The 121,896-nt window shown below is 42.9% G+C and overlaps 3 protein-coding genes across 4 annotated transcripts in view; 2 read left to right on the forward strand and 1 right to left on the reverse strand.

Annotated features, from left to right (window-relative positions):
• Positions 1-17,435, reverse strand: part of SYPL2 (synaptophysin like 2) — a 19,732-nt gene extending 2,297 nt beyond the window's left edge. The window contains exons 1-6 of one of the 2 annotated variants that reach the window (XM_048498015.1): positions 17,121-17,435; positions 16,849-16,920; positions 10,672-10,796; positions 4,611-4,815; positions 2,968-3,159; positions 1-2,096 (exon numbers count right to left, since the gene is read on the reverse strand). The exon at positions 1-2,096 is cut by the window's left edge and continues 2,297 nt beyond it. In XM_048498015.1, the coding sequence (XP_048353972.1) occupies positions 1,968-2,096; positions 2,968-3,159; positions 4,611-4,815; positions 10,672-10,796; positions 16,849-16,920; positions 17,121-17,171 (774 nt within the window). In that variant the 5' untranslated portion in view covers positions 17,172-17,435 and the 3' untranslated portion in view covers positions 1-1,967. The remainder of the gene's footprint in view (positions 2,097-2,967; positions 3,160-4,610; positions 4,816-10,671; positions 10,797-16,848; positions 16,921-17,120) is intronic. The other variant, XM_048498016.1, reaches the window with a different exon arrangement.
• Positions 17,436-32,995: 15,560 nt separating this feature from the next.
• Positions 32,996-53,596, forward strand: PSMA5 (proteasome 20S subunit alpha 5). Its single transcript, XM_048496647.1, has 9 exons — positions 32,996-33,189; positions 35,778-35,844; positions 39,142-39,268; positions 40,662-40,729; positions 42,378-42,485; positions 42,585-42,643; positions 45,212-45,314; positions 50,831-50,917; positions 53,332-53,596. Exons 1-9 carry the CDS (start codon positions 33,161-33,163, stop codon positions 53,407-53,409), a joined length of 726 nt encoding a protein of 241 aa, XP_048352604.1. The 5' UTR covers positions 32,996-33,160; the 3' UTR covers positions 53,410-53,596.
• Positions 53,597-64,388: 10,792 nt separating this feature from the next.
• Positions 64,389-118,402, forward strand: SORT1 (sortilin 1). The gene is made up of 20 exons (XM_048497266.1): positions 64,389-64,590; positions 88,379-88,438; positions 91,960-92,033; positions 93,605-93,707; positions 95,342-95,506; positions 95,867-95,940; positions 97,786-97,835; positions 99,754-99,884; positions 101,266-101,410; positions 101,803-101,958; positions 103,154-103,260; positions 103,967-104,069; positions 104,304-104,472; positions 105,127-105,317; positions 110,446-110,635; positions 112,918-113,034; positions 113,702-113,810; positions 114,379-114,527; positions 115,071-115,194; positions 115,445-118,402. The coding sequence occupies exons 1-20, from the start codon at positions 64,390-64,392 to the stop codon at positions 115,457-115,459; spliced, it is 2,433 nt and encodes an 810-aa protein (XP_048353223.1). The 5' UTR covers position 64,389; the 3' UTR covers positions 115,460-118,402.
• Positions 118,403-121,896: the final 3,494 nt, after the last annotated feature.

Consider the following 121,896-nt stretch of genomic DNA (forward strand, 5'->3'; position numbering starts at 1 on the left):
CATAGCTAATGAAGCACCATTAACATTTCTCCTTCAGGGAAAGAGAATTCATCTCCCTCAGCCTGGAAATAAGGAAGAGAACAGGAGAACAAAAGAGAAAGACCAAGTCCAGAAAAAGTCTGCTGAGAAAAGTTTAATAGAGTAGGCAGAGATCCGATACCCCATCCCATTGCACCTCATCCTCAAAAATACTACTTTTCTTCATCCAAGATTAGATATATGAAAACATGGGGATTTAAGGAATTTTGAAGCCATATATACTTCTCTATTTATTCATAGGTTTTGGGAAATGGAAAACAAGATGGATTAAGAATAGACTTGGGGTCAAACTCTAGGAAGTGGCATGATCCCCAGAGAGAAGAAAGTGATAGACAACCCCTGCCCAAGAACTTTCCTAACTTATGTAATAGCAAATTGTTTCTTACTGATATTATTGATGATTTTAAAGGCACAGGTGAAGAATACAAATTAATTTTTCTAAGCTTGTGCTGCAGTGGTCCCATCATCTGCCAGAGGGACATACAAGGATCTCAGTTTCTTTTCTTGTTTAAAATTCCCATGTTTCCATGCTGGCCTGGGATGCATTAGGTCTTAGTCAGGCATCCCTGAAAGTTCTACAGCCAGATTTCTGCTTGTCACATTGAGATTAAAGGGAATGAAGGGCAGGTGACAGTGTCATACAAGAGTTCAGTAGCAACAAACAACATAAAGTATAGGGCTCAGCAGCTCATGTTAATAGTAGGTCAGTCCTGAAGTGTTAGCCAGAGACCCTGTCAACAACATAACAAGCTGCGCATTTGTCAACCAGAAAATGAATGCCCTAGGTCTCTTGGGCCCTAAGATTTATAAACAACTATTATGGGAGCTGAGCATATATCTCCAGGTTTGGATACCCAAGAAGGACCACTGGTTGTGCTGTATTTAATAATAAAATAAGCTCTAGAAGTTACTGGAACACTTTTCTGTGATTGTCATCAGAGGAGTGACAAAAAACCTTTGAAAATGCAGCTTCCATATAGTGAAGGGATTTGCCATCACTACATACATAAAGCACAGCTTAGGGAGATAGTAGCCAGCAGCTGCTGAATAGGTTAATATAATAATTACTGGAGTCACAAACAGACTCATGGTGACCCCAAGACCATGGAGTTTTCAAGGCAAGGAATGAGAAGATGTGCTTTTGCCATTGCCTTCCTCTGCACATCAACCTGTCATCCTTGGGATCAGCACCTGTAGTTCAACATGAACGTAATATGTACCTGATTAGGACTAGAAAACAGCTACAAGATTTTTTGTCCACAAGTCTTTTGATGGCAAAAGGTGTTAAAACATTCATCCAATTGTTTTTAAGGAAGCAGAGAGACATTTAGCATAACCAAACTCCATAGTGCAATGGACAGAAACACCACCCCCTCCTCCCTTCAAGCATACTGAATGTAAAAAAATCCCCCTGTTTTCTCCCTTCTTTTGCTTCTAAGTCAAATGGCATATGGTTTTTATTATGGCTGCCAAATCAAAGGAGTGCTTGATCTTGAAAGTACCCAAATGATCCAGGTTTTGAAGGTGTTGTGTCTCAACCTCTCCCTGTGGCTCTTACCCATCCTGCTTAGCTAGTTTTCTTCAAACTGAACAAAAGCAGCTATGAAGAAACAAATGCCAGACAGCTTAGGACTTACAGCCAAAGTTACAATGTACAATAACATACATTTATAAAAAAAATTAAACCCAGATGAAATAAAAGTTGTGTTGCAACCATGTACAGTCTAGGACCACAAGATTTAAGTCAGAGGAAGGCATCCCATAACAGTCACAGAGGGAGGCCTGCATGACTACTGGACAGCAGTGAAGAAGGGGAGAGTAGGCACATTTCCCACACTGCTGTGAGGAGATGAATAGGTAAATAAGAGAAGACACTGTCTGTTCTTGGTGGGGAAGAGGAGGCTTCAGAAAGAAGGGGGGGTCGGTTCCTATTGCTTATCAACTGCTCCTTGTTCAGCAGAGCTTTCCTTGTTGGTGGCCTGTGCATGCCAAGGGGTCTCTTTAAAGACAAACCAGCAGTTTCCAGCCCACAGTATAAAGTTGACAAAACCAAACAGCTGAAAAACAAAGAAAGAAATACAGTTAATGCAAAAACTACTGGTATCCAATTTCACATAATGTATTTGTACTTAAAGCCTACACTAGAACTGTTAATTATCTTTTACTATTCTTTTGTTCAAACTAAAAAAAAAAGTCCAAACATCCCCTGGGTTTCAATGCCTATATGTATGCTAATCTACATTTGTGACTGTGATGACTGAATCAAGGTTCGAATCAATTCACCCATAACAAAAGAATATGGCCTTCAACATGTGTCCCATGTGCTCGCCTATTCTCCAATGGTGGAAGTCTACTCTGAGCTACTGCTGAAAGGTGACATTATCGATATTGTACATTCTATTACATATGCAGTTTAAAACAGCAACTGCTATGTTGGAAGTGAATAAGCAGTTATAAGATTCACCTGCTTGTCAGATGACTACCTAGAAAATACCCATCATGAAAACCGTCAAGGGCTTCTCGTTCAGTACTAGCGGGTACAGTATTATTTGCTGGTGCACAAGGAGGAAAAGGACCATACATTCCAGATGTGCACTTAGCACTGTATTGCTTGTCAGTACATTATGTTTTTTTGGAAAGGATAAGAATCAGTTCGCTTTCCAAAGTTAGCAGATGTTTGCTATGGCAAATGTATGTTTAGACACTGCTTTTCTGACAAGCCTAGAGTATTTGAATCGGTACTGTTATTTTGACGTTAACTTCAGAAATAACTTTGCCCAAAGATCCTTGTGAAGAACAAAAATTTGCACAAATCTCCAGCATCATGCTGGCTAAGCTCTACTGAGCTTCACCAGTTCAGTATCTGGTCCAATGCAGCTGATGCCTTTAATCCACACAACACAACCTTGTTCTACAGACAGTTCTTACCACAGAGATGTTGGCCAGTCCCATGGATGGTGTAGCTCCTGCATTACAAACAGCAGTTTTGAGCTGGCACACAGACATGGCAGCAATGAGGCTGGAAGGCCGAGTGGCCCCTTTGACATCTGACAGGCCCTTGCCCCAAGCTGAAAATGCCACAAGCCAGAAGAAGGTAAATGAGATAGTCACACAGAAGTCCTAGAGAAGGAAAAAAGAAATGAAAGCACCATGATTTTCTTTCAGTAGAACAGATCTTGCTACTGGTCCAAAATAATGAGCATTAAGGATTTTGAATACTGACATAGGCCAAACCATCATGATATTCCAACCACACCTCTGAAAAGATATGAGGCCATCACAATTCAAATGACTACACAGATCTACAAATAGAAAAAAAATTAATGCCACAGCCTAGAGCAGAGGTGTCCAACTCTGGTCCTCCAGATGTTCATGGACTATGATTCCCATCACGTGAACATTTGGAGAGCCACAGTTGGACACTCTGCTCTAACAACTTCACCAGAGACAAGGAATAGCTAAACCTCAAGCTTCTATCTTATTTAAATAGTTGTATAGAAACAAGATTTTCAGCATACACATCTTGTCACATCATGATACTCAAAGCCTATTTACATATGCAGCAAATGGAAGCTATAGAGCAGATTGTACCAATTTACACTACGAATGGGGAAATTCCATTTTTGAATACTCAGTCATGCAAATACTTTAAGTACTTCCTTTTTCTACAATAGGTAGAAGCATTCATAACACTGGCAATAATACTCAGCCCTGCAGAACTTCACATGAGCACTTCTATTCTACAGAATTTACATAATCAATAGCCACTTTTTGTTTACAATCAGATTACAAAAAAAAGCAAAAGTCCATTTAACACAAGACTTTAATACCAACATCATATTTCAGGCATCTCCAAAGAATGGCATGATAAAGCAGCTGATTAATTTAATAAACCAACATTGACCAGTCTAATTGAAGACACAGATGCTCCATCAGAGCAGCCGAAGTCATAAGAAGGCCCAAAGCCAGAATAATAAATGTTGAAAGCAGACAAGTAAACAAGAAAAATCCAAAATTACTCTGCCTTCACACTTTTAGACACAGAACACTTATGGATAAACTATATGTGACCCTGGAGATCTGTGATTTGAACCCAACATGTAATTTCACTGCAAAAGCCATCCATCAGGTAGTGGGAGTGGGGGGTGAGAGGAAGAAATATGGATGCAGTTTATAGTGCTGGGGAAGAAGATATACTATTCCCCTACTGCCACTTTCCAACTTGAAAATGCCTTCTCCAACCCAGGACCTGCTTTAAGATCCAGGAGGGGGGAAATATAAAGGGACAATACTAGTATTTATCTTTAACCTCAGAGGTGCTTAAAAGCAGTCCAGGGAAGGTGGAAGTAAAATGTTTAACTAGGAAAACAACACAAGGAAGGAAGGAAGAATTACCACCAGCACCACAGCCCTTATCCACACTGCTTTTCCCCTCATTCCTTTTTGCAGCTAAACTACATGTTGTGGCATTGGTTACCCAGTATGACAATTATTTTCTCCATAGTCATAGGTTCTTCAAAATTAAGAGCTGATAACCAAACAATATGTTGTGTGCCAAGTTGAGGTCTTACCGCAAAAGGAAGTCTCTTATCCTCTTTGTAGAGAGAGTGAAATCGCAAATAGACAGCAATAGCTGCCATAGTATACAGGAAAGAGAAGACACCCAAGGTTACAAAGAACTCAGCAGGTGCTGAAAAGTCTCCCATGAGATGCAGTGTCCTTTTACTAGTAGAATCCTGATCACAGACTGGCATGTCAAATGGAACTTTATACAACCTGTTCAAGATGAAAAGGAGAAGGAAATAACATATTTGGTATAGGTCAAGTATCTGGTACTGAGGTGCCTGGTCACAAGGACCTCCCGCAAAGAGGAACAAGACTTGGGCCAAACAGCTTTGGCAGGATTCTGAAACAGTACAAAAGGCGGCAGAAACTGTTTACTAGAAATTGAAGGGGAATGAGAATACATACAACATAGCAATATCTTTCTCAAACCATCTCTTTGAAAAAAAAGCTATAGCCTGTTTTTAGCCTTTATGAGAGACAGGTCCGTAACTAAAAAGAACACAGCCAGATCTGTTTATCCTCAAGAATACACTGAGTTCAAAAGCTGGTAGAACTATCCTTATTCAGGGTGCCATGGCAGCACATCTTATAGAGAAAGAACAACCCCTCTTTAGTGCTCAGTCAAGTTTCAAGTGATGTTCCATGTATGTGGCATTTTCCTGTCCATGAGGCAGAGAAAAGAAGCATATCCTTTCTTTTGAAAGAGAGAGAACTTCAGCTTTAGGTCATAGGGAGGCTAGATTTTTTAAAGACAGCCTACTGTGATGTTAGTTCCCTACCATGATTGCCAGCAGGTAGAACAGTCGGATAGACACCTCCTTCCTTGGCAACTTACTGAGATTAATCAGGTAGCCACCAGACAATAGGATCAGTTTTTCAACCTCACACTATCGGTTCCTCAAAAATTTGTCTATGTTGTTGCACATAATTGTCACTTTCATATTGTGCAGAAAATGGGGTTGGCCAGCCTATGGCTCTACACAGGTGTAACACAGAGGGAAGAGATCTTCTGTTGAGACTACAGCACAGTTGTAGGAACATAACTTTTAGACCCAGAGATCAGAAATAATAGCACCCAACGTAACTGCTAACAAGTTGTACAACACTAACAGTGTTGGGTATATCAACATTTTTCAATCACTTTTTAAGTAGATGGAACATTTGAATCAGGCAGGTAGGTATTGCTGCAGCTTGAATTTGCAGCAATAGCTTCCAACTGGATGTTGATGAAAATTAAATCAGGAGTTTTTTGTCTTTTTGCCTTTTTGAAATTTTCCAAGCACACTTGACCAATCTGATTGGTGTATTAGATTAAATTACCTTACAAGATATGTGAAACGGTACTACTGATTGTAATCAAACTGGGTTCACTGAAATCAGTTCAGAATTTAGCCTGTCTTAGTTTCCTGTTATGTTTCCATAGTGAAATTCAAACATAAATATGGCTTTAAATGAACAACCAGATACCTTCAACATTCTAATTTTATGAATTGTATGTTGAACATGCCTCTTGGAAGGATTATAAGGAAGGCATTCTTTGGGATCATATATTAACAATTTAAGACATGAATCTCACAGCTTGTCTAGCTACTAATTTAAACAATATTAGACTGCAACTTGAATATCAGGCTTCCTTTGATGAAGGCATACCCAAGAAGAATAATGTCTATATCTCCCACAACCAGAAGACTACAGGAGGCATTTATTTGCCATAAAATATAACTATGGATGTTCTTACACTATCTAGAAGTTAAGAAGCAAGATCGGGCTCAGATGTTGGGGGATAAGGCCTCTTCCATTTAAGCTGCTTATACAATTCATTATTTCAAGAAAATATTAAATTCTATTCCGTGCTGTCACCACTTGCACTACAACCACCTCTTGCAATTTGTTCTGCCAAAGGCATTTCAATAGCCTTCATAGACATGCCTCTATTTATAGCTATCAGATGTTGGCAGGGACACAGAGATACACTGTGATATAGCCATGTTCTTCACATCTTTCATACACGAAGCACAGGATCAGTTTCAGTCTAACTTTGGTTCCTTCTCTTCTTAGCTAACAAGTCTTGCAGTGGATCCCCAATAGACAAGGCTTTTGATATTGTTGCTTTCTTGCTCTCTAATACAAGCAATCTTCTCCTGATCTGGCATACTAACAAGACCCAAATACATTTGCCCTTTTAGCAGTGGCAAATGATCAATGAGGCACAAGTTTGTTTGCAGTTCACCAATCTCTATGGCCTACTACAACCTGAGCTAGAACTTAAGAGATAATAATGATGGGTAGGCTGGGGGACGGGGAGGAGAAAGAAGAGAAACCAGCAAAAATGAACTTCTAACAACCTGATCGTGCGGTTTACAACAGATTACAGAGAGATGTATCAAATCAGCTGCTTTTGAAGTCTGTGATTAAAGACCTTTACTTTTTACTCCACACCTGAACCGCAAGTTGCTCAGAATTCATAATTTACAGGTGTGTTTAGGTTCAGACAGTGGTCTCTCCTATGTGGAAGGTGCCACTGTGGTAATGATTTGAGATAGCAGTGAGATAGGGAAATGTCAGCTACAGGGAAAGGTAGGATTTGTGTTAAACTCACTATTTTGCAGTGTCACCTACATTGAGCCTGCTATACTCACTAATTTCACCAGCACTGATCAGTATAGGTAAATGCCCTTATATTCTGTTGATATTTGCTAGATTTTCTGTAGAGGGTCTGCTTTAAAGCTTTAGCTATATTAAATTTATTGTTTTTGACTTGTATTTTGGGTCTAAATCAAGCCCCCAAGCTGGTTTTACAGAAATTAGAATGCACTCAAACAACAACAACAAATAAACTTAATTCAAACATTAACAGGTAAGGGCTCCCAACAGAAAACATCACTAGCAGGGGATGGGGTGTTAAGCAGTGTTTACCAATGAGGTTTTCTATGGATCTCCAAAAACTGCATATCAGCACACTGTAATTCATCTTGCAATGTAACAAAGATTTTTTCACACTGTGGCCTCTACTAGTAAAATTGAAACTCTTTCATTCAACTGTTAGCATGACCAAACAGAGATTCTGTCAAGAATATAGTTCAAGATAAGGGAACATAAAACATATAGGCGTGCAGTAGCATCATCCGAGACAAACACAGTAGGTAATACTTGGGGCTATATTAGGGATGGCCAACCTATGGTGCTCCAACTGGCCATCCTGGCAGGGGCTGATGGGAATTGTAGTCCATGAACATCTGGAGCACGATAGGTTGGCCACCCCTAGGCTATATGCATGTCACAGTCTTCACCCACTTACTCTAAGGTCAACAGTATTCCCTGAATTACAGTGTAACTTTAGTGTATGATGCTGAAACAATTTTGTGAGGTCACATGCTAGCTGCTACTTTGCCTGGTCATCCCAAATGTTTCATTTTAAAATACCTCCTTTCAAAAGTGCAAAAGCTAATCAGCTAGTACATGATTTAACTGCATTCAGTACCCATTTACCAAATTAGTGTGTTTTTAGTGATAACATGGCTTTTTTTTGCTGCTATGAATGATGACTCACCCCCAAGTCATCCCAAACCAAACTAGTTTACCTATCAGTCAGCAATATGAAATTTCTTTGGAGGAACACTGCTAAAACATGTTTCAGAAACATAGTAGGAATCCAAAGAACTGCACACCTAACTTTGGCCTTCCATGCTGCATTGTAAGACAGGTTTGAAACTAAGGAAACTCTGAAAAGTAGTTTGTCTTGTGGTACAGTTGGGGCCGGAAAGTTTACTGTAGGAAGAAATGTCAAAATTCTCATTTTGCACACAGAGTTCCAGTTGGTGTAGCACAAGGATAAAGACAAGCTATTCACAGAAGGCAGCCTATCTTGTTAGTGCTTGACCCCTGCAACTGATAACATCTGGCTATACAGAGTTGTACAGGTGGTTCCAGGGAGAAGTGAATGCTTCCTTAAAACAAGGGGGTGATGCCAGCTTCCTTGAAGAAAGCGGTCATGAGATCCCTCCTGAAGAAACCCTCCATGGACTAAGATTATTTGATTAACTGGTAGCAAACAACCCCTTTTTGGGAATAAGGTGCTGGGGCAGTGGCGTAGCACCAAGGAGACAGGGGGTGCACAACACACCGTGTGCGCACCCCTGCAGGGGCGTGGTGAGGGCATTTGAGGGCATGGCAGGGGCGCAGGGTGCACGTGTGCCCCCAGAACAGTTCCCTCTCGCTCCGCCCCTGTGCCGGGGCTAACAGAAGCCACACAACTCCTCATTTTCTTGGGTGAGACAGGTTAGCTGAACCAATATAAATTCAGCTTCCAACCTAGCTTTGGAACTGGAATAGCCTTGACACCCTGACAGATGACTTCAATGCAGGAGAGAGAAGGCAAGCCTGATCCCGTTGATCCTCTCTAACATTTTGGTAGTTTTGATACTATTAACCAAGGTACTACAACTGGCTGAGACAGCTATAAAGACCACAATGCTCTGTTGGCTCTTCTACCTTGCTGATCAACACCAGAAGTCAATACTAGGGGATGGCTGCTCTGTGTAATGGAGTCCTTCATCCTTCCCATATGCCATTTGACGTCTATATGAAAAGAGGTGCCATCAGTACGATGACAACACTGAGCTCTAGTCTCCTTTTTATAAGAGTCACAGGAGACGGTGGCTGTCCTGAATTAGAATTTTGAAGTGGTAATCAACTGCACAGGGCCAATAAAATGACACTCAGATCCAGGCAAAACAGATGATCAACAGCTTAGTTAATAATAGATCAAATTTGTTATGGATGGGGAAGTTGTATTCCCCGATTAATTACATTTGCAGTTTGGGTGGTACTTGTAGTATTAGATCCATGTCTGCAGATGGAGACCAAGATATCATCATCAGCACTTTTATTGATTGATTGATTGATTGATTGATTGATTGATTGATTGATTGATTGATTGATTGATTGATTGATTATATTTGTAAACCGCCCCATCCCCTAAGGGCTCTGGGCGGTGGACAGTAAACATCATAAACAATTCAATTCAACAAGCAGTCACATTTTGTTGAGCTTTAGTTGATTCACTAACTGTGGCCTTCATTAGATGTGGCCACTATTACCCATGATCTAATCATATTCAGGTGCTGCATGGAAACTTAAGTTGGTGCAAAATGCAGCAGCAAGATTGCTGAAGGGCAAAAGCTATAAGGAACGCATCCCAAAAGAGCTACACTGTGCTGCTGCTTCTGGGGAACAATTTAGAGAACTGGGTGTTACTTTTAAAGACATAGAAAAGCTGGAACAAGGATATTTAAAGGACTGCTAGCTATAAAAGAAGCAAACTCAGCAATTAAGCTTTTCTACAGAGTGGTATTCTCATGCTCTGGAATGAGGTGAGTGGCTACCACTACCTTTGTTGTGACGGCATCCCAGCTTTGGAACTCATTCTTTAAAGCTGTTCCTTATTGCAGCTCACTTAACTTTGGGGTCCCAGGAGAAGACTTTTCCCCAGGATCTTGAGTGATTTTCCCCTTGTCTTGACTGGAATGATTTTTAAAGTGCTTTATCCATCAGCTCCCATTGGCTTTTAAAAGAAATTAGTTTATTGTTGGCTTTTAAATAAATGTTTGATGGTGTTCTGTTTTTGTTTTATGTTATTGCTAGTGCACCACTGATAAAATTTAGGTTTTTTAACAGCTGATTGTTCTTGTTAGATTGTTTTTATATTGATAATCAATTTGTGAATACTGACAGACAAGATACAAACACATTTAACATAAATGAATTGAATTTTAGATCTCAGCCAAGAAGGGTTCTAGCAATCACCTCCAACAAGTTCTGCAAGTCTTAGAATCCTCAAATCCAATCTATTTTTAAGTCACTAGCAGTACTTGCAGAGTCCCCTTTCAGAAAGATCTTGACCATCAGCCTGAATTAGCATGTCCTGGTAAGCAGTGTATAACAGAGAAAGTTTCACTTTAAGAAAACCTTATCAAACAAAGGCACAAAAGGTTAAGAAAAGATTAGTAGTAATTTCCCTGCTAAAATTTCCTTTCTTCAGCTTCATATATTAGAGCTTTCATTTACCTGAAAGGATATCCAAACTGTACAGTGATAGCAGCCATGTCTTTGGGATCTGCATTGCATTTCACAGTAGCCCCTGTTTCTGCACTGAAAGAACCACAGGCTCCAAAGGCAAAAATGGCAAACAGCTGGGGAAAAAAGCAAAGGAGGTTAGTACCAGATGTTGCTAGAAGTCAAACAACAGATAAGCCATGCAAGAAAATACATCTGGACAATTCAAGACCACCTTAGAAACCACAGAGAACAATCCATATAAACTCAGGTTTAGACTGGGAATCATAACAGCTCTGAATTGCACCCATGAAATCACATCACATGCAACCCACAATACCAACAACGGGCAAGTTATCAAGGAGACTAATTCAAGGAGAAAAACCTTGCAACTGACAAATGTCCTTTTTCTTTGAGACACTTTTTGCAAACAAAATAAAATACCCACAAGAGAATGAAAAATGGCAAAAAAGAAAGTCTTGCTACCTAGCGCCTTTTGGATGGGAAAGCCACCCTTCACAGAGGTACCCTCTAAAGCATCTAACCTGCAGCTACAAAGACAGAAATTCAATAGATGAAAAAAGCCATCAGAATTAGGGGGTTCATTCACAGTTTATTTTATGGCAACATAACTGGGAGGTTGCCTTTTTCTTAAAAAAAGAAAGCTTTGTTCTGTGACCATGTAAACATGTGTAATTATAAAACAAAGGAGAGTTATTCTACCTTCTTAGTTTTTAAATCTCTGTATCGGTAACATGGAGTACAGTATAGCCCAGCCACAAGCAAACGCAATTTTGTCCTAAACAAATGCTTGAAACTAACAACCTTCTTAAATTATAATTGTTCCAGTTTAGCACATCATACGGACCAAAAACTATGCATGCGCTTGAAACCAGATAAGCCCAGCAAGTATTACAGGATCTCAAGAATGACAGGTACATTTAAGCAGGTGGTAATAGCAGGGCTCTTGATCTAGTATAAACGTGTTAAGTATTACTACTATATAAACTTTGCTTGGGTTATCTGACTTTGCATAATAGGATAACAAAACTTAAAATTCCACAATCACAAAAAAAATCCATAAAGTCCATAAAGCAGATGAGAGAATGGGGCAAATGTGTCCTGCCATAAAACCTTCCCTTTTTATTCACAAAATGCCCTCAAAACAGGCTTACACAGAAAAAAATGCATCCATCACCAAGGCCCTTTCCGCACGGGCCTAATACAGCGCCCTGGGGACAGCAAAAACGCTGTCCCCAGGGAGCCGTTCGCATGGGGGGGCGCAGATGCTTCGCAGCCGCGCCGCCCTCACTCCTCCATGTGCCACGTGGTTCAATTTTATAAGCTGCTGTGCTGACCCCACCCCTCACAAGGAGTTGGAAAAGCCCTCTGATATGTACCACTATATGTGATATAACACAACAGATGAAGCAGCTCCGAATCATGAGCCCAGCTGCACAAGTTCTGTAAATCACTGATAGCCCAAAGTAACTTGGACTGCTTCCACACAGAAATGATTCTCCACATATTTATTATTATTATTATTATTATTTATTTAATTTGTATACCGCCCGATCCCCGAAGGGCCCCGGGCGGTGAACAACATTCACTACAACATCAACAGGAGCGGTCGTACAAATATAAACACATAGGCTCCATCCCATAAAATAGCTTAAAACTCATAAAACAGCAAAAAACCATAATACATAGTAAAGGCGTCCGACCCCAATTCTAGGGTCTCCTAGTAAACCTACCGGTCCCATGGCGATGGCATGGGACCCTCAATATGAGGGGACCCTTTGATGTAACTGCCCTAGGTGGCAGGGCAGTAGACGGGGCACCATGTCAGCAGCTAAGGACACTCCAGAAGGTTCCCGGTGGAAATAAACACATGTCCTTTACAGGCCCTGCGGAACTCACCCAGAGTCCCACAGGGCCCTGGACAGCTGGAGGAAGGGTGGTTCCACTCCAGGGCCGGAGCCAGTGCCGTGTGAGCTGTCCTGGCTCCGCGTGGAGGCTCGCCAGCATCATAGAGGGGCCGGGGGCCACCAGTTAAGTTGGCCTCTGCAGAGCTGGAGAGGTTTCTGAGCTTGCAGGACTATATGGGGTGATGCGGTCCCGGAAGGTACGAGGGTCCCAGGCCGCGCAAAGCCTTATAGCTGTCATCAAACCCACACCTTGTGGAAGATGATGATTCCGAGGAATTCAACCGGGAGCCAATGCAGCTGCTCACCAACACAGGCTGGATGTGTTCTCTGAAGGCGCCTCCCTGTGGAGCAGCGCGTATGCTTGCCGCATAAGTTGGATCTCCAGTTTTTAACTTCCTCCGAATCAAACGCCAAGTGGAAGGCCGGGCGAGAAGCGAAGTTACAATAGTCCAGTCCTGGAGGTGACCGTTGCATGGATCACAGTGGCCAGATCCGCCTGGGAGAGGAAGGTGAGCCAACCGCCGGGCCTGGCGAAGATGGAAAAAATGCAGTCCGGGTTGCTTATGGGGCCACCTGGGTCAAATCCATTGAGAGAGATCGAAGTTCCCAGGTGGGACCCCCCCCAGACTGCGAACAGAGGGGGTCGGCGCCAATGAGACCCCCTCCCACACCGGGCGACTGGAAATCCCCTAACCTCACCCTCTGCCAGGTCCAGCTGCCAGGAGGTATCCTCCTGTCTTCGAGTGGATTCAGTTTGCCGCAAACCTGCCTCTGCCGCGAAACTTTAAATCCAGCTACCGCCTCCAAACAATGCTGGAGAGCCGAGGGCGGCAGTAAACCGCTCCCCCCTCCATCAACAGAGAATGAGCTGGAGTGTCATCCAGCATATTGGGATGACAGATCAGCCCAAAGCTCCGCACCAACTGGTGGCGGTAAGTGGGTCGCATATAGATGTTAAGCATAATAGCGGGGATAGCAGCCCCTGCGGTGCACTCCGCGAGACTGAAGCGGGCAGCCTCCGGAGGCTTCATATCCCCGCACCATTAATTTGCTGACTCCGGTCCGGAGAAACGCAAAGGGCAATCCACTGAAGCGGACAGTGCCCTGCACCTTCCTGAAGCGGCCAGGTGGTTGGGTCAAAGGTCGCATTGATGCGACATTCATATCAAACGCTGCGGTAAGATCTAACAAAACCAGCAGCGCCGATCCGCCCCGGTCGAGTTGCATACGGAGCGTGTCTGTGATGGCGACAAGAGCGGTCTCCGTCCCATGCCCAGCACGGAAGCCGGACTGGAAGGGGTCGAAAGCCGATGCGTCATCCAGGAAACCCTGAAGCTGCTCTTGTTGCGGCTGTGAATGAAGAAGAATTTGTGATGGCAACAAAGCTTGGCTGCTACTGGAGGGGTTTCTTCAGGCAAAAAAAATAATAATAACAGCTCTATGGTGTTATAATGGTACACTGAAACATTAGTTCTCAGCTTTTATTTGATTGAAAGATTAAGCCTCTAGTATGTTTAATTGTGGGATTCAAGAAAAATACAGTCAGTGCCTTTCCATATATCTCTGCAATGAAAAGGACTTGAAAATTACTTTTAAAAAAGGGAATTTAGAAACAAGGACATCATTACAACAGATCATTATAACATTATAGCAACTTCACCATTACTGATTTTTAAAGCTCTCCAGTAGTAATGGGGGAAGGGGTAGAGAATGACAGCTGCAGGGAATAAATTTTTTAAATGGCAGTGATGCAGGCAGGACTGCAAAAATGCAAGATCTTCCTCTCCACATGACACTCAAATGAGCTTTTACTGTGATCACCTCTACACATGCAAAAATGCAACCTACTATATGAATGACAGGTGCATTGAAGCATACTGCTATTTACAAAGTAGCATAACATCTGGAACAACATTAGAAACAAGGACCAGAATTAGCAACAAGAGGCCGATACACATGACTAGTGCACAAGGCAGCAGGTAGTCTGCAGAATCAATATACTGCCCAAGTCTCTGAAGTTCTCTGCAGAGGTCTTTCACATTCCTTCCAACCGCTGACAAGTCAACAGCCTTAATGTAGCAAGCCTTCTTCAGAGACGTTTACAAGCAACCAGCTCGTTGCCATCCTACTCTGCTGGCAGAAATGGAACTGAGCATCATGCCAAAAACCTCTTCCCACTCTCTTTTCATTAGCCCTACCCACACGAGTTACATGATCCTGTCTGCTCTCCATGAGGTTTGCGTTTAGGAGCTAATGATAGCACCATGGCTTCTATCAAAGCAGTTACTATCTGAAGGAGAGAAAAAGAAAATTAAACTGCAAGTGTCAGTTACTGAGCTTTCAGAAAAAGAGCAACAGTCTGACTCTGTGTTGACTCTGTGTGCATATACCGTTTGAACTAGACAAATTTAGGACCAAGTTTGCAGAAATACTACAAAGCAAGGGCATCAAAGTAGGTATGTTCCATTTCTAGACAGAGCTCGTGATAGCTTCAGCACTCCAAATCTGTAAAATGCCAATATAGCCAAGAAAAGGTGTTCAAATATAGATAGGGAAGTGCTGTGTTACACTACACCAAATAACTAGACACACCATGCACCATTATAAAGACACCATGCCCATCAGAAAACATGCACAAAGAACTCCTGATACAGCACAAAAGAATGGAAACTACTTATTTCTCTTGCCATAACTCTGAAGAAATTATTTTGACTGAGAATCAAGTATTGTCATTGATTCTGCCAATGTGATACTTTGCATATTTCATTCAAATAACTCAAAATATTCCAAGATTATTGGAATCATGGCTGTGGGATTATTCTCAAGGTTGTGGGATTATTCTCCTGAAAAGATCCAGTATAAAGTCTGTGCTTCAGGTGCCAATATAAAATTTGACCTCTTCCAATGAAAACTGCTGCAACTAAACCATGTAATCCTTTTATCCCTGTAAGAATTCTAAATTAAAAATCTAAAGTAATCTGCATTTTTCAGTAATCTAAAGAACTGTGCAGATGACAAATATAAAGGAATGTATTTTTTTTTATCTTGTGGAAAGTGAAAGAACCAAATGCCTAAAAGGGAGGAGGGAGAAGAAACAGCTGTAAATTGATGATGATGAACAAAAGTCAAATGTATTGTCGAAGGCTTTCATGGCCGGAATCACTGGGGTGCTGTGTGGTTTCTGGGCTGTATGGCCATGCTGCTAGAACACGGCTGCTAGAACACAGCCATACAGCCCAGAAACCACACAGCACCCCACAAGTCAAATGTCATTACATTAATTCATCATCAGCCTCTTGTGCTGAGTTTTGAGGACCATATGTAGCCAGCTAACCCATCCTAAAGGTCTCTGTGGATCTTCAGGTGGGCCCTGATGCTTCTGTATGAAAATGGATGTCCTAAAATCATGAATATGAAGAGTGCTACCCAATAAATGAAATGTGCACACCTTGAAGTCTAAAACCATCCAAAATTGCCATATAATTAAATGAAATGGATTTGCCAGTTTTTTAAAGTTTCAGGCACTATTGTCGTTACTTTGTGCAGATGCACAAACCACCGCTATACCCATGAACTAGATATTCTTTAAATTGTTTGCAAGTTTCCCCCCTTTTTACACAGCTGTCACTTATGCAGTAGGATTCATGTGTTAACATTACCAGTGTGGTGTAAAAATAATGAGCATTGCAGCACAGAGCCTCTAATGCTTTTCTTCCTAAAGCAGGGGCATGATGGGCTTGCTCCTTTTTAAGAATTATGGAGCTCTTTGGGGTCCATCAGGACTAATTTCTTCTTCCACTGCTGCTGCTGCTGCTGCTGCTGTGGATCTAAGTAAAACTACCCACCCTTGGGAAGCCTGAAATCAGAGAGAGAATTTGTGAGCTCAGGGACAAGTTAAGGTGTGGTATGTGCAGGATCAGAGCTCTAGAAAGGTTAAACCAGTCTGGGTGAAATGTGAGCTGCTAACGCCGGCTCCCATGCATACCCCAGCCCATAAACGCAGACTCCTTGCACATAGAAGGGCTGCCTGAGAAGCCATCCTGCCCAGCTTTCGTCTACACCCTGCTCTATTTCCACAGCCAGAAATCACACACCCCTCCTCCAATAAATCCATATCCCATGTGTTCTTTTCGTGTTGCAACTCCCCCACCCCCACCCCCTAGTAGCAGGGCAGCACCAATGCAGTGCTGGGCAGGAGCGTCACCCCCACCCCGAATGAAACAGAGAGAATCTGAAAGTTGCACCAGGTCACAAAACTTACCCACTGCAGCACCTTAATGAACCCCAGGGGCTCCTCCAGGCGGCCCCAACGCAGCCCCAGAAGCAGCTGGGCCTGGCGAGGAAAGAAAAGGGGAGGGAGAGAGAAACAAGGGTCGGGAGTTCAGGTCAGCCAGGAGGGAAAGCAAAAGGGGAGGAGGGGAGGAGGAGGAGGGAGTCAGAAAATAAAAGAGAACAATGCAGACCGGGGAGGGGTAGAGAGGGACGGGGAGGCGGGGAGAGAACGAGAAAACCCAGCAAGGAAGGGGGCCCTACCGCCGGACTTCGGGACTCCTTGTCCGCTGCCTGGGCTCTGGACTCGGACATGCTCGCCGAGGTGCTGGTGGTCAGTCTATGCGCGGCGGGCAGGGCGCGCCTTCCTTGTCCCCCTTGTCCGCTGGGGCGGAGGGCTTTTCCTGGCGAGGGACGGCGGCCGGGTCTGCGGCTCCCTCCTGAGCAGCGCCGCGAGAAAAAAAACACGCCGTCCAAACTCCTGTCAAACTCGCCAGGGAAAGTGAGCGCGTCACGTGGCTCCGGCCCCGGAGCTCGCGCACATGGACCTGGCCCGGGCAGCTGCAGGAGGCGCCTCCTGGCCGGACCGGGCTGTAGCTCCGCCTTGCCCCCAGAGGGCGGGGCGGTGTTGCCCAGGCGTTAGATGGGTACCTCGCTCGCGGCACACTTTCCTTGTAGGATTGCAAAGAGAAGCTGTGTGCCCAGTACTGTCTGAACTGGACGGACACAGGGGCGCCACCAAAAACTCTGGGACCCCACATTCTGAGTTCAGCTGACAAAACAGCCATCGAGGAAATAATATATGCCCACACCCAAATTCACACTGCTGTTAAGATGGAAGGAAAACATATGTTTTGAACAAATGTGCTCATGTAAGCTGCTCACACCGTATAAAACATCACTGATTCTAATGTACAGCCAAGGGTCCTTGTTCTACTGTGTCGGTGGATGGCGCACATTTAAGTTTGCATTTGCCCTTCTGGAGGTAGCGAGATTCCTCCAGTGGAGAGATAAGACTTGGATGTGTTTCAAGGTATTCCGAAAGGGTTTCATCGGCTCTCTGTTTCTGGCCCCAATTCAAAATACTGTAAAGTGGCCTTTAAAGGTTTGGGAATCGGGACCAGGATATTTCAAGGGCCATCTTCTTCAACGTGAAACCACATGAGGTACCCCAAGATCATCTGCAGAGGATTTGCTGCAGTTTTACCAGTTTGACAAGGTGGGGACACGGGACAGTGTCTCCCCTCTGTCATGCACCAATCTCATTTGACACTATCCCTGTTGATTTTCCCTGAGCTGGTTGTGGATGTTAAAGTTGAATTTTAACCTTTACATTTGTAACTGCTCCTGTTTGAAGCTTGATCTAAATAGTCTCGTGGACTAGTTTTCACTTTGTGATTGTTTGTAACTATCATTATTGACTACCATTATTTATTACCATATTTTACCATATGTTGCTTTTAGTTACAAGAGATCTCAAACCTCCCACAAAAAAGTAATTACAAAATTTGTGTTTAGCACAACCACAGTGGATTCTCACTGTCATTTTTCTCCACATCATAATCACAGACTGCCAAAACATTAAATTAGGCAATAATAGCCTGGCTATTTGGCATCTTAAGTAAAGGAAGACAACATTTAATTTCTTTCTGGAAAGTTTCAGAAGGTAGATAATCAACTCAACCTTAAATTCACTAAATGACATTGACTCAAGATTTGAGTCAAAGAACAAGCATATTACTTGTAATATTAGAGTGTCAAACTAGGATCTGGGAGAGCCAGATTTGAAGCCACACTGTAGCATGCAATATTGCTGGGTGACATTCTCAGTCTAGCCTATTTCACAGGGGTTGTTGTAATGATAAAAATAGAGTGGAGGAGCACAATATTGCAAACCACTTTGGGTCCCCATTAAGGTGAAAAATGCCATATAAGGTTCCAACAAAGGCTATAAATAACAATATCTTTGGCAGAAGCTGTTCCTCTTATAAAAGGTCTTAAAATTTTATACCAATACCTTCACATGCCATCGTATCCCATTTTCAGATTTCAGATTCTGGATAACCAAAACTTCCGTAGAAAAAAATACAAAGTTTAAATTGTGAATTCTCTCTGAGAATAAATTAAAATTAGTTGTTCACTAAGCAATGCTTTTCCAAGACCAACAGGTTTGAGCTTGCAGCCTTCACACTAAATCCACTAATAAGTTGTTAAACTGACTGTTAGCCTTATTACATGACACTGCAATCCTAAAGCTGTGTTATAATCTGTTTAACTCTTCACTTTTAGTGCCAGTGAAAAAGGAAACACATATCCTCTAGATATGTTGATATTTATATCCCCCCATTTTCGAAATGAAGGTGATTTCTAGCAATTAACATCATAATTGTGTGTCTGTTAAGAGCTGGCAAGTCATTTCCAACTTTTCTTAATCCAGCTTGAACATCAGGGATTTCTTATTCCATATATGGTAAGAGGCCCTGAAGGAGATTTTGAGCTCTCACCCTGCCAATGTGATAATCTGATAGTTAAGGCTGCACCCTTTGATGCCTCCTTTTGGGGAATTAGAATGTAAATTGACCACTTCCAGTCTGTGAGTCGTTTTGTTTTCCATATTTGTTGGCATATTTTTGTTAAAATTTTGATGGACTTGGAGTAGCTCTATTGATATCCCATTTGTTGGTGATTTGTTTCTCGCAGTTGTTCTCAGTATAGCTTTCACTTCACATTCTAAAACTATAAGTTCTTCTTCAAAAATTTCTTCTTGGAAGGAATATGTTATCCTTTCATCTCTTTTGTACAGTTCTTCAGTGTATTGTTCCCACTTTTTCTTTATTTTGCCCTATTTAGTTAGTGTATTCCCATGGTGATCTTTCAACATGCTTAACCATGCTGTAAATTTTCCTTTGACTTCTTGGATCTTGTGGAACAGAACTCTTGGTCTTCCTTTTTTGTTGTTCTTTTCTATTTCTTTTCACTGGTTATTATAATAGTTTTCTTTGTCTCTGTGCAAAATAACTGGAATACTACATTTACACTTAATTTTTTTTCTGTTGCCTTTTCTTTTGCTTCTTGTCTATCTTTAGCAAAGTTAAGAGTTTCCTCAGTCATCCATTGAGGCTTTTCATTTCTTTTGGCTGCAGAAATAATCTTTGTGCATTCTTCCTTGATAATATCTCTGGTTTCAACGCATAATTCTTCTGATTCACATTCACTTGAACTTAGTAATGCAAATCTGTTCTTTCCATGATCTTTAAACTCTTCAGGAATGTTGTTCAGATTTGTATTTTGGCACGATTAATGTTTTGGTGTTCTTCAGCTTTATTCTAATTTATGATATTAACAAGTTATGGTTCGTAGAATCATAGAATCACAGAGTTGGAATATAATCCTATGCTTATTAAGTCCAACCTCTAGCAATGGTATGGAATATACAATCAAATCACTCCCTATTATTATGTCTGCAATTCAGCCCCTGGTTTTAAAAAACTCCTCCAAAGAAGAGGATTCCCACCACTCTCTGAGACAGTGTATTGCAACCAGCTTCTGGTATTTGATATTAACAATTTATGGTTTGTATTGTAATCAGACTAGTGCTTTTCCATATTTTACTAATGATTATGTCATTTCATTAATTTCTACATTGGTCATTCAGTGATGTCCACATATACAATTGTCATTTCAGTTAACTGAAACATACTTGCTTCATTTCATGTTCCTCACCCAAATCTTCCAACAGTATTTGATTTTGCTTTGTTTCCTACTTTTGTGTTCCAGTCACCTATGATTATCAGCATATTTTGTTTAACTGTGTAATCAATTTCTTCCTGGACACTTGCATGAAAGCTTCCCATTTCTTCCTCATCAGCATCTGCAGTTGGGATATAAACTTGGAGTATGATTATGTTGCTACACTTTCCATGAACTCTGATTGATATCATCTGGTCAGACTTTGCATTATAACTCTTGACTGCCTGTGCTACATCTTGCCACACTATTAAAACGATTCTGTTTCTTCTGTACTTGTCATTCCCCAAATAAAACACTTAGTAATTTTTTGAAAATGTCCTAATCCAGTCCCCTTTAATTCGCTCACTCCTAGGATTGCAATATTTAAATGTTTTAATTTTTACAATTATTTGACTATTTTGAAGCAGATTCTTATTCATGCTTCTTATGTTCTGCACAGAACTATTATATTGGCATATTCTTTGATTTTTCCCCCTTTTTTTTTGCATTCATTCATTATCAACACAACGTCCCACTGCTTTTAGAAGGCTAGTAATTCTCACTTCTTTCCTGAAGAGAGTTCGATTGGGAACCATCCAACTCGGGGGTTCCATCTTCCAGCACTGTATCTAATGTCTTTATTTGTCGAAATTGTCTTACTGGCAGGACACTTTCATGCAGAGAAGGTCAGAGGTGTGGTTTCATCACTTCCATCTTTCTGCATAGCATCAACCAGGGTTAGCAGAACGGGTAACTGCCATTGTTCGTTGTGGTCTACAAAATAACCTCTGCCACTGTCAGCTTCCACTATTGTTGCTGTCCAGCAGCTACCTTTTAAGAATTCCTCTGCCCTATCACCATTGTCAATTCTATTCTGCTGATCTCTGAAGAGGGTGGATCCATGGATGCATCTTAGACTGATGTCCCAGCTGTTACCATTCTGCCTTGAGTGACTCTGTTAGGAATTTAGCCTCTTGTCAAAGTCTAGGTCCTTACAGTATTGCTGTCAATTTCAATGACATATACACACACCTCCCCACCATACTAAACTGTGATCCAAGAAGAGGAACATCATTACACGTTTGCCTTGATGGGGAAAATAGGCTTATATATATATATAAGTAACTGCTTTAAAGGATAAAGGTGTTGATCACATTGTTTTTAAATTACATCATGGAATGCCTTGGTCAAGAGATGGTCTAGAAATTTATTAAATACTGCATGAAAAAAGAAGAGTTTGAATTTACACCCCCCTTTCTCTCCTGTAAGGAGACTCAAAGGGGTTTACAAACTTGCAGCATTTATTATGTCACTGCACTTATAGAGGATTTCCTAAAGAGATGCCATTAGTGTCTATTAGAGACACAAACATTCTGCAAGTTGACTTTTGAACATTACATAAAATGGTTCTGATTAGCAACTTTCCATTAAGCAAAGAGTTGTTTTGGATTAATTTTCAGATACATGAATCTGGAGTAACTATCTAGGGTTAAACTTCTTTAACTATCTAGGGTTAAAGAAGTTTTCAGGTAGCATGGGTGGTGGTGGTGGTGTGGGTGTTCCTTTTTGTTTTCTTTGTTTTCCCATGGTATAACGGTTAGAGTGTCAGAGTAGGATCTGGGAGACCCAGGTTAAAATTCCCACTCTCATGGAAGCTTTCTGGGTGTTTCTGAGTGTGTCTCACAAACTCTCAAAATTAACCTACTTCTCAGGTTATTGTGAGGATAAAATGGAAAAGAGAACAATACCTCTTTGAGGTCCCGTTGTGGAGAAAGGTGGTATAAATGGAGTAAAGAAATTGCCTTGGTTGTATTTTTATATGTCATATTCCCTTGCAAGGGAGTTCAAGAGACTAACTGTTGTGTAATGAGTAAGCTGTTGGCTTGAGTCAGGGAGCCCCAACTTCAAATCATCTCTTACCCACAAACCTCACGTGATATCTACTTATTTAAAAACTGTTGTCCCAGACAACTTGATGATTTTGGACCTATTACTTCTTATACATAAATTACTCAAACCCACTTCACAGTATTTGGCGGAGGACAAAATGGCAGAGGGAGTGGGAGGAACGATGCAGCTACCTTAAACTCCTTGTGGGAAGAATAGAATAATAAAATAGTATCCAGAGGAGCAATTATGTCACTTTTGCCAGTGCTTCTCTCCAGGATAATAGCTGTAGTCCCACACCAGCAAAGAAAGATCTGCACAAGCATTTTGCATACTGATCAAAGTAGTAGGGCCTCACTAAATGTTATATTACAGTCAACAGTGAAGCGTTCATAAAATCACAGCTAGGATATGGAAGAGAAAAAAGACACAGTGATCAGGGCAGAGCTGAGAATGAAAGTATTCTATATCATCTCTTCTTTTGCTTCTCCTTTTCAGTATTTTTCTTTGCAAAAGACTCCCAATTCCCACTTCATTAATTTTGTTTGTTTATTTAAGTATTTCACCCACTTGTCTTCACAATGGAGAACTAAAGCAGCTTACAGCATCATTTTCCTCTCTTCCATTTTATCCTCAGGACCACCACCCTAAAATGTAGGTTATGCTGAGAGAAAGTGACTGGGCTGAGGTCACCCAGTGAGCCCTCATATCAAAGAAGGGATTTGAATATGGGTCCCCAGATCCCAGTCCAAAACTCCAACCACTTCCATGCCAACTTTTGTGTACATTTGTATACAAAACATCCAAGGTGATATATACACCTAAGGTGGTTTACAATAATAAAAACCATTTTTAAACCCTTAAAAATAGACCAGTATCTTCTATTTTCCCTCCATATTCAGAATAACTCAAATGTTCTCTTAGTCCATAGGGGATCCCCGGTCCCTATGCTACCCTGGTCAGGTCTTTCCAGGCTAACACTCCGTGATTCTTAATGGAAAGTTGTTCCATCTTCAGGTAGAACAAAAGCACTACAAGTCCAGACCGCCTCTTTAGAACAAGTGTGTGTGTGTGTACCTTTAAGGGAATCCTCAAGATCCCCACCCCCCACCCCAAGTCTGTATGAGCGAGGTCACACTTAGGTTCTGTTCTGTATATGTGTGTGTGTGTTGGTTGCAGTCTTCTAGCTGCTCTAGCATGTATCTTAGTGTTCTCCATCAGAAAGTAGTTCTCCCAGTTGACCTATAATTGGAGCTACTAGATTTTCCTGTGTGGAAGGGTGATTTGATAAGTAAGCTAACCCCTAAGAGCCAGCGTGTTGTAGTTGTTAAGAGCAGATGGACTATAATTTGGAGAACTGGGTTTGATTCCCCACTTCTCCACCTTTACAGAGTTAGTGTGGACTCTGGCCCTATCAGGTGAACTTAGATTAATTTCCCCACTCCCTACCCATGATAGCCTCTGCTGGGTGACCTAGACTCAGGGAACGTCATGTTATTTGGAAAGTTCTCAGCCCCACTCATCCTTGGCACGCTGTAATGTCATGCTTGGCAGGGGGATTAGCTTTCGGCTTTGTGCAAAGAAGCTGATATCACATCTGTACGTAGTCTTCGGAAATCGGCAAGTATCGGAGAAAGACTCCAGGCCGTAGACAATGTGAACTGTTTGCTTCCTCGCGTGGGGGTAATCCCGGTATTCATATTATCAGCGACCCAGCGCCGCTTTTCACCAGAACTCTCTTTCTATGTTCCTGACATGTCTTCAATAAAAGCCTTGAACCAATCAGGTGCGGATTTGGCCGCCTCTGAAAGGGGAATCTGATAGGTGACTGCTGTCGCAGGGTACCTGAAAGGAATTTGTAAGCCGTCTTGAGTCTCCTTACAGGAAATAAAGGCAGGGTATAAATTCAAACTCTTCTTCTACTCTTCTTCTAACTACCACACCTCAGAAGATATTACATACATGAAGTCTGAAACCATCCTCTTGATCATAAATAAGCCTATAGTAGGCTTTCTTTGGGTAGCATTTTTGCCACACATGTAGTACCATAGTTATTCCTGCTGGAAGGCTCAATTGAATGATTATTTTTGTTTAATGCTAGAGAACAACAGGAATCCTTCTTGAACTGTTAAAGCCTTTCACTGAGCCTATATTTAACTTTTATTTTTGTTTAATGCTAGAGAACAACAGGAATCCTCTCATTTTAGCTGTTTTGATGGGTATAGCGGGCTCATAGATGCTCTGTATACTAGAGGTGTCAGCAGCAAGGAATGCTCACTTAGTCTTTACAACCTATTCAGTCTTTGCAGAATTCCACCCTATTCAGGCTGTTGCTTCTTGACCTATTCAGGCTGTGTTTTTAATAAAGACAAGACATACAGAAATCCAGTAGATTCTGCCTTTTAATCACTTCATCTCCATGCTGATTGCATCTGTCCAATATGTAACTCTCTGGTACAGAGCTTCAATCAAGACAGTGTGCAAATTAGAAATAGAACTGACACTTCCAAAATTATTATTTTTTGAGGGGGGGGGGGAATAAACCAGTCTAACCAATGTCTTAGGCTGTGAAAGTTGCTAGAGATATTTCCCCTCCTGCACTGAGTATAATATGTGTCATTATGAGCTCTGGGAAATTAAATAATTTCTATTTACTGGGCTGAGCAGAAACAGATTTACTAAAGAGGTGTGGACATCAGGCCTGTGCTTGCATTCTTGACTTCAGTCAATTATTACTGGACAATTATATCTCAAATGGAGCATTTATACAATTTGGTGTCACAGTTAGAACATATTCCAGAAAAGGTGCTGGTCTCTTCAGGCAAGTTGGCTAGCCAAGCTAGTAGTGATTATCAGTTGTTGTTCTTCCATGAATATTTCTTTCACAACTCATAATGGTGAGTGTGTTGGGAGGTGACCCTTTTACCAAACTGGATGGAGCTGAGATCAATATATGTTAAAGGCAGAAGACAAACTAATGAATAGACATAGAGTTGCCAACAGGTCTTTAAAATGTCCTGCCCTTTTAACAAAGGCGTAAGGAGATGCCATTTACCTCCATGTTATGAAATGCTTCAGCTGCCCATTTTGACACATAAAACCTCTACTAAAGGGACAAGGCACTTTTCTCCATACCTGCGGGTACCTCAGTGATGTAGTCAGCATGGGAGAAACAGGTCTGAGTTTTGCAGTTAGGTTTATGGAAAGTTCCAAGTAGATAGCATGCTCCTTTATACATCAGTTTAGGACGGTGTCTGCAATACATCTTTGAAAACATTCAGCTGAAAAAGCTGTGATTACACCCCTTGATGATCTCTGTCTCAGGCTGGCTCTGAACTACAAGCCCTTTAAGCTGAATAACTTGAATCTGTCAGTTTAAATGATATGCTAAGGATCACAGAATCTAGATAGTCACTGAAAAGGCACAAAGTAAATTGGAACTGTGCACTTTTTGCGAAGGTTGGCAAATATAATTTAACACATAGCCAAAGGTCAAAAACAGCAAATCTGCAGAAGTCAGTGAGAATCTTTTTGACATGAGAAAATATTTCCAGAATGTTAGGGAATTCTCATGCAAAATATATGTTTTAGGCTTGCCTACCTAAAAGCAAAAAAAGGATTTTCATTTTGAGAGCTGAAATAGAATTGAGGGAGAGTAGCTGCATTTTGGTTGCTGCAGAAAGTTCAGAGATCAGAAAGATCACAGCAGCTACCCTTGAACTCTCGCTTCATGGCTGTGGTTCGGTTCTTTTAAAATGAGGCACAAGGACATACTTGTTTTATTGAGTTGCTATTACATAAGAAGACAGCCAATCAGAGCATAAAGATTCTGCCTGTTCCAGACAGGATTGCACTCCCACAAGCAGGTAAAAATATGCCTCTTGGGAGTATGATTAGATTTCTGCCTATCAGTGTCCTGCCTCTGTGTGCCTTTCTCATTCAGAACAAAGGTGGGTGGCCATTAGTGTTGTCAACTGTCTCGAGAGGGGAAAAAAAGCCCTGTTCCTTTAATAGAGGCTTAATAGAATAATATTTGCCAGGTGATAATTACATCTGTGCCCTGACCTGAATTGCCTAGAGGCTAACCCGATCTTCTTAGATCTTAGAAACTAAATAGCCTTGGTTAGTACTTGGAAGGGAGATGACCAACCAGAGTCTCTATGCATTGCAGAGACAAGGCAATGGCAAACCACCTCTGTTAGTGTCTTGCCTTGAACCCCCCCCCTCTTTGTTGCCACCTTACACACCCAATTTTATCCATGCCAGAGACATTTTCATTGCCTTTTCCCATATATTAAGCCTTGATTAAAGGAACACAACACTTATCTCCAGGCCTGCCAGTTACCCAATTTTTATTTGGTTATATTATTTGGCTATTCATTTTTATATGATTTGTGGTGTTTTGATTGATTTACTGTTGATCAGATTTCTTAGTTGCAGGGCTTAAAAACTATTTTAATGCTCTGATTTAAAATTACTCAGTTGTTCTGCTTTAAAAACCCTATTTTAATTATTAGTTGTGGTATTTATTGGTTGTATTAAGCTGTTGCTTCATTCTGTTGGTTTGTATCTTTGTTCCTATATTTAGCATTTTTTTCATTTTTGTAAATTGCCTTGGGAATTTTGTAGTGAAGAGTGCAAGGTATAAATATTTAGAATAAATAGAAGAAAAAAGAAACACTGATGTATTTCAACAAGTGAGGTAGGTATTTGCTACCAATGTCTACTGTGGGCATGAGAGGACTTTTATATGTGTTTATTCGTGATGTAAGGAAAAATCATCTTTGAAATCACATTTCCTTATTTTTCAAACTCGAACCCTTCTATCCTGGATGTATAGTACATTCATAGATATCCCTTAACTCAGTTACACTGTCTCAGAGCTGGTATGCTTGTATTCAGATTAATAGCCAGTTAATGCAGCAACTCAAACCTCTCTCTCCCCAAGGAAAGTCAGCAGTGGTGGGATCCAAAATTTTTAGTAACAGGTTCCCAGGGTGGTGGATTCAACCAGGGCGAGGCGCCACTGGGGCTGGTAAGCACCCTGCTGGCTGTAAGGACGAGTCAAGGCCGTCCCTGGGCCGGAAACGCACGCACGATACGCAGGCCAGGGGCCGCCACGCGACCGTGCACCTGCCAGGACTGCTCGAAGTTCATGCCACTGCTGAGAGATGGAGGTTTTAACTAAGGCAAAATCACGGGCAAACCACCAATTGGCCACCTCGCGAATAATAAAACGATTAGCAACCTACTCGAACCCCGCAGAACCTTGGCTGGATCTCCCCAAGGAAAGTCAGCAGTGGTGGGATCCAAAATTTTTAGTAACAGGTTCCCAGGGTGGTGGGATTCAAACTGTGGCGTAAGCCAGTATTAGGGCTGGGTAAGGGCATTCCTGGGGCAATGAGGCATGGCAGCTGCTGGTCCTTAGGCGGGGAAGCAAATGCCTGCATGGCCTTGGCATGAGCTGCTGCATAGCGGTGCACCTCCTGCTAGACTGCTTCAGGTTCTGCTGGCTACTGCTGAGAGGAGGCGTAACTAAAGCCAAAAATCCGCGGGGCAAAATCACCCGAATTGATACCCTCTCGGCACACACAAATGATTAGTAACCTACTCTCGGGAACCTGTGAGAACCTGCTGGATCCCACCTCTGAAAGTCAGGTATAAATGCCCATCACTCCTACTCCTCTTCTAGGACAGCACCTCTTTTGCAAAAGCAGCTGTAGTTTTTGGCATCTTTAAAATACAGTAAATTAAATGTTTGGCAGATGCAATGGACAGCATAGGGTTTTATTATAGGCTTGTATGTAATGCAACTTGAAACTCACTTGTGAGCCTCCTTCTCTTGAATCGCTATTTAAGCCTTGGACTTTACACCTCCAGCATATTTCCTTATGCGATAGAACAGAGTCCTCTTGCGCTGTGCTGTTTATGGCTGGCTCAGCATTCCTCCTATATTTAGGGAACTTGGGCTGTGAAATTTAAAGCGTAGCACAAACATAGTGCATTTTAATATTTTTAAATGCTTTTTTGACATCCAGTCTTTCTAGGAATAAGACTGATACAAAAAAACCAACCTAACTTGGGAGGTGGAATTGTGGAACGGGACATGTTCTGGGGTGCATGCTTAGACCACCAGAGGCTACTGTGTACAAGGGAACATGTGAGTACACTATAGATCTGAGCTTGGCTCAAGATAGTATTAGTCAAAGGAGAGGAGGAGAAATCAGCCCAACTAGGGTAAGGGTCTTGGAACATAGAATTGTCTTACCCCCTCAACTCTTGATGTACAGTCCAAGGCCTGGAAAGCCCATAAGGTGGTCTACTTGGAAATAACTTTTATGCTATTCAGTGGGACTTACTGCCAGGATAGTACTCTTGAGATGGCAGTCTCTGCCTCCTGCCATGCTGATCCAGGCTTCTTTAGCTTCCAGTTTCAACTACAGCAATGTGATCTATATTGGGCTGCCCTTGAAGATGATTCAGAAGCTTCAGCTGGTACAAAACGCAGCTGCTGGCTTCTGTTGAATGCTGAGAGGCATGCATGAAATCAGTGCCAGCTACACTGCCCATTTGATTCCCAATTCAGGGTACTAGTCTTGCTGTCCCTGAAAGATCTGAGCCAGCATGTTGTCATGTTTAAGAGCAGTAGACTCTGATCTGGAGATCCAGGTTCGATTCTCCTCTTCTCCATATGAAGCCTGCTTGGTGACCTTGAGCCAGCCACAATTCTCTGAGAACTCTCTTACCTCTCCTATCTCACTAGTTGTCTGTTTAGGGGAGAGGAAGAGAATGTATTTGCAAGCTGCTTTGAGACTCCTTAAGGCAGAGAAAAGCGGGGTATAAAAACCAGCTCTTCATATCTGAAGGACTACCTCTCTATATACAAGTCCCCAATTCTGCTGAGATATGGCAGCAGGTCACTACCAACTAATAGGCTGCAGACTTCGGGAACTATAATTTCTAAATGGATTGGTCAATGGGCAAGTTGAAAGTAGCAGAAATAACACAGTGTGGAATTAGAGGCTAGTTGGAGTTTAGTTTCATACTGTAAGAATTTACATAAATGCCATTTCTGAGTTCTTATGGACAGGGCAATATGTTCTGGTAGTGTGTTCTGCACTCTTTGTCTTCACTGATTGATAAACGCTGCTTTAGGAGATGATTATTAAATAAGCAGGCTATAAATATAACAAATAATGCACATGGTGAAATATACAATTTTAGCAGTGCATGGGACATGATGTGCAGAATGATCTGAGGCATGTTTATTCACAACAAATCCCACTGAGATTTTATTTATTTGTTTTACTTGATTAAGAGAAAAGATGGTTCACGAAGCACAGTACCAACAGGATAAGAACAAGAGAACAGATGTTGTCACTCTACTGGCCATCTCATCTCTTGCTAGGCTACTAGCACCAATTCTCTAGCAACTGCACTGTTACAGCAGCTGATCAGAGGAACACAGTGTATATACTTTGGCCCTGCAACAAACTGCATCCAGAGACTGATAAATATTTTTGTTGTGTCATATTTATTGATTTCATTTAATTCATTTCTACTCTACCTTTCTCCCCAATTAGGACCTAAAGCAGCTTATAGCATTCTCCTCTCTTCCATTTAATACTCACAAAAGCCCTGTGATGTAGGTTAGGCTTAATGTGACTGCCCCAAAGTCATCTAGTGAGTTTCCATGGTATGAGTGGGGATTTGAACTCAGGTCTTCCAAATACTAGTCCAACACTCTCAGTCACTACACCACAATAGCTCTTGACCTAGGGGTGCTAATTATATACCCTAGTTCTCCATTATATATAGCTCTTCATCTCCCCAGCTCTGGTTTTTGAGCAAGGTAGCAAAACTTTAACAACAACCTCTTTGTGGAATTCTAGGGCAGGGCTGTCAGACATCAGGCTTCCAGTATCCTAGCCCATTCCATAGAAAAGAACAAAATAATTTCCTGGGCTTAGAAGAAATATGCTTAGCTGGACTGACTTAACAATGGCTGCTAGTACATGCCACAACACAGTACTCTCCCCTTTTCATTGTATTTAATTATTTTGAGTGTCTGAACTCTGAAGCACTTAAATCCTTATTATCCCCTTAGAGCAGATGAGACATTCAGTAAGTTAATGGCACAGGAAGTACTTCCTGATTCATGGTTGCTCTGAGCTGCTATCCTACACCACAACTAGTAACTAAGAAGGGTTGTTGGAATGTTTTGATGAGAGCAGCTGTTTTGACTTGTATGCAGTGGCTTACCAGGGGTAATTGGTGCCCGGAGACAAATTGTCTCCAGGACGCCCCCCAGGCTCTGCCGCCCACCACCCCAGCTCTGCCCCCTGATGCCCCCAGGCTCCACCCCCCACTCCTCGACCTGCCCATGTCGTCATGGACATGGATATGGGCAAGGTCTAGGGTGCTTGGAGTCAGCAGGAAGTCCTGCTGCCTCGTCATTTTTGCATGCCTTGGACGGGGTCAAGGCGTGCGAAAATGACAAGACAGCATGACTTTCTGGTCACGTGGGGGGCCGATTTTGTGCCCCCCATGTGACCAGAAGAGTGGCGCCCGGGGGCAAGGGGTACCCCTTGTCCCTAGGCAGATACGCCACTGCTTGTATGGGTATTTTTTGGAAGATAAGGAGTAGCATTTGGGAAGAGAACTTTCATAGTAGGAAGATGGCAGTTGCCAAGGGGTGCTTGGACCTGCTGGGTAGAAGCTGATGGCTGGGAAAGAGGTGCAGGAAGAGAGGTTTGGCAACTGTTTTGTGGAAGGATGGCAAACATACTGGGACTGGAGGAGAGGGATATTTTTAGGAGACAGCTACTTGTCACATTACTGGCACTTTCTTTCATTAGACCTTGAAATTTTTAATCAAAAATTGCCATTGGCCAGGAGGCAAGACAGGTCCTTGAGGCTGACACCTCTGCTCAAGAACTCCATGCATCCCCAGAGGCATATGGGGGCCAAATGGTAGCTGGAGGCAAAAACCTCTCCAGGTGCGCCCCCAGCCTGCTTACTCGCGAGTTGGGCTACAGCCCCTCTTCCCTGCCCAGCAGCCGCAGTGTGAGTTTCCCTTGTGCCCCGGCTATTTGGCCGGGAAGAGGAGCTGAGGGCAGTCCCTCTTCCCTGCCCAGCAGCCGGGGCATGAGGGAAACTGGGCTGGAAGGCATCTGGTCACATGGGGGGCCGTTTTCCCCCCCATGTGACCAGATTAGTTGTGCCCAGGGACATGGGGTGGGCGAATACACCACTGTCCACAAAGTGAGTGGAGCCAGGTGGGCTTCTGATTGGCCACTGGATATCTGATTGGCTGTGTGGATGTTGTAAAAATTGTTTCAATAGCAGCTCTCACAGCACAAAGATCATATTTTCAGTCATGTGGTAAAACTGTGTGCATGCAAAAGAATATTTTTAAAAAGGTATCCTGTTAGCTTCTGCCTGAAATGTTGAAAAATTACAATTAAAATTATGTATGGCCTCATTCCCTGAATATTTGTCATTAGCTCCATTTCCTACAGCAGCCATTTTTGTGGTTGTGCCTACCACCTTGTGCCAGAATGCCAAGGTGCCTGCAAATTCAGAAAGGTTGGGGACCCCTGTATTATCTTTTTACTGTATTATCCTGTTCTCACTTCATTGTTTTCTACTTATACAACACAATTTTCTGCATTGTTTAACATAATATGTCATGGAGAGAAACATATCTTACCACGACAGTGCCTCTGAAGATGCCAGCCCTAGATGTCAGTGAAACATTAGGAACAAAAACTACTAGACCATGGACACAGAGTTTAGAAAATCCACAACTTTCAATCATGTCTAATACTTTATGCTTTGTTTCAGATTTCTGTTACCCTGGTCCTATTACATTGCTTATTAGATGGCTCACCTATTGATTGCATCAACTGGCACCTTGAGTGAGAAAGGCAGATTATAAATAAACCATGAAATGTTCATTAAGAAGAATGAGTTTTTGGGCTGTGTGCATATGTGACAATCTAGGGCTAACAAACCATCATAGCTTGAATCATAGAGTCCTCGAATCAGCAGAGCACATAGATAAAGTCTCAATTTTAATATTCAACATCTTTAGCTTTAAAAACTTGGGCAGCACGCTAGTGAAAAGCCTTGACTGAGAACACAGAGGGCCATTTGCTGCCAGGCGGTGGGATTGTAGATTTGACGGAATACAAGGCAGCTTCCGATTAGCAGTGTTGGTTAAGTGATTATAAATTTGCCCCTTAAAATAGGAGGTATTCTTGACGCACTTCAGCCAGAGAGGGCGGGCATTATTGTGATCCCTGACAGGGAAATCAGCAAGTCACGCTCCTTATTCACTACTGATTTTTTCTAGTTTCTTCTTCTAACAAGGCGGGGCGGGACCATTATCTTCATAAGCCTTGGCAACCATAAGCCAATCAGTGGTCGGTACGAGTGATCCGAGAACCAATTGCACGATGGTATTGTGAAATCCCGCTCCGAAGCCCTATTGGTCAAAGCGGCTCGATGTGTGTCGTTCCGTATCCCACGCATGCGCGGTACACCGAGGCGTGTGAAACCGGGTGCTGCGCTGACAGGGCCGCAGCCATCCTTGGTTAGAGTGGGGTTCGAACCGGGACTTTTCGCCTTCGTGGCCCGCGTGCATTCCAGCCTTGTCCTGTGCTGCTGCAGCAGCTGCCGCCAGCATGTTCCTCACTCGTTCTGAGTATGACAGGTGAGCGCGGGCGGGATGAAAGAGTGCACGGCCTGGTCTTGGTCAGGGGCTGAGTCACTGCGGGCGGCCTGGCTCTGCCTCCGACTGCCCACTGCAGAAAGGATGCCTTCAGTTTTCCCCGCTTCCTTTCTGTCCTCGATTCCAAGCTGGCCTCTGGGGGCTCATTGCGGGGGGGGGGGGGGGCGAATGTCTTTTGCTCTCTTCTGATCTCTTCGGATCTCTCCGTGGGGTTCAATCCACCCTCTATTAGTGCAAGCCTTCTGGTGCAAAGAAGATTCCTGAAGGCGTTTAAGTTTCTACAGTAATCTTAAAACCGAATCATGTATTTTCAAGTAGTAAATGTGATTCGAATTCGGGTGGGCCGTCTTAAGTTCAACAAGAGTTCATCCCACCAACAGAACACAGTTTGTGAGAGTCTTTTTGTCTCTCCCACTCATGCACAAGCTGTTTCAGACTGCTTTGTCTCCTTTTTGCTCAGCCAGATGGGAAGGACGTGGAGACAGAATTTTACTAAATCTAAAACAGCAAGTTCCCAGGTGTTTGGCCATTTGTGTAAAAAGTAGTGTTTCTTTGATCTTTGCAAAAATTGGGATTTATTTTTACTCACGTTGCTAGTTGGTTGCAATAACCGATCACTACCTGTTTGTTGGGGTAATAGCATGGCTAAAACTCCACTTTGTCTTCAGTGTTCCAGTTTGATGTTGGAACTTACAAACAGGGGTTACACTGTATCAGTAGGTTTGCTGGGAGAACGGTAAATAATTCTTGCTTGTTGAAGATGGAGCTTAACTGTGTTGGGAAAATGCAATGCAGTTTTAGATTACCTGAACTATTTTGTAGGCAGGGCCTTAACCAATTTCCTTAGTCATAGCAATGACTCTTCCTGCTTTTGGTTTTGCTTTCAGTTATGCTGAACTGTGTGCAGTTCATGAATTACCTGTTGCACCCCATCAGATTAGACTTAAATTTGCCATGGTGGTTTTTTTTAGGATGAGAGGTGGTTTTTTTTAGGATGAGAGGGGATGAGAGGGAAACATGATCAAAATGTTTGGACAGTATGATAAATAAATGCATTAATAAAAAGTCCAGGAAGTTCATATGCAGAAAATCTTCAAATGTATTTGACTACTTCAGATAAACTGTACAAAGTGTTTTGGGAAAGAAAATAATTTTAGTGGAATTTGAAAGAGCCAGTTGCTCCTGGATTTTATTACCTGTGAAGGTGTTGGTACGCTGGCAAAGAGGCTGGGTGACGGTTGTACTTGTCCCAAGATGCTTGATGCAAGCCAAGATTCATTGGTGCTACTAGCATTTCAGGGGTTTGTCATGGGATGATTGTGGCTATGTAGGTCTGGGAGGTAGTGATGAGCTTAACCCATGCCTGTTGCCTTCTATTGTACTGCTGACCCCAGCAGTGCTGCTAATGCCTGAGCTGCTTGGACTGAGGTCTCAACCTGGACGCCAAGCAAAATGGTCCAGTGAATCATTGTTTGAGTGCTATTGTTTGAGTGCTATTCTGCTTTATTCAATGAAGAGTGAACATGGATCTGCTGAAGGTACATTCTTTTGTCTCAATCAACTTGTGCTACTTTAGAAACAAGTCACAACTGAGATACAGTTCAGAAATTGGCCCAAAATAAAAAAAATTCCAATTCTGTCCAGGCTTGTATGTGGTATACTTTCTTTTGCTAACATTATTAAATATTCAAATTATTTAAATTTGTACAGGATTTCCCCCCTGATAAATGGATTTATGTTCATGATGATGAGTTGAGAAACAGATATATATGCACCTACTACACATTTGCTCATTTGTACAGAGAAAATCTAATGAGAGTTCTTACATCTTACTAGAGTTGGCATACCCTGTTTCCCCTAATATAAGACATCCCTGAAAAATAAGACATAGTAGAGGTTTTGCTGAAGTGCGAAATATAAGCCATCCACCGAAAGTAAGACATAGCAAAGTTTTTGGTTAGAAGCATGCCCGAAGAACAGAACACCGAAAAATAAGACATCCCCTGAAAATAAGACATAGCACATCTTTGGGAGCAAAAATTAATATAAGACACTGTCTTATATTCGGGGAAACACGGTAGTAAAACTCTGGCAAGATCTCCTACATTTTGGCACTTTTTAAGTTTGTAATTGTATCAATGCTTAATCCTGAGTAAGTGTAAATATGAGGCTGGGTTCTGTTTGGTTTTTGCTTTAATTGTTTATATTCCACTCCCTACATCAAAGGTGCTCAAGATAACTTCCAAACAATATAAATAGTCCAGTATAAAACATTAACATCACACATAAAGACATAATAAATTGAAAGCCTGGGGAAACATGTCTCTTAAGTGGAAGCAAAAATTTGGTACGTGTTGCCATTCAGATGTCTCAGGGGATAGGAATACCTCCCCATAACTGAGAAACATGGAGTTGGGTTTACAATAATGACCATAGTAATCAGGCACCTTCATATGGGAGGAAGTGCTTATTTAATGCCCTGCTTGGTCTTGGATCAGGATATTTAAGTATCATAAGCAGCACTTTTAAGTTGAACTTGGTTGTAGTTGATTTTTTTCTTTTAATTGCAGGGGTGTGAATACCTTTTCTCCAGAGGGAAGATTATTCCAAGTGGAGTATGCCATTGAAGCTATAAAGGTACTGTAAGCTTCTGAATGATGGTTTTTTTTTTGCATTACACTTAACCTGTTCTGTTCAGGAGTTTCTCAAGATTGTATTGTTAGAATGAGAAACAGTGAGTGCAGGCTAAGCTGTACAATATTACTGAAAGCAGGCTCTTCATTTGGAGTACAGAAGTGAAGATGGTGTTAGTCAGGTAGCTGATTGGTCACATGTATCACTGGTGGTTCTAGGCAGTGACTTTTGTCTCTGACTGCATGTGCTTCTGTTTGGAAGGAGACAACCAGTACAGTGGTCCTGGTGCTGCTTCCTGATTGCCCCAAAATGAGGGGGAGGGAATAAGCATTTCTTATTCCACTAATATGGGTCTGCCAGCCCGACAGTGAGTAAATATGGTGTGTGCTGTCTACCTCTTCTTTTGTGGGATGGGGATACTACAGTGGAAGATTCCTGAGCATCCCAGTTTTGAATCAGTTATTTATGTCTTTAATTCTCATGCCCCATGGTCAAGGAAATAGCTTTTAAAAGTGCTGCTAGAAATTTTGATGTGCAGCAGAGACTTCCAGCAGACATAAGAAGAACCCTGCTGGATCAGACCAGTGGTCCCCTCTAGTCCAGCATCCTGTTTCACAGAGCAGCCTAGAGGGCCAAACAAATGGCATAGACACCAAGTTCCTCTGCAGCTGCTGTCTCTCTGCGGTGGTATTCAGTGGTTTGCTGCCCCTGTAGGTGAAGGCATCCTTCAGTCACCCGAGAATGCTTCAAATCCTTCCTTCCCTACAACCACCTGTAATTCCTCTCCCCTATGCTAAACACTATCATTTCTATAATGGTTTCTTTTACACTGTTTTTTCAGTTAAAGCAAACCAATCTCTCCTGATATAGCAAGATAAGCTATTTCACACATGTTTTATTAGAAAAAACAGGTTGGTTTGGTTATCCAAATCTTGCGTAATTTGTGCAGTTATAGTAATTAGGTATGGCTAGTTTGCATAATCTAATTCCCAGACTGCTCACTTGATCCTTATATTGTGCTAAAAGCCAGTTCATACTTATCTTACTCCTGTTATTTCCAAAAACGAGTATATTTATTTGTGGGAGCTGACTGCCGTGGAGCTTGGCCCTAGAAGTTTCCATAGTGTTGAAGTTACAATACAGAACACTGGAGAAATGTCTGTAGCCAAGATTCTTAAGTTACTGGTTGTCTTGTTATACACTGTGCATGAGTGTATGTGTGGGGTGCATTGATTTAAATTAAGTTTCAAACTTCTGAATGAATATTTACTGAATATTATTCTTTATGTAATAATACATTTATGTAACTAACTTAGGACAGGTTGGCAACTGGAGTCTTTATAGTGCCCAGTTATACAATTCAAAACCTCTGGTCATGCAACCCACATGCCTTTTGCAGAATTGTATATTTCTTTAACAATGTGATTGAAGGTCGCTGTCTCTCTACGTGTAAGAGCACCAAGCAAAATCACTTAATGTCCAGAACATTTACAGAAATGGCTGGTAAATACTGGCAGGACAGTGTTTCTTCACAGCATGGCAATGGAAAGCTCATGTGGTTTGATTGAAAGATCCTAAATATTTGCCATTTTTACATAATAAAATGTGACCTCCTTGTTTATAGTGGTTGACCTCAGGAGTCATCCACCCCTGTATTTTTTGATATAGAGAATTCAGACATAATGTGAAACCTTGGATTGCTAATATATCAGTCCTCTGTTTCTAAAAACAGAAAGCTTGATCAATGAATGCAGTAGCCCTTCCCCATTGTTTCCTCCCAGTATCAGATATTCATAGAGAACACACAGGTCCCACTTAGCTATAATGCTAAAGATAGATGGGTCTACCTTGTTGAATTTACCTAATCCCCTTTTAAAATTATCTAGCTACACTAAAGCACAGTGCAACACTCGGATAGCAAATTCCATAGCAATTATGGTTATATTAAGGTATAATTGGGAAAACCCATAATCTGGTATCACACGTGTAAGAGAAATTCTAACTCCCTCAGCTTAGAGAGCCAGCATGGTGTAGTGGTTAAGAGCAGCAGAATCTAATATGAAGAATAAGGTTTGATTCCCCACTCCTCCATGGGAAGCCTGCTGGGTGACCTTAGGCCAGTCTCAGTTCTTTCAGAACCTCTTAGCTCACAGGCAGGCAATAGAAAACCATCTCCAAACATTCTCTTGCCTTGAGAATCCTATGGGGTCACCGTAAATTAGCTATGACATGACAGCCCTTTGCACCACCATGATTGCTTTATTTCATGCAAATCACCCTGATAATATTTGTTTTGAACCTCCCATAGTTCTGATACTAGGTAAAGTCTTTCATAGTAGAGCGTATTGAGGCACAGTTCAATACAAATTCAGCCATGTTCATCAGTTCTTTAATTTCTGTGTGCTAGAACTCACTCCTTATCATATCCAGTCCCAGGGCAAGGACATTAACAGAGCTGTGAATCAGGCAGACTGTACCCTACCACTGATAGCCAAGATCTCTTTGCATCTACTCCCCGCCCCACAGTCCCTGGCTAGTGTGTATGCATCTAAGCAATTTGGATTTGGCATTCAAGCACACATACATACGTAATCCCTGTCAATGCATGGAGTAACTTACTACTCTTGTAGAGGATGGGATGCTAGGGAAGATTACAAATAAAATACATTTAAATGAGAGACATTTTTGAAAGAGAAGTGTATCCATGAAATAAGAAAGAAATTGCAAAAGTCTGTCCTAAATTATTTGCTTTGTACTCTAACATGATCGTGTATTGTCCTTTTTCTGTACCGATTGCCTGAGTTCTGCATATACTTCAGTTCTGAAGTATGAACATTTTGTCTTGCGCATACAAGGATACTTCCTTATTATATGAAAGCATTCTGCTGTGCCCAGTACATAACTACAGATTGTTTCTGGAATGTTTTGGGCCTGTGTTGTCTTTTAACAGGCAAAGACAAGAAGTCTATGGCGAGCAAATGGTTTTAGTTAGGTTTTTTTTTGTTGACTTTGGGAGTAGTATTTGGGCAAGGAAAATTGAATAGTATAGGAGCAGAAGTGAAACCAAGTAGTACTGTACAAAAATGTGAATATTCTGTCCACTTATAAATATTTACGGTGTCTGTGTTAATTAGTAGGTAATTGCTCATAACGATATAAAATACCAATGAGATTGCTCTAATTCTGGGTCTTATTATCATATATTATGTAGGTTGAAATAATTCTCTTCAAATTCTGTGAAATTCCAAACATTTAATAGTGTTGAGACTTCTCTTTCTTTCTTTTTTTCTTCTTCTTAAGCTTGGTTCCACAGCAATTGGAATTCAGACATCAGAAGGAGTTTGCTTGGCTGTGGAGAAGAGGATCACCTCCCCGCTCATGGAGCCCAGCAGTATTGAAAAAATCGTAGAAATAGATTCTCACATAGGTAAAAGTACCAAAAGTTTATTCATTCCAGCAGTAAAGCTTGTTGTGTACTTGTAGCATACACGTGGTTAAAAGGTTTCCTCAGCAGGGCGTTTAATGAAAAATGCATTCTGTAATATGGTCTGCAGAACTGTGTGCATACTGTATTCGGTGGATAATGGTCATTGGTGCTCCAGGCTCTAGGCCAGCAGGACATAGCTGCAGGAGTAGGAAGCAGCAGGTGTAGTTTGCTTCTGTTTGGCCTCACTAATAAAAGTTTGTTCCCAGATTTAGAACTTGGAGGTAGGGAATTGCAATATAAACACTTGATCCCCAGGCATTTTCTGTCATGAAAGCTTATCGATTGGCCCACTAGTGTTAGCCTGTCCTCTGTGCTCAAGACAGTTTCTTGCACAGAGGCATGTGTGTGCCCCCAGTGAACACTGCCAATTTAAAGTAGTCTGTGTAATGAAAACTGAAGCTGGCCCCTGGGATACACATTTCCTTTTCTTACAGTTTTTTCTTTAGGGCAGGTATTTACTTTCTCCTCACCACTTTAAGGTAGACAACACTTGTAAGGATTTTCTGATTTCTTAATAAACTCTTTAAAAAGAAGAAGAGTTTGGATTTATATCCCCCTTTCTCTCCTGTAGGAGACTCAAAGGGGCCTACAATCTCCTTGCCCTTGCTCCCTCACAACAAACACCCTGTGAGGTGGGTGGGGCTGAGAGAGCTCCGAAAAGCTGTGACTAGCCCAAGGTGACCCGACTGGCGTGTGTGGGAGTGCATAGGCTAATCTGAATTCCCCAGATAAGCCTCCAAAGCTCAGGCGGCAGAGCGGGGAATCAAACCCAGTTCCTCCAGATTAGAATGCACCTGCTCTTAACCACTATTCCACTGTTGTACCATGGATCCATGTACCATGGATGTTTTCATGTTTATTTAAGTGATAACCCAAAATGATTTTGTGCCATGTCTAATTTTGTGGCCAATTTTACTTCTAGAGTTCCTCCTTGGCCCTTTAAAAGAGTTGTTTACAAGAGATCTTCAGCATGTTCTCCAGATGTAAATGAGTGTCTCAGTTTTATATTGGCAGTGAACTTATAGTCTGACTTGTCTGACTTGCCATCTTAATTTTTCCTCCATGTTTCTGAACATCTTAGAGCTTTTTGGCTGGAGACGGAGTTTACTGGATACTTTGGTAATTCAAATGGTAACCTATAACATCAGTACTAGTAAAGTCTAGCTTTTAGTAAGATGACTTTTCATTACAATAGATCTGAACTTTATTAGCTTCCAGCGATTGCAACATAATTTGCTGATGAGTGGCTGCAGATTTTGTGGGGAGTTGAAACTGTACTGGAAAGTGTACTGCTTGATGATGAATTCTTGTTGATGTCTTCATTTTTCTCCAGGTTGTGCAATGAGTGGTTTAATAGCTGATGCAAAGACACTAATTGACAAAGCAAGAGTTGAGACGCAGGTAACACTTATATTGTCATCTGAGTTTTCTCTTTACCCTTTTTGTTGCCATCTTTTTTATACACTAGAGACAATAATGACAGCAGAACTGCACAGAGAGCCATCTGCAGTTCGTTCCTTGAACAAAGTACTAAATGTTCATAGAAATCCTTTCTGCAAGGCAAGGAAGTGCTTCTCCCATCTTTAGTCTCTCTCTGCTTTCAAGATGGCTGGAAATTGAGGATTTCCTTGAACTAACCACAATTTGTTTGTGACATGTACCCCTGGTGAAAAGGCAACATGTCATTTGTCTGTTGTCTATAAACCAGGGTGCTAAACCACAATTTTATCTTGGTTTGGAATCCTGGTTTGTAGACAGGAGAGCCAACTATGAATTATCATTTTTACAAGATGCAGTTAACATAATGAACTATGATTAGCCCCAAACCAGCAAATTGTTTCCCAGCTGTGCAAGTGGAGAGGAAGGAGAGGGAACATGCAAGCCTGAAAACTTTTAGGTGCATTCTTGTCACACTGAGTTTTGTTAGTAACATTTGAATATTGTCAGTGAACAATATGCAGGGTTCCTTTGCACTTGTCATACTGGGGTTCTGTAAAATCAGTTGCAGGCATTGATGGTTTAAGGACACTTCTTCCTGAAGCAAGATGTATTTTATCTGAAAATTTCTAGAGTCTGAATTTTGTTGTTTTCTGTGATAAACATGGACACTCTGTTCTTGTACTTTTATAGCTCTGACCTGTCCATATCTCAAAGCATCTGGAAACTCTTAAGGTGTTACACTACAAATTTGAGATCTGTTACTTTGAAGTAGGCAAAGATGCTTTTTGAGAGATTTCAGAGTAATAGATAATTAAATATAAGCATGCTAAAACAAGCCCTATTTGCAAGTTCAGGTTTAAGCACACTAAATGAGTATGTTTGAATAATACAGAACCTCTTGGCTTGAATGTTCTTCTTATGCAGGTTTCCTGAACTCATTCCTTGGTAGCTTCCTGGAACTAATTTTCTGTGTGCAGCTGGGGTAATATTTAAACTCATGGGCTGCTGCCTATGTGGTAGGCTCATTAAAGATCAGCCTAACTGTGTGAGAGAGGAAAATCAAGTTCCATGTGGTTTAAAAGGACCTTGGGAATGGTAGAGTTATACATTTTGGACTAGATGGCTGGGAGTGGGGAGATGGGTATTTTAGTAGGAATGACTGACAAATGCCTCTTAAGTATATCTACCTCCTGCCCAGATTCTTTGTGTCCCCATTCTGATATCACATTGGAAGTGCTATATAAATGCTTCCAGGAGTTCATCTTGTTTGCCGCTTTCAGTGTTCTGCCAGGATGGATGGCATTTTCACACAAACACAGGCTGAGCAGGAATAGAACCTGTCCCAGGTGTCCAGATTGAGTGGATCTGATAAGTTCATGACAGGGAGCCGTCCAATTCCCAACTGAAGGATTTTATAATTTCTGTAATTAAATGCAGTTACAAGAATATTTACTCAGAAATAAGATCCATTGAATTCAATGAGACCTGTTCTCAAAAGTACACAGGATTGCTCCTGTGTACGGGCCCCAAGCATGTACTTCTTCTGACTTGTGTTGCATAGAGTGTGGGGAAGCCAATACATAGTCAATCTCCCTCTTTCTTGTCTCAGAACCACTGGTTTACATACAATGAAATCATGACTGTGGAGAGTGTGACTCAGGCAGTGTCCAATTTAGCATTACAGTTTGGAGAAGAAGATGCTGATCCAGGAGCTATGGTGAGTAAATGCTGGTGTAGGTTATATACTAAAGGCCTGTTTTGCATTTGCATTAACCAGTCACTAAACTCTTGATCCTTCTTTGATTCTTTTTTCCAGTCAAGGCCGTTTGGTGTGGCACTACTTTTTGGTGGCGTTGATGAAAAGGGACCTCAGCTGTAAGTTTGGGTTTTTTTCCTCCTTCCTTCTTATTCATGTGTGCATTCAATGGCAAAATATTTTGCTTAAAGAGACACTACTAGGTCACAATATGAGACACTCAGGAAATGTGTGGATTGGCAGTGGGTTGGTGACACAAGTTGATTCATAATCTTGCACCAGTGTTGGACTTCCATCATAATTGCTATAAGGCAGTGGTTCTCAACCTGGGGGTCGCGGCCCCTTTGGGGGTCGAACGACCTTTTCACAGGGGTTGCCTAAGACCATTGGAAAACGGTCTTTTTATATTTTATATGTACCAATTTTATGGTTGGGGGTCACCACAACATGAGGAACTGTATTAAAGGGTCGTGGCATTAGGATGGTTGAGAACCACTGCTATAAGGCAACATGCAAACTGTTATCTAGTATATAAATGCTGGTATGAGCTACTGTTTGTTACTACAGTTTGATCTCTCTCTCTACACACACACACACACACACTCTCTCTCTCTCTCTCTCTCTCTCTCTCTCTCTCCCCTCTCTCTCTCCTCTCCTCTCCTCTCCCCCCCCCCCCCCAAGGTCTCAAGACAGAGACAGGCCGTGGCAAGCCACTTCGGAATTGTCTCTTGCCTTGAAAACTACAATGCTGCCGTAAGTTGCCTACAACTTGACGGCACTTTCCACCACCACCCGCTTGTTGTTTCATAGCCATGACTGCCTTAGTGGCCTGCAGTTGCATAAATCCTTCCACAATACAATTCTGAATGATTGAATAGGTAAAGTTCAGACTGAAAGGGGGAAGAGCAAAATATTCCTCAACCCTTTTTCAGAAGGATCAGAGGAGCCACCAGTAACATAATATCTGCAGTCTGCTATGGCATTCCTTTGGTGGGGTTGGGGGAGCGTTTGTAATTTGAATCTCTGTGCTTGAACGATCCAAGTTCTCTTTAAGGGGACAAGCCTTCCCAAATGCATCAGGGGAGACTATTCAGCTTAAAAGCTGTGTGAAAAGTTGATTTTTGCTGTATTTTCTGTCATGTTGAGCATTATTGGCACTACTATATAAACTGTCTTGATGAGTTGATAAGCTTCCACCAAGGTGATTGCTTTCAATCACCTATGCTTTCAATCAATCCACCAAGGTGATTGCTTTCAGGCACCTATACCAGTCCCACTGGTATATGTGGGACAGCCTTGCAGTGGCAAATCTCCAAGGTTGGATCACATAGTGGAAGGGAGAGGGTGTCATCTCGGCACCCACTGAGTCTCTTAGAGGGTAATCTTCTCCCCAGTGTTATTTAATATTGATATGACCCCTATTCCTGGCTAGTTTGTTGTTTCAGGCTCGATTGTTATCAGTATGCAGCAGTTACCTATGTCTCCTGGGGCGATGGCTGCCCAGATACGCCCTGGTGATATTGACCAGATGTCTGGAAGCTGTTGTAAAATGGCAGAAACAGAGTTACTGAAATTAAATCCTTTAAAGACGGAGATTCTATGGCTGGACTGGGGAGATGTTGCATTTCCAGCAGATCCCAGTGAGGCTGTAGAAACCTTGAATTAGTTCCTAGGGGTGGTTTTGACATGGATGACGACTGATAAACTTAAGCTTAGTCTCAGCAAGACAGAGGTGCACCTGATAAGGCTGAATGTGTATGTGTGCGTGCCATCAAGTCACAACTGACTTATGGTGAACCCATAGGGTTTTCAGGGCAAGAGATATTCATAAGTGGTTTGCCATTGCCTGACTCTGCATGGGCTGAGAGAGTTCTGAAAGAACCCAAGGTCACCCAGCAGGTTTCACAATCATCCATCTCCTGATGTGCTGTAAACCCAAGACTAATAGGCTTTTACAGTGGGGTCAGGAATCTCTGATTGCATGTGTATAAAACTACGAGGCAGGAGAGGTCCCAGTTTGTTGATCAAATGTAGGAGCAAATTGGATGTTTGGACTGATCAAATAGACTTACTATTTTTACATTTTTTTTGTATTAATCTCAATTTATAGATCTATCAATATGGTTATTTACATTTTTTAACTATCTAAAGATATGAAGGAGCAGGGAGACCATGGGCAATCGAAATGACATGACAGGACAAGAAGCGGGAAATAGTTGGCAACAGGGAGGAGGGGGAAGGGGAAGAGTGCAAAGCAGCGTGAGGGAGTAAGGGTGTAAAGCCCTAAGTGGCTTACAAACAGCATACTTTAAGGACTGCCTACTCCCATATGAACCTTGGTGACCATTATATTCAACTTCAGGGACTGTGTTTCAAGTGCCCTATCATCTGAGGTGACAAAAGGCCTCAATTATGCCACCATTTACTTCCCCAGGAATTCTGGGAAGTCTGCCCAAACTTTCAGACTATGTTAATTTCCCCTCTCTATTGTTTTCTTTTGCCAGTGGGTGAGGACCTTTTTGTTTCATTTGGCATTTACCCTCCTTACTGTTTAGGTTTATAATGTTTTTTATTTGCTAACTTTGCCAACCTGATTAGGTGAAAAGATGGCATAAAAATGTTTTAAACAAGTATATATAGCTTCTGGACCTTAAGGATTTCCTTCTCTTTTGTGTGTGTGTGTGTAGGTTTCACATGGACCCTTCTGGGACATTTGTACAGTGTGATGCAAGAGCAATTGGATCAGCTTCAGAAGGTGCACAGAGCTCCCTGCAAGAAGTTTATCACAAGGTAATAGCGTGAATTTGCTCGTTTCATTAAACAATGATCGCTAGTCCTCGGTGGGAGTGTAAAAAGGACAGGACATTCACTTTCGCGCTGAATACAATAAAAACTGGTTTGTAGTTGATATGATCTTGGGCCACTATCTTTGCTGAAGAAATGAAGTAAGATAACTTCTGCTGAATATGAGCATTATCTGGGAACAGTATCATCCACCTGCTTTTAAAATGTATGTCATAAGTGTATACGGGACTCCTGTGAAGTATTATAGACCTAATAATAGAGAACGGAGTGGTCTAAAGAGGAGACAGAATAACCTAGAACACCCTGGCTGGGATAGGACTGGGGCTGGTGGCAGAAACCCCTTCCTTTACCCCCCAAATACAATCAGCTCAGGGTGTTCTGGAGGAAAAGGAGCTAGGGTCAGTGGCAGCGGCCCTTCTCCTTATTCCCAGATACGAGCGGGAGCCTGGCTGCGACCTCGGTGGGCAAGCTGGCAGCTTTGTGACCAAGTGCCAAGTGTCCTGCGATCCAGAGAGGAGGCGGAGAAACCTGGGACATTTCAACGGGGTTGGGGGTTGGGATCGGTGGCAGAGATTCCCCCCCCCCCCCTCCCTTGGCTTAACCCTCGAATCCGCCTGAGCTTGCAGTGGTTGAGCCGGGAGTTCTACGGCCTGGGAAGGCAGTGAGAGAGCCAAGCAGACCGGGTTCCAGGAGACACATTTCTCTTGCTGAATATTTGCACGTTCCTGCCAGGACTAATCCATCGGCAGGAGTTTCCTAACGGCTATTACAGTTCATGGTACCAATCGACCACTTCATTGTTTGGTATTATGTTCGGGAACTGGTGGCAGCAGTTCTCATCCCGTGCTGCGAATATGATCTAGCGCCCTCTCCTGCTTCATCGCGGACGCTGCAGCAGCCTCGTAGAGTACTCAACTATTCTGCCACATGGACACTATATATATACCATCTATGGCCCACTGGTGAGAGCTTTGGGCAAAATATTTTACATTCATACCATCTATATTCCACTGGTGAGAGCTTTGGGCAATTATATCAATATAGTGGCAATCCCGGACATTATAGCGTTCCTTTCTATTGCTTAACCATCGCTCATACTTGTTATTGTAATTGTTATTTGTGATTGCTGCTTCGTGGGGGTTGTATTAGGGGGTGGTTAATGTTAGCATATTGTAAGGTATTGGAGTGAGTTTGCTCAGCCACATATTGTGAAATAGTACTGATTTAATTTGGTTAGATTAGGAATAGGACCGAGTCCACCATAGTGGGAGGAGTCTTAGTAGGCTTAGATTAGGAAATGGAAGAAGATGGGGGAGGAATTGGGGCACCATGGTTAGGGCTGAGGATCCCAGTACTAATGGGACGGGGTAAGTATAGCGGTAGGCGGGCGGCCATATGATAGACAGCGGACCTAGATGTGCTCGTTTGCTTTCTGTGGCGCCGATGGAATTTTTTTCAGGTCCATGGCCACATTCCAGTGTCTCGGATTTTCTCAGAGAGTTCTGTAAATGATCCTGGCTTGTCACCAAAACCCGGGTACGAGGCTGGGAGACCCAGGAGTCTAGCTGGCCCCGCCTCAGGCCCGCGGCCTACCCCAGCGTCTCAACCCAGGGGTCGGCGGTGCAGGGCAACAGCCCATCCCACCTCCATTCCCTCTCTGAGGGCAGTCCCCCACCCTGAGGACTACCATTCCACGGAGCGCAAGCCCGCCCGGGAGCAGCCGGGCCACGGGAGAGACATGGTTCCTTTCATATGCACGGGTCGCTGAAGGTTCTGGGGACGCCCTTCATGCTTGGGAGGGTGGCCCAATCGGGCTGAGGCTCTCCCCGGTGCTTGCTTCTGGAACTGGGCGATCAATGTCCCATGCCTGGCCAGCCCGCCTTCGCCAGGAGAAGTGCTTCTGCGGACCCGGCGTCATCCCATGGCTACCCTTGAGTCTCTCCCTGATTAGGGCTCCGGTCCCCACCCGCTTTGATGCTACCATCACGGATTTGGCTTCCGGCTCCGTTGACCACGGATCCCTCCACGGATAGAGCCATGGTCCACCATCGATGCTCGAAGCCGCGTTTCGACATGCTGCCCGGCTCCAGCTACCGGTCATTCATGCCCCGCCTGACTCATGGATCCCACTGGTTTCCTCGAACGCTCCTTCGGCGGATCCCTTGAACCCGCATACCTGCATGAGCGTGATTGGAATTCCATCGATGCTGGTCGAGACTCAGGTTGCTCTGGAAACTCGTCACCAGTTCACAGGCGCAGAGTGAGAGCTACCAGACAGAACGTATGCTCGACTTCAGAGTCGAAAGTGTGAGTGAGTTTGAGATTGGGAGCCGTGTTTGAATTGATCCTGAGGAGGACGCTGGAGAGCAAGTCGGCGAGATGCATACCTGGCGAGGCTGTAAGAGGTTTCTTCCTTTCCTCGATCTGCCAGCGCTCTGCCCTGCCCAATCAGCCGTGATAATTTCCATCTCGACCCCCCTTTTATCAGAGGTTCTGCACCTGACCGCCGGCTGGCCGGTGGAGGCATTTCATGGTTTTTTTTGTGTACACGGTTTTCCACGCTCGCCTCCCGCCCAGTGAACCTTCCCGCCACCCGAATCTGCACCTGGCGAACCTGGCGCCCCTCACTTCAGTCCCTCACGGTCCTGCCTTTCCTGCCTCCCCGGGTTTGCCGTTTAATGAGATCCGTCGCCAGACCCACCATCGTCCCTTCGGATCCCGCCCTTCCCGCTGGTCAAAACTGTCGAGAAAGCCGCCAACTCTCAAATCTCGCTGAAAACTATCGCAATGACTTCGAGCGTAAGGAGTCTTTTCCAGATGGGTTGGAAGGAGGCAGTGGTCCCGCTTCCACCTTAGAAAAAGCGCCATCTCATTACGCTAGATCCTGGAGATCTGGCTACCACGCGGGCTGCCTCCGAATCTTTCGCTTTCTGGGAAGTGTAATTGAGAGAGGCGGTGTTGGAGACAGCTTCAGGGTTTCCTGGATGAAACATCAGCTTTTCGGTCTCCTTTCCAGTCCTGGCTTCCGTTGGCATGGGCATCTGAGACGGTTCTCGCCGCTGTCACAGCAGATATACGCCTCGGTGATGCAACTTGACCGAGAGGCCGGATCGGCGCTGCTGGTGTTGTTAGATCCTCACCGCGAAGCGCTCTGATGTGGTCGATTTCACCTAATCTTTGGCCCATCGCCTGGTCATTCGGTCCGGGGCATTGCTGTCGCTTCAATGGATTGTCTCGTTTCTCGAAGGGGCTGGAGTCAGCAGCAAGTGTGGTGTGTGGCGGACAAAGCCCCAGAAGGTGCCCGCTTCATTGCCAGGTGTACCCTCAGGGGCATTGTTGTCCCCACTGTTATTTAACTATCTATATGCTTAATTCCTCTTTGCTCCAGTTGGTAATGGAGACTTTGGAGGCTGGTCTGCCATCAGTATGCTGATGACACTCCAGCTCTATTCTGTCGTAATGGAGGCTGGAGCTGTCAACGCCTCTGCAGCCTCTGGGCTGGGCATTGCGTTTGGGAGGCGGTCGCTGGATTTGAATTAGCAACAGAGCAGGTTAAAACTTAATCCATCGAAGACGGAGGAATCCTCTTTGGCTTGGCCGGGGAGAGATTGGGGAATTTTGTTTCGCCCGGTGTGGGAGGGGGTCATGACATTGGTAAGCGACTCCTCCTCCTCGCTTCGTCAAGAAGCCTGGGGAGTCCCACCTGGATTCGCCTTCTTTCAATGGAGACCCAGGTGGCCCCATACAACCCGGTTATGCTTCGCATCTTCTTCGACAGGCCCGGCACGGCTGGCTCCCCTTCCTCTCCAACGCTGACCCTAGCCACTGTGATCCATGCAACGGTCACCTCCAGGCTAGACCTTCATTGTAACTCACGCTTCACGCTGGCCTTCTTTGGCGCTCTGGATCTTCGAAGCTAAAACTGAGCCTCAAAATGCAGCTGCACGCCTGCTCACAGAGCGAGTGCCATCTGGGATCATATCCAGGCCTGTGTTGCACCGAGCCGCATTGGCTCCCCAGTGGAGTTCCTAGTCATCTTCAAGGTGTTGGTGGTGCTGACCTTTAAAAAGGCCTTCGCAGCGACTGCTGCCTGGGACCCTTCGTATCTTCGGGACGCGTGATACTGCCATATTTTCCGAGCTCGCACTTCTGCGCCAGCAGAGGCCAATTTACCCCTGGAGATCCCTGGCCTCCTCAATGATCGCGCGTTGGCTCCTTCCACCGACCAGGGCCTCTTACGGCTCTGGGCTCCCTGCCGCAGGTGGAACACTCTTACCACCAGTTGTCCGAGGCCCTCAAGCGGGACCTTTTGAGAGTTCCGTAGGGCCTGCAAGACCGAATTGTTCCACGGGGCAGCCTTCGAGAGACAACCAGCCAGCCGCTGAGGGTGCCCTTGCTTTCATCCCTCCTGGCTGTATAGGGTCCCTAACATCATCGGGACCCATCACTCTTCTTGGGAGGGTTGCATATGGGTTCGTGGGATACTGTTTTAGAATGAAAATTTTAAACTTTTATATATTTATGTTTATATATGCTTTTATATTGTTCACCGCCCTGAGCCCTTTTGGGATAGGGCGGTATACGAAATCAAATAATAAATAAATAAATAAATAAAAAATAATTACTAGCATACTGAATAGCTTCTGAAGAGAATAATGTAATTAAATGCTTGTGGATGTGCATCTGTAGCACTTGGTTGTCTTTTCAGCCCATTACAGCATTCATTTAAGTTACCATGTTTGCTTAATGTCTGAGATTTTCACTTATGCAGAACTTCCCTGGACAACATTTATAGTGAGGCAAACCATTTTTAGTGTGCCTAACTAACATAGGTGTATTAATATCTGGTTTTAAATCCATAGTACTTAACTGTTTGGCAGGTGCCTTTCTGTTATGACCAACTATCTAAGAATTCACTGCCTCGGAAAGTTGTGGAGTCTCCTTTGGAGGTTTTTAAACAGAGGCTGGATGAACATATGTCGGGAGTGCTTTGATTGTGTGTTCCTGCTTTGCAGGGGGTTGGACTTGATGGCCCTTGTGGTCTCTTCCAACTCTGATTCTATGATTAGAAATCTATTGATAAGGTGAAAGAGCATTGATTATGGTTCAACTGTAAAGTTACCTTTGTATCAATTAGTTGTTTCCACAATATGGGCAAAAATTTCTAATGCTACTTAGATGTAGGACTAATTAATTTTATTACATCAGTTCAATCATAACCATAAGAGCACTGATCCTGTTTAGCTGTTTGTGTACAGTGACTTATATGTGATGGACAGCAGTTTATATGGCACTGCATCAGTTTACCTCTGTGATAATGTGGAGAGTCATCAAATTTGCATTTAAGCTGCACTCAAATGGCTTGCCACATGGTGTCAGCCTCCACATGAATACTTAATACATCTTTCTTCTCATCTTTCTTTATATATGCATTTAATTAGTATCTAATTTTTTGGTAGTATTAATAATTAGTATTTAATTTTTGAAACTTTTAAAAACAGTCCATGACACTGAAAGAAGCAATCAAGTCATCACTTATCATTCTAAAACAAGTTATGGAAGAAAAACTGAATGCAACTAACATTGAGGTATGTATTTTACTTTCTTGATAAAAACAAAAGTGTTTCTGCCAGCGGCTAGGACACGTTAATGGGAGTCATATGGCCCCTCAGATAATTATCTACAGATCTTGGAAGGTATTCTGAACTTTGGGGGCAAATGGAAGGCATTTGGGATTTTAGGCAGCCCCTTCAGACCTCACTTAAAATTACTCCTGACAGCAAGCAAAGCAGGGTTGCTTTATAATGTACACTAAAGATAAAATCCCAGATCCTTAATTTCATTGTAGGCTCTTAAAGTGGCACGCAATCGAGGGGCTGAAAACTAACATTTAGGAGTTGGTTGATTGATGGCTATCAGGCACAAGAGTTTCATTGGTTTCATGCCTGAGATCAGTGTATCAGGTGCGGATACTCACCTGTATAAAATTGCCTTGTCTCAAGTGCTGTTTTTGTGCCCTGATTTTTTACTGGTAGGGCATAATGTTTTGTGCTTGGGTTAAAGGTTCAGAACCAAAGGACCAGCATGAGAGAATGCTGAGATGGCATAATGTGTTTGTTTTTTATCCCACTCTCCCAAGGCAGTCAGGGCAATACACACATGTACTCCTCCCTTCATTTTATCCCTTAACTCTTTAAGGTAGGCTAGGCTGAGATTTTACACTCATGTTTTATATGGTGTTTTATTAGAGATAACATAATACTGGCAGATTTTTAGGATCTTGTACCTATCACTGATCCTTTGATAGTATTCTTGAGATGCTCCCAAGTCTTGTAGTAGGAATTCAACTTCTTCTTGCTGAACAGCCCTAAATTTACTCCCAGCTTTTTAACACTTATTTCTCATTAATTGACACTATCTAATTTGTCACTGCCTTCACCTCTCTCCCCATTCCTCAAACTGAAATGTGCAGAACCTGGTGAATGTGACGCATGCAATTAATGTCCTTTTTAAAGTTAGCATTATTTCCCTTGTTGTGGGCTCCATGGAATGCATCTTACTGTTTACTTGCATAACAAACCAGCTACTGGAGTCCAAAATCATGGCACTTCTAGTAAGGCAATCTAACAGAAATCTGATTCCTCATGTATAATGTTGTCTTATTACTATGGTAACTATTTTAAAAAGGTTTCTTCTTTTTCAGGGGTACTTTCTTGGTATATGACTTTGCTAACAGGACTTTCTGTTATTTTTGCAGAGTTGGTTTCAAAAGCTCTTTATCCAGAAAAAACACAGCATTAGTAGGGAAAAATCTCTACCATTCACAGGGCCAGCTAGGGCATTAAAAGCAATAAAACCAGCATTTTGAATCATTGTCAGAAACAAACTGGTTCCCAGTGTAGCTGTATTAGCATATTTTCCCAGGAGCTTAGGAGTTTTCCTAGGAGTTCACCTTCATTCTGAAGTAACTTAAGTTTCTCTGCAGTCTTAAAAGGCAATCCTGTGTAGACTACATTACAGTAGACCAGCCTAGAGATTACCAAAACTTATTTCACAGTAGCAAGGCCAGTGATCTCTAGAAGCAGTTATATCTGGCAAATGATCCTAAGTTGATAAAAGGTATTTCTAGCCTGATGCTTTTGGGTAGATATAGTGAACTATCAGCACAAGACATTGACTGTTTTCTTGGGGTTGAGACCTGTGTGGAAGCTTGGGGTCTGCAGAGAGAAAGGTGAAGGGGCAAAACTTTCTGTTAATAGCGGAAAGTGCGGTGTTGTTTTCTTTTCACTTCAGTCCATTAACCCAGATGGTACTTTCCCCAAGCAGCTCCAGCTCGCAGCCTGGAAAGTTCTCAGTCCTATGCTCTCTGTCCTGACTGTTCAAGATAAGGATGACAGGAGATTTGTGAACTCACCTACCATTTCCTGGACCATCTTTGTTCCAGAATACTCTGCTTGGTTCTACTGCCTACCTAGTTCTGCCCCAAGACACTAGGACCCAAGTGGATCATTCCAGAACAAAGACAGTTCAAGATGGTGGATGAATTCACAAATCCCCTGTCACCTTTATTCTGAACAGGGTATAGTTTGATCTCGTCAGCTTTTGGAAGCTAAGCAGAGTCAGCACTGATTACTACTTGGATGGATGACCATCAAAGGCATCTAGGGTTGCTAGGCAGAGGCAAACAATGGCAGATCACATCTATTTGTTTCTTGATCTGAATATCTTTCAGGGTTGCCATACGTTGGCAGCCAATCAACTTTCCAATGGCCCATCAGAAGCCATGCTGGGTCAAACTGAAAAGCTCTCCTAGCACAGGCTTCTTGGTTCTGCTGTAGAGTTTGTTAGAAGTCATTTTAGGGACTATTTCAGGGATCAAAAGAGTTCAGACAGTCTCATTAGTAAAATCTCTTCCAAAAGTAGTAATCTGGCTGTCCCTTGTGTGAACTGTCACTTCATGATGTATATAGGCATATGTAACCCTTTCTTCCTGTATTTGCAGCTTGCAACAGTGGAGCCTGGGATGAAGTTCCATATGTACACGAAAGAGGAACTTGAGGATGTCATTAAGGATATTTGATGAGCGGGAGGACCTCTCCTGATCACAGCAAACTGACTCTTCGGTTTTTTCCAGTGCCCGTAACTTTATTTCAGCAGCACGTATGCCTGCTCTTAAACAGAGGCTCGAAAGGTTTTTTTTACAGTTTCTGTACATAAAAAAGATCTTCAGAAAGAGGAAACTAGAATAAATCATTTTGTTACTCTAATCTCCATTTCTTCTATAATAAAAGTTTTGGGTTGGATGAAATGGTTTAAACCGATGCCGAGTAAAACCTCGTATCTTGTGCAGCCAGCCACTCACCCTTTCGTTGCTTGCTTCCCTAGTATCTGACTCGCTCTGGAGTTGCACTGCAGTGCCTCTGCAACCCTGGCTGGCTCCTTTTTCCGCACCATTTTTGTTTCAAACTGGCTTCTTTTATAGCATAGTTGACTAGGAAGTCAGATTGGAAACAAAAAGAGTTCTGAGGCAGCAGCTTTCAGGGCAGCAAACAGCAACGAATCAGTGCAAAAAAGAAAAAAAGGTAAGCTTCTAGGAGGCCCAGGCCCTTTTTTTGAAACTGAAAATATTCCCCTACCCTCAAATTCAGTGCTGCATTAATTAAAACATCAGACATTAATAAGATTATGTATTGTTCCTGATGGTTAAAACTGCTGTAGAGTATTGCATTAATATCTGGTTATAGTTGGGGTCTGGTATTTTTCTATTCTAATGTTACTGCTGTGCTCTCTTTCCCTTTTCTGGGCAGCAGTGTTTGTAACCAAATTCTCAGACATTTCATGGCCTCCACAAGCCACTTCTGGAATTTCTTTTCTCCCAGTCAGATGACACAGCTCCTCATGTGAGCCATGTGATCTTAACAAGGCACAAGTGATTTTGACTGCTGAATTCATCTCCTATGCTCTGCTGAGATAGCATCTACATCAAAATGTGTTTCAGAGGCAGTACAACCTTATTTCTTTACAGCTGTTTATATTATGTTTTCCCTTCTGCATTCCTATTGAAAAGTACATACTTCCATCCTGAACAGGATGTGAACATCTAGCTTTGTGGCCTGCTGATTCCATCCTTAAGATTTTAACCTTAATTTTTTGGGTAACAAACTTATCTTTTTAAATTTGATATTCTGACTAGCTGGCATTTGTTAGCTTTGTTTCAGTTTCGAACAGAGGGCCATTGACAAGTTACTTGAGGTGATTAAGCATGTGGGCATTTCTGTTGGGTATCGACTGGCTGAAGATGAGATTCTTAACCCCTGAAAGTATCCAGGTTATTTCTCAAATTGTTGTGAAAAGTAATAAATCTGTTTTAAAATGAGCTTGAGAATCCTTTAAACTAGCCTGTTACTAAATGTTCTGATCCTTTGAAGACCTAGGAAGGAAGCTATTTGTGCAAAGAATCTGAATATTTTTAATCAGAAAGATTGGTAGGTGCTTACTGTTGGGCTGTTTTTGTGTCAGAAGGTCTGATTACAGCACACCAAAGATGAGAAAATTAACACAGGTAATTGTATGAATGTATCCCATTAGACTGGCTAAGCAGAAAATACCGGGCTTAATGAACATTAAATTTAAAAAGTCTGGATAATAGCTGAGATAGTTAGGCTGTTTTGATACAAAAAGCATTGTAAGGCTGTGAGTGGATGGCATGAGTACACATGGAGGGTAACTAGTTTCTATAGGAGAAAGATGTGAAGGATGCAAAGTGCAAGAAGAATGACAGATAAAATGTGTTCTGCAATGAGGATGGTGTGGATAAAACCAAAGGTAAGTGACATGAATCCTTTCAAGATATAGAATGATTCCTTTTATGTAGCTGATGCTTGGCTTGTGTAAAAAAACCCCCTTCCCTAGCTCGTGAAAGACAAAGGCTCTTTATGTTCTTTCTTATGGCGTAATAGCTGGTACCAGTTACTATGGATCCTGTACAATTTCTCTCTAATCAGAAAGCATGACTTTGTTCTAACAACTGCTCTAGCAGCTTGGGATCAGAAGCAACTAGTTTTGAGCAGCTGCCGGTCATCAAGTTAATTCTTTGAGAGAACCTTCTTGGTCCAGATACACTTCTTTTTTTAATTTTAAAGAAATGTGTCATAACAGTGAGACAAGTTTTTGCAGCTCTTATTTCTATACTTTATTGTTCCCAATATTTGATCTAAAACTCTTTACAAGTGCAGTAGATCTAATAAAAGTTGAAACATAAAATCATCACATTCATAGCAGAACCTATCATATCAGTAAACTACCTAATCATCAAAGAGCAAAGACACAATCACCAACGCATGATCCAATAAAATAACATAAAAGCGGCAAACCCTGAAAATAGTTTAATCACTGAGCTGTCAAATGTCTGGGTGACTTAAAGGGCTTTGGCCTGCCACTGATAAATGGAGAGGTCAGTTGAAAGGGAGGGAGATCGAATTCCTAAGCTGCAACTGAGAGCGCCTTAGCTGCCTCTATTTACTTCTTAGTTTGTCTAGATACTCTAATGCCATTTTAAGGGTGTTTGCAGCTAACACCTTGAGTGAGTTATAGGTGCAAACTATCTAGTGGCCTTGACTGAAATACTGTTGTGACAGAAAAGGAGCAGGCAGAGGCTCAGGTTCTCAGGACAGAGCTAATTTATCTGGACAGAGTGGGTAGAACTGTGGGAAAGTGTTTGTGTAAGAGAGGAATCATTTTCTTGTCAGAAGGGAGAAATCACACTGCATGTGGGAAAACAATTCCTGTCCCTAAAAGGAATAACCTCAAATGCTGTGAGGTATTCCTAAAATGTAAGGAGTCTGAAAGGAAAAGCAAGTTGTGAAATACTCCTTTTCCATAGACTGTTTTGGCCCCAGAATTACCACATGAACCTCTGAGTGCTAGCTTGGGTTGAATCTATGAAACATCTTCAACGTATATCAGATTTTAAAACATTAAGAACTCTTGAGACCAACCAAAATCTTAACAAATCAGCCAAACACCATTTCTCCTGAATTTTGAAAACAACTTCATGCCTGTATATAGGACTGCTTCTTTCCTGATTACCCATATTCCCTCCTGTTCTATTCCCCTGAAGTGTTCAATAAAATTCTACTATTTATTTGTTGAACTTTTAAGAGATTCTGAACATTCTTTGCCTTTGGGTATTGGGAGGTGGGAGATTTCCCCCCCCCCCCCAAGATCCCCTGCCTTTGCAACTGTAATTGAGACAAATGTATGTTATGTGTCAAACAGAAGAGTAGTAATACCAACTGAAGACTAGTAGTCTTGGCATTCCATCTGATCAGAAAAACACAAGGCTCCCACAATGACTTGTGGAACTCATTTCATTTTTCCTTGTATCCCCTTCCCCCACACTATTTCCTATCCATTCAGCCTTCTTCCCCTTTCTCTGTTTCCTTCCTTCCACTCACCAATCAAGTTTTATCTGCCCCCATTCTTATCATTTAAATATACATACCCCACCTTTATTGCCAATGAGGGACCCCAAGCAACCTGCATCATTCTATTCCATTTTATCCTTACAACAGCCGGGGAGAGATTAAGCTGAGAGAGCTGCTGGTTCAAGGTCGCTGAAAAAATTTACATAGCAGAATGTGACTTGGAAACTTGAGTCTTCCAGAACCTAGCCTGAGAATAACCACTACACCAAATTGGCTCAGCTGTCCCTCCTTCCCTTACCCAGCAGCCTCTCCCTGGGAAAAGGCTGGTGTAGTTGCAAAATGTTGTGTAGTAGCAGCTTCCTCAGGTGAGTTATGTGATGGCCACTATCGGCCCCTACCAAGTCATGCAGTTGTATGGAGGCCTGCCACTGAGCCCGGGCAAGTTGCACGACATCCAGTTGTCGTCATCATTGTACTTGGATGAGTGGCACATGTGGCATAAAATAAAGTTGCTGCTGTTCCTGTTCCTAATGAGTCCTTTCTCCAGGGCTGGAGGAGAGGTAGTAGAAGTGGAACGAGAGACCAACACGGTCTCAGAAAGGGCCGGCTTCAACCCCCAGACAGAAACCAAGATTTAAAGGTTAGCAGCCTTCACATTGACCACTGAGAAATGGACCTTCTTTGTGAAGAAGGTGATTGTAAAGGGTATTTTACCAAGATTGTTTCCTTTTCTTTTAGACACTCCAGAGTGCTTTGATATCTGTTCTGTTATGAGCTGCCATAAGGTTGGAGAAACCAGTAAATCTGTGATTGGTTCATCTTTTTTTCTTTCCACCATCTATATATATAAAAAGCTAACAGTGTTTTTGTTTATGACAATATACCTCAGAAACTGCTGGGCCAATTCCTCTGAAAATTCCCAGCCACTATAGTCAGCCAGGCGAGAGTGTTTTTAGATGTTCACATACCTGAAATTTCACACCTGGCCCAGGTAAAATGCCTTTTTCCTGGCGCTCCCTGGTGAAGGACATGCAGCTGCCTGTGTGTAACTTTCACTTTTAGAATGTTCGTGCTGCTTAGAATGTTCACTCAGACGGCCAAATTGAGCAGTGGAAACAGCACATAGGCAGTAACTCCAGTGGAAGTGAAACACAAACACACATACACACGAGGGAGGGGGAAGGGAGGGGGAGGGAGGGAGGGGTGGCATGCAAGGGAAGAGAGGGAGGGAGAGGAAAGGGACAGAGTGGGAGGCATGCAAGGGAAGAGAAGTGAGGGAGGGAAGAGAGTGAGGGGCGACATGCAAGGGACGGGAGGGAGGGGCCAGGCACCCTAGATTCCCTGAATACTGCAGTTACAGTTAAGAAAACCAGGCAGCCATTACTCAGCTCGGTACAGCAACTGTGACATACTTTGAATGGCTGCGTCGCGCCCCTCAGAGGGTTTCCTCAGAAGCGACGCCCATTGCCACCAACCAAACTTACTCCAGGTAAAGAATCATGACCAGCCAGCCTAGATGTGTGGGAGGGGTGCTTTTCCATCCCGCCCCCAAGGAATTCGGGCACACACATCGATGACATCGCACAGTACCAGCCTGTGTGTTTGCATGAGCATGTACTGCTGGCCTCTGCAATTGATTTACTGCTACTGTTCCTTTTCCATTTCACCACAATAAGCCACAGCAATGCGGGGCTGGGCCCGTTATTTCTAGTTATTTCTAAAATTGAAAACCAGAGTGGCGATCATGCCCCTGTAGAGGTAGTAGAAGTGGAATTTATTTATTACATGATATGAGATAATCTTGTAGAAGTAGTTAATAACCAGCGGTATACCTGCACTAGTTAAAATATCTAAGGCTCATTCTGCACATGCAGAATAAAGCACTTTCAAACTGCTTTCAATTCTCTTTGAAGCTGTGCGGAATGGCAAAATCCACTTGCAAACAGTTGTGAAAGTGGTTTGAAAACGCATTATTTTGCGTGTGTGGAAGGGGCCTAAGTAAATTTAGTTAGAAGAGAGTGCAGAAGATTTCAACTCAATTGACAAGGTATACAGTAAAGAATTTTATGAATCTTTGCTTAGTGCCCTCCCATATCTATTTTATTGAAGGTATGGCGAGATTTGTTTTGTTTTGTTTTAGGTCATAGAAATTGTCCTTTTCTGTTCACTCAACAGTGTTTGTATGAATGGGAATGTGGTTGTAGTAGATCTTTTGGTTGGATCTTTACTCAAAATAGCTGTACCAACATTACTAGACCTTGCATTAATTTCTTAATAAACACTTTGTATATTAAAAACAGAAAAAAATAATATAAGCTAATTTCCAGGGCTCTAACACTGCTATTCTGGCCAGTCATACTCTCATTGAAGTAAATAGTCTTGGAGGTTTATAGCTGCATAAGAAAGCATTGGAGATAATATATTGTTCATACAATTAAGGAAAGTAACCATTTATAAATTACTTGTTGACCTTGAATTTCCAAATTATTTTATTATCTTTTTAATTAACTTCTTTGGGACCCACCCATCCCAGCTAAATTAAGAGTATTTCAAATTCTGCCCTTCCCCGCATAAATATATTTAAGGGTACAATGTATAGCCAGGAAACTTTTAGTAGCTGTTTTCCTTTCATATATTTTTACCTTAAATATAATTTTGGTCATATGTAGACCATGATTCAATAATTTAATAAAATTGCCTGTTCACTGAGATCTCGGATGGCACCTGTTTCTTAATGCTACAGGGCTCCTTCTATTATTTGGACATGCAGTTGGACTTTTAATTGCTAAACAGCAATGGTAAAGCTGCATTGTTATTAGTTGCTTTCCCCAACCTCTTTTTTTTCTAATCAGCAAATGCCATGTTCCTTATGAAATGTAGTCTCTACCAGCTAGAATATGCTGGGTTTCTTTTCCTATTCCTAAACTATAGCTTCATAATGGAGTCACATTGTTGGCAGATACTCTCTTGCTGAACTTTGCTCTGCTGGAACAGCACTCTGCTAATTTTCAATTTTTCTTATTTCTTTTTAAATAAGCCTCAGTTCTTTTTGTTTAGGTATTATTCCTGGATTACTTAAGAATAGTAAAATAAGGGGAAGTGAAGAGTGTGTTGCAGTAATGTTATGTCAAGGGCACCCTACTGCAGGAAACAAAACTGATAAAGATCTTGGAAATACATTTTTAATTTGCATCCTAGAGTGTTGCCACATAGCTGTGGGAGTGAAACTATGATGAGCAAAATGGTAAATTATTGTCCAAATTCTAGCATTCCAAAACTAAAGCTTAATTTCTTGATACAATAATATTGTGTTGAGTTGTGTAGACAGGCCCTGGAACTTCTGCAGTTATTGAATTCCAGGGCTATAATACCATTTACTGTAGATTTCATTCTATATATTGTCTTGTAAGGTTGACTAGAGATGTGTTTTGTGCTGTAGTAAACTATATATAGGTGAGAGATCAAAACGGAAAAGAGAACTGTGTATGCTGTACTGTGCTCCTTGGACAAAGGGTGGGATGTATTTTTAGGAATATCACATGGAGTGCAAAACACCATAAAAATACTTAAATGTATGTTAAAAAAATTTACTTCAGTAACCCAGACTAATATCTAATGTTTATATAATGAAATGCAAGAGCGTTGTTAGCTATATTTGATATTAGGCTGATAAATTCTCAAGTGACTGTGCATAGATTTATAGCCTAAATAAGCCACTTTCACATATCAAGGCTGAGGTGGCAGACTGTGCTGTAGCAATGCAGGTGATTGATTCAAGCTTTGCATGTTCCTTTGCACAGTTATCTGTTTGCAGGGAGTTTTTAACACAAGGAAATATTCCATGTATAATCATCCAGCTGCAGTCTGAAATGGCCTAGTTACTCAGCCACTTCATTCCCACCTCACTGTCCCACACTGAAAGGCCTCAAACTTGGTTAAAGTTTTTCAAGGAGCCTTGGAATGTTTAGATCTCTTCATAAGACATGATTAGACACTTCATAATCATAAGACATGATTAGGCTGTCAAACCTTTTTTTCCATTTTAATTCTTTAGGCATTACGCTACTGTTTTCCCCCTTCAAAAGTGATTGGTTTGTCTTTCTCTGTAGGTTCATGCTTTTTCCTTTGTAGTACTGCTGTAATACTTTATTGCAGTAGTCTCTGTTTGGTAATGTATACCACTGCCAACTATTCTCTCCTAAGCTCTCCCCTGTGGTTTCTTGTTGCGATATTTCTGTTAGATACCATACTTCCATGTTCTTTCATTTGCCTTTTGACTCATTACCAAAGCTAGTTTGCTGGATTGGCTGCATCATCCTCTAGATCAGGGGTGTTCATCTCTGGCACCCCATATGTTCATGGACTACAATTCCCATCAGTCCCTGCCGATTGGCCATGCTGGCAGGGGCTGATGGGAATCATAGTCCATGAACATCTGGGGCACCAGAGTTGGACACCCCTGCTCTAGATCAATGGTTCCTACTCTTTTTTCACTTGTGTACTCCTTGGCAATCCATTTCCCTAAAATTGTACCCCAATATTAGCAAACCCATCAGGTGTTTTTTGTGTATCCCCAAATGCTTTGGGGCATACCCCTAGGGGTGTGTTGCTCCAGGTTGGGACCCACTGCTCTAGATTCAAGAAAAAGGGGTGTTGCATTGCATTCAGTCTTCAGGGTGTTGACAGGGATTGCCCAAGGGTTTTTAGCACTTTAGGCAAATGACTCGCCCTGCTTCCCCATGCCACACCTCCGTCATTGATCCCAGATACAGCAGTGGGGGAAGACTGCACCCAGCCTTGCAGTTGTCATGGTGTTATGTCTATGAACCCTGGTGGTGGTGGGAGGCCTCAGCACCCATCTGTGTGCCACAGTGCAGCTGCACCCAGGACTGCTACTTGTTACAGTTCTTCTGGATCGGGAGATGAAAGAAGGTCCCAACAGGTGGCCAAGTCCTGTGGCATGGCTGCAGCTAGGACTGCTTAGAGGAATATAGGGATAGATTATAGGGCTAAACTGTTCTTATCCTGACTAAGAAACTCAGAGTGGCTGGCATAGTATATTTAAGATCTTTTAGGAGGTGAGAATGGATAAGGAAAATAACATGTGAGTTTTGTTTGCCTACTGTTCATTTGATTTTTACTAAAAATGTAAAGTTTAACAAGGGCAACAGGATCTCATACCCTCATAATTGGACAAGTTCGTCCATGTTGGTATCCCCCAATAGTTAACTGACCTGGCAAACCAGTCAGCCTGCAAACTTGAACTCCATATCTCATTGCTAACTCACAAAAATTTATATCTGTGCCCCCCATCTTGTTCTATCGTTGATCCCCATATTGATCTACCTCCCTTTATTTTCCAAACTCCACTGCACCACAGAGAGAGCTGACACTTTGTTCCTCTCAGCTATTTAGACCTCACATCTGGAAAACTGCATGCTTCCACTTCAATAGATTTAACTTCTGCTGTCCTATTCCTCGTTCCCTCAGACTTACATCTCTAGCTTAAAAGTAACTCCTGCTCCAAACTGGAATAGTCCTGATTGATTCTTGGTTGTTGTTACATTGTTAGTTTTGATCATGAATGTGCTATTTGTTTGTGCCTTGATTTAGTATTTGCTAACATTCGCTTAGGATAAGTCCCCATCCCATTCTTGTACCAAATCCCTCAATAAATGCCGTATATTCTTGTTTAAATCAGGTCTCTGACATTCTTTTCCTATTGAAAACTTGCTACTTTCAGCCACTTCTGTAGGTAAAAGATCCTGATTGTCCACTTCCTGCACAAATACACAAGCTAATTCCTGATGTCAGTTTGAACACCTGTTCATGTGTTTGTGGAGGTGTTGTAACAGCTGGCACAATCACCTGAAACTGAACAAGGATCTCTGTTGGCTGACACCATACTGGCAAATCATTGTCCCTACATGAATTTTAGGTGAGTACTGTTGAGACTGAATACCTTTCAGGTCTTGTCCCCATGTAAAAGAGAATGACACTGTATAATGGCCTGTTCCGACTATAGCTGGTGGACTCCAGCGCTGGATGTTCCCACATTTACAAAAACCCTCCTTGCAACTAGATGGCTAGCACAGCAGCCAAAGAGATTCTTTTCCTGCAAAGTGATTGTCAGGCACTACAACACAATCATTTCACCTCCCCATATTGATACAGCTGTTCTCATTTTCCATATGCAGGGAGTTACTTTGTTTAAAGAGCAGAGTATTGTTTCACCTGCAAGCCTGAAATGTCCAGTGCTCATGAATACGGTTTGGAAATTCCTGGAGATTTGAGCCTGGAACCAGTGGGGTGTAGGAAGCGGATGGACTTCAGTTGTGTATAATGTCTTGCAGCCCACCTTCCAAAGTTGCCATTTTCTCCAGGAGAAGTGAAATAATTTAAATAAATAATATATAAATAAGTGGTTGATGTAGTTTGAATATCAGTTGTAATTCTGGCAGCTCTCCAGCTCCCACCTGAAGGTTGGCAACCCTTTTCATGAACCAGGTTTACAATAAAGACAAGATAACTGGAGAGTGGGCTCAACACAAGCTCTGGTTAGTGCTGTTGTCAGTCAATTTTCACTTAATTCTCCCAGACTACTTCTCCCTGAGTAGCCTTAACTACCTTGACTATCTGAGACAGCAAATCCTGATCTAGTTGCACAGAGCGTTTACACTTGAAAGAGTCAAACAGAATTCCTAGCCAATCTTTCTGGCTCAGGCTCAGCCCCTCCTCCCTTTCCAATTTTTCTCTTAAAAAGAATTCACAGTGCAGAAATAAATATTGTTGGACTTTAGGGTACCGCTGGACATTTGTTTCAGTGGGCAGTGGGCACAAGCTGCCTTTATTTGGAAAGATCAATACGTGTCTAGAAACCGCAACTTTCGAAGATGAGTGCAATACACATTAGCCCACAATGTTGCTTCAGACTGAATGGCTCACAAAAGGAGTCGGGTTACCCGCCGAACAAGTATGTATCAATAAAAAATGGGGGAAGCGTCACTAAAGCCACACCCTGTCACGAATGACTAGGAAAAGGCTTAGAAGAAAAAAACTTACACTGGTTTCGCGGTGGGGAGGGGGAACATCGATAAAGGGAAAACACTCTGGTCCTTTCCGCACATGCGGAATAATGCACTTTCAATCCACTTTCACAATTGTTTGCAAGTGGATTTTGCTGTTCCTCACAGTAAGCTGCAAAGTGCATTGAAAATGGATTGAAAGTGCATTATTCTGCATGTGTGGAAGGGGCCACAGAAGAATTCAGTCAATAGGCAAGACTTACGCGCAAGTGGACTGATGCTGCCCAACCAAGGGATCTGAAGGCGGAGGCTGGTTTATGGCTGTCCAATGACGATAGGAAAGTGGAACAGGGCACCCGCTATACGACGATGGACAACCCAGCAAACCAGTTAGAAATTAAAAACCGAGGCTGCTGCACGAATGGGAAAGAAGCTGTCAGAAGAAAGCGGCTGCGGCAGGAGGGATGGCCGTCAGATCGGCAACCCCAGCAGCCAATGAGTTTAACACATCGGCCAGGGGCCGCCCAATGGAGGCGTTAGTGGGTGGGGCTGCGACGGAGCCCTCCCGGAGCTCTGAGGGCTGCGCTCTGGGATTGTTGTCGGTTGGCGATGGAGCCGTTGGGGTGGATGCGCGCTGGGGTCCTTTGGCTGTTGGTGGTTCCGCTCTGTGGCTTCAGCCGGGGGTTCGGGCCGGGGGGGAGAGCGCGGCGGTTCCGGCGGGGGGCCGACTCGGAGGCGGCACAGGCAGGATGCGACCTGCCAGACGGCGGCTTCGATTTGGCCAAGGTGCTGGGCAACAACACCCACCAGGTGAGAGGGAGCGGCGGGGCTGCCCCTGCCGGGGTGGAAAGACCCGCGATGGGGCGGGCAGTCGTAAGTGCACGAACAAATATGCACGGAAGGCAGAAGGGCAGGGGTGTTTTCGGAGTGGGGGGCGAGGGACCAGGAGTAACATCGGGACTTCGGAGGATCTGAACTAAGCCTTCGGGATCGCGTTATGCTGAAGCTCTCTTAGACCGCACATCTGTAGAGTTCAATTGAGTGGACGCCGCACTGTGCCCCGGGGGTTAGGAGGAGGGAGGCACAGCCTCCAGGCCAGGTGACGTCTGCTAAGCAGTCTTCTCTCTGTGTCGCATTGCCTGTCAATTAAATTCCTCCGAAGGTAAACATGTTTGTGGTTGTACTGGAGGTGCAGCCTGATAGGTGAGCATCGAACTATAGGTTGGCTGAGCAGGTGGCTCCGCAGAGACAGTAATGTCTAGGAGAGCATTTCCCCCGTTTTGTGGGTGTCTGTGTAGCGGAGAATTACTCATTTATTTATTCTTTTGCAGAATTTAAGCTGGGTTGCATGACCCTTTGAATGCACTAAGTGTTCAAGTTCATCATCCTTCCAAGCAGAGTTTGTGTTAAAAGCTGGAATGCTGTGTACAGTAGCTGGGGGGTGACATTCATCTGACTTGCTTATCCTATAGCTGTTGGGAAGTAACTACAAGTTGATAGAACAATGCAGTTTCCATACCATTAAAGGGTTGTGAGAACTGATCTGAAGTTGGTGTGCTGAAAATGGGGGCTGGGTTAAGCTGCATGGAGCTTGCAAGCTGTTACGGATCCAGGTGAACAGTTCCCCCATCTCACTCCCAAGTCTTGATTTTAATGTTTTGCAAATGTTGGCTGTCTGGTGAGTCTAGTTATTTGAATGTGTTTACTGCATATTGCACTCCATGGTTAGTACTCCTTAGGTGAACTGCAAAAATCTTGCCTTGTCCAGTGAGTCCACAGTGGCTGTGGAGTCTATTGTGTGTTGGATTTATCTTCACAAAAACTAGTTCCACTTGCTAGGCAGCATTCACGGGCTATTAAATCTCCTGATTCCACCCACCTTGTACTAAACATTCAAAATGACCAGTATTTACTGTGCTATTGTAAAGCTGTTGGGAGGGTCAATTAGATGAAGTTGTTGGGTTAGTTTGCTGTACTGAAGTAGTCACAAAACTTTATCAAATGATGAATTCTACTTGGAAATTCAGGCTCAAAATGGCAGTGAAGATGCAACCCCTCCCCAACTAGAATGGGCTAGGCTGATGTAGATGTTGAGTCGACTTTCTTGCCTTCCTCCTGGATGTGAAAAACTTGCTTTCTGTAGTATCTCACCTTGAGTGGGATTTGCAATGTCTAAAATAGCAAGGTGTGTCCCAACCCTGGTTGCTGGTAGAATTTAGCAAGAGTCTTTGGTTGTTAGTGAGTCAGCCCTACCCACATCCTCATTCTTGTTAACTCATTAATTCTTGATGTAAAAATCCCTGGAATCTTCATGATAACTTTGCAGCCATCAGTTAAGAGGCCAACTCTACTATTGTTTGTCTGATCTCACATCTCTCTCCTAATCTAATATTTTGATCCTCTCTTAGCTATTTCCCCCTGTTTAATTTTTTCTTAAAACTGAATTCTGGTGAAACTGAAATTCTGTTTCCATCCTTGCTACATTATATTGTTCTCCTTTTGTTACCTTTTTTCCCCTACCAGGTAATTTTACTTTTTTTCTGCCCACAAGCTCAAAATCTTGGTACTATCTTTGCGTCATTTTTTCTTCCTACATGTCCCCATAGTTGTTACATCTTTTTGCATTTATCTTTCTAATATTTATGCTTGTTCTCTCACTAATTCACTGTTCTTTTGCTTGATTTTCTTGTCTTGTTTCCTAGACATGCTTTCTTCAACTATCTATTTTTTATTCCTTTAATTCATTTGTATCCCACCTTTCTCCCAAATGGGAACCCAAAGTGGCTTACACCATTCTCTTCGCCTCCATTTTAACCTCACAACAACCCTGTGAGAACTCTTAGGATAAGAGTGTGTAAATGGACCAAGGTGCTTCCATGGCAGAATGAGGATTTGAACCTGGATCTCTTAATCTGACACTATAACCTTTATACCACACTGGCCTGATCTGTTCAGCTCATTGCTCTGATTATTTTGTACTGTTTTCTTTCTTTCCTCATATTCTAGTTAAATTCAGATTAGCATTTAAATATATTGTCTTCTCTCTCCATTACTGTAAGCCTCTATGAACCCAGGATGACATTGTTAACTTGCTAACTCCACTGTGCTCCTTTTCACCCTTGGAACTCTTTGACTCATGACAACTGTCATAACTTTTCCCATATTTTTGAGTGCCTGAGAAAACTCTAGTCATCCTATCTTGTATTTAATCAATCTCATTCATCTTATTTTGCCCTTCTGCCCTTCATTTTGTCTTGCACTATAAGCATATTGGGGGCGGGGGGGGGGGATCTAACCTTTAGAAGCGATTAATGGCAGTGGTACATATGTGCATGTAGTTATGCCCTGACACGTTTTTTAAAAAAAGAAAAAGTGCATTGGGGTGGGAGAATTTGGAGTTGAGAAGCAGCTATGCTTACCCCTTTCCCCATCTGTTTTCTGCTCCCAATGACATCCCATCCAGCTTATTTTTGTCCTGCTGAGTTGGGAACCTGGGATTGCTTTTGCAAGCATATTTGAAACCCAGTGTGAGGAAAAAATGGACCAGGGACTTGATTTGGACCTAATTTCTCTGCCCTTTACTTTCCCTTTTAGGCAATAGAATCAAGGCTCATTTTATGCCCTTGCATGTGATAATTAGCCCTAACAATGCTGTGTATTCTCAGAAGATTATGCTGTAATAGGCAGTGGGTGGCTGTGTCCTAAATCCTGTGCTCCACAGCTGGGGCAGGTACCAGGCCATACTTTGTGTTGTTGATTACATGAGGATCTTGAGATAATTATGCTGCTTTCTTTGGCATGTATGTTTGGCATACTTTTAAAATGAAATCCATTTTAATTGGATATGTTGACAATTTTAATAAGAAATTAAAACCTTCAAAGTGTGAATGGCTCATATTCACGTTCATAAACATTTTGGAGAAGTTGCTACTCTTATCTATGATATGTAGTTTTGTCTGTTTTCTTTCATGTTAGTCATAATAGCCATATGGCAACTGCCCGTTCTTTTATTTTGTCACTGCTGTTCATAATCTGTACTATGGGCTATTTTATCTTTTTCCCAAATAGATCTGTGCAATGATAGCAGGAAGTCTGCCTGAAGTGCCCCCATAAACCCTTTGAAAAGGGTGAGATTGGATGCCCTGAGTGTGGTCTGAATTACCTGCTGAGGCATGTCTAATTTGTGAAATAAAAGCTGCATTGATTAACTGGTTGGTTATAAGTTTTCTGGGTATTGTATTTCTTCTGGGTTCTATATACCGTCTACCTCATTATTGGCAATAAATAAATAATAAATTGTAATAGTAGTAGATGACTCTCCTGTGTTTACCGTGTGCTTCCCAATGTAATCTAGGGCCAATTAATTTCTACCTCCTTTTAATTCCTTTGGGGTTTTAAAAGAGCACTAGGCCTCCCTAAAGTAAAGTCAGCCATTTCTGCAGGGAAGAACAGACTGTTACCAGGAGTGTCATAAGTACCCTCCATTGTGTCTTGATTGAGCTAGGATGCAGAATAGAGTGCCAAACCTTTTCTCCCTATTCCACTTCCTGTGTCCCAGTCTTCAGCAAGCGTTCGACTTCTATAGTCAAATCATTATCCTCCTCATCCCTTTTTGCTGACCTGTTTGTCTCAGCACTAAGGGCAGGAAAGTGTGCTGCAGAGAGACTTATAAAACTTTTGAGAGCTGCTCTAGCAATAGGGTGGTTTTTATTTTCTGAGGGTCTTTAATTATTTCGGTAGTTCACTGATTTCTTGAAACTCTGCACCAGACTAAGGTGCCCAGTGTTGTAGAGCTCAACATATTTTAGCTGCAGAAAATGGGGATATAGTTTTATAAAGAGACCAGGCCAGTGGGAATTCATTGCAGTGTGGAATTTTTCTATGCCTTGTTACTCTTTTGGACAAACTCATAGTGACAATGCCTATTGGTGCTTTTTTCGTGGCTTTTCAATGCTTTCTTCTTTAACCCCAAAGTGCGCAGCCCCTGAGAGGAAAAGGTATTATTTAAATGCCAGTTTCCTTTCCACAGGTATCTCTTCTCTTGATACCAGCCAGTGTGCACTGGTATACAAAGTATTCTCCAGGTCTAAATAATGTTGCATGAATGACTCTGTTGTCGAAGTGGTGAACCATTTAATCTCCGAGAAGATATTTATTATGATTTAAAATAATGAAATAAAAGATTAAGAGGTTTCTGGACTTGTATTCAAAACACTTTCTTCATTGTGAGCAGGCAGTCAGTATTTTAGGCCCACCACATATATGCTGTCCTGAGGTTTACTTGTTCGCTTATTTAAATTTACTCCTTGTCCTAGTCCAGACAGAGTTCTGGATGGTTAAAAATACCACTTAGAACAGGGGTAGGGAACCTGCGGCTCTCCAGATGTTCAGGAACTACAATTCCCATCAGCCTCTGTCAGCATGGCCAATTGGCCATGCTGGCAGGGGCTGATGGGAATTGTAGTTCCTGAACATCTGGAGAGCCGCAGGTTCCCTACCCCTGACTTAGAAAAACCACTTGAAATCTCAGAATGTAAATCAACCAGGTGCTTGGGAGCAGCAGCAGTAGAAGGCCATTGCTTTTATATCCTGCATGTGAGCTCCCAAAGGCACCTGGTGGGCCACTGCGAGTAGCAGAGTGCTGGACTAGATGGACTCTGGTCTGTTCCAGCATGCTCTTTCTTATGCTCTTATGTTCTTAACAATCTCTACCTACCTAATGTGTGTTCACCTACTCCTGCTAATTCCATGGTGGTTCCCCCACCCCACCTCTGATGAAGCTTTCACGCTCCTAAACTGCTCTCTGTGCCTCTCTGCTCAGAATTTCACAGTTAACATATTAGATGTTTAGTACATATTTAATCTGCTGTGCTTCCCATTGAGACCTGACAGGATGAGTGGCTGTGTTGTGATCACCCTGTTACACTTAAAGCAACTCAAACATTGAGTTGGGAATTTTATATATTTTCACTGATGCTTTCTGTCTTTTTGAATATTAAATTCTTTGGAAAAAAATTTTAGAGACTCAGAAAAAGTTCTTTGTCAGGCCTGTCAACGGAGCCAGAAAGTAGTGTGAGGTTACTTTCCTTCCCAGTTTTTAACTTCCAATCTATTTGTCCTTTCTTTAGTGCTAACCTTCTGTGTAATAAACAACTCCCACAAGAACTTGGTGTTTTGGCACAAGGAAGAATGTACAATTGTTTGTTTGTGGTATCTGTTTTGTCCTTGGTATCTGTGGTAGAAGATATGGTGCCTGTTGGAGACTAGGGAGCCGGTATGAGTCCTATCACTGTCCTTGTGGTCTTTTGCCCACTTAAAAGATGTCCTCTTTCATGCAGCTTTTTGGCTCCAGTTTATGATCAGATAATGTGTATTCTGTACCAGAAATCTCTGGTTGAGACTTGAGAGGCAGTGTGTACTTAAGCATGTCTTTAAATCAATCTCTGGGAACATTGTCAGAAACCCATAGTCCAAGGGGGTATGAGTTCTCATACCTCAATCTTAGTAGCTGCCACCACCTCTTTTCACTACCCAGACAGCCAGAAGCCAAGGAACAACCTTCTGAAGATTAAAGTTAAGTCACCACTACAAGGTAGACCTCTTACAGCATGAGTTTCACAAAACAGCCTGGTAAACGTAGCCACATAGACCTAAGAACTGGAATTAGATTTGAAGCCACCTGAAAACAAAACACCACACGATATAATTAAAGACTAGCTACTCAGTGATAGCATTGGTTCAAATTAACAGATGCTGCCCTTCTGGCTGAAATCCTCCAGCATTCATAGTCTACCCTTTCTGAGTGCCAGCATGGGCAGACAGCATTTCTGGCCTATAAAGCAGGTACACAATCAAAAGGTCCAAGGTTGGCTGAAGAAGCCATGAATAAGGCCCAGGAGCTTGAAAATGCTAAACTTGATGGCCGAGGGTCTGTGAGAAAAAGTTTGTCTTAAGCATTTCACTCATTTGAAATAAAAAAATAACGTGTATGATTTTTTTCCCCCTGTTCCCTGAGTTTTACATTTTTTTCTGTTCGGGGAAAATTGGGGGGGGAAAAGCCCTGGGAGAAAAAGTAAATGCCCCCCTTGAATTTTTGTGTCCCCCCTCCCCTGGACGCACACAACTCTACATTGGGAGTTATGCTGGAGCACAGGCCTTCCTCCTGTACAAGTTTTGAGATCTTTATTTGTTTCAGTAGCTCTTACTTTAATATTTATTTATTTATTTATTTTTATTTATTTATTATTTCAATTTTTATACCGCCCTGTCCCCTGAAAACAAACTAGAAAAAATGTCTTGCTATGTGTATTAAATGCTCTGTGATCTTGTACAGCATTTTTCCACAATAATCTTAGCACCAGTTTTACTGCTATCTTCTAAAATTACTCTTCAGCTATATACATCGAGAAGCTGGAAACCCTGCCAACTTGCCTGTTTCAAGCAACTAATTTTATTTTGCAGTGGGGTATGGTTCTTGAACTATAATCACAATTCCCTGTTCTTAATAATGTCACTGTTATGAGAGTTATATTTGAGATTCCGCACATTCTGTTGGCATATAGTGGGCGCAGTGTAGGAAGATGCAAAGCAGTCAGCTTGGGTGGAGGTATGCTGAGATCTTGGTAAAGGCCTGTCAAAGGTGGGGGAAGCTAATTCCCCTGAAAATCTTTTCCTTGCTGGTTTGTTGGTAGAATTAGCTGTGGTATATTATTTCCCCTAAGTGCTTCTCTGCATGATGGGAGCACATTGTACTGGAAGCAATGTATTTCCAGAATATGTATGTGCTAAGTCATCCTCAGTCTAGTTGACAATTACCGGTACCATGCAAAAAATAAATCAGTTTTGTTAATGGATTTAGGTGGTCATTCTTCTCTTGTGCACGTATGCAGTGTTCTTTGGAGATAGAACAATTCATGGTACTTTGCTGCTGAAGCTGATTTAAGATGCAAATAATCATATAGTTTCTGTCAGTAAGTTGTGTATCTGTAGATTAAGTTGTAACATTTTGGAACATCCTCCAGTCTTCAAATAAAATGTGTATATCTGTTGTCACAGCAGTGCTTGGTGGTCATCTGTATTTTCTCTTGACATTCTACCTGTTGCTTTGTATATTCTTCTTGACTTAAAAGTAGGTGAAGTTGACTAGACCATTGTAAATGTGCTTTGCTACATGGCATGTGTATGAGACAGTTTGTAGAATTATTCTTGTTTTTGGTGTGGGTGGGAGGAGTGAGTTTTGTGTGTTTGCCTAATTTGTTGCCTTTTTTTTTTGAACTTGTAAAATTTGCAATGTACAGGTATAGCATCTGCCAGTGGAGAAAGGTAGAGAATCACTGGTCCTTAACATTGCACAGTGATACAGGCAATGGGTCCACTTTCAGTTTTGCAGTAATGTGTAGACATGGTTGCCAGCAAAGGCAGGGTAATCACCACAAAACAGAATTTCAAGTTTGACCCTGTGTCAGGTTCTTCCAGATCTTTTTTCTTCTGTGATTGTTTCCACATGGTGAGGATTCTTCATTGCCTTCATCACCACTGCAAGTACAGAGGCCCGCATGTTGGAATCAAAACTTCCACTTGTGGGAGATTTGTGTGTCTTCATCTCCTCACATGCTCTTCACTGACTCTTGAGGTATCACCATGACAACCATGACTTGCCAACCTTTTTTCTTTTCTTTAATTTTTTCAAACATACACTGCAGCATAGGATTGACAAGTCCAGGCCAGGAAACTCCTGGAGATTTTGGGCTGGAGCTTGAGAATCGTGGGATTCAGGGAAGGGAGGGACCTGAGCAAGCTAAAGTACCATAGAGTCTACTATGTGTTTTCCAATACTGAAGGCTGCCAGATTGTATTAAGAATTCACATTTGTGGGATGTGCTTTTGAACACTGCTCAGTAGTCTGCTATATGCTAAGATTGGCATGGGAAACACCAGTATTTTTTTGCAGCAAATGTTTCAAGAGTACATGTGTAATACATGTCTCAGCATCTGTGTTCTTGGTTTAAAGACCTTGTGCACATAGTTTGAAACCTGATTGAACATCTTCCCCAGATGGATTTGCTGAGATGTTCAAATGCATGTGTACATAGGAGTATTATTTTCGTACTTGATGTAGCTGCTGCAGAACGTTCTGATGTAATCTGTGGTTTCCCCAGCATTTGTAATGCTGGTACTTCTCTCAGTTAGAAAAATATTATAACTCTGTTTAGACCCAAGATTGCTAATCTTAAAACCAAACAATGTATATAATTTATTACTTTCAAGTAATTTTAAAGAAAGTATTGGTACTATTGTTTCCTTTTATGTAAGACTGGTAAAAAGATTCCCACATGTGTGATCCACAGTATTGTGTATTCAGTGACTTTGGACTTTCCATTTTCTCAGGTTAAAGAAGATATTCAGATTTGCAAAACTGTTCACTTAAATACATTGGCATTCTTCTGTTTACAGAAGAAATGATTGCTTCTACACCATGAGTTTGTCCATTCCCTATAATTAGTGATCCCCAGCATGGCACCTGCTAATATGTTTCTTGGCATCCAATTTTCTCTTTTTGAAAACAAGGGTCCAGTCCCAGCTTTCTGCTTCCTTACTGGATCAGGAGACATCACATTTGTGTCAGCAGGAAGCATGCATTCAGAAACAGCTGGCTCCATCATAGGAGGGTGCTTGGCTTGGAACCAACTAGCATTTTATGGGAGCTGGCTATTTTGTAACTGGCCACACCTGCACCCCAGATTGACAGCCATTTTATGAGCGGTGCTTGTTATGGATGGATCTCTATGTTATGATGAGAAACAAGCCTGACCTGTATTGAGTTTGTAGTAAAGCACAAAACTCCATTATGTGGAGACAAGTACAGTATGCCAGGACACCATGTGGGGAGGGAGTTTGGGAGAGAAAGGATTGGCATACCTTTGTCATAACTTGGCCATCTGTCATGGTGAACTGTCAAACAATGGAGAATTCCTCAGTCAGGGCTGTCTGAACACCAAGCTATGTTTTGCACACCACCACATTTTCAAGCCATAAAAAATGGCCCAGGATCTTGAGGAAAAGGTTTATTGGTAAACAGCTTCTTCAGTAGGCGTTTTGAAGGGCTGCTGTTTCTCATTGGTCTAAAAAAGGAATTCCTTGCCCCATGAACCCCTATACATTTGTGTCCAAAGAGGCAAGGTTTTTGTCAGCTTTGCCAAGGAACCTGTTGGGGGTGGGTGGGTAAGGCTGATCTGTTTCCCAAAGCAGGGAGATGTTCTGAAGCTTAAGTGTTCAATTAGTAAGAAACCTCTTTTCCTTTTGTTTTCTGTAGTTTTGGGTTTGCAGCCCTTTGTGTGTAAAATTAAACTTGTAACAATTTACATATTTGGAAGATTTTCTGGGTTTTCTTTTCCATGAACTAGGTGCTTGCAGCTCATTCCACTGTACAGAATGTCTCTTACATGCACATAGAGCCATGTTTGAGGAGTGAGGTGTTGACTGGTATGGGCCAGTCTCTGATAAATCCTAACATTCCCACAGGTGGTGGCAGGGAAACATTCCCACAGGTGGTGGCAGGGAAACTCCTGGGGTCCCAGAGTGCACACACTCTGGAACTCCAGGGGAACATTGTGAATCTATTACATTGCCCACTACCTGCTATCAGAGCCTTATGGGCTCAGCAAAATTAGGGACCCTGTTCTAAATTGTGGGTTAGGAGACTTTCGGAAGAAACCCACCCTTTCAAAAGCTCTGCTATTAGGGGGTGGGATTCTTGACTGCTAATCTTCAAAAATGGATGCACACACACACAACCATGATATGTGAATTTTGTGTCATTGTTACTAGCCTGTTAGGGCAATCTGAAAGCATTATTGTGTAAAACATTTTGAAATATGTTTATTATTGTGCCTGGGATTGCCAAGATTTTGTTTTTACTTGTAAACGACCTTGGATTTTCATAGGTCAGAGATGCAGTCTAAATTGGAAATCCATGTAGTTTGTGGACTTTCTTTTACATATTAGAGCTACTGTCTCAGCTCATTCTGACAAATATTTACACAGGAAACACTTCAGAGCTGGAAATGGCAAGCAACAGATGCATACACATCATGTGATGGTCATATATTTTTCAATGTAGCTGTATTCTCTGGTACCTTTTAAAATGGGAATCAATCTGAACTCCTTGAAGGAAGATGGAATGCCAGTGTCACAGATGGAAATTCTTAAATGTTTAATATGTTTAGCTCCTGGAAAAATTTCGCAGCTGTGTATCCAGCCTAGCCTGACGTTTAATGTAGTCATAATCTGTGATGGTTTCACCTTCAGTAAGATGGGCAGTGTCCTTGGATTTTGGCTCAGTGGGTTGATCAGACCAGTTTTCCGGGTTTGTGCAAATTTCTGGTAGAGCTACTAGTTGCATGGCCATTATTCAGCATTTGAATACCTAGTTACCTTGTTTGCCATCTAACAGTAATATGGAGGTTATTTGCAGGGAAGAACTGGTAGATGTCATGGGAAGATCTTGTGGGGGATACCTCACTTTCCGTGTATTTATTTATTTATTTTATTTTTTATTTATTATTTGATTTCGTATACCGCCCTATCCCCAAAGGGCTCAGGGCGGTGAACAATATAAAAGCATATATAAACATAAATATATAAAAGTTTAAAATTTTCATTCTAAAACAGTATCCCACGAACCCATATGCAACCCTCCCAAGAAGAGTGATGGGTCCCGATGATGTTAGGGACCCTATACAGCAGGGGGAGGATGAAAGCAAGAACCACCCTCAGGCCGGCCTGAGTCTCTCCGAGGCGTCTCGGGTGGAGCCAATCCGGTTCTTGCAGGCCCCACGGAACTCTCCAAGGTCCCTTGCGAGTGGACCGGACAGCTGGTGGTAAGAGTGTTCCACCAGGCAGGGGCCAGAGCCGTAAAAGGCCCTGGCCCGAAAGTGGGAGGCCAGCCGCATCATTGAGGGGCCAGGGATCTCCAGTAAATTGGCCTCTGCGCTGAGCGCAGAGGTGCGACTTCGGGACATATGGGGTAATGCGGTCCCGAAGGTACGTAGGGTCCCCAGGCCGCGTAAGGCCTTAAAGGTCAACTTTCCAACACCTTGAAGATGATTCGGAACTCCACTGGGGAGCCAATGCAGCTGGTGCAACACAGGCTGGATATGATCCCAGATGGCACTTGCTCTGTGAGCAGACGTGCAGCTGCATTTTGGACCAGTTTTAGCTTCTCTCCCAATCAGACGCAAGGGAAGGCCAGCTGTAGAGCGAAGTTACAATAGTCTGGCAGCCTGGAGGTGACCGTTGCATGGATCACAGTGGCTAGGTCCAGTTGGAGAGGAAGGGAGCCAGCCGTCGGGCCTGTCGAAGATGGAAAAACGCCAAGCCCGGGTTGTATGGGCCACCTGGGTCTCCCATTGGAAAGAGACGAATCCAGGTGGACCCCAGGTTGCGAACGGAGGAGAGTCGGGCGCCAATGTGACCCCCTCCCACACCGGGCGGCTGGAATTCCCAATCTCTCCCCGGCCAAGCCAGAGGATCTCCGTCTTCGATGGGATTAAAGTTTTAACCTGCTCTGTTGTAAATCCAACCAGCGCACCAGCCTCCAAACAATGCATGTAGAGCTGCAGGGGCGGTGACAGCTCCCGCCTCCATCGACTAGAATGTGAGCTGGAAGTGTCATCAGCATACTGATGGCAGACTCAGCCCAAAGCTCCGGCACCAACTGAGCAAGGGGTCGCATATAGATGTTAAATAACAGTGGGGACAATAATGCCCCCTGAGGCAATAAACCACCAATGAAGCGGGCACCTCACCAGGAAGCTTTGTCCCCGCATAATCACCACACTTCTGCTGACTCCGCCCGGGAGGAACGAGACAATCCATTGAAGGACAGTGCCCCGGACCCCGGAGGCGGCCAGGCCCAGTGGGCCAAAAGGTGCGATGATGCGACCAATATCAAGCCTTCTGCGGTGAGATCTAACAACACCAGCAGCGCTGATCCGCCACCGATCAGAAGTTGCGTCACGGAGCGCATTATCTGTGACAGCTGACGAGAACCGCTCTCCGTCCCATGCCCAGTAATGCGGAAGCCGGACTGGAAGGGGTCGAAAGCTGATGTTTCATCCAGGGAAACCCTGAAGCTGCTCCAACAGATCACTCTCTCAATTACCTTCCCCAGAAACGAAAGATCTCGAGGCGGGGGGCGTAATTGGCCAGATCTCCAGGGATCTAACGATGGATATTTTCTAAGAGTGGATGGACCCACTTGCCTCCTTCAACCCATCTGGAAAGACTCCTTGCTCCAAGGAGAGAGTCATTGATGATTTTCAACAGGTGGGGTGCGTAACTCCTCCCGGCCAAGTTTTAATTAGCCAGGAAGGAGACACGGATCCGAGAGGACAGGTAGTAGTGGTCTTAACAGCATGCCAAGATCCTGTCAACTTAGGCAGCTTCGGAGAGCAGGGAAAACCGGGCCAAACAAAGGGCCAGAAGACGGACAAGGGAGCCTCCAGTTCACTCAATTGTAGTTAAAGGTTGCAGGAAGGTCCTGGCGGAGACTGACGCGACTTTGTCTCGGCAAAAAAAGCTCATAAATGCCTCTACACACAGCTAATAAGCTAATTCATCGATTTGTAGAACCCTCTGATAAAGAGGTCAAGATCGAATTATCCGAAACAATTGAGCCGGGCGAGAGCTAGCAGATGCGTAGAGAGGAAGAGAAGAAAACCCTCTTCGCCTCCTTCGTCGCCATCTCATAGAGCTTTCATAAAGCGTCCTATAGGATGCGTTCGGCTAAGCGAAAGCTTCGTCACAATGAAACTTTCCTCCACACTCATCTCTAGATCGTCTGAGCACCCGCTTTCATCTGGCGCCAGCTCCTCTGTATACCATGGAGCCTGCCGTGAGCGGAAAGGGCATGAAGGGACGCTGGGGAGCAACAGTCTTGATAGCGTAATCAGAGAGGCGGGAATTCCAACTCCTCCACTTGCTCATCAAGTGTGCAAGGGTTCAGGGTCCCGCAAGAGCATTCAGGAAACCAATTGGATCCATAAGTCTCTGTGTGGGCGAGGCATAAATCAGCCTCGTCACCAGCCTAGACAGGGGCTGGCGCCAGCATGTCAAGCCGCAGCTTCAGGGCATAGTGGTCGGACCATGGCACTCTCTATCAATAGAGGATAATGCACCAGATTAACCCCCGACCCAAAAGACCAAATCCAGCGTGTGCCCGGCCTCATGGGTGGGGCCAGAATTTATTAAGGAGAGGCCTAAGAGTCGCCATGGATGACACTAGGTCCGCAGTCGCCATACATGAGGCGGTGTCGACGCCGGACATTGAAAGTCACCCAGGACAATAAGCCTGGGGAAACCTCAACGCCTGATCGGCCACCCACCTCTAGTAAAGCCGCAGAAGGTCAGTCAGTCGCGTAGCTAGGCGCTAACCGGTACACACCAGAAAGGGACCGCTAACCTCTCTCCATGGCCAACCACTCCAGGCCGACACACTCCATGCCGGTGATCTCCGGGACGGGGACTGCCCTGAAGGGAATGGAATTGCGGATGAACATTGCTACACCACCACCCCGGCCCTGGGTTCGAGACTGGTGGAGGCATCTGCTGAAACCTGGGGGCTGACTCACGCCTCAAAGGCTACGGTCTCGCCCTCACGTACCCAGGTTTCGGTGACACAAGCCAGGTCCATTTGCAGATCTCCGAGAAAATCCCGGAGTACTGCGGTCTTATTGTTTATGGACCTGGCATTAATCAGCACCAGAGACGAAGCAGAGTATCCCTGAACCCAGCCATCCTCGTTCCTAGGGATAGGTCGGAGGTCAGAAAGCAAACGAGCACATCTACTTCTCGTCCGCTGTCTATCATATTTACCTCCTGTTTGCATTTTATCTTCTGGAAGTCAACATATTTCTAACTTTCTGTTTTCTCCTTCCCACACAACATCCACCCTGCCTTTATTCCCTGCCCCCACCATATTCAGCTGTATTTATTACTTACGTAATTCATATATGCCTATCCTTTCTCCCCTAGTGAGGATCCAAAGCAGCTTACATAATTCTCTCGTCCATTTTTCTATTTTTCCCTCACAACAACTCTGTGAAGTAGGTTAGGCTGAGAGTATGTGACACGCCTAACGTTGCCTAGTGAGCTCCCACAACAAAATTGGGATTCAAGCCCAGATCTCTCAGATCTTAATGTGAAACTTCAACCATTGCACCACTCTGACTTTTGTGGGGGGCTGCTGTTGAGTAGTAGCAAGCAGTAAGTCTGGGGTGTCTGGCAAGTTGCATGGTACCATGTTACTTGATGATTGATGCTGGTCTTGGCCCTGATGGATCCTCCTTCAAAGGCCAAAACAGTCCTGGAAAGGCCCCTGCACCCTCTCCCATTCCCTTTACTGACAGAAACCAAGGCTTGAAGGCTGGCAGTACTATCATGATTGCCTAGCAGCAGCTATTGAGGGCATTCATTTCTTGAAACTTCATATGCTCCTTCTGTCTTTTTGCAACTTTTAAAATGACCAATTAATTTTGCTTTTAGACTTCAATTTTTTGGAAAACCTCCGACTTTTCTTAGGCTTGTAGATAGATTTGTCCTGTCTGTTCATGACTCCAGTCTCTGGATTTAAGTAATCACAGAGGGGTTGTACTGAAAATTAGATATGTTAATCAGTATATGTAGTATATATGTGTGTGTATGTGTGTTTTGCATAAAGTTCAGTAGTTACTAAAACTTGCTTTTTCTTATAAATATCCTAATGCTGTTAGAAACACAAATTGTTTTATAGTAAATGGAGACCCTCAGGTCCATCGTGGAAAATCTTCGGCCAGGGGACCATCTAACTTCGCTAGACCTCACCGAGGCGTACCTACATATCCCGATCAATCCACAACACCAGTGTTTCCTGAGGTTCGCGGCGGGAGAAGAACACTTTCAGTACAGGGCACTTCCATTCGGCCTTGCCACAGCTCCACGAGTGTTCACCAAGGTACTGCTAGCGCCCATTAGAGTCCTAAGAGAACAGGGCATTCACGTCCACCCTTACCTGGATGACATCTTAGTCCGGTCGGTCTCCCGGGAACAGGCGGGGGTGGATGTGCAGTTGGTGATGGAAACACTTGCCTTTCACAGTTTCTTAGTCAACTTGCAAAAAAGTTTGCTCTAACCCGCAATGCGCATGGAGCATCTGGGGGCCATAATAGACACACGGAACAACGCACTCTTCATCCCTCACATGAAGGCCCTCAAGATACAGAGACTATCGACATCCTTCATAAAAGCCAGGAAGGTGTCACTTCTGCAACTAGCCAGGTTGATGGGTCTCTTCATATCCATGGGTCTCTTCATATCCATATGCTGCAATGGGGACGATTCCATGCGCGAGCCCTCCAGAGGTTCCTGAGACCTTATCAATGGCATATCATGCAAAAAAGGGACAAAACGGTAGTCATTCCGATTCAGGTCAAACAAAGCCTCACCTGGTGGTCACACCTCAAGAACCTGTCAACAGGCAAGGTATACCTTCACGACAACAGAATACAGATATTCGCAGATGCCAGCCTTCGAAGCTGGGGAGCCTCTCTCCAGGACAACATAGCTCAAGGAATCTGGACCCAAGCCCAGACACATCTTCCCATCAACCTTCTGGAGATGATGGCCATTCACTTAGCCCTTCAGCAATTCCAGCGCTACATCCACGGCCATCATGTACTGGTGAGAACGGACAACGTTGCAGCCAAAGCACATCTCAACAACCAAGGGGGTTCGAGATCTCTCCAGTTACATCAGGATGCCGTCAACATCCTGTCCTGGGCAGAGATACATCTCAAGTCACTGTCAGCAGAACACATCAGGGGGAACCTCAACATCAAAGCCGACTGGTTGAGCCGACAAACTATTAGAGTTTCTGAAACTATATAGAGTTTCTGAACTCCGCGCCCTGTCAGTTAACTCTCAGCTGCGCGTTTTTCACAAGAACAAGGTAGTCATGCACCTGGACCCTACATTTACCCCAAAGGTGGGATCGTCCTTTCATCTCAAACAGGAAATCGTGCTCCCTTCGTTTTTTCCTTCTCCAAAGCATCCCAAAGAAATTCTATGGCACACCCTGGATGTCAGGAGAACTCTCAAGGCCTACATCATTTGCACCGAAGACATCAGAAAAACTGAGTCTCTGTTCATTAATGTTTCTGCGCCTAACCTGGGAGCACAAATGTCACAGGCAGCCATCAGCTCCAACATTAGAACATGCATCACAGAAGCATATAGGTCATCCAACATTCCTATTCCACTAGGGATCACTGCTCATTCCACCAGAAGTGCTGCCACCAACGTAGTTTCTAGACTAGACATCCAGTTATACCAAATTATATAATTCGGCTTGTTGCCAGTTGTTGTTCTTTGACTCATATTTCTGTTGCTACTTCCTAATGTTTTTCTTCACGTGTTTTCTGGAGTTATTCTCTTATACTACTATGTTAGTCAAAATACTGGGGCCAAGATGGGTGCCCAAGCCTTCTTCAGGAAGTGACAACAAATTTGGTCCTGCCTCCCTGTGAATGAGTTAGGAATCACCCAATCAGGATGCCCTCGTTGCTGTCCAGGAGAAGGCCCCTTCAGGGTAAGTCTACCAATGGACCGTTTAGCAGAACATTCAAAATTGTCTGGGTCGGTGGAGAAATGGTGATAGACCTTGAAAAGATAGCTACATCAGTAAGTAGGTGTGACCCTAGCACAAACACACTGTCCCAGGAAAACCTGCATAGTTGTGATTGTTCAAGGTAAGAAACAAAGGTTACTAGAAATTTGAGGTGCTGGTTGCAGTGCTGATAAATAGTGATATCACCACAAGAAACATGCTTGATAGGTTAGTATCACTGAGTAGTCCACTGATAACTGACATTGTGAATGTGTGGAACCACATGGCTTGGAAATGCCTTGGTTTTTGCCACTGGTTTCAGTCTCTGTGAAAGCTGTGTGACTATTATTATTCACAAGAGTTCTGTGACTGCTTTTATTCACAAGAGAAAGTGGTACGCTGTCATCTTTGTCCCCCACCCTGAATGTTAAATAAGTTTTCAACTCTGTATATAAGGAATCTAGGTAAACAATCTGAACATCTTTTAGATCTGAATTCTCTAGCCACCTTTCCAACAAATAATTACTGCTGTGTTTGTTCTTGCAGTGCCTCCTGATAAATTCATGTTGTTTTTGTGTTGTTTGCAGCAATACAGAGACACTAGTTGTGTAGCTAAGTGTCTGTAATTTGCACTTAGGTACCAGTATTTCTTTGAGCTCTTCAGTACTGGGATGCTTTAGTTATGATAGACATCAGCTTCATTATTTCCACTTGGGGGTTATCTTTTTATTAATCCTTGGTCTGTGTGGAAGAAGTGAGCAACTGGGGCTGTTACCATTAATCCTGGCTAAGTGTGTAGTGAGGGAGAAATGAAATTTTCATACTTGAAAAAATCGTATCTAATTCTCTGAATGTATGTACCTCATTAATCAGATGTGCTTTTGCAAATAGAGGTGATCTTATAAACTTAGACAAAAACTTTGGGTTACTTAGGATAGATTCAGAAAAAACAATTTTCCTACTGCAAAGGTAGTTTATTAAAGTGAAGCAGAGAGAAATAGTATTAAAATAACAAAATGATTACTTAGGTAGATTATTATTTGGCCTGGATTAAGTGCAGAATAGGCTTGAGATTCAAAATTCTGGAAATTGCTTGTTCAAGTCATTTCAAAATTTTAGTGTATATTGATAGGCTACTGAAAATCATCATACCTTTTCTCTAGCACCCTGCATGGGTCCTGATCCAGGACTGAAATTTGTCCAGTCATGCATTCCAGAAGTCATATACTAAGGTTACAGACTCACATCCCTACCCTATACAAACTGACTAAAAATTAACTGCATGAAATAATTAAATGTTCTGTAGTTCTTGTGTTCTATTTCATGGGATACTGTTGCACATCTACTGTTCTGAATCTGCAGATTCTGGTTCATTCCAAGTTAGTTTATGGCTCCATACAATTCCACAAGGCCCCCTACCTTGAAGAAATTGTATTGTTCATCATCAAGTATTTAGACTGTAAATTGGGCATATCACACCTCTTCTATGTGGAAACACTTCAGTCACCACGGAGCAGATATTGTCTTAGCAGCATATAACTTATGATCATATAGTAATAGCATTTTCCATAGGCTTTGGACTGAATCATCTGTGCTTATGGAATAACATTTTGCAATCTTGCTGTTTTTATTCTGCAGTCCATTTCTTGTCTTGGAAAAACTCAATTCCTTGCAGTTCTCAGTAGGCTTTTTTCAGTTTTGGCTCTCAGACAGTTTTCTGCCAATGTTTTCTAGTTCAAGGTTCTTAGCTCTTCAATCTATTTTTGTGAGTTCCGTATTGTAATTAAAGCTAGTGAAACTAGCCTTTAATAGCCAGGCTGGAAACAATTTTTTTGGAAATAGTGACTTTGCCTCTATATTTAGGGTTAAATTGATGGTATAGTAGTGGCAAGAGCTGTGTGAAGACCAGAACTATAGTAAACCCACATTCTTCAAATGCTTGTCAGACATTTTCCTCAAACCTGGCAGTAGGGCCTATTATGCCATGCATCCTGGCTGATTATTTGGTGAAGGTTTAGTTTACCTGATTTATTTATTTACTTCATTTGTACCCTGCCTTTCCCCCCCAGTGGGAACCCAAAGTTGCGTACATTGTTTTCCTCACCTCCATTCTACCCTCACAACAACCCTGTGAGGTAGGTTAGGCTGAGGCCTATGGTCACCCAACAGGCTTCCAAAGCAAAAGTGGAGCTTTGAACCCAGATCTCCCAGATTCTAGTCCAACAATACTTCAAGTGGCAGGATAATCTTACATACATTTTTCTGATTTTTTTTTCAGCATGAGCCATGTGTGTACCACTTAAGCAAGTTTGCTTGACTTAAGCTGGTATGGTCCCTGAGTGGTCATTCCAGTAAATATGCTAAGTGCTCTTAACTCTTGTGTTTTCAGTGATTAAACTGAATGATATTTGAACAAGCAAAAACTGTTTGTAGTAAGGTGACTTTTAGGGATGTGCTTATGACCTTTATTTTTCAGGGTGTGGAGTGTGGGATACTGTTATGACTCGTTGCAGTGCTCATGCATGTACAAACTGGGATGAGTGGGAAATTACAGTGGTTGTTGGTCTTGCTTGGCTGACTGATGGCAAAGGACAAAAGATGTGACTTGACTTTCTTAGATATCAGTGATTTCATACGCTTCAGAATTGTTTGTTTCAGATGTCCATCAGCTTTCAGTGAAACTGTAGAAGCCTAGGTAATATTACTTTCACAAGAATAACAAGGATTCTGTTTTCTTTGATAAACAGGTTTGGTTTTTGAGCTGTGTGAAAGTGGCTGTTATGTAGGAAATAGTCCTTTTTAAACTCAGTTTAACTCTAGATTTTATTTAAAACATCTATATGCAGTCTCATAACATATTTTTGAAATGGCTCATGTGTGTTATAAAAATACAATGACATCAATAAAATCCATACTCTAATAAAAAAACCCACAGTTTAAAATATCAGTAATATATATCAGCCATACAATGAAAGAGAGAGAGAGAGTGAAACAAAAGGTAAAGGAGAAAAAGAAAAAAGGGTGGAAAAAAAGAAAACAGAAGAAAGGAAGGAGGATGAGGCCAGCAGTGTCAACAGATTATAATTACAATCAAAAACCTTTGAGAACACAAAAGCCTTCACTTGCTGTAGTAAGCCCAAAATACTTTCAGGTGAATAGATATAGGGAGGTTCTCCAGGTAAGGTGCCACAATGGCAAAGGTTCTGTCCCAGGCATTTTAAACATGAATACTTTGCATTTCCTACATTCTAAGAAGGGAACGGAATTTATTTATATAGGTGTCGCTGCTGTCACAGAAAGGGAAAAAAACATCCCTGATTCTCCACCTGAGGCCACACCTCCTGAATATAAATATAATGCTGAGATTAAGTATGAAATGAACAATAATATTGCTTGCAATATTACTAAGGTACTAAATTAATGTGTGATCCATGCGAAAGTGCTCTGACTCATGCCAAGATGAATGCCTTGGCATGCTTATATTTTATTTACATATATTTTATGTACATGCTTGCACTGTATCCCAATTCCTTTATCTAAAACTTTCTCCCAGCTTGTGGTGCTGTTTCTTAATTTTAAATTTGTCAGAAGTTTTATGTTTGTTAGCAAACATGAACTTATGTCCAAGTCAGATACAGTTTTACATACTTCAGTTAAGACCCCTGTTTCAGTTAAGACCCCTGGTATTGACCATTTCAAGCCTTTATTAAAAAAGTCTAGTCTGTACACAAGTAGTTCTTAGCAGTGTCTCCCTTCTTTGTACTAGGTACTAATTAGAGTCATGCTAGTGTAGCTGAGAAGGTAATTTAACCCTCCTAGATTCTAATGAGCAGTTTCATAGTCCTACTTTTCTGCCTGACACTATTACCTGGCTTATCTCTATCTTAAATCAACTAGTTCTTCAATTAGGAATATTATGAGCAGTTCTCTTGATAACCTTACCTTGAAATTGAAAGCCACTTGTTTAAGATTTACGGGAGGTGGGAGTGATAGAAATGCTTAACAAATTGTTTTGGTCTTAATTTTGTTGTTACACTTCACATCATTACTTTAATAAAAAATACATGGGTCTATTGACTGCAGTAACTTTGACTGAATTGAACTGAAAAAACAGACATTTGTGTTTTAAAAACTTCATAAATATGCCAAGCAGTACAACTTTATGTGCTAAGTGATTCATATTCTTAGTATGTTGAAGTTTGATGAGAAGGGAAGCATTGCATATATTTCAGTTTCCTCCCCCTTCCTCTTAGTGTGCTTTTCTATGGCTTAAAACACTTTCAGAATTTGACTGTGTCTACTTTACTTGAATCTAGTATCACTGTAGCTAATCTCCCTAGCTAACCATCTGAAATAGCCAAGAATAGCAGCAATATTAGCAACATCCCAGAGTCTTAATTCCCACCTTTTAGTTATCACCCCTGCTATTATAACTGGTTATGAAGGTTTGTTTTTCTTTTTTGCATTAATGCTGATACACACCTGTAGGCAAGCCCTAATTTTGTAGCTTTATGTTTTTGGAAGCTGGAACCAGGCACAAGTTGTTCCCTTTCCCAGTTCTAGATTGTTGTAGTTGTCATTGTGACCCAGTTGAACAGGTGTTGGCACAAGCTACAAGGAATGTGAAGTGTGAGGGAACTTGAGCTCAAGCCACATGTTACGTGGAGTTCTGTGATTCTTTCCACTGTACTTTAAAAAAAACACACAAGCAGCCTGGGTAAGCTGCAAGGCACAGCAGAAGTAGTGTCAGTGGGGAGAGAGTAACTCTTGCTTAACTCTTCCCCCTCCATTTTTTTCACTTCAAAACCCCAAGCTGCTTTTTCAACCATAGTGGTGCTGCATTTTGATCAACTCACAGTTCAGGGTTTTGTTTCAGCAGTGGCATGGTAGAGTTGATGATCACATTGGGCACGCCAGCTGTTTGAGAGAAAACTAAACTTCTTGCCGACTTCTTGCCATGCAGATGTACTTAGTAATAGGCGTACATTTTTTCCTGTTCCAAACTGTTCCATAATTGAATCTTCGTTCATAGCTTTCATACCTTTCTTCGATCAACTCTTGCACGAAGCATGAAATCTAAGAACATAAGAACAAGCCAGCTGGATCAGACCAAAGTCCATCTAGTCCAGCTCTCTGCTACTCGCAGTGGCCCACCAGGTGCCTTTGGGAGCTCACATGTAGGATGTGAACGCAATGGCCTTCTGCGGCTGTTGCTCCCGATCACCTGGTCTGTTAAGGCATTTGCAATCTCAGATCAAAGAGGATCAAGATTGGTAGCCATAAATCGACTTCTCCTCCATAAATCTGTCCAAGCCCCTTTTAAAGCTATCCAGGTTAGTGGCCATCACCACCTCCTGTGGCAGCATATTCCAAACACCAATCACACGTTGCGTGAAGAAGTGTTTCCTTTTATTAGTCCTAATTCTCCCCCCCAGCATTTTCAATGAATGCCCCCTGGTTCTAGTATTGTGAGAAAGAGAGAAAAATTTCTCTCTGTCAACATTTTCTACCCCATGCATAATTTTATAGACTTCAATCATATCCCCCCTCAGCCGTCTCCTCTCCAAACTAAAGAGTCCCAAACGCTGCAGCCTCTCCTCATAGGGAAGGTGCTCCAGTCCCTCAATCATCCTTGTTGCCCTTCTCTGCACTTTTTCTATCTCCTCAATATCCTTTTTGAGATGCGGCGACCAGAACTGGACACAGTACTCCAAGTGCGGTCGCACCACTGCTTTATATAAGGGCATGACAATCTTTGCAGTTTTATTATCAATTCCTTTTCTAATGATCCCCAGCATAGAGTTTGCCTTTTTCACAGCTGCCATGCATTGAGTTGACATTCCCATGGAACTATCAACTAAGACGCCTAAATCCCTTTCCTGGTCTGTGACTGATAGCACTGACCCCTGTAGCGTGTATGTGAAGTTTGGATTTTTTGCCCCTATGTGCATCACTTTACATTTTGCTACATTGAACTGCATTTGCCATTTCTGAGCCCACTCACCTAATTTATCAAGGTCCTCTTGGAGCTCTTCGCAATCCTTTGCAGTTCTCACCACCCTACATAATTTGGTATCATCTGCAAACTTGGCCACCACACTACCCACCCCTACTTCCAGGTCATTTATGAATAGGTTAAAGAGCACTGGTCCCAAAACGGATCCTTGGGGGACACCACTCCCGACATCTCTCCATTGTGAGAACTTCCCATTTACACCCACTCTTTGTTTCCTGTTTCTCAACCAGTTTTTAATCCATAGGAGGACTTCCCCTCTTATTCCTTCATTGCTGAGTTTTCTCAACAGTCTCTGGTGAGGAACTTTGTCAAAAGCCTTTTGGAAATCCAAGTAGACAATGTCCACCGGTTCACCCCTGTCCACATGCCTGTTTACACCCTCAAAGAACTCTAGTAAGTTTGTAAGACAGGATTTGCCTCTGCAAAAGCCATGCTGACTCTTTCTCAGCAGGTCTTGCTTTTCTACATGTTTTATAATTTTATCTTTAAATCTAACTCAGAGCATGCTGTACAGATACGCTTGTGGACTGAATGACCTTTTGGACTTGGTGGCTATAATCGGTGGTTGAGAGGCAAAGTCATCATGAGAATCAGTTAATTGGTGCCCAGAAATTCTTCCACCATTTTGAGTGAAGAGATTGCTTTCTGGCCAGCATGGATAGAAGAAAAGGGCTCAGTTATAATTTGCATTGTTTGAAGCTTCATTCAGCTCTTTCTTATTTGAACTACCAATGCAACTTCTTAAGAAAGGAGATGGATGAGGGAAGAGTAAGATTACAAATTTAGATTAGTGGGGGGAGACAAAAAGGGAACATAGGTTATGGCAGGGAAAGAAGCACAAATAAATTATGATAAAACTAGATATGATACATATTCATGTCCAAACAGAGTTCCAAAGTCAGACCATAAAGACTGAATTATCTTTGTAATTATCTTCACAGTGTGTCTTCGATGGTCTTAGTGGCTCAGTATCCCTGTCCTGGATTGGAGACAGCACTGGGGTAAGTAATACAAATAGGATGAGTGGATTGTTGCATATGCCTTCCAAAGGTTTGAAAGTTCACTATGTGAACCAAGAATTCCAGTCCTTGCATGAGTCACGTTTTCAATCGATGCCTTAACTTTAATCTTCCCACTCAGAAAGATAGTATTAATCCTGTCTTCTGGGCCCTGAGGACTGGCACTTTTGCAAGCTTTTCTGATTTGGGCATGTTCATTTGTAACATATGTAAGATCCACTAGAGATCCAGTCAAACAGAATATATAATATGTGGGTGTTGCAAGCCATTCAGGTTCTTCTTTTCAGTATTGCCATCTTACTTATGACCAAAGAGGCTTATGAGAAACTGTGTAGGTGTTGCATATTTGATGATTCATTGTGGGTTTGGTCAGAAACTTCTGGTTTGCCCATCAGTGCTTAAAGTGACAGTTGTTTCTGAGATGAGACCTTGCTGGAGAGGAGGAAAAAGCACCACCACTGCAGAGAAGTTGCTTGTTCACTCAGAGCGTGGAGCAAGTGAAGCCTCTTGAGGGGGGCGAACACTGAGCCATGTTGCAGCCTGTGAACAGTTGCTAGAAATTATGGTGGGCATTGGTCCTCTCCAAAGAGAGGATATCAGAATTGTAATATTGATATTTAATTTCAGTAAATAAACTAGCTGAGACAATATGCATGTGTGAAAGAGTGACTGTGAATCAGTGTGGCCGCCATTGCTGGCCGGGAAGGGCACGGCAAAGAGGCCCCCGCTGCACCTGCCCTTAGGAAGGCAGTAGGCGGATGGCGGCCATGCCCATTAAAGGCATGGCATCACGGTGCCGGCACAACGTTGTGACATCATTGCAAGGGGTTGGCTGGGAGTCTTGCCTGGCCCTGGTCCCTTCATTGGCATATTGGGCCTGTGACAGAGATTGCTTTAGAATATGTGTAATGTAGATACAGGTGTAACGTGAATATTATCTTCCAAAAGTGATGTGTGAAGTTGTCAGAGGCATCAGTTTTACTGTGCAATCTGAAGCCGCATTGGAAGCAGTGGAAGGGTTGTGCTGGCACCCGTGCCATCAGCGCCGTGCAGAGTAGCATGGTTGCCAGCGCACAGAGACTTTCCCCAGCAGCAGGGTGCTGTGTCACAGGAACCAAGTAGTATTCCACACTGTGTTCCTGTGCCGTGGGAGGCTGTTTTGGTATTCCAAGGCGCATTCCAGAAGCATTCCTTGGTTGAAGTCAACAGTAATTGGCTCCCAAAGGACTTTCAGCCTGGGAACACTCCCTATTCCAGCAGCTAACTTATGCCACCAAAACGGGTGGTGTAAGTTGGACTTCCCTATGGAATTTTTCAGGCAGCTGGGTTTTTTTTATCCCTCCCCCCTTCCTGTGCTACCTGAAACACCATTGGATGGGTGTGCTGCTGTTCCCAGCTGCTGCTCTATCCCCCCCCCCCCTGGATTGGGCTGTTAAATAGTAATGTTAAATATACTTCTTTTCAATAAAGTAATAAACCCCAAGGTCCCTGAATTTATGCAGACATTAATCTTCACCCTTCCCTCCACTGTTTAGCTATGGAAAGATATCTGTCTCTTTTGTGCAGGCTGGTTAGTATTGTGTTGACTGTATTGTTGAAGGCTTTGTGTTGACTGTTAGTGTAACTTTCCTGCCAGCTTTACACCAGCTTGGATGAGAAAAGGTTAACCTTGAATGGGAGAGAGAAAAGATAATGCATAGCATCACATTGGTGGTTGCTGTCTAACCAGGCAAGCTTTCCTTACTAAGATGCTTATGTCCAACTTCTACCCCTTCCCAAAGGAGGCCCTTTTGTCTTCTATGGCTTCTAGTTAAAAAGGAAGCAATACAGCATGCCTAGTAACCAATGATGACTGCATGTGTCCCCCACCCCACCTCAATTTAAAATAACCTAGAATTAAGCTATCATGAAAGGTATGAACTTACATTGGTTTCCCTTCATTTGAACTGAAGTTGCCAATAAACCCTGCCAGAGGTCAGTTGGCAGTGATCTTATGCCATATTCTGCTGGTGACGCCCCCCCTCCCCCCAGTTGCTAGTTCATCCTGGATATTATTTTGGATTGTCCCAGGGTTCACCTGACCACAGTGACTTGTGGATCAAGGAGCATACGTATTGCCAGAATTTAAAAGCTCACTCTGATGTGTTTGAAAACTACACAGACTCGATTCAGAATGGGGATAAGCCTGAAATTTATAGTTGGAGCCCCTTTGTCTATTCATCTTAATTCATTGTTGTGTGTTGGCAGGCCTTATTCCTTCAAAGCGTCTGGTATATCAAATCAGTACAACCACAAATTGACCTCTACCTGGTCTGATCAGTGCTCTGTTTGTGGTACTTTGGATACAACTGTTGATTTGTGTTTGAATATGTTTCAAGTTTCTAACAGCTGGAGATAGTGCACTTTTGTTTAACTGCTGAATACGGTATGAGTTTGTGACATAGTTAAATGGTTCGCTGACATGGGTAAGATGGTTAAGTGTCTCCTTTTTGTAGGAGGTAGCAAATAGTCTAACTTCCACTTCTGATTAGTCTCCCTTCTGTCTTAGTTAAATGACTAACAGAAGTTAGGCGAAAAGAAGAAAATGGATTTGGAATCAATTTGGGCTAGCAGTAAGTTTACAACATTGTTACAGCTCAAAAGGGTTGCAGTAGAATTTTGGGCTCCCAATATTTCATTTGATATTCTTTTGCAGAGTTCTCTGACCTCTAAACAGATTAGCTATTAACAGAAAAACCTGGGTCAAGCCAATTATCTCTAGCGGGATTAAGTGGATTATCCTCTCTTGAGGAGGGGGGAACACAAAATTTTGGTACTCTAGAACAGGGTGTCAAAATATTCAATTACGACATTGAGCTGCTGGTTTTTTAAAATATAAAACAGTAAAGAAAATTGTGAAGTTAAAACATGATGACTCTCTATTAATTCAGGCTTCCATATGTCAGTTTTGGAAACGATTATATCTTGTTTTAGCTAACTTTTAGAAGATTTATTTTACCCCTGGAAAAAGTTATTGTGATCTGCCTATAAGTTGAACTGTGCACAAAACGAGGGTAGAACACAAAATAGCAGAAAAGTACACTTATTTGGCTATGCTGTATGTGAAGAAGAGTTGGATTTATATCCCCTCTTTCTCTCCTGTAAGGAGACTCAAAGGGGCTTTTAAACTCCTTTCCCTTCCCCCCTCACAACAAACACCCTGTGAGGTAAGTGGGGCTGAGAGAGCTCTGAAAAGCTGTGACTAGCCTAAGGTCACTCAGCTGACGTGTGTTGGAGTGCACAGGCTAATCTTAGTTCCCCAGGTAAGCCTCCACAGCTCAAGTGGCAGAGTGGGGAATCAAACCCGGTTCCTCCAGATTAGAGTGCACCTGTTCTTAACCACTACGTTACTGCTACTCACCCAATATAGAGAGGATGGAATAGTAATTTCGCCTTAGACAGCCTTGGATATCATCTCTTATACTGTGACTGTTAGAGCTAATTGTTCTTTTTTTCCTCTCCAGGTTATTCTTGTGTTGACCACATTTCAGGTACCCCTAGTGATCCTGAGTTATGGGCAGTCTAGACTCTACCGGAGGTGAGAATTTTTTGAATGTTTGGGAATTGAAGCACCTGTCAAAAGGATGATGATTGTCCTGTATATGAGGTGGTTTGTATTGTACCAAATCCTAGGTGTGGCAATTAGAGACTGGGTTTCTCTTTTGATGACAGATCATTCTACAGAGGCAGCAGTGAATGCTAGGACGGCTGTGTGGGCAGAAAGCAGGGCTGATTTTCCTGAGGGCCAGGGTGTATCTTATCTCTGTGCTTGAATCTCTTGGAGGGTCCAACACATTGAAGGAGCAACATTCTGTGTTGATTCATAGCACTGCAGCAGTAATTTCTGGGAGAGGTTGTACTGGTTTTAACAGTAATACAGATCCTGAATGGCTAGTTCTGGCCAGAAGTATCCTGCCCGCGACTTACTCTGCAGAATTAGGTATACAACACAGTCTTCTCCAAAGTATAAACACATTAACTGCTGCAGTCAATCCAGAATTTTATAATTTTAGGGACCAGTATCTTAATGAGCCTCTACATGTACATTCCTCCCATTTGGCCTGTAGAGAGTCAATGCTACACAATTGCCTTTATTAGGAACAGTCCCATTGCTAGACCGAAGCCAGAAACAGGGCTGGGATCACGCCTTCCTTGGTACCTTTGGCAGTCTTCTCTGCTTTCCTCCTGCAGAATTAGTTGAGAAATTAGCCAATCTTCCTTCCCTCTGGCAAGGAGCTGTTCCTGCTGAGGGCAACTGTACAGCACTGTTAGTCTTTTTGCCAGTGGAAAGGCAAGGGCATTGAGCATTTCAAACTCTCTCCATCCTTTGCTGCCTGTGTAGATGACTGGTAGGAGGAAGTTAGCTCATTCCCTCAGGTTGACCAATTTGGCAGCAGGGCCTCATTTTTGAGTGGTCACCCATTTATATATTAAGTTTAAATAGGCTTGTAACAGTGGCACTTGCAAGGTAGGCAGAAGAGGGCCTACTGCTGAGGAATAAACGCAGTAAAGTCTTGTTCTGTACTCTTTCTCACTGAAAGATGATATGAGATTTGTGAATTAATCCGCCATTTCCTAAACCTTCTTTGTTCTAGAATACTTTGCTTGGGTCCTAGTGCCTACCCTGTTCTGTCCCCAAGTCATTAGGACCCAAGCGGAGCATTCCAGAACAAAGGTCCAGGAAATGGCAGATGAATCCATCTTTCAGTGAGAAAGAGTATAGAAATATACTTGTCATGCACTGAATCTGTACCTGAAGAGTTTTCCAAGGTGTAAGACTAACCACTTAGGTGGTCTCTAGAGCTCCAGGGTAAGAAAGGAAGCATGTGTGTTGGTTGAGGTGGATAGGTAGGCAAATAGTAGGACATTTTAAGATCCTAGTGGATCAGCTAGTTAGCAGCTGATTAGCTGCTGCACAAATTGGCTCCTTCCATGCTTTCAGCTATCATGTGGACTGATGTCCCTCAGGTGATGGTCAGAAATTTGTTCAGCCTATCAGTTTTCTGCTATTCTCAGTTGCTTTATAGGTCATCCAAAAACTGAGAAAGTCACCATTTGTATCAGTCTTCTTGTGCTGAAATTTCTGCATTTCTTTCCATTAAATCTTAGTGAGGACTATGGAAAAACTTTCAAGGACATCACAGACCTCATTAACAACACATTCATCAGAACAGAGTTTGGAATGGCAATTGGACCAGAAAATTCAGGGAAGGTAAGATACTCTAATATCCTTTGGGGAGCAGTTACTCCCTTTGTATTAATATCTTTTGTATTACAAATGGAGTGGCCTCTAGCTGAATAGTAAGAGCTAACTTGAGGATTGTTAAGATGTCCAGGATGAGCTTTGTTCTCTGTTCTCCAAGTGATGACTGTTTGATATGCTCTTTAGTGTATGGCGCAATATATCCCAGATCAGTGGCCTCTGACCGTTCAAGATCTGGGATCTGCTGAGCTACAAGCATGTGATAGGAAGTCCTGTGACATCAGAACCACATGAATAGAAGACAAGAGGTTAGAACTATGGCCTCACTAGAGGCCAGAACGGTGGGCTGCAAACCAAGAGAGCTGGGGTCAGAAAACACAGAGGTGTACAGTAGTGGAGAATAAGTCATGAAAGAGAGAGAGATCTGTGTCTCACTGGTAGAGCATCTGCTTGGCAGGCAGAAAGGCCTAGGTTCAGTCCCTGGAATCTGCATTTAAAGGTATTAGTAACTGATGTGAAAAACCTCCACCTGAATCCCTGGAGGAGCTGCTGCAGGTCTGAATAACCAATGGTGACCCATATGGACTGATGGTCATGTTCAGTGTACAGGAGATTTATGTATGCTTTGCAGTCCTGCTGTTCTTCTTAGTAAGTATGCAAAGGGGCAGGAGTGTGGTGCCTTTGTTCCCTGTGCATGCACATTAGCAGCTGGTTCTTCCAAAAGGCAGAAAAAAGATGTTGGTTATACAGGTGCCTGCCACCAATTAGATTGGGCTCTGCAATCCATCGGAGAGCCCTGACTTGTAGGCTGAAGACCAGTGTCTCTTGTACCATAACTTTTCTACATCTATCTTCTTTCTCTCCCAAGTTCAATTGAGTTGCTGAATGACATAGGGACACAAAATCCTTTTTGAGACTTCAGTTTCCCCACTTGCAAACTAGAGCTGTTGCCTGGCAGGTGTGGATTTAAATTCATTGTGCTTGTGTCAGTGTGTTCTGGCAATGACTTGGAATTTCATGGTTACTCGTTAGAGCAGATCAGTATCCTTGACAGAGCACAGACCTTTCAGAGAGCAACACTTGATTCTTAGCCCCCTTCTGCACTGCACTGTATTATATTTGGTACAAGATAGGTAGGACTTGCCTATTTTGCCAGTGATTAGATGTGCTACGTCCGTTTGTAGGTCTAGATCTTCATTTTGTCTGAATGTAATTAGTTTGCTGCCACTGTAGAAACGCTGGTCAGATATTGATTTAGTTTCATCCTGGGTCATTAAGGCAGTCCTTGGACTCTTGAGGATATTATCGGCATTAATGCATCATAGTGAATGCATTTGCATAAAACCACACTGCAGATCTGCACAATGGACCGAAGCAAAGGAAATGGTGCGTGAGATAAGTTGACATTTTCTGTCCTAGGACCTGCTGTGTTTTTGGTTTGGGTTTAATGAGAGATCTTTACCTTCTTCAAAACCTCAAAGTTTGCAATGTACAGCAATAACTTCTGTACATTCTGGTAACATGTGGGCCTGTGTCAACATCATATCAACTTTGTTCAGCTGTAACCTATGATTAATTGGTGCTACGGATGAAGTCTAAGGGTCCGCATTGAAAGGTGACCTCATTTGTCTTTTTTCTTTTAGGTCATATTGACAGGGGACAGATCTGGACTGTACCATGGGGGAAAAATATTCAGATCAGATGATTTTGCTAAAAACTTTATACTTACAGAGATCCCTTTTCACCCTCTGACTCAGATAGTTTATCATCCTCAGAATTCTGATTTCTTATTGTCCCTCAGCACTGAGGTAAGTCTGGAATGGCTGAACTGGTCATTGGCTCATTTATTCATTAGTGCAGTGGTGACTAAGCCCGACATTTGAGCTCCTGGAAGCCATTAAGAGAAAAAAGTATTAATGAGCGACCCCTTGTGGTAGTAATGGGCTGTATTATAGTTTCTTCTCTGAGACAAATACAGCAATTTATTCATTTTATTGTGTAGGTAGGCAGTATACAGTGCTTTAGTAGGCAGATTGAGAGATGCTGTACATTGCAGCCGGAACAAACACTGAATTATGGGAGTTTAATTCTGTGGCACATTTCAAATATTTGTGACTGTCATTTGATAGCAGTACACCAGATAACAAGCAATCCTGTTAATCTTTCAGGGCAACTTATGGATTTCCAAGAACTTTGGTGCTAAGTGGAAAGAAATCCACAAAAATGTTTGCCTGGCAAAATGGTAAGCAGATAAAAAACAAACATGTACTCCAGGCAGAGTGAAAAGCTTAATTTTCTCTTGGTTGGATTAGAGCTGACTGTTTGCATTTTTCAAAGATGAGAGGCCTGCGATGAAATATTTAATGCTGTTTTCTCAATTTTTGCTTGTGGACACATTTTTAGTATAAGTTTTAAAGAATTTTTACTGTGGCTACTTCTGTCTGCACTTTTTCAAATGTTTTATGCGTTGCCTCAGTTCAGTTTACCAGTTAGTAGCCTTGGGTTAAATCAGAACATCGGAGAATGCCTACCCTTTCCCTGCTGCCTACCCTTTCCCCTGCTCCAGCCATCGCTGGAGAAGTGGTTGGATACACTGCTTCTGTGGCACTGGGCTAGATGTGCAGGGAAGTGGTGATCCAGCCCCGCCTCTCTCACTTCTCAGTCTTCTAAATGCTCCTTGTGGCACTCTTGGGGCATATAATTTCTATGCAAGCTTCGTAATTGTACAGTCTAAACTTCAGCTTAAGGGTTTAAACTTTTAACATAAAACTTTTGAGTTTTGCTTAGAAATGTCAGACTGCTCTTCTGGTATTTCTGTGGTTCTTTAACTTTACTACTACTACCTCCCCTCCCCCCTCCAGTGTGTATATATGTCTGCTGGCTGAGGTTTCACTCCAACCACCAAGTGAAATGGGCTCAAGCCCATGGAAGTTTGTGCTACAATACTCTGCTGCTACTCAGCTGAGGAGGGGGGAGGAAGGCTGCAGCTCTGTTCACCCCTGAGGATTATATCTGTTGCAGTTCAGCTTGCCATGCCTAAAAGAGGCACTCTGGCTCTGGGGCCAGTGGCAGCTCAAGGGCATCACCCATTGGGGTGCCCATTTGGGGGACCAGAGCGGGCAGGTTGGGCCACTTTTTAAAATTATTTTTTTAATTGGCTTGATGGATGGGTTAAGGTGGTGCCTGTGGTCTCTTGTGTGGGATCTGGCGACAGTGTGTAACCTCTCGATTGAACTACTGTAGTACACTCTACATGCGGCTGCCCTTGAAGATGGTACAGAAGCATGCGACAGCCATAAGCTGGTACATCTAGCAGGATACATATGGTGGTCCTTAAAGAACTGCAGTGGCTCCTGATTCGCTGCCGGGCCCAATTCAACGTGTTGACATTGATATAGAAAGCCCTAAATGGCTTGGGCCCTGCCTACCTGAAGGAGCGCCTGCTCCAGTATGTACCTTCCATGGCACTGAGGTCATAGGGGGAGGTGCTCCTGGTTCTGGTTCTTCTGAGGTGTGAGAGGTGGGAGGCATGCAGGAGGGCTTTCTCCATGATTGGCTCTCTGGAATTGTCTCCCCTGGGAGATTTGCCGTTTGCCTAGGCTTTATGGATATGGTGAAGACCTTCTTTGCCCAGACACTTGGTTAGCCTTCCTGGAAATCCCCTCTATAACTGCTGATCTGGCGTAGGGGTGCTATTTCATGGTTGTTTTAATTGTTATATTTTATTTATGATGTTTTTTATTGTGGCTGTTATTGTTTTCCACCCTTGTTTTCCATTGTTTTCCACCTAGAGATATTAGTATCAGATGGGGTACCGATATTATAAATAAATTTAAATAAATACATCCATCAGTCTTTAAGGAGCTGTAAGACTTCTTTTTGGTTTTGCTACAATAGTCTTGACATCACTGCTCCCTTTGGGAATTGCTCACCAGAGCTTTCCTTGCTATTAGGGAAGTCCAACAATTGGAAGAAAACTGCTGTTGGGTCATGTGCTATAATTTGTTTCAAACTGTTGGCCTTGGGCTGAACTCCACAAGTGTTCAGTTGCCAATTATTCAATTGTTTTTCTTTTGACTGTTTTTAGGGGCTCTGGCAATACTATATTCTTTACCACCTACCTGAATGGCTCCTGTAGTAAGTATTTTCAGTGAAAATGAATAATTGTTCTGTCTCTTGGAAGCTGCTTACAGGTATTAGTACAATAGTTTTCATACAGTCTTTCCTTGAGCATTTATCCAACGAAAACCTTAATAGTACCACAAGTATAAACTCTTTTGAACATAAATGCTATTGGCGATGCATAATGGTGAAGTTGTATTGATGGTAAAATGGCATTCCTACTGTTTCAAAATGCCCTTTCTCGTAGTATATGGGAATTTCCTCCATCCATTTAAATATTATAGTAGTAGCAATCTCATCACCTCTATTAGTAGAGCAAGATCCAGTACCACCTTGAAGACTATCAAAATTTCTGATCAGGGTATGAGCCTTTGTGAGTCACAACTATAGAACTGCTTCTCTTACATCAGCATCTGAATGTCCTGGAAGGTTAAAACGTTCCTTTGCTGGTTTTTGAATGTGGTGGTTTTTTATGTCAGACTTTTGTTCATTTAATCTTTGCTGCAGGGCCTGCTTGAAGGCATTGTTAGCATGTGATGGCATAAATCACATTAGAAGATGAGCAGGAGCATGAAGCTGAGATAGTATGGGCCCAGTGGTGGTGTTGCTAGGATCTATATGAGAGCAAAGTTGGCACCTTAGTTTTTGCAGGCCTGGGTACTGGTTTCCATACGATTGTTAAGTTTATAATTACGGGTGAGAATTGGTTTTAGCATAGTAGGCTGTCTGCAAGCAAGAAAGGGTTCACACACACACACACACACACACACACACACACACACACACACACACGTCCCTTAGTGAGAGAAGTGTCACAATCCAGCATTGATTTTAGGTTGTTAATAATCTGTTAGACTGGCTTGAGTTGTGAGTTTTATATGACCATCAAAGGTGTTCTGTTGTCATTTGGGGGTGGGGGTGGGGGCTTGTCTCATGGCAAGCTGTGCCTGAGTATCTTTCTGTCCTCTCCAATTATCTTTCTTACCGCATCAGCATGGTATTGTAGTAGCCAAAATGCTTGCTGTAAGTCCTTCAAATGAGTATGTCTCTCTGAGAGGTTGGAGCTGATGTGACTATAGCATAAGGCTTTGCTATAGACAATTGACATTTGATATGGTTGTGGTAGCAGTTGGAGGCATGTAGATATGTCCTGTATGCCTCCATCATGATCTACGGTATCACCTGTATTGTTAGGCTGAAGGGCAAGAACAATGGGAAGCCCTATGCATTTAGATTTTTCCAAGGATAAATTTCGGATAGGTCACAAGGGAGAAGAACAATGCACAGGTCTGTTTGTGCTGGTGTTGCAGCTACTGCTGCTTCTTATATAGTAGAAATGGAGAGATCTAACACATCCAGACATTTCAAGGTGCTTTCTGTGACTGGCAAATGGCATTCTCCTGCCAGAGTGAACAGAAAGACATGTGATGCCAAACAAATTAAGTGTTGAAACACAGTAGATTTGGGGGGGGGGGGCAGGATAAAAAGACGGATGGATTTGGATTGCAGAACCAAAACAAAGTTTTCTTTGGTTGTAATATTTCATAATTGAGGCTACAGTCCAAATAGCAGACCTGAATGGTGGTTGCCAGCTGATGGCACAAGGGTGGGATTTTTGGAAAGACTGAATTCAAAACGGAAATCAGTTAGATGAAGAATTTAAATCAGCTGGCAGTGGTAGGTGTACTGGTAGTAAACAACTTCTGCTGCTGAGCATTGACTGAAAGGGTGTCGGCAGGCCACAAATCCTTATGGCTGGAAGTTTCACAGTGGAGGCAGAAGGTGTTTCAAAGTGAGCCAAGTGCAGGCCATTTAGCAGCACAAGCAAGTCTACAGTAGTTCTCCTTCAAATTCAGTATACTTCCCAATGTTGTTAGAGTTCGTTCTTTCAGCCTAATCTGAATAATATTAATACATGCTTTTCATTCTCAAGGAGCTGATAGTGGGTCTCTGGAACTGAAGAGGACAAAAGACTTTGGGAAGTTATTTAAGACTATAAGAACAAAGATCTACTCCTTTGGCCTGGGTGGACGCTTCCTCTTTGCTTCTGTGATGACAGGAAAGGTAGGAAAACTACTCTTTTTCTGGTTTCTGGAGGCCCAGCATGCAGAGGCATATGGCCTATAGGGATATGGGGTCACCCATGTCCCCGGGTGCCCACCCCCGCCCCCTGCCCCCGTGGCCTTTGTGCAGGCTGGCTAATGCCCTCCCCAGGCCCTGCCAGCTTGCACAGAGGCTGCGGGGCGGGGCTCGGCCTGAACAAAGGCTGGGGCAGGGCTTTGTGGCAGGTGTTCCCTCAAGCCCTGCCCCCGGCCTCCATGCAGGCCGGCTAATGTCCTCCCCAGGCCCTGTCAGTGCTGGGATGACCTGACTATTGGGGGATGGGATCTCTGTCTGGTGTGATTCTGCTGTGTGAAAATATTTCCCTGTTGCTCTCTGTGAAGGCCAAATGCTCTGGCTCTTAGTAGTACCGCTGATAAACTGTATGGTGGGAGGGGGAAGGGCTGTCTCGGTGCTTTATGATTGAGACATTTCAGCTGAGCCAAGCCAGAGACGTCTTGGACCATGTGCGGAACTTATCTGACCTGCAATGAAGAAATCACTGTTCAGCACAACTGTTTCAATTGTTTGGTTCAAGGAGGTTCTGACAGTCAGCCTGCATGGAGGCCGGGGGGCGGGAGAAGGGGTTGCCTCTGGGCACCATTTCCCCCCGATACGCCTCTGCCAACATTCTTACATTATTGTATTTTTTTTCTGTAATGAATGTAAAGCAGAAATCCCATTGGGTGGGTCATACTGACCCATATTAATTTCCTTGAAGTACAGGCTACTGAAAGATAGATAAGCACATCTATGAAGAAGTTCAATTCATCTTTGCTGTGGAAGACCAAATGTTGTATCTTGTCAGTGATCAGTGTTCTTAAGAAAATATTGACGTATCAGCCACAAGCTCTAGTAAATAGTTATAGTTTGTCATAAACAAAATTAATGTTGTATTGTTGAAGGCTTTCATTGCCGGAATCACTAGGGTTTTCCGGGCTGTGTGGCCATATTCCAGTAGTATTTTCTCCTGACATTTCACCTGCATCTGTGGTCTTCTGAAGATGCCAGCCACAGATGCAGGAGAAAATACTACTGGAACATGGCCATACAGCCCGGAAAACCCTCAACATCCTAAAATTAATGTTTTTGCTTAAGTTGTTAGAGAAAATGTTTTTCAGACCTTAATGATAAAGGAAGCATTTCTGCACCACATCCATCCCAAAGTCTGAGTTCTGACAAGAATTCTTGAGAAATATTTGTTAATTCTGCATAGCCTCAACACCTTTTTGGTGGTAGTATTTCTTGATGTGGTTCTGACTGTTTCTCCTGCTGTATAAAATCCTACAAAACCATCTATGGCACCAGAGTAGGCAGAGTACGTGAATGTTATTGTCTTCTCTAGGGTAATACAAGGCGAATCCATGTGTCACTGGATGAAGGTGAAACCTGGAACATGGCCCAGCTTCCTTCAGTTGGTCAAGAACAGTTTTACTCTATCTTGGCAGCTAATGATGACATGGTATTCATGCATGTAGATGAACCTGGAGGTGAGAGCAAGATGGGTTGGGCTGGTTGTGGTCTGCTTAAACAGGTGTCAGTCTTGATCTAATCTGTATAGATTCAAATATTTTGACCACCATGGTTAAAGTTGCATATTAAACCATATTAAATTTGTAAAGTGAAACTTCACTGATAGGCAAATTGTCTCTAGTGCCACTTGTATTATACATAAACAGCATCCTTCCCCCCCCCCCCCTTTCCGCACTACTTGTGCCCAGAACGCTCTAATTTTGTACTTCAGGTAGCTTATTTTAATGGCTGTTACTTTCAGGATTAGATGCAGGTCACCTGCAGCCAGATTTTTCGGCCTGGTAATTTCCATTTTAATGGGTGAGAACTAAAATAGCAGCCCTATTCTGAATTGTCTTTTTTCTTGCAGATACTGGACATGGCACAATTTATACATCTGACGATCAAGGCATCATATATTCCAAGTCCCTAGAAAGACACTTCTACGCCACAACAGGAGGAGAGACGGATTTTACCAATGTGACCTCCTTGCGGGGCACCTTTATCACTAGTGTGCTATCAGAGGGTCAGTGCTCACTCTCAGTTTTGTTTCACAGTCAGAGTGTGTGCTGACCTGACTAGTTGGTATAAGAGAGGAGCTCAGCTAGGAAGTTAGTAAAAGGTGACTTCATTAGCAGAATGAAACTGAAACATGTTTGGGGATGGGAGTCAAACCTGTACAGTGGACTTTCTTAATGCCTCTGCTGGAAAGTAGGCTGTTTTGACACTACATTGTCTCATGGTGATTTGAACCAAGGGAAGTAGTCCTTTTGTTTTCATGTCAAGTCTGGGATGTGCTTGCTGTTCTTGCAGTGCTGGACCCAATCCTGCTGTCATGGCACTGCATAGGAATGATCCGTAGGAGTAAAGGAGGATTCGTATATAACAAATTGTTCACATTCTTTTCTTTAGTGCTACTTGCTTTCAGCCCAAGAGCAACTTGTGTTAGATTACTTGACAAAGTTAGGAGGATCAGTAGATGTACACCAAGTGATGTGGAAGTACAACTGCAAGGAGACTCTCAGTACAGTAAAATGGCACATCAAGAGCTTTACTCAATTTTCAGAGTGGGGGTGGGCATTAGAGTGCTACTCTCTAGTTTAGAGAATAGATGAGAGGCAGCATTTTCAAAACACTCCCTCCCAAAGGGGGGAAAAGCTATTTTGTGGACCTGGGGAAGATGTTATTCTGGGACAGACTATTAAGTTCCAGTCAGGGCCCTAGATAGCCCAGTTAATTCTTTGGGTTGTTCATCCTTGTATAAGATCTTTACAAAGTTGCACTTCATCTCTCTCAAACTACAGAAGGAAAGCCAACTTTCCTTGCAAGAGAGTAGGTTTGATGCTCCATATTTGAGGGTAAACCTTCCTAATTGTTCCTTGGGAACAAGTTTTCAGATGCTGGTTTCAGCTTTTACCTCTTTAAGCTGTGTTCTGTAGCTACTCCTGGCTATAAAAATCTCTTGGTCTTAAATTGCTCAATAGAGTACTGTTCACTGATGTCAGTTTCAGAGAGAAGATCTTTCTGCTTTTTATTTGACACGGTAGCTTTGCTGTGTGGTAATGAAAATGTATTTTTTATTTTTTGAGCATTTGGAATATTACCTGCTGCTTAACCTGGCTGGGGAAAGGGGGTGATGCCAAATTAAACTTGAGGGGTACAACTTTCAGAACATACAGCACAAATACACATGTTTACTTTCATCTTTTCTTCTCCATCAGATAATTCCATTCAGTCAGTGATCACCTTTGATCAAGGTGGAGAATGGTCACCCTTGAGTAAACCTGAAAATGCTAAATGTGACTCAACAGCCAAAAATAAGGACAAGGTTTGTGTGGTTACATGTGTATATGGTAACAGATACGGAGTTGCAGGAAGTGATGTCAGGCAAAAATTACAGTTCTAGGCCACATGCACAGAAGTCACTAGAAACAGTGTGAAACAGACTTTTCTCTGTGATACACCTCTGAAGATGCCAGCCACAGATGCAGGTGAAATGTTAGGAACAAGATCTACCAGACCGCGGCCACACAGACTGGAAAACCCACCACAACCAGTCTCTCCTCTTTCTTTTACTGGGAGTTCCCTTGGGGACTGCAGCAATAATGAAAGATGTGCAAATGTCATGTTCCATTCACAGAAAACTCTTTCAAGTGGATCTAAGCCATAATGATGGATATCTCTTTTAGGGATATCTTGCAACAATGGCAAAATACTGAGCAAGACTTTTGTAGTGAGATTGGCCAAACCTAGCCTAAGTTTAAAATTGTTCACAATTTTTTTGAAATTTCTTTAAAAAGTAAAAATGGGAGGGTTATGTAAAAGAAGCTGTCTTGGGCTGTGTAAATGTTTGTTCTGGACGGTGCTTTGACGAGTGAAATGTTGAAGTTTGGATTGTCTGCTTTGACTTTCCATAGTGTTTTAAATGGGTTTGAGATTTGAGTATTGTTAGCTTTGCTTTAGTAAAGCCTAGTCTTCTTCTGTACTGCTACATGTTGTCTGTTTTTCTTACTTGAGTTTTCTTATGTTTACAGTGCAGTCTTCACATCCATGCAGCCTACAGCATTTCCCAGAAGCTGAATGTGCCAATGACACCTTTATCTGAAACCAATGCTGTTGGAATTGTCATAGCTCATGGTAAAGAATTAATGTTATGTGTGCACACAACACAGTGTGAAATAATGGCCAAATGCAAAGGCCTGCCATATGGGCTTTCCCCGGATTGCATAGTCCACAAGTCTAACAAAGGGCGGTGGCTATTTTGTTTCGTGAGGGAGGGCAGAACTCTTGAAGGAGCATACATCCTTAGACCTTAATGAGAAGAACAATATTGTATTCTCGCTCATTCATGTTGTTGAATGCTCTTTGCAGGAAGTGTGGGGGATGCCATTTCAGTAATGACCCCAGATGTTTACATTTCGGATGATGGTGGCTACACCTGGGCACGGATGCTTGAAGGACCGCATCACTATGCCATCTTGGATTCTGGGGGCCTCATTGTGGCCATTGAGCACACCGTGCAACCTATCAATGTGATTAAGTATGCAAGAGCTCATTTTGCTAATCCTGATGAGGTGGAGGGCATGAGACATACATTGTTCCCTTTCTGACCATACAGCCACATCACTACGACAGTTTCAGGAACAGTGTCCCTATAGAATAGTGTTAGGAAAAAGAATGTAATGCTGTTGTTTGTTTGGGCCCTTAAAAGCCCCTCTCCCCAGTTGTGTGGGTGGGGAAATATCAATGGTAAGGAAATGAGGTAAGAAAAAATGGAGGGTGGGGATACGGCAACCTGTGACAGGTTAGGCAAGGCAAATGGCACTGATGTGGGGGAATTAAAAATGTGCATCTTCCCATTCACAAAGCATGCAAATGTTCTTGGACTGTGTTGTCTCCAACAAGTTTATATCAAACCATGTTTGGGAAAGATTGAAGCAAAGCTGGGGAAACCCAGAAAACCGATCAATGATTTGTGTGAGTGCTCTGGAGAAAAACACCTGCTTCTTTTTGAGGGCACCACGTGGTAGCAACTGAGGAATCAGTACAGCACATATTCCACTCTAATAGGTTCTTGACTAGCCTTGAAATTGCAGTTTATTATATTAAAGACTTTATCAGGCTTCACAATACTTTAAATGAAACACCAAACTGATAATGCCAAACTGCAGTCTTAATCATTGTCTGTTTTTAGATTCTCTACAGATGAAGGACAGTGCTGGTATGAATATGTTTTCTCTAAAGAACCTATATCTTTTACTGGCCTGGCTTCAGAGCCAGGAGCAAAATCGATGAATGTTAGTATCTGGGGATTTCGGGAGAGCATCCTGTCCCGTAGATGGATCTCTTATACCATTGACTTCAGCGAGCTCCTCAGCAGGGAATGTGAGTAACCTTTTTCTTTCCATTAAATGGATTGGCAGTCTCTAATTGACTTTGTGCTCCTGGTGTAAACTTTTAGGTTTAATCCAGGAAATGCTGAGATGTAAGAATACTGTGATAGTTGGAATATCTTGTGCAGGCTGCTGGTTTGTTAGAGAATCTGCCTGTGTTAGTGATCTACAGCTTAGTGATCTACAGCTTAGCGGAGACTCGTGGATCCACTTGGCTTCCTGAATGCTCTGCAGGACCCTGAACCCGCCGGCACACTCGATGAGCAGGTGGAGGATTGGAACTCTCGACTCTCCGATGCCATCGATGTTGTTGCTCCCCGGCGTCCTCTACGCCCCCGCTCTCGGCACGCTCCATGGTATACAGAGGAGCTGCGCCGTATGAAGCGGGGGCTTAGACGTCTAGAGCGAAATCTCGTGACGAAGCTGCGCGAACATCCTATAGGACGCTTATGAAAGCCTATGAGATGGCGACGAAGGAGGCGAAGAGGACTTTCTTCTCCTCCTCCCTCGCGTCCGCTAGCTCTCGCCCAGCACAATTATTCCGTATAATTCGATCACTGACCTCCCTATCCGGAGAGATCTTTAAAACCCCAATTGGATATTAGGCACAATGAGGCATTTATGAGCTTTTTTGCGGATAAGATCGCGTCGCTCATACGACCTTCCATCCACATTATCTACAATTAGCGAACTGGCGACTCCCTTGCCGTCTTCGGGTCCTTGTTTGACCCAGTTTTCCCTGCTCTCTGAAGCCGCTGTCGACACAGCCTTAGCTGCTGTTAGACCTACTACCTGTCCTCTGGATCCATGCCCGTCCTGGCTTGTGAAAACCTGCCGAGGCGAATTCACGACAATCTGTTGAGTATCATCAATGGTTCTCTTGAGCAAGGAACCTTCCCGGATGGGTTGGAAGGAGGCAGTGGTCCACCCACTCTTAAAAAAGACCATCGTTAGATCCAGGAAGTCCTGGCCAATTACCGCCCCGTCTCCGAATCTTTCGTTTCTGGGGAAGGTAATTGAGAGAGTGGTGCTGGAGTAGCTTCAAAGGTTTTCTGGATGACACAGCCGGCTTTCGACCCCTTCCAGTCCGGCTTCCGTGCTGGGCATGGGGCGGAGACTGTTCAAATGCGCCGTCACGGACACACCTCCGATATCCAGCTTGACCAAGGCGGATCAAGCTGCTGGTGTTGTTAGATCTCACCGCGGCGTTTGATGTGGTCGACCCGCGACCTTTTGGCCCACCGCATAGCCGCCTCCGGAGTGCGGGGCGCTGTCCTTCCGTGGATAACACCGTTTCGCCGGGGCCGGAACCAGCAGAAGTGAGGAGTCGCGAGGGACCAGACCTCCCGGAAGTGCCAGCTCCAATCGCGGTGTACCCCAGGGGGCACTATTGTCCCAGCTGTTATTTAGCATCTACATGCGACCTCTTGCTCAGCTGAGTGCGAGGAGTTTGGGGCTGATTTGCCATCGATGCGCTGATGACGCACAGCTCATTCTGTTGATGGAGAGGGGAGCAGCACGCCGCCCCTGACTCTACAGCACTGTTTGGAAGTGGTCGCTGGTTGGTTAGCGGCAGAGTGAGTTGAAACTGAACCCACCGGCGACGGAGATCCTCCTGGCTTGGCGATGAGGGGGGGAGGGACTTTCCGGCCGCCCGGTGTGGGAGGGGGTCACATTGACACCGACTTCAAATCCGCAGCCTGGGGGTCCACCTGGATTTGTCTCTCACAATGGAGACCCAGGTGGCCCTTACAACCCAGACTGCCTTTTTCCACCTCCGTCAGGCCCGGTGACTGGCTCCCTTCCTCTCCAGAAGCGGACTTAGCCTCAGTGATCCATGCAGCGGTCATCTCCAGACTTGACTATTGTAACTTCGCTCTGGCGGGCAGCTTCCCGCTGCGTTTGATCCACGTGATTAAAACTGGTTCACCATGCAACCGCACGTCTGCCCACAGGCAGTACCTTTCGGGAACACATCCAGCCTGTTATGCGGCGGCAGCTGCGGTGGCTTCAAGTGGGGATTCGGATCATCTTCAAAGGTGCTGGTGTTGACCTTTAAGACCATTCCACGGCCTGGGGCCATCGTATCTTCCGAGACCGCATCACCCCACATATGTCCCTAGGCGGCCTCTCCGATCGTGGAGGCCAATTTATTGAGTGGTCCCTGGCCCCTCGGTGATGCGGCTGGCCTCCCAGCGGGCCAGGACTTTTACAGCCCTGGCCCCGGCCTGGTGGAGCAGCTCTCCCTCCAGCTGTCCGGGCCTCTTTGAGACCTTAGGGGGGATCCCTTGGGGCCTGCAAGGCGGAGCTGTTCGGCAGACGCCGAGGAGGATCCAGCGGCTAACAGTGCCCCGTCTCTGGCCGCCCAACATCCGGGCCTGGCAACTCCATCACTGAGACTTCGCCATGCCTCCCTTCTGCATTAGGGGAGGGAGGGATTTTATATTTTTGGAACGCTGGACGCCATCCTACATCTTGCACTTTAATTTATATTTAAATTTAGATATATTGGTAAATGTTTTGGGATATCTTATTGCTGCTTTTAAATGTTATTAAGTATATTGTTTTTAAATACTGTGCACCGCCCAGAGCCCTCCGGGGATGGGGCGGTATAAAAATCTAATAAAATAAATAAATAAATAAATAATAAATAAATAAATAGTTATTTGAGTTCTTTATTTACAACTGTGGAAGAAGTTGCTATCTCCATTATTCCAGCAGCAGTAGAATGGAAGTGCAGCACAGTCAGTGACTGTCTGATGCCACATCTCCATAACAGTTACTGCATCTTGCTCTCTGCACAGTTTTATGTGCTTCAAGCAAGATGCTCAGGGCTCAAGCTAAGGAAACACCAATTCCCCTATTAGCATTTTAAATGAAAAGTATGTTTTTAAAGGATATGTCTTTCCCCCTTAAAATGTTCATAACGGAACAAGGAGTCTGAGGCCCTTTCTGCACCGGTAGAATAGAGCGTCCCAGGGAGGGCAAAAACGCCGTTCCTGGGGAGGCGTTTGCAGCAGCGCCGTGCTCGCAACGCCCAGGCAGCATGGAAACGCCCCTTTTGAACCTCACTCCACAAGTGAGGTTTTTCAAAAGGGGCACCCTCCAGTCGCTGCTGTTCAAACGGCAGCAGCTGGAAGGCGGCGTTTCCCTCCCGCCTTTCTTGACCGGCTTACCTTCTCCTGCTGGCTCCCGTTGCACTGTGGAGGCCAGGGGACATGCCCCCCTGGCCTTCGTCTCCAGAACCATCGCTCTGACCAGGGGGGCATGTCCCCTGGCCTCCACAGCACGACAGGAGCCAGCAGGAGCAGGTAAGTTGGTTGGGGAAGGCGCAGCCTGTGCAAAGGCTGCTTCTTCCCTTCGCCCCTACTGGGACTGTCTGTGCGAATGGTCCCGGGGGGGGGGGGGGATGCATCGGCATAATTTATGCCGATGCATCCCCACTCAGTGCCCGTGCGGAACGGGCCTGACTTTGAATAATTGTCAGTCTCCTCCAGTTGGGCACCAGAGTCTGGAAGCTGCTCCCCTTGCAGTTTCTCCTTTTCCAGCAAGCCTCTGAGCAGTGCCTCAGCGATGGAAAGGAGGGGGGGAGGGGTTCTTTACCCTCGTTCCCTCTTTCCCTGGCCTGTTAAAAGTTGACCACTTTCAGATTAAAAAGTTGACCACTTTCCTCCTTGGCTGTCTCCAGGCAGGCCTTATAACAGAATATCTGGGTTGGGATTTTCCCAGGCTTCTACCAACACATCCCAAGCCCCTGTAGTAACTGGCCTTCCAGCCAATGAACTGTTGTCCCTTCATCCTCTCCAGCCTGGTCTTTAAAAGCCCCTCCTTGTCAGGGCTAGGGCCCATAACGTATTTCATCAGGCTGTTTCTGAACTGATGGACCTCCCAGCTGCTCCACAGATTCTCCAAAGGTCACCCTTCCTTTTTCCAGTTTACTGTCACTGCCCAGCTGCCCCCTGCTAGTGTCTCCTGCTCATACTTTAGCAGCCAAGGACAGTCTGCATGAGGCTTCTGCTGCCCAGTGGGGCCAGCCAGTAGCAGAGACTGCAGAAGGCTATCTGGCACTGCTGGGGCAGACTCACTGGGTTTGTGAGAAGGAGTTAAGTATGGGAATGAGAGGGACTTTCACCCTAGACAATAGTGAAACTGGATGAAATTCTCCTCTCTTCCCTACACAGCTCCAAGGCAATCTGAAGCCACATAAGCAAGCTGCTTACATTTTATGGAGGGAACAAAATGTGTAGTTTTAATTTTTTGTGAAATAATGGATAATCAATTGGTGATGACACTCATCTGCAGTCTAGAATGCTGGCATGTACTCTGCCATTCTGCTCAGGAAAGTTTGGAGGTTTCCTTCAACTTAAATAATTCTGGGATTTGTGAGTTGGAGGAAGGCTTCTTTAGGTTGGGGGAGGGCTTGCAGAGTGATGGTCATAATTGTTAGAGATCCTTCATTAGCCCATCTGTAATAACAGATGTTATCGTAGTGACAAGGTTATGCAACAGACACCAATGCTGTTATTGAAATCCATGTGTATGGGTTTGGTTTAATTGAATGAGCTTCTACTGTAGGAGTGGGGCATCTTGTGTGGGTGTGATCTCGACCAATTGCAGAGAGGCAGGAAATGATGAAATTCTTCCATGTACTTCCTGTGAGGTCTTGGGGTCACCTTCTTCAGTATTGTTGGAGATTCCAAGCTCTGTTGGACATCGGCAGTAGTCGCAGAAATCACCCTATGCTGATGCCTAATGTCTGTGCCAAATGAAGATCAAGTGCATTGGAAAAGCTTTGCTGAAATCAGCCTTCAATTCCAGCATGCATTCCACCTCCATAATTTTGCTGCAGATTCCAGTGCTAAATATTTCAGGAAGGCCAGAGATCTGCTGCCAAATTCTGCGTGGGATACTTTGGCACCAACTTCAACACTGATTTCTCTTGTGGCTTTTGGTTATAATTCAAACGGGTAGCCACGTTAGTTTCTTTTAGCAAAGCGGAAGAGAAATCAAGATGGACCTTTAAGACTAATGAAGTTTATTCCAGCATAAGTGTGAGTCAAAACTCACATCACACATGTGCTTATGTCAGGAATCTGACCATCATTCCTTCCTTCCTTTAGGTGAGGAGAAGGACTATACAACATGGTTGGCTCACTCGAACAGTCCCAATAACCCTTCAGATGGCTGTGTATTAGGGTACAAGGAAGAATTCAGACGCCTGCGCAAGTCTTCAATCTGTCAGAATGGACGTGACTATATGGTATCTATGGCACCATCTGCCTGCCCTTGCACACTAGATGATTTCCTCTGGTATGTTTGGGGAGTTCCTCCCGTAGCTGTTCTGAATTGGTTTGTGGAGTAGCTGTTCCTTTTCCTTCTCTGAAATATTGTCAGACTGAAGGGATAATGAATTTGCCGTCCAACATGTGACTCTCTGAAACTTGGCAATCCAGATTCCATGACTAGCAGATATTTTAGGCAGAGCAGATATGCAAGTTGACATTGGTCTATTGTGTAAGTAAAAGAGCATGCAAATCTTTCGTCAACAGGTGCTGTAGTGCATGCCCATGTGCTCACTTTGGGGCTTTGTATACACTCTGCTAGAATACATTATTTAATCTTATTTTGATGTGTGAAGTTCCTGGGCAGTTGCAGACATCAGGGGCAGCAATGAGAGCATTAAGGCAAGTCCGTGACTGAGTTCCAAAGGAATGATAAGTTAAGCAGTATAGATATCCAACACCTATACCATTGGAAGCTTTGCCTTAGATCTCTTCTGGTACTGTGCCTTTTACAAAGACTACTTGTACAGTGTTCATGGTTTTTTTTGTAGTCTGATTTTGAAGAAATTATGAGTTTCTGCATAAAACTGCTGTCTTTGATCCACTAGAATTCAATTCTATGACTAGATCATTTTCACAGATAGAGGATTTCTGCGCATGGAACATGTCTTTCCCACCTCCCTTCTGAAATTCTGTTTTTCAGAAGGAATGTGAGCCGTGATAACACTCTATGGGTGGAAATTCATCTGTGGAAATACTCTGGTGGGTCCAACCTGCTAGATTTTGCAGCCCAGAGCCATTTCCCATATGCAACCTTGTTCATGTGCAGCACGTTATTATTTTTACTGAGGTTTTGCAAGTGTGAATGTTTCATGGTTATCATAAAATGTGAAAAATAAGGTCTAATCCCATCTTTAACCTTATCCCACACCATTCCAAAGTTCACTATTCCTTGATAGACTTATTCCATTGTATGTTGATATCTTCAAGATTTCTAAATTGGTACATCAATTCAGAGATTAATTTTTCCACATCCTGAAAATCCACTCATTTATGGGAGATGTTTCTTGTGATTTCTGTTAGGAGGCAATTCATTGTCATGTTGCTGTCACTGAACTATTACTTCTCTTTCTGTGGCTGACACATTCTTTCACACAACTGATCAATATAAGTATAGGTTCCAGCAGCAACCTATAGTTTCTATCATATCACCAAAGCTTCCATCATAAATAATATCAGAAATAATATTCAGAATCTGCTTCCAAAACAGTTGGATAAAAGAACAGGTCCACAATATATGCATGAGATCCAGTTGATTGGATGAACATAAACACGTACTATTAGATTCTGAGTAAATATATGCCATCTTATTAGGCATTTTACACCAGTCGAACATCGTTTTTACTATTTGTCCTTTAGTTCAAAAGATAGTACATTTTAAACTGACATAAATTCATATGCTTTTTCATGTTTCCATTGGTATTGTCAACATTTTATTCCACCTTTTAATAAATGTCTAAGCTGATATTTTCTTTTACTTTTCAGTGTCAGACTGTAGAAATCTAAGATGCTTCCTTTGGTTGCATTGTTATAAAGCAGTATTTCAAACTCTGTATTATCTCTAAGGTTACCATATGGCAATTTTTGTCTTTAAAAGTCATCAGGAGTTCTTCTGTGTAGACAGCTAAAAATTGCGCATCCTGTAAAGAAATAAATGGTGGGAGAGCAGTATAATTTTTACAAAATCAGGAAGGCATTGGGGAAAGGAGTTAGTTAATGAAGTCACAATTAACTAGCCAACAAATGCAGAGGCATATCTAGGGAAAATGTAGCCCGGTGCAAAATCTGAGTTTTCCACCCCCGTATGGGCTCGTAAGGACCCTTCCCTACCATGACCAAACAAGTCACTTGTCTTGAAGTCAGTGTATGGACCCGGAGGGAAGGAGGAGGGGTGTGTGGGGCGATTTTCTGCTCCACACTAAATGGCTGCAGCCCGGGGACATACTTGTTTATTAAACAGATTTTATGTACTGTTTTTTGCTGTGAGCTGATGTGAGCCCTTGTGGTGTACAAATCGAACTAACTAAGTAAATAAATAAATAAACAAATAAATAAATAAAACATTTGACCCCCATATATCCCCCTGGGTGGTACGCCCCTGAACAGATGTCCATGATGTTTGCTTGTATAAACAAACACAATCATGTATTCTGTGCATTGGAAATATGGAGAACTAGTTGTAGCAGTAGAATTACAGCTGTACATTAAAGTTTTTAAAGTCATAAACATTTTCCTACTCTTGTACTGCAGTGATTTTGGTTACTTCCGCCCAGAAAATGAGACTCACTGTGTGGAGCAGCCAGAGCTGAAAGGTCATGACTTGGAATTTTGTTTGTATGGGAGACGAGAGCGGTTAAAGACCAATGGGTAACTTTTGCTGTAATTTTTTTTACCTTTGACACAGGAAAAAGATGATTTCCTTAGTCATCATCCAAAATATAGTAGATGAAATAGGCGTAGGGGAATGTCGTGGAACAGTGTGTCACATCAGAAAATGCCCCTCCTCCTTTCTGAATATACTGGAGATTTTGAGCAGTACAAAATGGTGAATCTTGCAGCTGTGACTATAGCAATGTAGCTCATTTGGTAGGGCAGAATAGCAAGTCTGGAGATCAGCCACAGAGTGTATCTTAATGGCATTTAATATTGGCAGGATAGTTATTTCTTTGGGACCAAAGATGATTTCAGTTTGTAAATTCCATGATCTACAGAAGTAGTTCTGCTGAAGTATTCTTAGATGAATTGCAGGACTCCAAATGGTTTCCCCTTTTTTTCCTGGGGGAATGACAGCAGTACATTGAAGTTGGCATAAATGTTCCTCTCAGTGCACCTGACCTGGAAGAATGTTGGCTTGTTGAAATGTGTTGAAATGCACTGTTTGGAGGTTATACAGCTTTGTAATTAAGAAAGCATGTCTTCAATCACCTAGTGACATTTGGTCATGTTTGAAAGGAGAGATTGGATAATCTTTCACGGTCTACAAAGCCACCACTTCTAAGGAGCTTCCCTAATGAATTTTTTTTCTGAATTCCAGATATCGGAAGATTCCAGGAGACAAATGTGTTGGTGGGAAGCTCCCTGACAGGCAGGAGAATGACTTGAAAAAGAAGTGCACCAGTGACTACTTGAATCCAAACCAGTTGGTAGGTAAAACACAGAATTTTCTTGAAGAACCGTACCAGGCAGGAGGAGGCAGCAACCGAGGTTCCATAAAAGAAGCTAGGAAAAACATCATTTTTTCTTAGAATTTGTTGTCAGTTTTAAACTCCCAAAAGGAGCTTTCTAAAACTGCTGTTGATGCTGTGATAGCATCATAAACTAGAGAAGCCATCTGAAGATACCTTTACCCTTTCACAAAACCAACTGATGCATCTGTCTTCCCAAATGTTCATGTTATTAGTGTTCAGTGCAAGAGGTAAATATACAGCTTTGAAGCCCATGCTTGGCAGATCACTGTATAAATATTTCATAATTGCAGGGGTTTTGTCATTCTTAGCAGTATGTCCTATAAACTTAACTACATTGTCAATGAAGAAGCAATTTTTTCCTTGGCAACTGTTGAATTTGATCAGAACTTTCTAGCTACCCATAAATAGACTTCCAGTTCACATTTGCTTGCTCTGTGGAGTTTTGGGAGAATTGTTTTATTCTTGTCTTCTTGTCTGAATTTGTATATGTTACAGTTGTCTCTCTATAATTTTGTTTTGTTAGGATGCGGGGAGGAGAGATAATTCAACTAAAAACGGTGAACAGTCTGCCTCTTCCAGCTCTACTCCAGTCATCCTGGCTGTCATTGGTTTGATGCTTAGCACTGCTGTAGCAGGAATAGTTGTGATTAAGAAATATGTTTGCGGAGGAAGGTGAGGTTTGACACCACAGCTTGCCATTTCTGTGCACAGAGATATGCCAACTGAGACAGTATGTTTAGATAAAACACACATTCCATACCTGAATAGATAGGGAAGGAAAGTCATGGACAGGGAAAGGATTCAGCATCCCCATGTGCCCTTTCTCCACTTCATGTCACTCATTCTGCTCCCATTTCATACACCTGCATTCTAACAAACAGATCATACTAGCATGATGCTTAGGAGTTCAGGGTTCACTCTGCTTGGGGTAACTCCTCATTTGGTACTTAAAACAAAATTAGATGCATTAATTCTAGAGTCAGTGATTGCTCCCACCTCTGTAACCAGTATTTCACCTTTGAATGTGCCTGTTCAACATTTGGCATTGCTATAAAGCAACTATGATTTCCCCAGCAGGGCAGCATCAACAACAACCCATGTGAACTCCTTCTGAAAGTGACTGTAGCACCTCTACCCCTGCTTAAAATACACTGAACTGCTAAAGAGGTAGCCATAAATTGAGCTCCTTTTGCTTGTGTTTGTCACGCCTCCTAGGTTTCTGGTGCACCGATACTCTGTCCTTCAGCAGCATGCAGAAGCTAACGGCTTTGAAGGTGTTGATACGCTAGATGCCGGTACCCATGCCAGCAAAACTGGTTACCATGATGATTCTGATGAGGCAAGTGATTGTGGCAGATTCATGTTGTGTGTGCTGTGCAACTTTCTAGCATTGTGAATTGTGTGATTCTGACTCATTATTTGAAAATTATTTGACTCATTATTTGAAAATAAAATAACTATCTGTTGCTGTGGGAGGATGGGGCTAAGAACTGCTTAACTGCTGAGCTACACTTGCCACAGCAATGTGATAAGGATCCCATTTCAGAAGTGCTTGTTTTCACAAAGAGGCTTTCAACTCTTCTTATTAGGACCTCCTGGAGTAGCAAGCATGGGACGCACATGGATTTGGATGCTGCTTCAGAAGGGCAAAAAGGTCTACATTCTGATGTTACTCCCAGTTTGGATGCCTTTCCTGTGTCTAAGAGATCCTGAAGTTCTGTCTCTTCCATCAAACTGTTAACAACCACCAAGGCTGCCAGAACTGGATTGGGGGGAGGGAGAAAGATACTACAGCTCTGAGAAGCAAAGGGAAAAACTTCTTTAAAAATGTAACATTATCTTAATTGGATTTTTCCAGCTCCTAAGGAAAAACTAAACAGGAATGTGAAAGTGGGATTTCGCTGAACATTAGCATCACTAAGTACAATTGAATACGCTGCCGGGAGGAGGCTCCGTATCCTCAGATGGGATATGTTCTATCCCATCACTCTGATGATAATGCTTTGAAGTTGCTGCGGTAGGTCTAGCACTTCTCCTAGCAAGCAGGGCAATAAGATGCTGGGAGAAGGAACTGAGAGAGCCCAAAGGGCTGTATGCCAAAATGAGGCTGCTTTTAACTGTAGTGTAACAAATTGGGTGTGCTTGTGCTGTGCAAAACAGAGTTTATTCTGAGTTCAGTGACAACTCTGTGGCTGGGCCTTTTGATTCCAAGGAACTAAACTGTGAAATCAGCATGTGTGCTAGGATACATTTTAAATAATTCTATATTAGGGGAAAATAATTTTATAAATTGTGGGACTAAGTGATACACATATTTCAAAGTAAGACTTAATTATAATGTTTTCTTTTGAAGTAACAGAAATTGTATTCTCTAGATCGGGTTCCTGAAGGAAAGCTTCATTGTGGGTGACAACATTATGATATTCAGTGTTGTTTTTCACTATGCACCTGTTTTCTTGAAAGCAATAGAATAGTGGTAACAAGCTCAGCTCCACTATGTCATTGCATATGCATTGGTACACTTAGACTTCATTGTCCACATAGAATCATACGTTTATTTTCCAGTGAAACTCAGGTCACTGAGAATGCTATGAAGGCAATAATCATTTGTTTGGATTTTCCCCTGTGAGTCACTTCGGAATTTTGTCTGAAAAGCAGGACAAACTAGTCTTCAATTTTATTTAAAAGTTACCTTGAATTCTGCTTAAAAACTGGTGTGCTAAGGTTCCTGTAGGTGCTAGAAGTTTCAAAGCTGCTTGATAAAGGAAAATGGTGGAAAAACAATGCTACTCATGTGGTCTGAGGCACAGTTAGCATTTCAGATTGCCATTACTATATAGGTACTTGGAATCCTTGGAGGAGTGAGGAATTGACTAAACTCAAAGACCTTCACAACAGTGTTGAGTAGTATGTTGACCATTTGAAGCCCTTGTTACATGACCACCAGGCAATGGAGAGTTGGGGAGCAAATTCCAAGGGCCCATTAAGTCATGTGGTTTATTTTTATAAAATTGGTGTGGGGGGAGGCTCAGGTATATGTGTGACTTTGTCTGGTTTTGAATGTGTTGATTTTAATCTTTAAAGCTTTAAATGGTCTGGGACTGGCAAATCTGCAGGACTGCCTCTCCTGATATATGCCTCAGAGAGTGTTGCACTCAACAAATAACAACCCTCTCAGGATCCCTGGCCCAAAAACTTTTTGTCTTGCCTCAACCATATCCAGAGCCTTTTCAGCTCTGGCCCGACCTGGTGGAACGCTCTGTCCAATGAGCCAGGGCACTGTGGGATCTATCACAGTTTCATAGGGCCTGCAAGACAGAGTCGTTTCACCAGGCCTATGGTTGAAGGCAGCAACAGTGTTCCAACTTAGCTGACCTCTTCTCTCTTTCTTTGGTCATTTTGGTTTAATGGGCTTATTGCCTCTGTCCCAGCCCTCACTGGTATGTATATGGAAGGGTGCCGTAGCATGGGAATCCATGTTGTTGTATATTGTTTTGATTGTATAATTTACTGATGTTCACTGTTCTGAGTACATCTGATGGGAAGAACTGTTTATAAGTTGAATAAATAATAATAATAATAATAATAATAATAACATTCTGTCCCTGGAGAATGAACACTTATTTAAAATATAAAAAACTATCATGTCAATGGTCTGACTTACCCACACAGAGGAAATTTCTAGGCTATCTGCTTTGGTAATACATGTTTTAATTAGTGGAAACCTTGCTCTGCTCTGCATTTGCTAGCAAGAGCAGTTGTTCTAAGTGTAGCAAGTCCTTGTGAAAAATCATACCTTGTAAGTTGTATTCCTCAACAGAAGGTAAGGCCTGTTAGTTCTGCTTTTAGCAAATTGTTGCTTGTGTCATTATTATTCATGATGTCTGTTGTGCTAAACATGAGCTTAACCATTTTGAGGCATGATAATTTTTGTTTGGTTGTCATTGATGACTTCTAATAAATAAAGGAGAATTTCTTAGGGACTTTTTTCCTTAGGTGCTCACTGCTATTGAAACACCCAAGCAATTCAAATATACTGCTAAAGTTGCAGGGTTTTCCAACTTTTCTCCACAGGATTCCAATAATCTGTCTAATTAGGGGCTAGTCTAGTGACTGCCTCTTGCTTGTTGCCTTATGTAACAGCAGCCCTCCTCCCCTCATAGGTTGAATATGTTGTTGTATCTTTCCTAGCATCGTAAGGATGCTGCGCAAACAGGAAACAGTTACATGGATATTGCCATGCATGAGCTTTGAAGCATTAGCATCCCTATAATGTGCCTGAATGGCCCTGCAGATTTTTTTTTCACAAGCCTCCATACCACATGCATAATTGCTCTAGATTACCACATTACAAATAGCCTTAGTTGATACACTCCGCTACACAATTTCCTAAGATGTATAGTCTGAGGCAAGACATGGAAGGATAAAGTAAAAGGAGCCATGTACAGAGTTTGTAAATAAGCCTGGCTATATTATAAATTTGTACTGGTATTTTTCTGTATATTTGCAATATTTGAGCTAGAAATAAAAATCAAAATGGACTTTTATTGGACTTGTGATCTGTATTTATTGTCTGACCATGAAATCTTGTACAGGGAAATGTATTGTAATTTATAGTTTGCAAAGTTGGCAACAAGAAATATCTTGGAACATCTCCTAGCCATGCTTTTCTGGCTGGCTGTGCCATGTGATACTTGAACACAAGTGGGAGAGCTGTAGCTATGACTGCTTGTGAAAGCTAGCATTGGTTGTGCATAGAAGGGGAAGGTGGAAGCAGGTAAGAACAAATTAATCTACCACTTTATTCTTATCCTGTGTTCTGCTTGTTTTCCAGCCACACTCCTGTTGGACACTCTGTGTTACTCTATGACACTACCTGTGTGTTATAATTGTGCAGTTTGGTTTGTGACTAGAAAATTTTGAAACCCACACATAAAAGCTCTCCTTGTAGCTTTTTTGAGCAAAAAAGAAATGGACAATTTGGAAGTAAGAAATAAAATTTAATAGCATGTTGGGCTTCTTCAACTCCCTACACAAAACTATTTTATCAGCAGATCACGAGACAGTAGTAATAGGAAAGCAACCCCAGCTGAAGGAAAGTTGCTAATGTCACCTCCAAATACAGCCATCATGTTATTTTTAATATCTCCTTAGAATCCTTTATAAAGGTAAACATTGCCAAAATGAAAGTGGATGTCATCAATTCTACATGTCCTCAGATGACCACTAAACACCTGGTGAATAGCATGGGGTGCAAATTTAAAATGTCTCATTCCACATATCAAAGCTTGTGAAGTGTAGGGGTTATAGTAACAAATCAGGATCAGGCTTGAAACCACACCCTGTTGTGGAATCTTGCCGGGTACCTTATGTCAATCACACATTCACAGCCAAACCTCCCTCACAGCACTGTTGTGAGGATAAAATAAAACAGCAGTATAATGTAGTCTGCTTTGGTACCCATTGAGGAGGAAGGCAGGACATAAATGAAGTACAGTAGTAGTCCAGTAGTACAAAATCTTTATTAGGCATAAATACCAACAAACAAACATCACAGCAGAGAAAGGCAAACACATCAAGACAAAATAGGTTAGATATCTCTTACCATCAGGACCTGTGATAGAAACTGGGTTGTGTTCCCCAGCACCAAAGGATTGTTACTATTCAATAGTTTTAAATTGCTTGCTTTTGGGGAACAGTTACATATAAACCGTAATAATAAAGCATCCCTGAGAAGATTATACTTTGGGCAGCTGAACAAAATATGTTTGAGTGTTCCAATAAGAGTTGGACAACGTGGACACACACTATCCAATAAAGGGGAATTACCAAACTGGCCCTGTAGTAGAGCTGGGGAAAAACATCATATCTGGCCCTGGTAAGGGCCTAATCGACACTTAGGATCAGAAAGCTGCAATAAGCACACAGTCATCTTGCCGACCTCTGGAGTGATACCAGGGTATAAAGGGGAGCATGTTGTTCTTGCTTGGCTGAGCAAATGAAGTAAATAAATAGACAAAATTGAATGTTGAAAAAAGGCAAAAGTAGGAATGGGGAAGGGTTGCTCAGGACCATTAAAGCTTAGAAAATTCTGAAAGGGGAAATTTTGGGGGTTGTGGGTGGGAATTTCAAATGTCTGTCTCATTACTAGCTTGTCTCTACCTTGCTTAATGCATTAGCAAAATTTGAAAGGTTAGTGGTGAAAACTCAGATAACATCTGTATGAAGACTTTGTGGATGGGGTTGTGGGACCATGCTTGCCTGGGCTAAAGTGTAGGGGTGCGTTAGTGAGCCCAGTAGAGCCTCAGAAAGTGCACAGGAATGCCTGAGCCATCTGTCCCCTCCTGGGCTCACACGTACACACATCACGAGATCTCCCAGACACCCAGGTCAGAAGATACCTGAATGTGGATTCGACCCAGACAGGAATGTTTCCCCCTGCACGTACGCAGCCCTTCACTGAGTCATGAATTGCACAACTTTCTCCCGCTCTCCCGCCTTCCCCAAACCCTTAATAAAGGTGCCAGGGACCCCAGCTCTGCAGATTGGCCAGATCAGCCAAGACTGCCGCTGGCCTCTCTCCACCAGCTTCCTGATATCGCTGCGTCTCGTCTCCATTCATTGTGTCGTCCGTAACAACTTCACTAAGGGGATGCTTTATTGCTTGAAATATACAAGCACAATAGGGATGTTTGCAATCTTAAAAAACACTAAACATAACATTTGCTTGGTAGCTAGAAAGGCTTGACCTCTGATAATGACACACGTGATGCTATGAAGTCCAGCACTGGCTACTTGCCAACCCAGCATCCGCCTAACTCACTAATTTATAGAGCAAGTTGGAATTTTGGAAACATTGACTGTGGAATAATTGTTATCAGATCTACTCTGTCTCTATCTGCTGTGCTCCAGAACTGCAATTAGGGATGTTCATTAACATCAATTCTGATTTTCTGAAGGAGTTTCTGTTAGTCATGTGTCTTGAAATCTAGGCAATTCCTGTAAATAAACTTTCCATATCTTCAGTTGTCCTTTTTTATAACTAGTAAATGCTGAGGGGCAGCTGTTGCTGATGGTCATACAATATATTTTTATGATCATTAGGTCTTCCATAAAATCAGGCTATGTGACCAAATTTCAAGAGTAAGGATTTATTTAGGCATCTTTATCCTACTTGTTCCCTAGTGCAGCCCTGAAGTGGCTTACAAAAACACCAGGTTAAACAGACAAAATACAATTTAAATAAACAGAACAAGCAAAAAGTATACTGATGACATCCTTGGCTGGTTCTTCATCCACTGGGCTGCTTCACTCGGTGCCTAAGGTGCTGACCCATGGACTAAGGGCCAAGAGCCCTTTGGCTTGCACTCTAAGGCTTGTACTTCAGGCTATGTCCAGAAAAACAGAAGGGGAAACCAAAGCTCAGCCTAGAAGTTATGCACCTGGGAAACTTATTCCCAGAATTCATAACCTTGCTGCAGATTTCTAATAAGCCCTTTGTTGTAGGTAAGATCCTGGCACTCCACCTGGAGCAAGACTAAGCATTGAAAGGCTGTAACATTTGATGGATGAAGCTAACGTGACAGGAAAGGAGGCGGGAAATAGTCTTCCCAGCAACAATATAGACCAGATATGCTTGCATTGACCTTTATTTTGGGTATATTCCAGAATGGGCTTAAAAACATGATTTCACCCCCTCAAAAAATTTTTTTAAAAAACCACTGTTGTTCCTGTGAGGCAGCTAAGGTGCTGCAGGATATTTGATTGCCCTGGCCAAAAAAAAAAAAGTTGTAAATTGGATACTTGCTAACTGGTAAAGCTATGCTTTTTGCATGTTTTCTTTGCAGCCATGAAGGTTAGTGAAAGGCTGATAACTTTTCCTGTGGGCCCCCTTATCTGCACATTGCACAGCAGAGCACATTGATCCTTAAGTCAGGGTCAGCTGTGTAGCCATTCTCCATACCTGTTGCTGTTCCCATGCACATTTTGCCTATTAGGCTCCCCTGCATGTTTTACTGCTGAATGTTTTGCATAATGCTTA

The sequence above is a fragment of the Sphaerodactylus townsendi genome, linkage group LG05 (genome assembly GCF_021028975.2).
Source record: "Sphaerodactylus townsendi isolate TG3544 linkage group LG05, MPM_Stown_v2.3, whole genome shotgun sequence".
Classification (NCBI taxonomy): Eukaryota; Metazoa; Chordata; class Lepidosauria; order Squamata; family Sphaerodactylidae; genus Sphaerodactylus; species Sphaerodactylus townsendi.

Bases quoted from the DNA above. Each gene is read 5' to 3' on its own strand.
- PSMA5 (XM_048496647.1), top strand. From the start codon at position 33,161: ATGTTCCTCACTCGTTCTGAGTATGACAG. The intron at 40,730-42,377 runs GTAACACTTATA...TTCTTGTCTCAG, and splicing joins AAGCAAGAGTTGAGACGCAG to AACCACTGGTTTACATACAA. The intron at 45,315-50,830 runs GTAATAGCGTGA...TTTTAAAAACAG, and splicing joins TGCAAGAAGTTTATCACAAG to TCCATGACACTGAAAGAAGC.
- SORT1 (XM_048497266.1), top strand. From the start codon at position 64,390: ATGGAGCCGTTGGGGTGGATGCGCGCTGGGGTCCTTTGGCTGTTGGTG. The intron at 95,507-95,866 runs GTAAGTCTGGAA...TTAATCTTTCAG, and splicing joins TATTGTCCCTCAGCACTGAG to GGCAACTTATGGATTTCCAA. The intron at 101,411-101,802 runs GTGAGAGCAAGA...TTTTTCTTGCAG, and splicing joins GCATGTAGATGAACCTGGAG to ATACTGGACATGGCACAATT.